This window comes from Oncorhynchus clarkii, chromosome 12 (genome assembly GCF_045791955.1).
Source record: "Oncorhynchus clarkii lewisi isolate Uvic-CL-2024 chromosome 12, UVic_Ocla_1.0, whole genome shotgun sequence".
NCBI lineage: Eukaryota > Metazoa > Chordata > Actinopteri > Salmoniformes > Salmonidae > Oncorhynchus > Oncorhynchus clarkii.
This window is the reverse complement of record NC_092158.1, coordinates 72,121,527-72,263,747: the sequence shown is the minus strand read 5'-3', so window position 1 is coordinate 72,263,747 and position 142,221 is coordinate 72,121,527. Positions and strand designations below refer to the sequence as shown.

At 44.5% G+C, this 142,221-nt stretch overlaps 7 protein-coding genes and 3 non-coding genes across 30 annotated transcripts; 3 read left to right on the top strand and 7 right to left on the bottom strand.

The window, feature by feature from the left end:
• Window positions 1-15,724: 15,724 nt before the first annotated feature.
• On the bottom strand, window positions 15,725-18,651 carry LOC139421206 (small ribosomal subunit protein uS17). Its single transcript, XM_071171868.1, has 5 exons — window positions 18,579-18,651; window positions 17,601-17,741; window positions 16,741-16,816; window positions 16,334-16,463; window positions 15,725-15,937 (listed from the first exon to the last, which is right to left on the bottom strand). Exons 1-5 carry the CDS (start codon window positions 18,591-18,593, stop codon window positions 15,814-15,816), a joined length of 486 nt encoding a protein of 161 aa, XP_071027969.1. The 5' UTR covers window positions 18,594-18,651; the 3' UTR covers window positions 15,725-15,813.
• On the bottom strand, window positions 16,073-16,156 carry LOC139423287 (small nucleolar RNA SNORD35). Its single transcript, XR_011635839.1, has one exon. It is a non-coding gene; the product is annotated as a small nucleolar RNA SNORD35 (small nucleolar RNA).
• On the bottom strand, window positions 17,386-17,467 carry LOC139423285 (small nucleolar RNA SNORD35). Its single transcript, XR_011635837.1, has one exon. It is a non-coding gene; the product is annotated as a small nucleolar RNA SNORD35 (small nucleolar RNA).
• LOC139423286 (small nucleolar RNA SNORD35) lies at window positions 17,835-17,918 on the bottom strand. Its single transcript, XR_011635838.1, has one exon. It is a non-coding gene; the product is annotated as a small nucleolar RNA SNORD35 (small nucleolar RNA).
• Window positions 18,652-18,728: 77 nt separating the features above from the next.
• On the top strand, window positions 18,729-23,384 carry LOC139421204 (apoptosis regulator BAX-like). The gene is made up of 6 exons (XM_071171867.1): window positions 18,729-18,955; window positions 20,563-20,611; window positions 21,369-21,533; window positions 21,654-21,789; window positions 22,011-22,115; window positions 22,246-23,384. The coding sequence occupies exons 1-6, from the start codon at window positions 18,925-18,927 to the stop codon at window positions 22,342-22,344; spliced, it is 585 nt and encodes a 194-aa protein (XP_071027968.1). The 5' UTR covers window positions 18,729-18,924; the 3' UTR covers window positions 22,345-23,384.
• Window positions 23,385-23,816: 432 nt separating this feature from the next.
• On the bottom strand, window positions 23,817-46,218 carry LOC139421203 (mitogen-activated protein kinase kinase kinase 14-like). 8 transcript variants are annotated; one of them, XM_071171862.1, is made up of 17 exons: window positions 37,815-37,858; window positions 37,466-37,532; window positions 31,641-31,908; window positions 31,459-31,540; window positions 31,049-31,283; window positions 30,295-30,675; window positions 30,051-30,185; window positions 29,814-29,943; window positions 27,789-27,917; window positions 26,770-26,877; window positions 26,508-26,671; window positions 26,196-26,346; window positions 25,693-26,025; window positions 25,437-25,549; window positions 25,129-25,270; window positions 24,848-24,948; window positions 23,817-24,699 (listed from the first exon to the last, which is right to left on the bottom strand). In XM_071171862.1, exons 3-17 carry the CDS (start codon window positions 31,897-31,899, stop codon window positions 24,535-24,537), a joined length of 2,628 nt encoding a protein of 875 aa, XP_071027963.1. In that variant the 5' UTR covers window positions 31,900-31,908; window positions 37,466-37,532; window positions 37,815-37,858; the 3' UTR covers window positions 23,817-24,534. The 8 variants fall into 8 exon arrangements, with proteins under 8 accessions (XP_071027963.1, XP_071027965.1, XP_071027961.1 ...); XM_071171864.1 differs by lacking the exons at window positions 37,466-37,532; window positions 37,815-37,858 and adding an exon at window positions 46,121-46,218 and having other exon boundaries at window positions 26,508-26,668; XM_071171860.1 differs by lacking the exons at window positions 37,466-37,532; window positions 37,815-37,858 and adding an exon at window positions 46,121-46,216.
• Window positions 46,219-49,568: 3,350 nt separating this feature from the next.
• LOC139421201 (G patch domain-containing protein 8-like) lies at window positions 49,569-86,568 on the top strand. Of its 13 annotated transcripts, XM_071171850.1 has the most exons (11): window positions 49,569-49,649; window positions 61,021-61,098; window positions 62,198-64,472; window positions 66,003-66,021; window positions 68,456-68,528; window positions 74,562-74,603; window positions 77,893-77,960; window positions 78,094-78,180; window positions 80,152-80,295; window positions 80,577-80,707; window positions 81,277-86,568. In XM_071171850.1, the coding sequence occupies exons 7-11, from the start codon at window positions 77,934-77,936 to the stop codon at window positions 85,217-85,219; spliced, it is 4,332 nt and encodes a 1,443-aa protein (XP_071027951.1). In that variant the 5' UTR covers window positions 49,569-49,649; window positions 61,021-61,098; window positions 62,198-64,472; window positions 66,003-66,021; window positions 68,456-68,528; window positions 74,562-74,603; window positions 77,893-77,933; the 3' UTR covers window positions 85,220-86,568. The 13 variants fall into 13 exon arrangements, with proteins under 13 accessions (XP_071027951.1, XP_071027945.1, XP_071027952.1 ...); XM_071171853.1 differs by lacking the exon at window positions 66,003-66,021 and having other exon boundaries at window positions 49,620-49,649; window positions 62,198-62,233; XM_071171845.1 differs by lacking the exon at window positions 74,562-74,603 and having other exon boundaries at window positions 49,620-49,649; window positions 62,198-62,233.
• A 794-nt stretch (window positions 86,569-87,362) lies between these two features.
• Window positions 87,363-94,634, bottom strand: LOC139421199 (Golgi SNAP receptor complex member 2-like). The gene is made up of 6 exons (XM_071171842.1): window positions 94,445-94,634; window positions 93,722-93,786; window positions 91,307-91,415; window positions 90,507-90,639; window positions 90,178-90,318; window positions 87,363-88,954 (listed from the first exon to the last, which is right to left on the bottom strand). The coding sequence occupies exons 1-6, from the start codon at window positions 94,471-94,473 to the stop codon at window positions 88,793-88,795; spliced, it is 639 nt and encodes a 212-aa protein (XP_071027943.1). The 5' UTR covers window positions 94,474-94,634; the 3' UTR covers window positions 87,363-88,792.
• An 8,444-nt stretch (window positions 94,635-103,078) lies between these two features.
• On the bottom strand, window positions 103,079-110,237 carry LOC139422210 (protein Wnt-9b-like). Its single transcript, XM_071173377.1, has 4 exons — window positions 110,112-110,237; window positions 108,817-109,070; window positions 107,726-107,991; window positions 103,079-105,198 (listed from the first exon to the last, which is right to left on the bottom strand). The coding sequence occupies exons 1-4, from the start codon at window positions 110,195-110,197 to the stop codon at window positions 104,737-104,739; spliced, it is 1,068 nt and encodes a 355-aa protein (XP_071029478.1). The 5' UTR covers window positions 110,198-110,237; the 3' UTR covers window positions 103,079-104,736.
• Window positions 110,238-112,365: 2,128 nt separating this feature from the next.
• On the top strand, window positions 112,366-121,411 carry LOC139421198 (ADP-ribosylation factor 2). Of its 2 annotated transcripts, none has more exons than XM_071171840.1 (5): window positions 112,366-112,518; window positions 116,700-116,857; window positions 117,566-117,676; window positions 117,808-117,932; window positions 118,815-121,411. In XM_071171840.1, the coding sequence occupies exons 2-5, from the start codon at window positions 116,710-116,712 to the stop codon at window positions 118,974-118,976; spliced, it is 546 nt and encodes a 181-aa protein (XP_071027941.1). In that variant the 5' UTR covers window positions 112,366-112,518; window positions 116,700-116,709; the 3' UTR covers window positions 118,977-121,411. The 2 variants fall into 2 exon arrangements, with proteins under 2 accessions (XP_071027941.1, XP_071027942.1); XM_071171841.1 differs by having other exon boundaries at window positions 112,436-112,518; window positions 116,705-116,857.
• Window positions 121,412-142,221: the final 20,810 nt, after the last annotated feature.

The following is a 142,221-nucleotide window of genomic DNA, read 5'->3' as shown; positions in this document are numbered from 1 at the left end:
GGCTTGCTTCATGTGTATCTCTGATATGTTTCCAATATGTTTGCAGCGTGTGCATTTTACAAAGAGTGACTGAGGCTAGGGCGTTCAAGTTGAGGCGGTGTCGACTTTGAGACTCCTTGTCCTTTTATGTGTTCAGTAGTGTTTACTGTTTTCAATCTGTTATTTCCCACCATTGTCTGCTGTGAAGGCGTTTTCTGGAAAGCATCAAGATATTTGTTTATCATCTACTTTCACGCTTGCCTTGTCCAAAGAAGCTGCTGCTAAAGATGTTTGTTTAGGGGATCAGGGAATCTGTTTAGAAATATAGATTTGTTTAGAAGTGTTTAATGCTGGAGATGTGTTTAGCAGCTGGGGGTGACCCTTTGTTATTGTAGACAGGATGAAAATAACTTCCCAGAGTGTCATTATTATCTGTTCAAATTCAGGAACATGGTTGTGTACATAGCATGCATCTTGAAGATACTGATGTACTGTATGCATGCAAACTGAGAAACACAACGCTGTCTGTATAACAGAAACAGTACAAACACTAACGCATGACAATCACATGAGGATAAGGGATAGTAAACAGAATAGTCCAGAAAACGTTTATTTACAACTTCAGTAAATCGGAAGTGAGCAAACATGAAATTTGGCTGATCTGGGATTTGATCCATTTAGCCTGTTGGTTTAAAATCTTCAAAGTGTTAAAGTGTTTGCTACTGGCACCGCCATGTTGTCTTCTGGATCTATGGTCTATTGTACACTGTTAATACCATCTTAGCAGGAGAGCCTTGGCTAATTATCCTGGTTTACCAGCTCTATGTGACATTATAAACTCAGCAAAAAATAAACGTCCTCTCACTGTCAACTGTGTTAATTTTCAGCAAACTTAACATGTGTAGATATGTGCATGAACATGAGATTCAACAACTGAGACATATACTGAACAAGTTCCACAGACATGTGACTAACAGAAATGGAATAATGTGTCCCTGAACAAAGGGGGGGGGGGGGGGGGGGGGGGGTCATCAGCTGCATTTGAGTACTGCAGTACATCTCCTCCTCATGAACTACACCAGATTTGCCAGTTCTTGCTGTGAGATGTTACCCCACTCTTCCAACAAGGCACCTGCAAGCTCCCAGACATTTCTGGGGGGAATGCCCTAGCTCTCACTCTCCAATCCAACAGGTCTCAGGCGTGCTCAATGGGATTGAGATCCGGGCTCTTCGCTGGCCATGGCAGAACACTGACATTCCTGTCTTGCAGGAATTCACACACAGGACAAGCAGTATGGCTGGGAGGAGGATGTCTTCCCTGTAACGGACAGCGTTGAGATTGCCTGCAATGACAACAAGCTCAGTCCGATGATGCTGTGACACACCGCCCCAGACCATGACGGACCCTCCACCTCCAAATCGATCCCGCTCCAGAGTACAGGCCTCGGTGTAACGCTCATTCCTTCGGGGATAAACACAAATCTGACCATCACCCCTGGTGAGACAAAACCGCGACTCGTCAGTGAAGAGCACTTTTTGCCAGTCCTGTCTGGTCCAGCGACGGTGAGTTTATGCCCATAGGCGACGTTGTTGCCGATGATGTCTGGTGAGGACCTGCCTTACAACAGGCCTACAAGCCCTCAGTCCAGCCTCTCTCAGCCTATTGCGGACAGTCTGAGCACTGATGGAGGGATTGTGCGTTCCTGGTGTAACTCGGGCAGTTGTTGTTGCCATCCTGTATCTGCCCCGCAGGTGTGATGTTCGGATGTACTGATCCTGTGCAGGTGTTGTTGCACGTGGTCTACCACTGCGAGGATGATCAGCTGTTCGTAATGTCTCCCTGTGGCGCTGTCTTAGGCATCTTACAGTACGGACATTGTCAATTTATTGCCCTGGCCGCATCTGCAGTCCTCATGCCTCCTTGCAGCATGCCTAAGGCACGTTCACGCAGATGAGCAGGGACCCTGGGCATCTTTCTTTTGGTATTTTTCAGAGTCAGTAGAAAGGCCTCTTTAGTGTCCTAAGTTTTCATAACTGTGACCTTAATTGCCTACTGTCTGTAAGCTGTTAGTGTCTTAACGACCGTTCCACAGGTGCATGTTCATTCATTGTTCATGGTTCATTGAACAAGCATGGGAAACAGTGTTTAAACCCTCTACAATGAAGATCTGTGAAGTTATTTGGATTTTCACAAATTATCTTTGAAAGACAGGGTCCTGAAAAAGGGACATTTATTTTTTTGCTGAGTTTATGATAATACCTCTGATGACCAGAAGAATCTGTACAGTTACAGTATGTGACCAAAAACGATCATGAGTGGACCCAAACCAGGACCCATTACAACCAAACTTTACTCTTATATATGCATCCTCATAGAGAGAAAACAAGTCTTATTGAGAACAAAACTTTGTTTTAGATGAGTCTCTCACCATTAGGACAGTCCTGTCTATGTGTGTATCTGTGTGAGCGGGGACGAGGGAGTGGAATAACAGGCTAAATTGTGAGTAGGATGTGAGCACCCAACTTTGACCTCCCTCCCCACTGCTTCCTCTCCCAACTCCCTGGGTGGGACTTCCCCCCAGGCTGCTAGAAATCACACATATCTACTGTTCTCATGACCATTGTCTTCAATTATGCTTGCAATGCGTTCTCTCTCTCTCTGCCTGGCTAGTGTTTCTCTAGTTAGTAGTCTTAGGGACTGGGACTGAGAGATAACATTTATTGCCTTGTTGGCTGGAGTAGCAGGGAGAGAAATCTGTCAGTTTGTTTCAGTTGGGTTTCTGCCATGGGAGATATTAATCTGCTGTTTTTAAGCAGGAAATGAAAAAGAGTCCCTAAGACACATAAAAAGGGTGAAACAGTTCATGAATCCTCTGTCATAACAATAACACTGTGGCATGTCCCTGTTTTCTTTTATAACCTTCTCTTATTATGATCAGAGTGACAGAGGATTCGAGAGAGATCCGGCCTGGGTAAGAATGAAATGGTGCATTCGGGGGGAAAAAAACGAATCATGAATAGATGTATAATAAATTGTGAAAAATACGTCAGCGTAGTCCAAGAACGTTGTGACATTTTCATACGTGTCACTGAATTTGACTTAGCTCATGTTGTCATAGCACATCATAAAGCATTCTGCATCGCACACAATATGTTGACAATACGTTTGGACGAGTGCAATTTTCCGTGCACCAGCGCGGCATTGAAAAGGACACATGGCTTGAATTTGTATCAGTGAATTGTTTGCCAGTGGAGAGGCCTAAAGCAGCTTTAAGCTTCACGAAGAAGAGGAGGCTATCTGACGGAGCTCTATCTCTGTAGTATCAACCCCCCAGGAAGCGTGTGCACCAGTTCAACCATGGAGAGTTTACACTGCTGCTGAACAGATCAGTGTTTACGTTGGGGCCACCTCAGTAGGAAGCAGTGTAGCAGCAGTAGAAGCAGCGGTGGTGGGATCCGACTCCCTGTGTCATCAAATGAGTCACTTTTTCCATTTGATAAGTACAAAGCAAACAGTTTGATTCCGCTGTTTTTGGCGGTGCACAGGATGTGACTCTGCTCTAGAAGACATCAGAGAGTTGTTGAAATTCCAAAGGAATGTTATAATGGTTAATTGACTGGCTATGCTGTGGGTTAGTAGTGTATGTATGTATGGAACAGATATGCTGGTTCTGTCATTTCCATGGAAAATGTGTGTTGGACCTCAGCTGCTGGTTGAGAATACATGGGGCCAAAGTGCTGATAACAGGATTGAGGTTTGGTTTCAAGCAGGTTTCCTCCCATAAAACACACACTCATCACTTTTACTGCTGGGACTGAGAGTCAGCGTAAAAAATTGCCCTCTTGCTTTACAATGAGCATAACTGAGTGCTGGATCAGGTCCAATACAGATGTTTTTATCTCAATATCAAAATCATTTTGGGGTAACAATTAAGCACCTTACTGTGATTGTTTTCAATTAAAATGGTCAAAAGGAAACAAAATCGCAATTTTTCAAGCAAAACATGTTGCTAGGACTGTCTGGGACTGGTCTGAGTGTAGAGGGGAAAACTGAAAACTAGCTGTTATTGGCAGAGAGGGTTGGAACTCTCTTTCTTTCTTATTGGTCTATTAACTAATTTACCGCCTGGGATGTCACAGGCAGGTCAAAAATCCATCCCACCAAAACAGGCTGAAATTTCAGGCAGTCTTTTCAAACAGCTCTTACACTAAAAGGGCATTTTCACAATTTCGTAGTATTATTTCAACCTCATAGTGTGGAAATATATATAAAACACAGGAAAATCCCATTTTTGACAGCACTGGGACTTTAAAGCTATTTGGGAAACATTTCTGCATAGTGTGTAATGTATCTCCGTAACTATCATGATTGCCTCAAATCAGTTTATTTGGTGCCATACTCTAATATACTCTTCTTTGTATACAAGAAAGAGATGAAAATGTGTTAGCTCCCTGTCCCCTAGGGCATTAAAATACCCAGAAACCCCTCATTATACGTACTTTGAATTGCTGAGGGTCCAGAGATGCTATCTGTCTCCAGATAACAGGAGATACTGTGTGTTTTAACATAGCACAGAATGGGTGACTTGTTTGCTCTTTTGAGATTTTCAGTCATCTATTTCAAGCCTGTCACACCATATAGACTGATGAGAGATGTGTTCTTCTGGCAACAAATACAGTAATATTGCACAGAGGCACAGAGGCTATCTGTTGCTGTCACTTTTCTGCCTCCCCTGAGAATGACTTAACAGACAAACGTTTATGAAACCCCCCGTCTCTCTCAATTAGTGCCTGATCACAGCTCTCATTCCCGGCATGCAGGGATGTCACGGACTGCTGCCTCACCGCCACTGCAAATATCAGACCAGACATGGTGGTCAGCTGCAAACTCTTATACTTTTCTTTTTACCACATTACCATGGGAACTGCAAATCAATCTATTTTTTACCCAGCTACACCACAGTCCCCACTTATTGTGCTAGTATACATATCTGTAGAGTCATGTAGAACCTGGGAAGTGTTATTAAATGCTGAGCTGCAGCAGATTCCTGACCCTACCCCAGTGGAGCCATGATACAGTGTTCTCATTGAGCCTGGTCTGAAACAAGGTTAAGCAGAAAGCCCTTTTTCCCATTTTCATGGTCACATGGTTCTTTTGTCACTATGATGGGATCACAACCTGAGGGTTCTCAGGGAGCACTTGGGTGTGCTGTCAGCATTTGATCTCTATTGTTCACTCTTTCCCTCTACAATTTGCTGAAGGAACAAGATACAGTTTCTTTCTCCTCTCCATAGAAAGTACCTCGTTCATGGACCTCCATTGAAACGTGACTTTTTGCCTCTTTGTACAATTCAGTTTCATCAATTGAGTTTGTTGAAAGACTCTCATAGATAGATTCCACTGGTTGAATCAACGTTGCTTCAATGTCATTTTAATGAAATTACATTGAACCAATGTGGAATAGACGCTGAATCGTGGGATTGCTCATAAAAAAACGAATCTAATCATATTTTCTATTCATGTTTATAAAGGTGGATGGTTAAAACATTAACTTCAGTGATTGTATTTGTTGGGGGTCTTGTTTGAAGGATTGTAGTTTTTGTTGTAAACGAGAACAGTGTAATTGATGGACTAATGATCATAGGAGAGCGGTGGGAATGGGGACATTGGGACAGTCACTATCTGATCGAGATATGCTGGGGTCAGCATGGCGTCTTCTTATTAACATATTTTACTGATTGTATCTGGCCGACATATGACCATTTGTTTTGGCATCTTGGGAAAATGTCCTGGGTACTGGCATATCTTACTGTCATGGTAATGACACTGTATGCATTGTGTGCATTTTATTAAAAGGCATCAGTCAGCTGTTTCCTTCTAATTTATAGTTTGGTAAGAATACACAGATATCCTCTTGGGGCTATAGCCTTTTTGTTCTTGGGGAAACACTATTGTTATGTGGTTACTCTCTGCTATTCTTTCTTTCTCTCCTTTGTTAGGTTGCACTGTATTTACACTATATTTGTATTGTGTAACACATTAGGAACAAAAGACAGAACAAACTGCAATATCCACCCACTATATCTAGGATCACAGCCTGGTCTCATAGACTAGTCGTAAAATAGTAAATGTAAACCTGGGACACTCAAATTAGTATGATAGGTTACGTTTGGTATGGTTACATAAGACAGATGGTTACTTAAAGCAAAAACAAAAGTATGGTGGTTGGGGGTATAACAGGAATGTCAAGCAACCCAAAGTTTGCGAGTTCAAATCCCATCACAGACAATGTCCAGCAAACCAAAGATTGCGAGTTTGAATCTCATCATGGACAACTTTAGCATTTTAGATAATTACCAACTTTTCAACGACTTACTACTTTTTAGCTACTTTGCAACTACTTAGCATGTTAACTAACCCTTCCCTAACCCTTCAACCATAATCCTAAACTTAACCCTAATCTTAACCATAACCCCTAACCTTAACTCCTAGCCTAGCTAGAATTCATAACATATCATACCTTTAGAAAATTCGTAACATATTGTACGTTTTGCAGATTCGTAACATATTGTACATTTTGCAAATGTTTACATATATTACGAATTGTGACTCGTAACATATTATGGGTGATGGACATCCACAAATTATTACATACCATACGAAATGTAACATATCATAGAGCGTTGGGCCAGTAACCGAAAGGCATTCAGTTGTACAACTGACTAAGTAGCCCCCTTTCCCCTAAATGGAGTGTCTCTAATTTACATAAAGAATAATACCAAATGCTCTGAGACCAGGTTGAGCATCAGCAAAAACCTTACAAACAATCTCAAGTATCTACACTGACACCCAAAATTGGAATTCAACAGATTCCACTTAAAGCATAGTCTTTGGTAGCTGACCTCAAATAACAGCAGCAGCAGGAGCAGCAGTATCTAGACTAGCTGTGTGCTGTGATAGGAAACGAGATATGCCACTGAGGTAAGATGGAGAGATTGGGCCTGTGTGCTGATTACTACCAGGTTCCCAGGCTCTTGTCTCTCTCTGGGGAGAGACTTGATCACAGCTTGGGTCTCCCCACTGTCATTACCGCCAGTGAGTGCCACAATAGGTCAGGGCGATGAGATAACATTGTGGGTGAGAAGCTCAACAGGGCATTATTAGGTATCCGGGTCCCAGAGTGTAGCATTGCTGCTGGCCTCAGGGGTTATGACTCACCATCTGCCACAGAGAATTCCTCCTGCTCAGAGCTCAAGCCAAGGGCCAATTCAACAGGGAAACAAAATGTTTGTGTTTTTTTGGCTTTGGTTTGTCTAGTTTCTTTGTCTCTTTTTGTAAAAAGGAGAATGATAATGAATATGCATTCAAAAAGTTATATCTATAGTAGTGTCTGTTTATCATAGCCTTAGTGGCAGACTACATCCTAAGGAAAAACAGATTTGTAGCATTTCAGATGTATTCTGTCTATGTAGTCATAGGAGCTGACCTGTAGAACACAATGCATGAACAATGAAAACGGAACCTGTGTTTCTGCCAGTCAGATATGTGGCCCACATTATATGGGTTTTCAGATTCTCAAATTCCAGTAGGTTTACATGACCATCAGTCACTGAGAGCACACCCCAGGGATGCTCTGATGAAAGCCATGTTGGATGATTCACACACATGACCCCAGTCTGCTGACGCTGGGTACACCCTGTACCTTGATCTCTGACCCCGGCGCCTGTTTGATCTGAGACCCTGGTGTAAAATCAGAGGTGCCCATCACACCCACACATGCCAGCCATCCGTCCGGTCTGACAGGCAGACACGGCAGATCCTGGGAATATTGAATTAGGACCTGCTGCTTTGACTGGAAAGTAGGAGCCAGTTGTTAAGAGGATGAGGCTGGCCCCATGCCCCGTCTCTGACCAGCCAGCTTCAAGAGCAGCTGGTAACAGCTATCAGCTTTCACTGACAGACCAGGTGAAGTATAATCATTGTGCATTTCTATTAAATATCTCACTGCTCAAAACAAACTTGTAACTTTGTTTTGAGAGTAAATTCACCTAATTTGAAGTCCCTGCATTTTCATTTGCATTGATTTATAAATAAACCTTTACCATTGAATACAGAAATGAAAACTTTGATACGTTTATGCTCACTTAATGGATGCAACTCAAGCCATTTCATAACCAAAACTCAGAGATTGATTTATGGTATGGATATTACATTTTGATGAAATGAGAGAAGGGTAAGCCCCATCTGCAAAACCCATTCAAATCAGTTAAGGAGCCGACCTCACACTTGTAAATGCACTGCTGTTGTTGGTACCAGACACCTCAAGCCATGACCAGCACCTCTGACCTTTGCCTCAAGTATTCTGACATGCTAATGATCAGCACATCAACTACTTTCACTGGCACCAAACAACTTATATCAGCTCATCCTATATCATCTGCTTTTAAGGGGCGGCAGGTAGCCTAGTGGTTAGAGCGTTGGGCCAGTAACCAAAAGGTTGCTAGATCGAATCACCAAGCTTGGAAAATCTGTTGTTAAGGCACTGTTCCTAGGCTGTCATTGTAAATAAGAATTTGTTCTTAACTGACTTGCCTAGTTAAAATAAAGAAGTGTGTAAGATATGCATATGATTGTCTGTTTTTCTATTGACACCCTTGTCTTTCAACAGGAAGTTGTTGGACACAAATATAGTTGATTTGATCCAGGGACAGTGGATATCCTTGTGCACATCTGAAGGGCTGATGCGTTGTCCAGATGTGGTGTGTGACCCGGCGCTGACCCACAGTGCCCCAGAAGACCGCCCAAGCCTGGAAAATGTTTGCCTTTGGAAACAGAAAAGCGTGCAGCTAGACATCAGAAAAGCAAATACTTGCTAATGATTTTAAACTTCTCAAGAGAATGACAAACATCAACAAAGATAAGAATGAAAACTGCATTAACATACATATCAGAAGTACAAATGTTCCAGTATGATTACATACACATGTTGAGAGTCCTCTACATCAACTCTTAACATTCACATAATCATACATAAGCCACCAGGGCATCATAGTAAGACAATATCCTCCTCCTACGTGCAACCTCAGAGTGCAGTACATTGCCAGCTCTGTGTTGGTAACCCCAGTAGAGTAGAGGACTCAGCCCCTTCCCCACCCCCGCCTCTATGCTAGCTGCTGACAGAGGGCAGGGCGCCATCTGAGGGGCTGCTGATGCCAGGGTCCATGTTCCACTATGTTACGGTATACAACCCCGCTCTGCTCCCATCTGCTCAAGTCATCGGGCCTCCTCCACCGCTGCTGGAAAAGAGTTTGTGTGCTGCTTGCTGACATGTCAAAACAAACCAAGATGAGGGCCCAGTGCAGAACCGTGACCCCTCCTGTCCTGCCCCCTGCCCAGACCCCTGCTGGGACACCATAAGGCCTGTGTTTAACTTTCAGACATGACCCTTACGGAGATGACCCTCTAGACTAACATCCCTGCTGCTGAATGGACAAGTAAGAAAACCTGTGTGCATGCTCAGTGACACTAGGTAAACATGTAAACCTGCAAGGCACTGGACTGTTAAGTGGTGGACAGTAAATGTTGTGGAGAGGAAAGGAAGCCAGGCCATGCAGGGTAGTGATCTGCTGTGGGCAGTAGTGCCATCCCACTGGGAACAAACTGGTTGAATCAACAATGTTTCCACGTTATTTCAACAACAAAAATAAATGTGATGACGTTGAATCAATGGGGAAAACGGATTGGTTTAGCAAAAAGTCATCAATGTAAAGGAATTTCAGGGATTCCTGTACTCCCCCCTTAAATCCAATGGCACGGATAAAATGATTGTTGATTTCACATTGAATTTGCGCTCGTTGACAACTCAATAAAATGTATATCAAAACTAGATGTTCAAATGATGTCTGTGCCCAGTGCCATGCCACCATTTAGAGTAGCTCTCTCTCGCCCCCCTGGCAGTCTAATCTGAACCTGCTACAAGCCTGTAATTGATGGTCCATTCACTTCTAACCCTCTCAGTAGTGCTTAGCTGCACCTTTTGGGACCTTTTACAGCTGGAAAGTGTTGAGCTCTTTAGCAGAGAAATTAGATGGACAGGGACAGGTTTGCCCTGGGCCCTCTTTCAACAATATACTCACCTGGAGAAATAGCTAGATTTTCCATCCGTGTGTTACATAGAAATTATCTCCACTCCATCAGGATGTTACATAGAAATGATCTCTTTGTTTAGTGGAGACATACAGCCACATTACTCACAGCTCAAAAAGTGGCAAATCTCATGAGTCAGGTTACCTAACTAATGATACAGTGAAGATTGAGACATGGAAGAAAATACAAATTAGATGATATTGTAGCGAGAGCAAATCATCTAGAGAGTTTGGCATCTTAATTGAACCTATACAAAATATTGAAAACTTACAAGAAGAATCATTCAGTCCCATTCTACCCACCGAAAACAGTTTCTGACTGAGAAGGAACCAAAAGACGAGAACAGTATAGAATATCTGCATCTTCTTCCTGTCTTTTTGCATTGTTAACATTTACTTTAGAGTTACATTTAAGTATATGGATCCCCCAGTGAGTCATTGGTATTGAACTAACAGCTGCTGCAGGTGTGAGCACAAGATGCATGTATCAACATGGACTAACAATGAGGCATGCTCCATAACAGCTTTAACTGCCATGTAATACATGAAACAGATATGCTTTGAACTGCTGCAAGTGGTTGCTTCTCAAGTTGTTACATAAGTTAATATTTCCTTGCCTGATTGCATTGTTGTGTGCGCCTAGGATAATGAAATCAGGCACTGGAGTTCCCCCTGTTTGCCAGCGGTTTGGGCAGAAAACCTGCAATACAAAGTTAATGTACACAAAATCAGAACTGGTTAACTTCCCACGTCATTTCAATGAAATGACGTTGAACTAACGTGGAATAGACGTTGAATTGACATCTGTGCACCGTGGGCTACTGTACCCTGGTTCTATGTATTTTTATCCACTACAGAAACTAAATCAAGCTGGATTTATGAAAGAGATTTTAATTCAAAAAGATTCAAGTATTCTTTCGCAAAACGCATTGCAAAGGTCAACAGCTATATCTATTTTATGAGAATAGAACACTGTTCCACACCTTAACACTGTTCCACACCTTAAAAACCTCCACATACCTTTGATCTCCTGTAATTTATGGACCTATCCTCATCAGACTAAGACCTGTGTTTATGATTCATAATAAAACCATCTCTATAAAGTCTATTTAGTTACATAATCCTCCATCCTCCACAGAAAACTACAGGGGCTGATTTCCTTACTTGCAATTGATTGCCTTAGCAAATCACCAACTAAGACCAAAACAATGGTGCGTAGTGACCATTTTAAAAATGAGGCTAACAACTATTTGTCAGTGATGTAGTGAGCTCCAATTTGAGGGTATTGTCATCCATATCGGGTGAACCGTTTAAAAATTACAGCACTTTTTGGAGTCCCTTCTAATTAAAATATTAGAGAATATGTTTCTAAACACTTCTACATTCATGTGGATGTCACCACGACTATGGATAACCCTGAATGAATCGTGAATAATGAGAGGAATAAATATCATACCCCCCAAAAATGCTAACCTCCTCTGTTAATGGTAATGTTGAGAGGTTCGCATGTCTTGGGGGTTTGATCTTTGAGCTTCTGTAACTTTCTCACTCATCGTTATTCACGATTCATTCAGGATTATCCGTAATCATGGTGACATCCAGAAACACATTCTATTCTTATTTACAATAAACTTTCTAAAAAATTTACCATCAATTTCTATTGGGCATAAAATTATCTGAAACACAACCAAAACCAACTGCAAATGCATCCAACAAGTTTGTATTGTCACAAGCTTGATGTAGTCATTTCGTGCTAGGAATATGGGACCAAACACTAAAGTTTTTAACTACTTTAATACACATATACAGTTGAAGTCAGACGTTTACATACACTTAGGTTGGAGTCATTAAAACTTGTTTTTCAACCACTCTCCAAATTTCTTGTTAACAAACTATAGTGTTGGCAAGTCGGTTAGGACATCTACTTTGTGCATGACACAAGTAATTTTTCCAACAATTGTTTACAGACAGATTATTTCACTTATATTTCTCTGTATCGCAATTCTAGTGAGTCAGAAGTTTACATACACTAAGTTGACTGTTCCTTTAAACAGCTTGGAAATTCCAGAAAAAAAATTCATGACTTTTAGAAGCTTCTGATAGGCTAATTGACATTATCTGAGTCAATTAGAGGTGTACCTGTGAATGTATTTCAAGGCCATACCTTCAAACCCAATGCCTCTTTGCTTGAGAAATCAGCCAAGACCTCAGAAAAAAAAAACTGTAGACCTCTACAAGTCTGGTTCATCCTTGGGAGCAATTTCCAAACGCCTGAAGGTACCACATTCATCTGTACAAACAATAGTACGCAAGTATAAACACCATGGGATCACGCAGCCATCATACCGCTCAGGAAGGAGATGCGTTCTGTCTCCTAGAGATGAATGTACTTCGTTGTGAAAAGTGCAAATCAATCCCAGAACAACAACAAAGGACCTTGTGAAGATGCTGGAGAAAACAGGTACAAAAGTATCTATCTCCACAGTAAAACGAGTCCTATATCAACATAACCTGAAAGGCCGCTCAGCAAGGAAGAAGCCACTGCGTCAAAACTGCCATAAAAAAGCCAGACTACGGTTTGCAACTGCACATGGGGACAAAGATCATACTTTTTGGAGAAATGTCCTCTGAAACAAAAATAGAACTGTTTGGCCATAATGACCATCGTTATGTTTGGAGGAAAAAGGGGAGGCTTGCAAGCCAAAGAACACCATCCCAACCGTGAAGCACAGGTGTGACAGCATCATGTTGTGGGGGTGCTTTGCTGCGAGAGGGACTGGTCGACTTCACAAAATAGATGACATCGTGAGGGAGGAAAATTTGGATATATTGAAGCAACATCTCAAGACATCAGTCAGGAAGTTAAAGCTTGGTCACAAACAGGTCTTCCAAATGGACAATGACCCCAAGCATACTTCCAAAGTTGTGGCAAAATGGCTTAAGGACAACAAACTCAAGGCATTGGAATGGCCATAACAAAGCCCTGACCTCAATCCTATAAAAATAATTGTGGGCAGAACTGAAAAAGCGTGTGCGAGCAAGGAGGCCTACAAACCTGACTCCGTTACACCAGCTCTGCCAGGAGGAATGGGACAAAATTCACCCAACTTATTGTGGGAAGCTTGTGGAAGACTCCCCAAAAAATTTGACCCAAGTTAAACAATTTAAAGGCAATGCTACCAAATACTAATTGAGTGTATGTAAACTTCTGACCCACTGGGAATGTGATCATTCTCTCTACTATTATTCTGACATTTCACATTCTTAAAAGAAAGTGGTGATCCTAACTGACCTAAGACAGGGAATTTTTTACAAGGATTAAATGTCAGGAATTGTGAAAAACAGAGTTTAAATGTATTTTGCTAAGGTGTATGTAAACTTCCGACTTCAACTGTAAGTGAATTTTTCAGAGTACTTTTGGTTCCCAAAAGGGTTGTAATTTCTACATGGTTCACCCAATATGGATTAAAGTAACCTTAAATTAAATCTGACAGTATACATTTTAACCTCGTAGTCATTGTATCATTTCAAATCCACTTTTGGACCTCACTGTAAGTGACGCGGCAAGTTCCAGAGTAGCATTAAAAAGAACAAAACCAGATGCTCACTAAACAAACTCAATATATGATGATTCATCTCTCTTGCCTCCTCTCAGTATGGATTCATGAGCAAGCTTGACCATTGAGGGGTCATGGTCAGGTCTCTCCTTCCTCTCCCTGGGGTGTCTGTGCGTGAGAGGAGCTATGGTCCACAGATCACCCCTGGGGCCTATCCTAACCCCATTACACAGTCCCCTGTCTATGGAGGCCTACGGCATGACGACCCCAGCGTTGGAGACCAGCCTTGCTGATGAAGTAATGCAGTTGACCCTGTAGTTATTTTTTTAGCCCAGTATTTAGAATGATTTCCATTGAACAGATGTGCCATAATCTTGGGAGTTGACAGAAACTCTACCTTGTTAGACATGTTTCATTTATTTATTGATGTTACTACCTTTCTTGAGAAGCTGTATTGTGTGCCAGGATTCTGCAGTCAGACAACAGTCTGGTAGAAGGTTTAGGGCTGGATTCAATCTGTATCGTGGAAGATCCGCGTTTACCATGAATGCAGTCTCTGCGAACGCGGGAACATTGCCTTTAAATTTACGTAGATCTTCCTCGATACGAATTGAATCCAGACCTTAATCCGTGACTAGGTCAAATAAGAGGTGGGCATAAGCAGTGGCCAAGGATCAGGGATTATATGGGATTGCAAGCTTCTTATGAATGCTGTCTAGCAAGGTCACTTATGGGTCTGGCTTCATCAGTGTGTCTACAATGTGAGAACATGCCCCACTCAACCCCCTGCCATAGCTGGACTCACGTCACCACCATACGGTCCACATTCGCATAGGCACTGGGAAAGCAGCAACCTCAACATCATTATGTAAATGCAGACACCAAGACCTTGGTAGACCCAGGCAGCAAAGTAGACAGAAGCTCAGCCTGAGGGAGGGGCTGAGGGGCTCTCTCTCTCTCATTCCCATGCAAAGACACTGAGGGGTTGGATATCAGAATCAAAGCCCCATATGCCTCAGCTGATGCACGCAGGCAATTTAGCATGTATTGCATATGTTCGGGTATGTTTTCTCCTGGATCTCAGAAGCCATGGGGCGTACAGACCTATAGCAAAACACCTAGGAAACAATGGAACAAACTGAAAAACAAGACAACCCTAGAATGAGTCCAACCAAGGACTTGTGTACATGATTTGTTTGGGTTCAAATGTATATGGTCTCGTGGGAGAAATACTTCCATACCATCATTCAGACCAAATATAAAAACCTTACATTGCCAGTTTGAAAGGGAACATTCCCACTGGTATTTGTCAGTTGAAACATTTGATTTCTGAAAGCATTTATTTTATATTCCATATTGCTTCTTTGTATTCACATTGGGAGTTTCAGTAGCATGCCACTGCAGATCTCTCCCATGACTTGGAAAATATGCTGTGTGGACCATGGGTGACAATCAACTTGCCTCAAACAGCCTCCACTGAATGTGGCACACTAAATGTGAATGAATTAAAGGATAAATATTAATATTACTTTGTCTATCAGATTTAAATAAGACGAGAATCATTTGTTTACTGTTATGGTACTAACAATACTTTATATCCTCTTTCTACACCCAGTCCCAGGATGGAAGCCAGTGTGCTATTACTTCAAATCTCATCAGTACATTTTGTTTTTATTTAAAAAACTAGGTGTTTGTCACCCTCTGTTGGTTAAGCATAGGACAGGGCCACACTTGAGTCTTGACAGATTTAGTTATCCACTAGGGGTCCCTATTGTGTATCCATCTTTGACCTTTGAGACCAAGGTATATAAATAATTATAAACTGGATGGGTCCAGTCCTCAATGCTGATTGCCTGAAAGCCGTGGTATAGGAGTCAGTTGATGGATGGACAACGGAGAGAATTGTCCGGCAGAACACACAATAAGTCAGACTCAGTTATTACGCAAGACAAAGCACTCCTTTTCAGTTAATTGGCAAAGGCTTCCCATTGAACTGTACAAACGTAATGATTTAACAAAAGACAAGCCAGAAGACCAAGATGCAGAACATTTTCTTTATTTCAGATACTTCAGAGCAGGTCAGCCTAGAAAGCCTTCCTGCCAATTGGTCTCATCTCCTGCACATCCTAGATTAGAACTTCTGGAACTGCTTCTTGGCTCCAGCAGCCTTTGTGACCTTGAGGACGTTGAACCTGACTGTCTTGCTGAGGGGTCGGCACTCTCCGACGGTAACAATGTCTCCGACGGAGACGTCTCTGCAGGGAAAAGAGGGAATTACTGGAGCATAATCCGAAAGCGACCATGGCACTGCTTTCTAGGAATAACATCAAGATAATGCAAGAGGAATTGAGAAACATGGAAACCACTGCCGTCTCATGTGATAGGTAGGCCAAACTGCATCAGTGTAGCCATTAGGCAGTGTCGTCAACGCCACATGGGCTTGGAAGACCATCGTGAGAAAAACATCATTTGCAGCCAACATCAAATCTGATTTCATAGAACTTCAACTGTAATGCAACAGTGAGTTACAGCCACCCTTGCAGTAGGAAAGGCACTAGCTAGGCACGATCAGCCAATTATTGGGTACAGCCTGGCAAGAAAAAGACATGCAAAGAAGAGAGGTTGAAAAGACTCGACAGAAATCCTCTTACCTGAAGGCAGGTGAAAGATGGACAGACATGTTCTTGTGCCTCTTCTCAAAGCGGTTGTATTTGCGGATGTAATGCAGGTAGTCACGTCTGATGACGATGGTCCTCTGCATCTTCATCTTGGTCACCACGCCTGAAAAGGCAGAATCAGGTCAATGTGGTCAATCTTAGACTACATCTAAGCACTGATCTAGGGATAGGAGTAGACCGTTGAATAGGGTAAGCATGGTTTTAGGGTCATTGCATCAGTAATGCCATAAGGCTTTGTCATATCCAGAAGGCTTGGAAGACCATCATGAGAAAACTATTAGTAGTTCAGTGATGTGGTCATATAGGGCTCTAAATGCCAAAGATGACTGTTTTACATTCAAACCAAAAACAATGAACAGCAAGGAAATGTAAAGACTAACCGGAGAGGATACGACCACGGATGGAGACATTCCCAGTGAAGGGGCATTTCTTGTCAATGTAAGTACCATCGATAGCCTGTTGGGGGGAAAAAAGTTAGGTTCTCTCAAACAAACCCAACATACAATTACCCAAGTTACAGTTCATAATGAAATCAGACATTTTAATTAATTGGGGCATAATCTTTGGATTTCACATGAATGGGCAGGGGAGCGGCCATAGGCCCACCCACTGGGCTTTAGACAGAAATATTCCTGTTTCATGAGTTGTCATCAATTTTAGGGCAAAAGCTCTGGCCAACATTCCTGCAGTCAGCATGCCAATTGCACACTCCCTCAACTTGAGACATCTGTGGCATTGTGTTGTGACAAAACTAAACATTTTAGAGGGGCCTTTTATTGTGCCATGTACATGGTGCTCTTGTGTAATGATCATAGTGTTTGAGCAGCTTCTTGATATGCCACAGGTGGGTGGATCATATTGCCAAAGGAGATATCTTCACTAACAGGGATGTAAACAAACATTTTAGAAAAAAAATATTTTTGTGCATACGGAACATTTCTGGGGCCTTTTATTTCTACTCATGAAACATTGGAGCATAACCGTACATCTATTTTTTGTTCAGTATAGATGGCCAAAGGCGACCTATAACTGCATCAGTGTTGCCATTTGGCAGTGTCGTCAGAGCCTCAGGCTTGGAAGACCATCGTGAGAAAAACATCATTTGCAGCTTTAAAGAGCGGTTAACCATACAAGCTAATTGACACCTCAGACAAGGCTGTATTCAAAAACAATTAAATCATACTGCCCATAAGGAGCACAACTGTAGTTTTACGATAGTTTAGGTCGTTGGGTACATCACCTCTCTTGGGGTTTTGAAGCCTAGACCAACGCTCTTGTGGTAGCGTGGAAGCTTCTCCTTGGCCTCCTTGCCACCTTCACCAACCAGAACACGCTTCTTGTTCTGGAAGATGGTTGGCTGCTTCTGATAAGCCCTCTCGGTCTGTGGGGAAAAGACATAACCCCAAGTAAAAAAAATAATCTATGCAGAGACTAACCCGTTGCTGCATCGTGGATCTGAAAAGACCCATCAAGCTATACTGCATCAGTGTTGCCGTTAGGCAGTGTCGTCAGAGCCTCACAGGCTAGGAAGACCATCGTGAGAAAAACATCATTTGCAGGTAAAAAGAGACGTGACTCCTGTGCATTAATGTTTACAAAGTATTGTAAGTTAATTTAACAGAGAAGCAGATCAGAAAGGGTGCACTAGCTAGATTTACACTATGAAGCTGGCCATTATGAAAGTTCAGAAAAGTTTGAGCTGGCTGCACTCAAAAGCAGAGCAAATTAACTAGGTAACTAAAACAATAGCCATAACATTTGGAATATACAAATTGAGAAAGTAGACCGCTGAGTTTGGCCAACGAAAGAGTGATCTGGCTAGTAAGCCAGCCGCGTAAAAACTAACCTGACGGCTATAGCTTTTTCAGTACGTTAAGACTGAGCTTCTCGCGCATACATTTATCTAGCAATGACAGGTTTTAGCTATCAACTCTGCCATAAATCAGTAAACTTCGATTATGAACTACAGATTAAGCATACGCACAATGTTGTAAAGGCCTAGTTAGCAAACGGCCTAGCTGGATCTCCGACAATGCGTTCCACAGCACAGGGCCTCGGAACGCAATAGTCGAAACAACAACTGAGGGACCAAACTACAGTGAAATACTTCAATCGCATGCTCTTCGCTTAACCAAAGCTATTTATTGTATGCCATGCTAGTTATTTTTCTGTCAAAAAGAAGCACATTAATTTCGCCACGTTGTTTTGCGGAACGTACTTGTGCATCCGCCATCTTTGCCAGCCGAGTCGTAAAGAGAACTAAGCATGCGCGCAACGGACAGAAGTCAGGAAGATCAGGATATGACGTTTAATAAAGGGCAAGGCAGAAGCGGAACCTTGGATTACATTTGTCAAAATATTTGTATTCATTGCTGATTAAACTTGCTATAGTCTTAGTGTTTTGTAAATTGACTACTCGTAAATGTTATCGGCCCTCTGCGTTGTGTTCTTACAAGCTGGCATTCATGAACGAGCAACACGAAGCCACTCCTCTGTTACTGTAAACATATGTCACATGACTGCAGGCGGAAGCAGACTCAAAGTAATATTAGTAACTTTACAAGATGGCTACGCCGTCGGGAGGAGGCGATTCAGGTAAGTGACATAACTATGATAAACACAATCGATACGGAACTGTGGCACTGATATCGTAATTATCGTGAGCCGGAACTTAAAAAATGTGTCACAGTTTAGTTAACTTGTTAAATAATTGAGGTTTGTTACCGGTTGGACCCAGCCGCGTCGAGCTAGCCAGCTGGTTAACTAGCTAACATAACACCCAGCCATCCCATCTCTGAAACATGCCCATACACATAACTAGGTAGTTAAGTTATCTATCTATCTATATATATATCTATCTGGGAAAGCTACATTATAGTTAACTTGTTTTATTTTCTCACCAAGCTAGCCTGTAAGCCTGTAACGTTATGTGCTAGTCTGTAATAAACAGTTAATTGGTATATACATATACACCCCAAACATTCTGTTTTGTATTGGATATTCGGTTTTCACTCGTCAATAGCTATTGAACCAAGCATGCCATGACATGGAGTATTGTGACGTTTATTTCTGAATCAGAGGAGGATGGAGAACAATCGACACCTTTTGTGTGTTAATCTTAGATCTTTTTGAAGATTGAAATCTGATAAGAAAATGAGAAATTCACACAAAAAAACCTATGGATTGTTCTCCATCCTTCCCTGATGTAGAATATATTTTCATTGTCATGGCATGCTTGGTTCAATAGCTATTGGCGAGAGAAGCGAATATCCTATATAAAACAACCTTTACCTTGGTACTGAACCATATACCTACCGGCTCTCTAAAAAGTCTTTTTAACAGTACTTTCCTGGGGATATTTTGTCTCAATGAAGATGAAGGACAAACCACACAGACAATCGGTATAGTAAGTTTAAATGTAATTTTATTCAACATTCTGGCAAGGAACATTTACAAGATTTTGCAGGCATTTGTTACAAGCTGTTTATACCAATTAATAGTGTATTACAGACTGATTCGTCAGACTAGTATGTGGGTGCTAGCTAGCTGTGTTTAATATGCATGTTAGTGGGGGGGGGGGTATTTAAGATACTCTTTGAAGGGGTAGTGTTTCAGATGTTTTTGGGAAGATGGGCAGGGGAAAGCTGGTTCCACCATTGGGGTGCTAGGGCACAGAAGAGCTTGGACTGGGCTGATTGGGAGCTGCCCTCCTGTAGGGCTGGTAGGGGCAGGTGTGGCAGTCCAATGAGTCGTTGTACTTCATTCTTAATGGTTGTAATTCCAGAAACATCATTGGCAACTAACCTATCTGTAGTACATCTTGGGCCAGCCCAACTGTTACTAATGTCAGCTGAGAAGTCTACTTCTGAAAATGAGTCAGCTGGTGTTTTAACTTTCACGTTAATTCATGTCACACTGAACTGGTCATGAGACCTGCATACTTCAGTACCTACTTGTTCAAAAATATATTTTTGCGTCACATTTCAATCATGTTTAGCCCATTACATAATATATTTATGACTCCCCAGTTTCGATATGACATTAGCCTGGCTGACGCTACCTACGTGACTCAGTCAGGAGGACTTCAAGAGTTCAGTGTTAGCCAGGCTACCTAGACATTGGCATTGTCTTAAATTGCCTCTACCTGCTGTTGGTTTATGTTCTGGTAGTACTCTCACTACAGTGTTGCTTTGTGTTCTCAGGTAATGGAACTGATCAGGTACTAGAACTGGGAAAAAGATTACTGACAGAGTGAGTATACCTTCTCGTTTACTCCTGAATTTGATCTTTATTCTTTATTCACATTTGTCTGATTTAATCAGGCTGTAATACACAATTTAATTGGTACATATAGCCTGAAACATTGGAGTCCAAATCATAAATGTTCCTTTACAAGCCAGAATGTTGAATAACATTACATTTGAACTTTACACTACAGGTTGTCTGTGCGGTTTGTCCTTCAGCCACTTGAAATTTGAGACAAAAAATTTGAGACAAAATAATTTGAGACAAAATATCCTCAGTAAAAAGCCTGTTTACCAGGCTTTTTACTGAGCCGGTAGGTATATGGTTCTGTTGGCTTATATGGTTCTGTTGGCTTATGGTTCTGTTGGCTTGTTGTTTTTGTTGTGTATTTTCAATCTTCTGACGAATGCGACGTAAACACATGCACAATATGTAAACAATAGCCAAGCGTCAGCGAACCACAGATCAGATGTTGATCGCATTCATCTGACCTACCAGCACTCTAAAAAGCCTGGTAAACAATACTTTCCTGTGGATATTTGTCTCAAATTTCGAGCGTCTGAAGGACAAACTGCACAGACAACCTGTAGAGTAAGTTTCAAAAAATGTTTAAAAAAATTCAGCATTCTGGCTGAACATTTTATGAGATTTTGCACTCCAATGTTTCAGGCTGTATGTACCAATTAATTTTGTTACACCCTGATTAATCAGACAAGGATCACATATACTAGCTAGTTGTTTACCGGTGACCCTCTCTTCGCAGTTTCATCTACGAGCGGGTTCGTCGCCATGCTGACAGCAGTACTCAGTTGTCAGTGTTACAGACCCAGTTGGGCGGGAGTGAGCTGTGTGACCCCAACCACAAGAAACTGGCCCAGTGCCTGCAGCAGATTGGAGATGAGCTGGATGGCAATACACAACTCCAAAGGTATCTTAAACCAAGGACTTAGAAAGGGACTCCAGCTCTTTGCTTGAATCGATATTCACTTTGAATTGACCTCTGGAGTTTGTGCAATACTCAGAGCATCTCTCTTGTTTTTCCATTCAGTATGATAAATGATACTGCACTCCAGCCTAGCCAGGAGGTTTTTATGAGAGTGGCCTGTGAGATCTTCTCTGATGGGAAGTTCAACTGGGGCAGGGTGGTGGCACTCTTCTACTTTGCCTGTCGGCTGGTCATCAAGGTGAGGGTTGTCAGTGGTTGTGTTTTATTTAGCTCTCCTCTCTCAATAAATCTCTTGCTCTCTTGTCCTCTGTTAGACAAAGGAAACGGGGCTCATCTCAGTCGGAATAGATTCACTGTTTTGAAAACCGCAACGCTTGGAATGGTACTGCATTTTATACGTTTTGGGATGAGTTGGCTTCTTCATTGTGTAATAAGACAGCATCATCTTTCTCTCCTCAGGCTCTGTTGACCAAGGTCCCTGACATCATCAGAACCATTATCAGCTGGGCCACAGACTACCTGCGAGATCATGTGATCAACTGGATTAGGGAGCAGGGTGGCTGGGTAAGGAATCAGTAGATGTGCTTTCCCCAAATTGATTTACAGGTTTCATACATGTTTTTTTTTATAAATGTGTTTTTGAATTTGTAGTTGTAGTGATGGTTGAAGACAATGGTCTCTTCCCAATTCTTAGGAGGGAATCCGTTCCTACTTTGGCACTCCCACCTGGCAGACCGTGGGGGTGTTCCTCGCTGGAGTTCTTACCACTGTGCTGGTCATCCGCAGGATGTGAGGGGGAGGAGAGCCTGAGAGAAGAAAGGACAAAGAGGGAGGGACATAAGACTGGGAGGAGAACTAGGTAGTAGAGACAGACCTGATGTGAGGGTAAATGGGAAGTGTTTCTGGGGAAGGAAAGGTGAGGAAAAATAGAGTTTGGAATGGAAAAACAGCTACGTTTGGACCTGATCAACCACTCCTCTTTCCTGCCCTCCATCCATGGCAAAGGATCAAGTCAGATTCAAAGTTCTTCTTACCTCTGTTCCCTACACCGCTGAAAATGTGAGCGGCTCTTGACCGCACATACAGGAGAGAAAGATGGAAAGAGATGTATAGAGACTCGGCCAGGGCACATCTTTGAATTAATTTATTTTTTATTTCTTACAAACAAACAAGTCGCTGCATGACATTTTGTTGCTTAAGTCTTATGACATGAACTGATGACATTAACTCACCCCCCTCAGGTTAGCCATGAGAACCTCCTATGCTTTCCTGCTGTGCTTTATTTCTGTTGCACTTCTCCCATTGAGTCTCTCCTTTTTCCTATCTGATCATTCTCTCCAGCCATCTTCATTGTATCTCTTTGCTAGAGTATGCATTTTGGGGTGTGTGTCTGTGAGCATCTATGTGTGATCATAGGATCAACAGATGTTCCAGGTACGCGTGTGTGTGCGCACGCAATTCTACTGCACACACACACTGCACTGTCCTCCTCTCACAGATGTTTACCTCTCTCTCAGCATAGTGTTCAAAGTACTGTATTCTATGGTGGGCTATTTAAAAGTAGACTATACCATAATCCTTCACAATCAAATGCTCTTTTTATACACCTTGTTAATGTGTTAACAAATAAGGGAACTTTTTCTTATTTCTTTTAAGTTGTCAGTGCCTTTGTCCTTTTTTTAATTTCTACAATAAATTGCTTTGATATTGTTCAAATTTTTCACTTTTTCTATAAATCTTTTGTAAAACTCTTGTCCCCTGAAATTATCTTTTTGCAGTGACAGTTTGTTTTAGTAATATGAACCTAAAATAAAAACATTTTATGGATTGTGATCCTTCTTAAGCTGTGACATATTTGGGGAAAGATTGTGGGGTGTGAAAAATATGATTTTAAAACTATTGCCTGCTTATACACAAATTCTTAACTGGAAGCATAAGAGTGTCTAATAGTAATGCAGTAGTTGGATTGAATCTTTCCTATTGATCAACAAATGGATATGAAATTCTCCAGAGTAGAGCTTTGATTTCATGACATGATGCCATGTTACTGTAAGGTACACAGGGTTGAGATGTTAACATCTTATTGGCTCAGTGCTGTTGTTGTGTGTGCTCTAGCTAAGTACAGAAAAGGGCTGTTTGGACAGCTGTATAACATTTTGCTAGGTCTACAGCACTGTTGGACTTTTCATACCGTACTTTGAGAAAAGGCAGTTGTAGCTTATTTACATTAACCATTGTCTCTAAAGAGAACACAAAGACCACGTGTGTCTGTGCTCCTGTAATTTACAGGGATATCCATTTATTAGAAACCCATGACATTTGTCCCTTTATGGGATCGGTGTCCCTATACCGGGACGATTGTTGCTGTGACTAGAATGACGTAAGTAACATTTCCAGGACATACATGTCTTACATGTGTAGAAAGCTTAAATTCTTGTTAATCTAACTGCACTGTCCAATTTACAGCAGCTATTACAGTGAAAAAATACCATTTATTGTTTGAGTGCACAACAACAAACTTATCACACCACTTGGTTTGATACATTCACCCCTGAAGGTAAATAATGTACTTACATTCAGTAATATTGCTCTGAATTGTCATCCTGAGGGTCCCAGAGATAAAAATGTTTTGTTTGATAAAATCTATTTTTATATTCAAATGTAGGAACTGGGTTCTAAAGGTTGAATCCCTGTCGTTAATATTCTCCTACATTAATTTGACATTTCCACAAACTTCAAAGTGTTTCCTTTCAAATGGTATCAAGAATATGCATATCTTTGCTTCAGGTCCTGAGCAACATGCAGTTAGATATGGGTTGTCATTTTAGGCAAAAATTGAAAGAAAGGGTACGATCCTTAAGAAGATTATGCATAACACACAGTTTGATAAAAAGCAGGATAGACTGAGACAGGCGTACAGGAGTGAGTCTACAGTCCTGATGCTTGATGAGACTGCTACTGATGAATGGGGGGAGTTGATGGCTCAGTCACGAGTCTCCAGCACCCCCTCCTTGACCCTCCATCTCCAGGCCTGGCTGTAGTCAGGAGCAGGGACACAGCGGAGCAGGAGGCCAGAGTCCTGCACCTCCTCATCATGGGCCACTGGCTTCCGCTCCTGAGTCTCCATGGTGAACACCCTCTCAGAGATCTAGGGTGGAGAGAGACACACAGGTGTAAGACTTATTGTGGTGTAATGAAGGACTGTGTAGTCGCCTGTGAAAAGGACAAGAGCATAAACATGAAAATATGATTGTGCATGACTTGTTGTCAGGGGTCTACCATGAGTCCTCACTCACCTGGTCGCTGATCCCCGTGGCAATGTGGCCCACCTTCACCCTACGTTTCTCTCGGATCCGGATGCTTTGCCCATTTACGTCCGTGATGCAGACGTCCACTCCTGAGCCAATCACAGTGCAGAGAAACAGCCAACATGAGTGCACTGCACATGCTTTCTCAGCATGAGTGATATCTCTATGGGAATGAGATCCTATCCAGTGGGAAACAATATGACATGATCCTCTTATCTAAACATCCTGAGCTGTAGCACCTTCCAGGGTCAGCTAACGATGTCACTCACCCTCAAAGCATCGGGGTGGAGACAGGTGGCTTTGGTGAACCAGCCAGTCCATACTGAGAATCTGTCCGTCCGGTTGGCTGTTGTAGGAGAACACGCCAGAGCTGAGGTCATCACCTGGGCTGATGGACCAACGGCCAGAGTCCTGTAGTCAGGGAGGAGGGAGACAGGGAAAATAGAGGGAGAACCGTGAATGGGTTGATAATGTGACCGAGAGATCCAGATATCAACCCACAGAAACACATTACACACCCTACAGCTGTTCATATTATCTAACATGTCAGGTATGGCAGGTTTGTATGGTGGGTTACCTTTCTGTCCCATAAGTCCCTGTTGGAGTAACAGTCACTGCTGCTCAGGCAGGACAGTAGCTGCTCCTGGGTTTCTGCTGAGTGCAGCTGAGACAGACTGGTCAGGTAGAACTCTGCAGACAAGCAGATGAGGAGCGGTAAGAACAGAGGAGTTGACTTGAGTTGATATAGACACATAGATATACATCAAGTAAAGTAAACTGAGATACACAGACTGACAGACAGCAAACAATCAGAATGTTGCAACAATCCTTACCTCTCTCCAGTTTGCGCAGTTCAAGCTCAGACACGTTGGAGGTGACGTCAGCCATCTTGGAATTTTGCCATTCATGGAGTTGTGTCAGTAGAGAGCGAGGTGAGTCTGGAGGTGAGGTTGTCTCCTCTGTGTCTGCCTCACTGCCTTCCTCCTCCTCATCATTGTTCAGCTCCCTGCTCCCTGGGTTCATGGATTCCAGCAATAGCTTATGGTTCTCCTCAGAGCAGGTGTCTCTGCTGAAGGGAGGCCAGGGCTGGCTAGACTCGCCGAGGCTGTCATCTATCTGTAGGGGCTCCTTATAGGACCCTCTGATGGGGCTGCTGAGTCCTCCCACTAAAGACACACAGTAGGGTTGTTAGTCAGTTATAACAAAGTTATAACATCTAAGGACTGATCTAAAGGCAGTAGGTTTGTTAGCCAGTATTCAAATGAACATGGTTAACAGCCACAGTTTTTAACATCTAAGCACTGATCTAAAAACAGTGGCAGTGCTACACCCTCACCTTCTCTCAGAGCTCTGGCTGCTCTTCCCTTGAGCTCCGAGGCAGAGGCCCTCTTGGTTGGCTCCTTCTGTAGTCCCACCTTTATGACATCAGCAGTGAAGGGACTGCAATCGGGCGGGATCTCCCTCAGAGGCGGTGGTTCATTGGCTATCTGTAACCATAGCCACACGAACAATGAATCCACGACATGAAGATTCAATCCAATTGGAGGCCTAATATTGGCTCCGATTTATTTATTTTTTAACATCAAAAGTTAAACATACTTGTCACATGTCAAGTATGAAGACAGGGTGTTGTTGTGTTGAAGGATACCTTGAAGTACAGTGGGCGGGAGTAGTATCGTGTCCAGGGCTGGCAGCCATTGAGCATGTGCAGTAACATGCAGCAGCTGCTCCACACGTCTGCTTTGGCTCCGCGGCAGGTTTCCCCTTTCACAATCTCCGGGGCCATGTGTGTCTCTGTCCCCTTCAGATCTGCTTCCACGCACATACACAGAGTATACATTCAGACATGACAACCAGGTCAAACACTTAATTTTTTTGTCTAGTGGGGTCTTGAGTTCATATTTTGCTACCTCCATGGGATGCACTTAGGCTCTGTCCACCAATGTCCATTCTCTCCGAGTGTCCAAAGTCACACAGAAAAGTGTCCCTCCCATCCTCTGACAGCAACACATTGTCCGCTGCAACACACACACACACACGCACACACACAGGAAGGCATGTTAATCTATGGCTATATACTGGATTTGGTTATTGTTGTTCTATAATCCTGGGATGAGACGGCCATATTTAGCAGCGCTGTAGCTATGCAGACGGGGCAAGGTTCTGGTAACCAGGGGGAAAAGAGAGTCAAATCCAAGTCATGTTGGCTATTAAGAAACAGCTGTTGGGGAAGGAATGAATCTGGGGCTTATAGCATAATAGACAGGCAGCAGGTGATTTGGCAAAACCTCCCTGTTGTATCTGTGACTGTGGTGTAGCTTATCTGACACCAGGTGGCATCTGAGCACTGAGCCATGTGGTTCCGACTGTCTATCCTTTGCTCTGTCGCTCTCTCTCTTCCTCTAGTTCTGTCTCTCCCTCTCTCTGGCTGGCGAGCGCTTGCGCCCTCTAAAGAGCAGCGGTGAGTCACGCTGTGGGAAATTCCCGGCTTGGCGCGTTCTCAGCCTGTGGTGCTCTGGTTTCACAACACAGGTGCTGGAGATCAAGACACGATCTGCGACTCTTGTGTTCCACATAACAACTGCAAAAACAGCCGAGAAACAACTTACTCTCACCAAGGCAACATATGGATCAAAATATGAATAACCTGAACGTCTGCTTCTCTATTTCTCTTTACATGTGTCAACTGTCAAGACACAAGTCTTTTAATTACTGTTTTAATAGCTGCCATAATCAAACACTGTAATCAAACACCGCAATCAAACATCGCAATCAAACACTGTAATCAAACCTAGTTTGAAAATGCCTAGTGTCATCACCAGAGTCAGTCTACATGCCCAGACATTTAGTTACTGTGTGTTTTATGGACCTTCTGGTGTATTTTTGTTCATAAGTCAGTCATTTTTCATTATCTCATGTCTCGGCCTACCCTTTATGTCCAGATGCAGCACTCGTCTCTTCAGCAGGTGTTCCAGGGCCCCCAGGACCTGACAGTGGTAGTGTAGGGCCAGGTCCTCAGGTAGCCGACCCCTCTCTTTAATAAGCTGACCCACAGAGCCTAGAAGCAGATAATAGAGAAGAGGACAGGAGGGGTCAGTGGGTGATGAAAAATCACATCAAAATCATTGTGGTGATCTGAGGCATTCTTCGAGAAACTCTAACAGAGGCGTCTAGTAGTGATGCCCTGGTTGACTCATAAACCGGACGCGTTTAGGGTCATTAAATATTGTGTGGATGAAGGGCGGGTGGGTGGCGGGCAAGTTGAATAAATGGAAACCAATACCTTTAAAAATCCATAAATGTGTCATTCCTGTGCAATTTATAGGCTACACTGAGGATGTTCTTTAATTATTTTAGGCTACCTGGCATTAGTGCATAAACCTAGGGGTCTAACTGTACTAGCGCCAAATAGCCTACATGCCAATAACTACATGCTTTTGGGAACGGGCAAAAAAAGTTTACGTCGGCCTCCCGAGTGGTGCACCGGTCTAAGACACTGCATCGTAGTGCTAGCTGTGTCACTAGAGATTCTGAGTTCTAGTCCAGGCTCTGTAGGAGCCGGCCGCGACCGGGAGACCCATGGGGTGACGCACAATTGGCCCAAGGTCGTCTGGGTTAGGGGAGGGCTTGGCTGGCAGGGATGTCCTTGTCCCATCGCACACTAGCAACTCCTGTGGCGGGCCGGGCGCAGTGCACACTGTCGCCAGGTGTACGGTGTTTCCTCCGACACATTGGTGCGGCTGGCTTCCAGGATTGGGTATTGTGGGCATTGTGTCAAGAAGCAGTGCGGCTTGGTTGGATTGTGTTTCCGAGGACGCACGGCTCTCGAACTTCGCCTCTCCCAAGTCCGTACGGGAGTTGTAGCAATGAGACAAGACTGTAACTACCAATTGGATACCACGAAATAGGGGAGAAAAAATGGGTAATTTGTAAAAAATAATAATAATAATTTTAAGGTTACGTCAATCCACGGAGGCAAAAAGGAGTTTAATTCAACAAGAGAAAAGCTTTGAAATGTTGAATATAAAGGGAAAGGAGGGCCAGAAAAGTCATGTTGGGAAAATATTTGGTGAAGTGGGAAATGTGTGATGATTGTGAGGCGCTATACAAATTCAACAGTCCCAAGACAGGGACTTCAAATAGGGAAGTTCAAGGGAACTGTAGCCTACTGTTCAGATGGGTTAAATGGAAACTGAAATCTGGACACTGACTGTAGGTCTATAACCTCACATAGCCTTAATATTAACTCCTGCAAAATTAAGGATTTCTTGCAGTAACATGATACACCAAATGTAGGCAAAATTCTGACTCAGGAACAAGAGTGGAGAAATGTGATTTCTTTCTATCAGCATCTTGAGAGAATGCAAATGCTCAGTTAGTACCTCTACAGATGGTATCTATTTTATCAGCATCATAAAAGCTGATAGAATTTCAACCACATAAAATATTCCCCCTTTAATTATTTTTTGGTCCCTAAACGTCTTTGCTCCATGAAAGAAGATGACAGAGAAAAACTCTACCGATGTCAACTAGATTAAAGCATTAATTCTATTGATTTATGACAATCTGGTGAGCAGGGGTTAATATAGTCTTTGAGGGCAACATAAAATGACAGGAGAAAAGCCGCATCTATTTAATTATAGACAAGTTGACTAACAAATAGTCTACCAAAATGTTAGAAATTATAAGCAGAAACATATCTAAAATCAGGAGAAAATCTGCACCCCCTGTCAAAAAATAATTCCACTTTCCTTTGACTATAGCCTACAGCATTTTTCTATGTTAGCGGGTTAGGGTCGGGCCTCAGATTGTCACTTTATCACATATAGTCTGGCGGTTGCGGATGGGTTATTAGCAATTGTGGGTGGGTGCAGGTGAACAAAAAGCTTGCCCGCGCATAACTAGCATCCAGGTCACTGCCTGAGATCGAGGTACAGTATAGTGTATAGCTCACCAGCTTTGAGGTCCATGAAGAGGACGACATAGGGCCCCTCTCTGATCACTCCGAAGAGTTCCACCACGCGAGGAGACTTCAGGGCACTCCACGTACCCACTTCCTCACTACTAAAACTCTTCAGGAGAATCTGGGAGGAAGGAGATGGAAGAGAGTTCAATAGTTATCAATAGTGAGAGATAACACACAGATAATGTACACAGAGAGTGTACACAGAGAGTGTAAGTGCTGTTGTACCTTTTTAGCGCAAAATCTGAAGTGTGTTCTGTTGTCTTGCACACTGTGCACTTCCCCGTATGACCCTGTGTTGATAGACTTGCAGAGGCTGTAGTCCTTCCCCTCCCTGTACTCATAATTCACAGGCTGAATATTCTAATAGGAAATAAGAGGGAACAATTGGCTGAGTGAATAAGGAGGAATCAGAAAAAGCCACAAGTAAACAACTGCATTTATCGACAACTATTGCAGTCTGGAAAGTTACCTCATTGAAGATCAGGCCCTCGTTGGTGTCAGTCTCTGAGACTTCTCCCTCCTTCTCCCAGACATGCCTTTCCACGTCTTTGCAGAAGGGACCTGCGTAGCATCGGTCCTCCTGACTGACACTGCCCCTGAGCCCTGCTAGGGCCAACGAACAGTCTCCCACACTGCTGAGAGGAGAGTCCGAGTCACTCTCCTGCCCATAGGTGGAGAGGTTGCAGGAGGGGCTAAACACCTGGGGGCCCCAGCATGGGTGGGAATGGCTGGGGCCCCTGTTGCAGTCCTGGAGGGGGTAAGGGGGGCGTCTTGTGTCATGCGCCTCTAAACTCGGGATACTGCTACTGTAGGAAGTGCTGATGTTACTTAATGGCTCTGAAGCGTCCTCCTAAAGGGGAGAAAGACAAACCAACCACCAGGTGATTAAAGGTGACTGTCTGCCAGGAAATAACTTTCACCTTCAGGTGATGATACTGACACTGACAACTATCTATGTGGGTGAGGCTTCAAGACTAGTATGGACACCTGAAAGGAAGCTTTGTCAGACAGTCAAGAGTTCTCTGAATCACTTCCTCCTGATTGGAAGGCTAATGTTTGTGCTAGGATGTTTGCTGATAGAAGCTCAAACACTATATGAGACCGTCTACGGTTCATACTACAGACTATGAATCATAAGAAAGGCACTTCAAGTTCAACTAGAGTTCAACGTCGTCCATTTTGTGTCTGACGGTAGGATGTTACAGGGAGAGTGCTCATCTTACCTGGGTCTGGATCAGTTGAGGAGAACTGCCAGTCTGGGTCTCCTGCTCAGGGACACCAGAAGGTACTCTACGTCTCTGTCTCTGCTTCCCTGTCTCCCTCTGCTCCTCTTTCTTCTCCTTCCTCTTCTGATTCTTCCTTGGCTTCTTCCTGGGGGAGCAGTGGGCCAGGGAGCCTGGTTTGTCCTGGTTGGAGGCGGCGGTGGAACACGCCACATTGTTGTGCTCTGATGAGTCCCTGTGGAAGACAACAGCAATGCCTGTGTGAATGCAGTACTGTCACGAAAACCCAAACTGTAAGAAGACATTAGTGGTTTTACTAATGCTTTGTAGCTAAAGAAGAAAACCAAAGATTGAGATAGTTGGAAGGAGAGATAATGGAGTGTGTTATGGAGGGATACGTGAGGTCATACCGGTTGATTAAGCAGTTGGGGGACCCGACATAGGAGCGTTCGGAGCAAGAAGGGCTGAACTGCTGGGAGTCTTGGGTTTCACCTGGGGAAGCACAGACAGCAGGTGTTAGCTTGGTGCCATTCTCTCTCTCTCTGTAATTAATCCTATCAAAACTAGTATCGCCCGTCCTTAGTATACTCACATTCAGCCTGGGCTATGAACGAGTTCTTCTGATAGTTCAGTGGACCTGCTTCACCCACTTGTTCTGCTGTGCCCTGCGTTAGGACTTGAATTAGTCTGGGTTTTAAACAAGCCATGAAGTCCCCTTCGCTCTCCTTCCCCTCCTCGTCACTCGTCCTGTCGAGTGGGCTGGGGAGGCTTGGGTAAGACCCCTTCAGCTCTATTTGGGGTGACCCTGAGAATGGTCTGGTCGAGTTAAAGATCCTTTGATTCACCGCCATTCTCACCTGCTGGAAAAGGAAACAGAAAATTATGTCAATTCAGAATAAAACATGGTTTTATCCTGTTTACTGACTTCGCTGTTGGCTGGACTATTCAAAACGGTCCGTCCTTAAACAGCTCAGTGTACAGCACTTCATTTGAAGCACATCTCCACAACAACCAACTTGCTGATCTAAGCGATCCTCACACCTGTCCATTAGCAGAGAGCGGAGCAGAGCTTGTGACTGCTGGGACAGCGACTGGGTAATCAAAAACCCCAGTATAGCTTGTTAACTTCTGGAAAGAGCCTCCCTCATGTCAACTGAACTTCGCACCTGCTAAGAATGGAATAATGTCCGGCTTTGTGTGGCAGTGAAACAAGTCAATCTAGTAATCGTTTATCTCTGCCTTGTAAATATTTTTTGTACTTTTTAACTCTGCATTGTTGGGAATGGGCTCGTAAGTAAGTATTTCCCGGTAAAGACCACACCTGTTGTATTCGGTGCATGTGACCAATAAAATTTGATTTGAAACATATACATTTCTCAACATGGAGGAAGTGTATGCTTGACACAGAAACTTGATCGCAACTCCTTCTCTGCTGAAACTTCACGTTTTGCGGTGAGCGAATGAAACAGGAAACTCGATCACGGCCTTGTTTTGACAGTTACAACTGTGTAGTTAACACCAGGAAGTAGTTGTGTTGTAAAGACTGCTACATGGCATGCTCAAGGAACAGAACTGCCTCAGTTCCACATAATATCATGTGTGTGTGTGTGTGTGTGTGTCTGTGTGTGCATCAAGCATGGAGTATGTATTTCAAATGAAAACCCCTCTGATCTGAGCATGTTTAATTCAGTAGAGAAAGGCCAGAGAGGCTTTGGACCTAGGCCCGCTTAGTGAGCACTGTAAGTGGAGAGCTGTGGAGCTAGGGTTGCTGCATGTTGCATCAGTGTGCCAGCACTTCACAGGAGTTTATCTTTCCTCCTCACTTTTGATCTTCCCTTAGACAGGTGCCCTGTTCCCTTTATGACACGCCAAGCTCAGGTTGACTGCCAGGGTAAATGCTATGTAAATGTTTATACCCGGATATGCAAATCTTGTTTGAAATCGCTTAGAACCTGTATATCCATTCAAATAAAACACTCCACGCACTGTTTCCTCCACTTTCCTGTCAATCTCTCATTCCCCTCCTCCACACACACTTTGTCTAACCCAGACTCTGATCAGGCACACCAGCTTTGTCATTCACTGATCATCACTTCCTGCTAAAGCAAGAGCTCCGCACACGTACCCCTCCTCCAAAACACAGCACCACACCCCAACTGAAATCAAGTGGGGCGGAAGTAAGAACAGGCCCTTTGACAAAGAACTGGACAGAAAAATAGACGCTGAGGAAGGAAACATAGACCTACCAACAGAGGCAGGTCCGAATTGCAGGTCTGCAGTCTCTTCTGGTTATCCGTTTTTCACTAAAAGTCAAATATTCTGCTAGTAAATACCCCTATCCTTCCAAATGATAACTCACGCTCTGTAATATAGGTCTCTTTCGACTCCCTCTCTCTCTCTACTTCACTCTGTGATCTTGCTGTGTATCTCGGTTGCTTGATCCCACTGGCCTACTGCCAACCGGGGTAGGAGCTGTGATTGGTTGATGGTGATTTACGGGAAATCCATCTCACTTCCCCACATCCCCCCCTCCCTCTTTTCCCTGCAGCAGCAGGGCTGTCTTGCTCTTTCTGCACTTTCTCTTTCTCTCACTTATGCTCAGTGTCTTTCTGTCCCATTTTCACTCTCCCTAAATAATGGGAAAATTAGAGCACATTATTAAAAAGTGCACCCAACAGTGTCCAAATCTAACCTGTCTAACTCTTTAAATGTTCATTTGGGACCCAAAACAACAAACCCTGAAGATCTAATTCCCCAAAGCAAGGGGCCACGTGTTAGTTATGTACTAGACTATGTTATACTCTTTGGCCACACTTTAAGCCTCTCATTGTGCTGCGTTGGGGCTGCAGAAAGGGGTCAGGGTTCAGGGATATGCTCTTAAAACACACTCACGGTCTAATATCAAGCAAACGATGATGCATGAATAAGCCATTTGATCCCATCAGGCCAGAGTAGTCGCATCAATCATGTCCACAGGAACACCCTAGTTATGTTCTGCATATAGCCAAAGTTACAGTGGGGCAAAAAAGTATTTAGTCAGCCACCAATTGTGCAAGTTCTCCCACCTAAAAAGATGAGAGAGGCCTGTAATTTTCATCATAGGTACACTTCAACTATGACAGACAAAATGAGATTTTTTTTCTCCAGAAAATCACATTGTAGGATTTTGAATGAATTTATTTGCAAATTATGGTGGAAAATAAGTATTTGGTCAATAACAAAAGTTTATCTCAATACTTTGTTATATACCCTTTGTTGGCAATGACAGAGGTCAAACGTTTTCTGTAAGTCTTCACAAGGTTTTCACACATTGTTGTTGGTATTTTGGCCCATTCCTCCATGCAGATCTCCTCTAGAATAGTGATGTTTTGGGGCTGTTGCTGGGCAACACGGACTTTCAACTCCCTCCAAAGATTTTCTATGGGGTTGAGATCTGGAGACTGGCTAGGCCACTCCAGGACCTTGAAATGCTTCTTACGAAGCCTCTCCTTCGTTGCCCGGGCGATGTGTTTGGGATCATTGTCATGCTGAAAGACCCAGCCACGTTTCATCTTCAATGCCCTTGCTGACCCCCATGTGTCACAGTAGGTATGGTGTTCTTTGGATGCAACTCAGCATTCTTTGTCCTCTAAACACAACGAGTTGAGTTTTTACCAAAAAGTTCTATTTTGGTTTCATCTGACCATATGACATTCTCCCAATCTTCTTCTGGATCATCCAAATGCTCTCTAGCAAACTTCAGACGGGCCTGGACATGTACTGGCTTAAGCAGGGGGACACGTCTGGCACTGCAGGATTTTAGTCCCTGGCGGCGTAGTGTGTTACTGATGGTAGGCTTTGTTACTTTGGTCCCAGCTCTCTGCAGGTCATTCACTAGGTCCCCCCGTGTGGTTCTGGGATTTTTGCTCACCGTTCTTGTGATCATTTTGACCCCACGGGGTGAGATCTTGCGTGGAGCCCCAGATCGAGGGAGATTATCAGTTGTTTTGTATGTCTTCCATTTCCTAATAATTACTCCCACAGTTGATTTCTTCAAACCAAGCTGCTTACCTATCGCAGATTCAGTCTTCCCAGCCTGGTGCAGGTCTACAATTTTGTTTCTGGTGTCCTTTGACAGCTCTTTGGTCTTGGCCATAGTGGAGTTTGGAGTGTGACTGTTTGAGGTTGTGGACAGGTGTCTTTTATACTGGTAACAAGTTCAAACAGGTGCCATTAATACAGGTAACGAGTGGAGGACAGAGGAGCCTCTTAAAGAAGAAGTTACAGGTCGGTGAGAGCCAGAAATCCTGCTTGTTTGTAGGTGACCAAATACTCATTTTCCACCATAATTTGCAAATAAATTCATTAAATCCTACAATGTGATTTTCTGGAGAAAAAAATTCTCATAGTTGAAGTGTACCTATGATGAAAATTACAGGCCTCTCTCATCTTTTTAAGTGGGAGAACTTGCACAATTGGTGGCTGACTTTTGCCCCACTGTATGTGCTCCCATAAATCAATGATGCTGCTATCAAATCCCCTCTGTCTGTATAATCTATCATTTTTAGTTATGGGTGTTGAACTCCAGACCTTTAGCCCCTGCTGTTTTCCCTTGTTATAATCATTTTAATAAATAAAACAACATCAGATTGACTCGTGAGGATTACATGTTTGGGGAAAACCTCACTTCCTTTTTCGGTTTCCTCTTTTTTTTGAGAGGAACAACACATTACTCAGAACAGAGTCACTAAAGGGCAAGGAAACTCAGGGACCACATTTGGACATGTCAAACAGCCAACTCTTGTATCAAATCATAGCAGTGAGTGACAGCTTAAAGCATGTAGCCTACAGTATATGAACTTATCATCACCCTTGACTCTTGCTTTATTTTACTTGTGATCGCATTAAACAGAGCGAAGGTGATAATTTTCTGTCCTGGGATTAGCCTACATCCTCTGGCCTTGATGGGTCACTCACAAGTCATTTGCCCTCTTAAAAACCTCTTGAAGAGGTTAAACTATGAGAACTACAGGCTAATGATAGGTTGTAGAGCTGCACTCCACAGCCCAGAAAACCACTCTGACCATAGGGACCAGTCATTGTGATATATAAAGTAAGTCCTCCCCTAGCTGTACTCAGTATTTGGTAAACTGTGCAGATTCAGTTTTTTGTTTCTCTATGTTGTGTTATTACAGCAATGTAACAACTTTGTTATAACAATGTAGGCCCCTGTCTAACTGTCAATGTGACAATGTAACTGTGTTTGAGGACCTCTCGACTCCCTATCAAAAACACATGCATGAAAAACATGAGCATGATACTCAGTGAGCAGAGGGGTGGGGGACAGTTGGAATCTTGGTGGAGGAGTGAGAGAATGTGGGGGCAGAAAGGACAAGAACGGGAGGAGGGGTGGAAAGGGGATCCAAAAATGGCGGCTAGATTCTGGGGGAGTGAATGTAGACTGTAGGATACAACAAAGAAAGGAACAAATAGAGGAATGGCTGCAGATGGAACTGCTGAAAAGATTCAGGATGGATACACACAGACACACAATGACCACTGACTCATATACGCCCACTCAGATTAGCAGAATACCAGAGACTTGAGTAAGAACAGCCGAGGGCTCCATCTCCTGCAGGACCTGGATAATTTAACACACCAGTACGCCTCCGCCATTCCTGGATACCTGCCAGTACTTCTGGCCCCCCCAGTCCCTCACAGAGCACTGTTAAGAGGCATTCATTCATGGGAAACTCAAGAAACTCATGGGAATCCAAAATGAATGTCTCAATGAGTGAATAAGGCTGGGTATCAGAGGGGGTGAAGGCCTCTGTGCATAGAAACACATCCTTCGCACGCCAGAAAGACAACACCTATTTACTCTGGTTCTGTCACGTCCTGACCATAGAAAACCTGTATTTTCTATGGTAGAGTAGGTCAGGGCGTGACTAGGTTTTTAAAAAAAAATCTAGTTTATATTTTCTATGTGGGGTTCTAGGTTTGATTTTCTATGTTGGTGATTTGTATAATTCCCAATTAGAGGCAGCTGGTTATCGTTGTCTCTAATTGGGGATCATACTTAAGTAGCATTTTTCCCACCTGTGGGTTATGGGATATTGTTTATGTTTAGTTGCCTGTTAGCACTGAATTGTCGTCACGGTTCGTTTATTCTTTATTGTTTTGTATTTGCTTAAGTTTCACTTTATTCATTAAAATATGTGGAACTCTACGTACGCTGCGCCTTGGTCCGACCATCATTATTTCGAACAACGTGACAGGTGCTAATAATGCATCAGACATTGATGCATTAGAAGGACATTGCTTCTCTTTGTCATTTCATCAGGTTCGCGTCTGGTCCCTGAGTGGAAGACTTTAGCCCAGTGGTGTAGTAATATGCTGTATAACCACTATTATTTTCAGTGGGCGCAGTATACTCACTTTTTAATCTTCACTGATGCTGCTCTCTGTTTTGTTCCACGACCCCCACACGTGTCACAGGACTCGTCTAAAGTTACCAGTTCAAAAAATGAATGGGTTAAATGTGTTAAAAAATATATTTAAAAAATAAGAAATCTGAGCTTTCTTCTATCTCAGATATAGGACAGACACTTCAAAACCTTATTCCTTAGGATACATTTTGACTGTCTATTTTGCCATTTATGAACGTGTCATTGAATGCGTCTCTAAGGGCAAATTCTATATTTTATCAAATACTTTGCAAATATATATTTATTTTATACCTACAGGGTCCTTAAATGTTAGGCAAGTATAACCCCCCCATACTGACCTTGTGCCATGATACCGACTTTGTGCCATCCCGTAATACCGGCACTAAAACTAATACCGGCGCTATTTTCAATCAGAAGGTTATCAATGCTAACAAGCATATGTACAATCCCATAGCAAATGCTAGCTAAATGCTAACATGCAAATCTTTTACATAATTTATTTGGAGAACAGACATCCCAGGTCATATAGTTACACAAGTAACTCAAAAATGTTACTCACTGTTTGTTGCACGCAAAAAAAATGAATATTAGACAGCAAGCCTCTTGATCCAGGAGGGGATTATCTTGTTACCAAGAGGAGCTTGATTGCAAAAAGCTAACCGCTTACTACGGGCTCTACGCAGACGTGCGATTCGGGGGGTGTTGCAATATAATTTTTCGGCACAATAGGCTCCGGCATTTTACTTACTTTTTTTACTACCTGAAAATGAAGACACGCTGTATCACTCCTTCCGCAGTGGGGGCAGTGTTGTCGCTTGGCTCCTTGATCTGATCTATAGGAAATATAGGCTACTCTAGTCCTTGAACAGACGTCAAAGTTTGTTCTTTAACCAGGGGTCACGGTTACATTTTGTCCCAATTGCTTTATTTATTTTGTCTTGAAGACAATGTTAATTTGCTTTGACTCTAGTGTTCCATTTGTACATGTGCATTTGTGACTACCTCATGAAGCTGGTTGTACAACTGTGCATTTGTGACTAACTCATGAAGCTGGTTGAGAGAATGCCAAGTGTGTGCAAAGCTGTCATCAAGGCAAAGGGTGGCTACTTTGAAGAATCTCAAATATATTTTGATTTGTTTAACCTTTTTTTGGTTACTACATGAGTCCATATGTGTTATTTTATAGTTTTAACATCTTCACTATTATTCTACAATGTAGAAAATAAAAAAACTCTGGAATGAGTAGGTGTGTCCAAACTTTGATTGGTACTGTATATGGGGCAATTTAGCAATTAGGATTTGTTATCTGTAATAGTTATGATAAATTATTGATAAATATGTGCATATTTCTTTCCAGGGCAGGCCTTGTGTTACATTTCAGTACTCTAAAAAAAAACGCGAATACATGTGAAAAATGTAAAATGCCAATCCTTGCATCAAAGTAACCTATTTTGCATCGATAACCAAATATAATCTCAGCGACTATTCAAACAGTTAAACCAAACAACAAGAATCAACCCAAAAAGGTATTTAGTTTAAAAGTAATAACTACAGTAATAACTAGTTATTATTATGAAATGGTAGAACCTGCTGTAGTCAACTAGCTAGCCATGTGCTTTTTTTCTCCCAACATGATGACGGTCTATTTGTAGCTGATATGGGAGTGAATACACAAGCAGCATATCAAACTGGGATCATGTTTCAGGTTACACCGGCATGTATAAGAATATTTTCCAGGGCATATTTGCTTTATAATAAATCTGATTATTTCACAAAGGCTAGCGAGCTTGTTATGTTTTTAGCCAGGTTAAAGCCAGCTAACCAGGCAGCCCAGGGCCAGGATTCCAGTCTTAAAACACGGTTTTGAAAAGGTTCCTCCAGTATTGCTTTGGTACTGCAGTTTAACTGATGCCTGGCCCAGAAAGAGAATTTCCATAGATGGCCACATAGAGAAGTCAGATTAGAAAATTCCTAATGAGATACTTCAGTCATCACCTTTGTGCACAAATCATTAATTGAATTATTCAAATAATTGTAGTTGAGGCTTTTTCCATCACTCACAGCCGAAGATATTAAAATGTTATATTCATCCAATGTCTGCCATGTTTTTGGATGACGTGATGACGTCATGGCTGCTCCCAGTGCGTAAGAGATGTTGGCTGTATAAATCGGATGCAACCGAGGTATACATGGTCCATGAATCGGCGTATGTGAACATGAGTAGATCTACATTGAAAACAACAGTTGGACATCTTGGATGCAGTCTCCAGTTCTTATTATATCTCAGTGGCTGCCAGCTAGCTACTACTAGCAAGGAAAGTCACAAAATGAAAAAACGTTGCTATCGCCCCCTTGTGAATGAGAGTGGGCCCGGCAAGGAAATCATATTACAAAAATATTTTCCCTACTCAAAAAATCACACTCCACCCACGAAGATCAATGGAGTGAAGCTTGGTAGATAACTAGCTACTATGTCAGCTATCCAAATACACAACCTCAGAGCATTTAGCACATTTTAGACAGTTAACTTAATAGTTATATCTAGCTGCAAACATTTAGTTGTGAATTCAATACTGTAACTATGCTATTGTGTATGCTGCACAACAGTGAGTGACTCAAAAGGCAACATGTGACGGGACTACCAGTGAGCTTCATAATGTAAAATAATGTGAGAGGTGAAATGAAGAACGCAATCTGCTTTATTGCCTAGAGAATTGCCCAAGTTGACTGCAGGTGTTTATAAAAGTAGAATCAGCGATATAACGTATAACGTATGTTTATGCAGAAAGTAAACAGCATAGTGGATTCATTTCAACAACAACTTAAAGCGTTAAAGCGCGAGACTCAATTTCTCTGCTGTATTGGTATATACGGTATACTGCCAAAGCCTATATATTGCATACTGGAAGAGTGACAGCAGACCCTGTACAGACAACTGATAGAGGGTTGATAGGCCAATTGGCTTATCAAATTCAGCAACTTGTCCAAAAATAGCCTACAAGACTAAATTAAACTGCTAGCATGATAAACCCAAGTTTTGAGGGAGCGTGCAATTCTGACTGCAGCACTGTCAACCAGAGCTGTTGCCAGATAATTGAATGTTAATTTCTCTACCATAAGCTGCCTCCAACATAATTTTAGAGAATTTTGCAGAATGTCCAACCAGCCTCATAACCGCAGACCACGTGTATGGCGTTGTGTGGGCGAGTAGTTTGCTGATGTCAACGTTGGGAACAGATTGACAAATGGTGGCGTTATGGGCAGGCATAAACTACAGACAAAGAACACAATTGCATTTTATGTATGGCAATTTGAATGCGCAGAGATACCGTGAGGAGGTCCTGAGGACAATTGTTGTGCCATTCATTTGCCGCCATCACCTCATGTTTCAGCATGATAATGCACAGCCCAATGTCACAAGGATCTGTACACAATTCCTGGAAGCTGAAAATGTCCCAGTTCTTCCATGGCCTGCATACTCACCAGACATGTCACCCATTGAGCATGTTTGGGATGCTCTGGATCGACGTGTACGACAGCGTGTTCCAGTTCTGGACAATATCCAGCAACTTCGCACAGCCATTGAAGAGGAGTGAGACAACATTCCACAGCCCACAATCAGCAGCCTGATCAACTCTATGAGAAGGAGATGTGTCGTGCTGCATGAGGCAAATGGTGGTCACACCAGACACTGACTGGTTTTGTGTTCCAAACCCCTACTTATGACCAACTGATGCATATCTGTATTCCCAGTCATGTGAAATCCATAGATTAGTGCCTAAGGAATTTATTTCAATTGACTATTTCCTTATATAAACTGTAACTCAGTAAAATCTTTGAAATTGTTGCATGTTGCGTTTATATTTTTGTTCAGTATACAATTCCGATGCTGTGTTTTAAAGTTTAAAAAAGTAAACAATCATGACTTTCCAACCGGTTTTTGAAACATATGTTGATATGTTAAAAATGTTAAAAGTTACAAATTGATGTACTAAATGTATCACTAGCCACTTTAAACAATGCCACTTCATATAATGTTTACATACCCTACATTACTCATCTCATATGTATATACTGTACTCTATACCATCTACTGCATCTTGCCATCTTGGTGTAATGTATCACTAGCCACTTTAAACAATGCCACTTTTATATGTTTACATATCCTATATTACTCATCTCATATGTATATACTGTTGTTGTTTCCGGCGCCGACAGAGATGGCCGCCTCGCTTCGCGTTCCTAGGAAACTATGCAGTTTTCTGTTTTTTTACGTGTTATTTCTTACATTAGTACCCCAGGTCATCTTAGGTTTCATTACATACAGTCGAGAAGAACTACTGAATATAAGATCAGCGTCAACTCACCATCAGTACGACCAAGAATATGTTTTTCGCGACGCGGATCCTGTGTTCTGCCTTACAAACAGGACAACGGAGCGGATCCCATGCAGCGACTCAAAAAAACTACTCCGAAAAAGAGGGAAACGAGGCGGTCTTCTGGTCAGACTCCGGAGACGGGCACATCGTGCACCACTCCCTAGCATTCTTCTTGCCAATGTCCAGTCTCTTGACAACAAGGTTGATGAAATCCGAGCAAGGGTAGCATTCCAGAGGGACATCAGAGACTGTAACGTTCTTTGCTTCACAGAAACGTGGCTCACTGGAGAGACGCTATCCGAGGCGGTGCAGCCAACGGGTTTCTCCACGCATCGCGCAGACAGAAACAAACATCTTTCTGGTAAGAAGAGGGGCGGGGGCGTATGCCTTATGGTTAACGTGACGTGGTGTGATGAAAGAAACATACAGGAACTCAAATCCTTCTGTTCACCTGATTTAGAATTCCTCACAATCAAATGTAGACCGCATTATCTACCAAGAGAATTCTCTTCGATTATAATCACAGCCGTATATATCCCCCCCCAAGCAGACACATCGATGGCTCTGAATGAACTTTATTTGACTCTTTGCAAACTGGAAACCATTTATCCGGAGGCTGCATTCATTGTAGCTGGGGATTTTAACAAGGCTAATCTGAAAACAAGACTCCCTAAATTTTATCAGCATATCGATTGCGCAACCAGGGGTGGAAAGACCTTGGATCATTGTTACTCTAACTTCCGCGACGCATAAGGCCCTGCCCCGCCCCCCTTTCGGAAAAGCTGACCACGACTCCATTTTGTTGATCCCTGCCTACAGACAGAAATAAAAACAAGAGGCTCCCACGCTGAGGTCTGTCCAACGCTGGTCCGACCAAGCTGACTCCACACTCCAAGACTGCTTCCATCACGTGGACTGGGACATGTTTCGTATTGCGTCAGACAACAACATTGACGAATACGCTGATTCGGTGTGCGAGTTCATTAGAACGTGCGTTGAAGATGTCGTTCCCATAGCAACGATTAAAACATTCCCTAACCAGAAACCGTGGATTGATGGCAGCATTCGCGTGAAACTGAAAGCGCGAACCACTGCTTTTAATCAGGGCAAGGTGTCTGGTAACATGACCGAATACAAACAGTGCAGCTATTCCCTCCGCAAGGCTATCAAACAAGCTAAGCGTCAGTACAGAGACAAAGTAGAATCTCAATTCAACGGCTCAGACACAAGAGGCATGTGGCAGGGTCTACAGTCAATCACGGACTACAGGAAGAAATCCAGCCCAGTCACGGACCAGGATGTCCTGCTCCCAGGCAGACTAAATAACTTTTTTGCCCGCTTTGAGGACAATACAGTGCCACTGACACGGCCTGCAACGAAAACATGCGGTCTCTCCTTCACTGCAGCCGAGGTGAGTAAGACATTTAAACGTGTTAACCCTCGCAAGGCTGCAGGACCAGACGGCATCCCCAGCCGCGCCCTCAGAGCATGCCCAGACCAGCTGGCCGGTGTGTTTACGGACATATTCAATCAATCCCTATACCAGTCTGCTGTTCCCACATGCTTCAAGAGGGCCACCATTGTTCCTGTTCCCAAGAAAGCTAAGGTAACTGAGCTAAACGACTACCATCATGAAGTGCTTTGAGAGACTAGTCAAGGACCATATCACCTCCACTCTACCTGACACCCTAGACCCACTCCAATTTGCTTACCGCCCAAATAGGTCCACAGACGATGCAATCTCAACCACACTGCACACTGCCCTAACCCATCTGGACAAGAGGAATACCTATGTGAGAATGCTGTTCATTGACTACAGCTCGGCATTCAACACCATAGTACCCTCCAAGCTCGTCATCAAGCTCGAGACCCTGGGTCTCGACCCCGCCCTGTGCAACTGGGTACTGGACTTCCTGACGGGCCGCCCCCAGGTGGTGAGGGTAGGCAACAACATCTCCTCCCCGCTGATCCTCAACACTGGGGCCCCACAAGGGTGCGTTCTGAGCCCTCTCCTGTACTCCCTGTTCACCCACGACTGCGTGGCCACGCACCTTCTCCAACTCAATCATCAAGTTTGCGGACGACACAACAGTGGTAGGCTTGATTACCAACAACGACGAGACGGCCTACAGGGAGGAGGTGAGGGCCCTCGGAGTGTGGTGTCAGGAAAATAACCTCACACTCAACGTCAACAAAACTAAGGAGATGATTCTGGACTTCAGGAAACAGCAGAGGGAACACCCCCCTATCCACATCGATGGAACAGTAGTGGAGAGGGTAGCAAGTTTTAAGTTCCTTGGCATACACATCACAGACAAACTGAATTGGTCCACTCACACAGACAGCATTGTGAAGAAGGCGCAGCAGCGCCTCTTCAACCTCAGGAGGCTGAAGAAATTCGGCTTGTCACCAAAAGCACTCACAAACTTCTACAGATGCACAATCGAGAGCATCCTGGCGGGCTGTATCACCGCCTGGTACGGCAACTGCTCCGCCCTCAACCGTAAGGCTCTCCAGAGGGTAGTGAGGTCTGCACAACGCATCACCGGGGGCAAACTACCTGCCCTCCAGGACACCTACACCACCCGATGTCACAGGAAGGCCATAAAGATCATCAAGGACATCAACCACCCGAGCCACTGCCTGTTCACCCCGCTATCATCCAGAAGGCGAGGTCAGTACAGGTGCATCAAAGCTGGGACCGAGAGACTGAAAAACAGCTTCTATCTCAAGGCCATCAGACTGTTAAACAGCCACCACTAACATTGAGTGGCTGCTGCCAACACACTGACACTGACTCAACTCCAGCCACTTTAATAATGGGAATTGATGGGAAATGATGTAAATATATCACTAGCCACTTTAAACAATGCTACCTTATATAATGTTACTTACCCTACATTATTCATCTCATATGCATACGTATATACTGTACTCTATACCATCGACTGTATTCTTATGTAATACATGTATCACTAGCCACTTTAACTATGCCACTTTGTTTACATACTCATCTCATATGTATATACTGTACTCGATACCATCTACTGTATCTTGCCTATGCTGCTCTGTACCATCACTCATTCATATATCCTTATGTACATATTCTTTATCCCCTTACACTGTGTACAAGACAGTAGTTTTGGAATTGTTAGTTAGATTACTTGTTGGTTATTACTGCATTGTCGGAACTAGAAGCACAAGCATTTCGCTACACTTGCATTAACATCTGCTAACCATGTGTATGTGACAAATAAAATTTGATTTGATTTGATTTACTGTACTCTATACCATCCACTGCATCTTGCCTATGCCGTTCTATACCATCACTGATTCATATATTTTTTTTATGAACACATTCTTATTAATTATTTTACACTTGTGTGTATAAGGTAATTGTTGTGAAATTGTTAAGTTAGATTACTCGTTGGATATTACTGCATGGTCGGAACTAGAAGCACAAGCATTTCGCTACATTCGCATTAACATCTCCTAACCATGTGTTTGTGAAAAAATACAATTTGATTTGCCAGTTGTCTTTCATATCACCGAGAAAGAATCCTTCAAATAAAAAAATATACACTTACTGTAGCGTTTTGCACAGATCCACAAGCTGTGCAAGCCTCCAGTTGAGGAACTACACTTCCTCCCCAGTTACACTTACACACGTGTTCGGAGCGCATTATATAGCTAATTAACCCAGGTGGCCACCTATGTCTTCCATAAACAAGCGATGTATATTGGAGATATATTTGGGCGTGTGGGAACACTAACCCAATAAAGGTGTGTAGTAATTTAAACTTTTGTTTTATGAGAACAAAAGGTTATTTCTCTCTGATCTGGAAGACACGTTCCTTATGTTTCCAAAAAACGTTCTGCAAGCGATACGTGTTCATGTTTGCAGCAAGCGTTGGCTCCTCTTAACAAAGCACCCCGGTCAGAAGATACTATCGTCAACAGGCCGTGTACTGTACTGTAATATATGGCCATATCTACTGTAATAGCCTATGTGGCAACTTCGTGCATAACATCTACCTGGGTCATTTGTTATCTTAAATGTAACAACTAAGAAGTTATTAAGTAATTAACGTTAAGTCGTTAAATAAAAATTATCATTATGCTATGGTCGAGAAAAATGTTGACGCGACTTCACTTCACCTCCTTTTCCTCCGCCATTTCAAATGTACTTCAACCCATTTTCTAAGAAAGTTTTAATCTTGTGGACATATTCAATTCTAATATCTTTATAGTTCATATTGACTTACCTTTGTTCAGGTCTGTTGTTTTTACAATTGATAAAAGGCGTCGGCTGTTTTCAGCATCTACACAGTTCGCTAAAAATGTCCAACGTTGAAAATTGCGTCATCGGAGGGGTGTAGATCTGAAAATCGAAAGTACAAGATCGTTTTCGAAGTTAGGTTTGAATGTAGGAAGTGTGTGGTTCTTGTGTACAATTACTTTAGTAAACATCAAGGCTGCGTTTAAACAGGCAGCCCAATTCTGATATTTTTTTCCACTCATATGTATTTTCTCACCAATCACATCTTTTCTAATCAGATTTTTTTCAAATGCGATCCGATTAAAAAAAATCTGAATTGGGCTGCCTGTCTAAACGCAGTCTAAATGTTTTCACAATGTAGGCACAACTTTTCTCAACTTAGTTATATCGAATCTGAAAGTAATCAAAAAAAGGTTAAACAAATCAAAATATAATTTATATTTGAGATTCTTCAAAGTTGCCACCCTTTGCCTTGATGACAGCTTTGCACACTCTTGGCATTCTCTCAACCAGCTTCAGGAGGTAGTCACCTGGAATGCATTTCAATTAATAGGTGTGCCTTGTTAAAAGTAAAATATGTTAGTTATTTCTTTCCTTCTTATTGCATTTGAGCCAATCAGCTGTGTTGTGCCAAGGTAGGGGTGGTATACAGAAGATAGCCCTATTTGGTAAAATACCAAGTCAATAGTATGGCAAGAACAGCTCAAATAATCACAGAGAAACGACAGTTCATCATTACGTTAAGACATGAAGGTCAGTCAATGCAGAACACTTCAAGAACTTTGAAAGTTTCTTTAAGTGCAGTCGCAAAAACCATTAAGCACTATGATGAAACTGGCTTTCATGAGAACCACCACAGGAAAGGAAGACCCAGAGTTACCTCTGCTGCAGAGGATAAGTTCATTAGAGTTGCCAGCCTCAGAAATTGCAGCCCAAATAAATGCTTCACAGAGTTCAAGTAACAGACACAACTCAACATCAACTGCTCAGAGGATACTGTGAATCAGGCCTTCATGGTCAAATTGCTGCAAAGAAACCACTACTAAAGGACACCAATAATAAGAAGAGACTTGCTTGGGCCAAGAAACATGAGCAATGGACATTAGACCGGTGGAAATCTGTCCATTTGAGATTTTTGGTTCCAACCGCCGTGTCTTTGTGAGACGCAGAGTAGGTGAGCGGATGATCTGGTTCGCGTTGATTGGGACTATCATTTGTTTTTCAACAGGACAATGACCCAACACACCTCCAGGCTGTGTAAGAGCTATTTGACCAAGAAGTAGTGCTGCATCAGATGACCTGGCCTCCACAATCACCCAACCTCAACCCAACTGAGGTGGTTTAGGATAAGTTGGACCGCAGAGCGAAGGAAAAGCAGCCAACAAGTGCTCAGCATGTGTGGGAATTCTTTCAAGACTGTTGGAAAAGCATTCCAGGTTAAACTGGTTGAGAGAATGCCAAGCATGTGCAAAGCTGTCATCAAGGCATAGGGTTGCTACTTTGAAGAATCTCAAATATATTTTGATTTAACACTTTTTTTGTTACTACATGATAACATATGTCATTTCATAGTTTTGATTTCTTCACTATTATTCTACAATGTAGAAAATAGTAAAAATAAAGAAAAACCCTTGAATGAGTAGGTGTGTCCAAACTTTTTACTTGTACTGTACATATTTATACATTTTTTGGTAGGTGGAATTTTCATTGTTGGACATAAAATACTGTAAAAAAAAAAAGTGATTTTCAATTAAGAAATCTGTTCTAAAGTATTTCCACACGTAATAGAGAGACACGATGTGATCATATACAAATGTAAAAAAGGTTTGAAATTATTATGTTTTAGTCAAACATATTTTGGGGGGCTTCTTGCAGTCAATTTGCAGTCTACAAATGATTTGTAGTTATGTTACGCCTCCCGACCATCCTCTCAAGAAAAAATCATCCCGAGGCTGAATCTAGTAGATGATCCCTGTCATATGCCTTGCCACCATGATACAGTTGAAATCGGAAGTTTACATACACGTTAGCCAAATACATTTCAACTCAGTTTTTCACAATTCCTGACATTTAATCCTAGTAAAAATTCCCTGTTTTAGGTCAGTTAGGATCACCACTTTATTTTAAGAATGTGAAATGTCAAAATAATAGTAGTGAGAATGATTTATTTCAGCTTTTATCTATTTAATCACATTCCCATTGGGTCAGAAGTTTACATACACTCAATAGCTATTTGGTAGCATTGCCTTTAAATTGTTTAACTTGGGTCAAATGTTTCAAGCAGCCTTCCACAAGCTTCCCACAATAAGTTGGGTGTATTTTGGCCCATTCCTGATGACAGAGCTGGTGTAACTGAGTCAGGTTTGTAGGCCTCCTTGCTCGCACACGCTATTTCAGTTCTGCCCACAAATTTTGTATAGGATTGAGGTCAGGGCTTTGTGATGGCCACTCCAATACCTTGACTTTGTTGTCCTTAAGCCATTTTGCCACAACTTTGGAAGTATGCTTGGGGTCATTGTCCATTTGGAAGACCAATTTGCAACCAAGCTATAACTTCCTGACTGATATCTGAGATGTTGCTTCAATATATCCACATAATTCTCCTCCCTCATGATGTCATCTATTTTGTGAAGTGCACCAGTCCCTCCCGTATCAAAGCACCCCCACAACATGATGCTGCCACCCCTGTGTTTCACGGTTGGGATGGTGTTCCTCGGCTTGCAAGCCTCCCCCTTTTTCCTCCTAACATAACGATGGTCATTATGGCCAAACAGTTCTATATTTGTTTCATCAGACCAGAGGACATTTCTCCAAAAAGTATAATCTTTGTCCCCATGTGCAGTTGCAAACCGTAGTCTGGCTTTTTTATGGCCGTTTTGGAGCAGTGGCTTCTTCCTTGCCGAGCTGCCTTTCAGCTTTTTTTTGTAAGTATTTCACTGTTAGGCTACATCTGTTGTTTTTGAAGCATGTGACAATTAAATGCTGTTTGATATGTGTGGGCTTGGAGCTATTTAATGTATGGCCACGAGATGGCATGGGAACCTAGCTTAATTGTTATCCAGGTAGAGCTTGTGGAAATGCGTTGTCTCCCATTGAGCTGTAATAACATAGTAATAATGTAATGTATAGCTTACTGCTCTCTTTCGACAGCTGAAAGTAAAATAATAATATTTCTAATCTTACCAAGTGTACATGAGTGGGCATTTGTGTGGGGTATAAATGTAGTCTAAACTAAATGACCTAGATTGTCATATGAGGTTGGCCGTTGCTGGTTTAGGAACCAGCTAATATGCTTGGGCACGCTTAATAACAATAAGTTACACTGTTTTACAAATGTGCTACATTGTTTCAAAGTATACGTCAATCAAAGCATTTGCGAGTTACAATTGGACAGTTGCTTTGTTGGTAACTCAGTAGGCGTTTCCAAGTCCAGCATTCAGAGAGACGAAAGAAGCTGCTGCGTACAGAAAATGGCTGACAGATTTTCTAGGTTCAACGAAGAACGTGATTTCCAGGTAATGTTAATAAAATATTTAGCAACTAAACACAATATAGTGTAAATAATATCAATATAATAATTGTGCACCTTAATAACACATTTTGAAACGAATCAGGAATCTGTAATAGGTTCAAAGGTATGCTAGCTAGGCTAGTTAGCAGCAACTTGATAGTCCAGTGTTCGACGAGTTGCATTGCTGTCGAGCTCGTCTTGGCCAGCGAGCAATGGATTGAACCCACAACTACCAATTCTTTAGCACGTGGTTAGTGGATACAAAATAATATTAGTAATTTTGACAAAGTGAACCGAGTGACCTTGGGGAAATGAGCTAACTACATCGAGCTAGCTAACATTAGTTGGCTGGCTAGCTGTCACATTGTTGGTGCTGACAATGACAACAATGACAATGTACATTTAACAGACGGTCTTATTCAGAGCCATTTCCAGTTAGTGCATTCATCTTAAATTAGCTTGCTAGGTGGGACAAACACATCACAGTCATAGTAACATTCCTCATTGTAGCTATTAGCAAAGTCAGAGCTCGTAAGTAGAAAACATGGGCTCTACTGTACTGTAGCCACCATCCATGGAACTACATACCCCCTACCTGGCTGTGCAACATTCGGGCGAGTTGAGAATAATATGTGTAATGTTAGCGCTAACTACATGTATTGTTTGCAGCTAGTTAGCTACTGTAGCTAGCTACGCCGCTTGTTGGTGAATCCTGCACCCACAATGTATTCGCTTTTGTTAACTACTAGTAGGGTACATATAAGGTCAGCGGATTCCCTTCTCAGTTGCTCGACATTGCTGGGTATGTGTTTTGCTTCTGTTCTACTGATGTCAGATTTACCAGTTATGCCAACTAGTTCACGCATTTCTTGGCATGTTACATCTAATGGGCTACAAATGTAACTGTATTGTTGGCAGCACCACAACACTAACTATTAACCTCACCATATGTAATGAATGTATTCAGATTAATTGGCTTATTGCTTAGCTTGTCTGAAACCCAAGACGGGATGGGGTTGGTGTCCTGTCCAGTTTCTGTCTGTGACTGACGTCACCCTTATAATCTGTTGGTCTTCCAGTGTGTAATTTCGGCCGCCGTTGCTAGTGAATACATAGAGTATTTAGAATAGAAAATGTCAGTGATTATGTTGTGGTCTTCAGCAATGTTCCCTAAAATGTTTTTAAGCTCTGAGCAAATTTCAGGTCTGCTGAGTGGTAACTTGAACTTTGTGAAAATTCTGTGCAACATCCCGTACATGTTTACTGTGAACATTGTTTTGATGGTAGGCCACTCTGGTAGACCTACATTATGATCAAATAGCCATAGTAGCCTACATTGCCACTGTTAAAATTGTAATTTAAAGCAGGTACACCTGCTTTAAATTACAATTTTAACAGTGGCAATGTAGGCTACTATGGCTATTTGATCATAATGTAGGCCGACCAGAGTGGCCTACCATCAAAACAATGGCGAAAATGCATCCCATAACATTTTAACATGGAAATAGCTGTTCTATCATTCAGCCTACAGTAGCAGCCAATGTCTGGGGTTCATTGTAGGCCTTAATTCCATGAGACTTTTGAAAATAGATATACAAGGCTTGACATTAACCTGTTTATCAACTTGTGCTTCAGACAAGGAGGTGACTGAAAATGTTGTTTGATCCAAGAAACCACTTTACAAAATACATTATTATTCCCATACCATTATTACAGATCATTAGACAAGTTATGCTACCCTCTGCCTATTGGCTACTTAGCTTATTCAAGCCTGTCTCAAAATACAATAGTGCCCCTTTAAGACATAAATAAAGCTCTTTACCTGACTCTGGTTTCAAAGATGTCTAGAAATGTACACATTTTGTTCTCTTGTAGGAAGCATTCACTCCCCTATTGCTGACTACAAATGACTGGGCTAATAACTCACTAACTAGCAAAGGATATGAACTAAATGTTCACGTGGCTACATGCAGCTCTAGCTTTGATCTCAAAACAAGCGCATCCAGTCACGACCGCTAATGCTGCAAACACAGTCCAGTTCAAAGTAAATGGCACAGATCCATATGTCAATGGTCTAATTGCATATAGGCCTACTGCAGCTCTGATTGTTTATGCTGCACCGGTCTGTGTAGAGTACGGGCGGAGTAGTGTGTGTTAATGCAATAGAATCCTACTCCGATGCATTCTGCCTACAACAAAATCTCTTGCATAGTTTGTTTTGGTATGTTGAATTGAAAGTGGCTATTGCATTGATTCAAACACATTTGCCACAGTAAAGGGAAATGTTGATAGTGTTAACAGGGAAAACTCTAGAACAGTGGTCACCAACCTTTTCTGAGTCAAGATCACTTTGAGTCAAAATGCAACCTGAGATCTAACATGACTTAAAATTAAACCCTTGCAAAATTAACTGATTAAAAACAGTACTGTAGCAATGAGGCTTGTGCCATAAGCTATAGGCCCAATACATTATCACCACATATTGGCTTTGCTTGAATTTCCCTGCCAGTGCATTGTTCTTGTTGGGGCCATTTAAAAAGAATATATATAAAAAAAATAGAGGTAGGCTACATGATCACATCGGTCGGTAATAGATTACTTGTCAAGCACAGCTGAGTGAGCTTACATTTAAATAATTTGCTTTTTATTTTACTCTGCTGATGGTACCTGCAATCTGGTCAATCTCAGTGGAGGGAGAAAGCAGCAAACTGAGGGTCTGCCTCTCAACATCCCTCCGCTTTCCCTTTCCTCCACTGACCAAAAAGTGACACTGTCTACCAGCTGATAGCGCAACTTGAGTCACACCCCATTGTTTTTGCCTCATGCACAAATTCATGTTGTTACTCTTATGAACTGAGAAAGTGAAATATTCCTTGATATTAAAAAAGATCCAAACCGCTAATAACAACAACGCAAGCCCATAGATACATATTCCAACTCATTCATTACTGCTGCAGTACTTGTTGTAGCGCTGAGTGGAAATAGGAAAAACTTCATTTTATGGCTTAAAAGTGTTAAATACAACATGTTGATAGTGCTGAGTAAGAACTTGAACATGAACTCACTCATGAAAACGGCAGCTCTTTGCTGTATTCATTGATAGTTTCTCTCTAGTCATGGTTTTAAACATTTTGAAATCGTATAGTATCAACTTTGCTGTAGCTTTTTTTTATGCCTGCTACGTCTCTGCAGACATGGTCATCTGAGCCATCCGATTGGCCAGCGTTAGGCCTATAGTGCACTTGATTTGCTCTCTGGGCCCGTCGGGAAGGCAGAGTTTGTACTTTGACACATGAAATGGTTCAAAATGGCAACAGTTCACCTACCCGGTGCGCAGGGCAGCTGTATTGTACAGCCCGAGACAACAAAACAAAAATTAATAGGAACACAAGGCTTTATCGTTGGGTTTTTTTCAGAAATGTTTGGCGATCTACTAGGAATGCCTTGAAAACGCGATCGACCTGTTGGTGACCACTGCTCTAGAAAGTTAAGTTCCATCTCGTGCTTCTCTCTGTGGGCAGATATTTCTGCATGCAGTCCTGGGGGAGCTGCATGCTCTGACTACTGCACGCATGCGCAGCTTAGAGGGAACATTGGTCTTTAGTCATGGTTGTCAAAGTAGCTAAGAGTTTGAGAGATTGGGACAAGTTGTGCTGCATTGTGTGCCACTGTCAAAAATGTGCACGTCCTGTGCCAGTTTCTTATATTTTGGCATCCTACCACTGCAATGATCATGTTACATTGCGTCAAATTGGGATAACCTACATACCTTTCAAACTAATTCCCTTGGGTTAGCGCTGCCCAAAGTTCTGGTAAAAGATCTGCTTGCCTTCATGGCTGTTGTTTTACTTTACCCTACTTTAGTTGGTGTTGGCACTGGTCTGGGCTTACGCTTGTATTTGTGGGCAGCTGGAGCCGTCTACCCACAAGCAGCTTTGGTTGTCTGCTACTCACACTTGTCCTTGACCATAGGAAACGCTCAAACTCTTGTCAAGTGTGTTGCTCTGTCACCACCCTATAGTAAAGTCCACTACTAGGCTATATAAAGCAGGGCCATAGATGTATTCTACCAGTTTATCGTACACTGCGTAGTGTTTTCTGTTCATTGAGTTCTCATTGTTAGAGAGAGAATGTTTCCAAAAGAGTCCTGCCACAGTCAGTAATGCTCGCTAGTTGCTAGGTCCCAATGTAATATAACTCTGCAAATATAAGGTGTCCGTGATACAGAACATGATTAAATGGTGTGCTTTGATATAGCCTACATTGACTTTTTTTATTTACTGTTTCTATGAAACAGTAAATAAAAATGAATTATGTCTTGCCCTTCAGTCCTCCAATGAATGTCTGTGGCATACTTCCATCTCAAATACCTGCGGCCTATTTGGTGAATGAATGAATTTAGCTCAAGATGTTTCTTAAATATTCATGCCAACACTTCTCTTTTGCAGGGTGCGAGAGAAGGTAGAGTTTGGGGGGTTGTCGCCGCAGGTTACACTGCGCAATTGAATGTTGAACGTTTCCCATTAACTCGCCTAAATCTCCCTGCTCTGCTCTCACATGCCCTTGCAAGCAAATCTAACCGTCTGCAAAAATGACACATCAGTCATGCCCCTGTCTCATGCTTGTTATGAAAAGCTGTTTGTGGTTCATACTGATTTTCTTCTTGCGTTCCTGAACCCAGCAGAATTCTGCTCTCCTAATGAGGCTTAGAACACGTTATGCTAACTGCCCTGTTTTATCCCTTTTTGTTCTTTGGGGTGTTTTGATATTTATAAGCCTGTGATCAATTTAGTTTTTATTTAAGCCATGTCTAACTTGACTTTCTCTGGACCAGAAACAGCACTTCAAGAATATTATTTTGTTTTAGTGTGGACAGCCACTGGCCACTCTCATGGTGACTACAGATCTGTGTCTGTGGCTGGGCATCCTGTGCAGCTGCTGTGGGGGGTGGGGTTAGAACTAGGAGAGGCAGCACCAGCACACACGGTCTGTTGTGTGGCCTCAGAGCCCAGTGAAGACTGCTCCAGACCAGCTGTTCCCAGCATGCAGTCTGCCAGCCAGAGGCCCAATCACACACCACGCCTCCTCACACCACGCTACCTCCTGTGAGGAGCAGAAGACAGAGGCGTGAGGTCGGCCCAGCCTCACACAGCCAGAGCCAAACCAATCTGCTGCCGTGATACTGCTCCGTCTCAAACTGTCGCAGTCAGTGTTCACACTCTGCTGCCTTCATTCCCTCTGGAGCATTCTGTATTTCCACAATCTATTGTCTCTCCAAACACTCTGGGTTTCTAAGAATTTGTGAACTTTCTGCTGTCCTGGGTTCCATCATAGTGGGTTTCTCCTAGTTGTGCCCAGACACCCAGTCTGTTATTTTCTCCCACTACCTCAACACTACAACACTCTCCCTTGATGCAGTTGTTGGCTTGATTTCCCAGAAATAATGAGGGGTTTTAATTGTTATTTTATGAATGTAGACCACAGAACAAGCTGTCTATCGTACCTCCAATACTCCCCTACCTGATCAGCTCTGTGGTGGTTGGATGATATGTGATACTGGGCTTATGGGCTTGAATGGTTCTGGGGAATACAGACCCCGGTGGGAAGTGTGGCACTTACCAATCTGCCTTCTCTGGTCGGAGCTCATTCCTCAGATGCTGCTGAGGCCAGCTTTTCCCCCTTTCATTAAAGAATATGAGGGGGAATTGGGGAGGTGGCTTGATGAGCAAGGACAATGAGACTGGGCATTCATGCCCCGAGTGACCCATGTTTGTCATGCAAAATCTGCAGCACTTGGGTTTTTGAGAGGAAAATGAAATGTTTCGTGTTTGATTTACAATGAAGCCGTCTGCACTTTTCAACGGCTTGATGATGTGATCAGGGTGCAGAAACGCCTCATCCAGGATGTGTGTGTCCCAGTGGGGACCTCAGAGCCCATGTATGGCTGCCTTACTGGCTCTTGCTGAGAGTGTTGTCTCTCTGGTGGGGAGCCCTAGGGCAGGCCATATGTTCCAGTGCGTGGAAGATGGGGTCTGCTTCTGCTTTCTTCCTAGGTTTTGGCCTTTCTAGGGAGTTTTTCCTAGCCACCGTGCTTCTACACCTGCATTGCTTGCTGTTTGGGGTTTTAGGCTGGGTTTCTGTACAGCACTTTGAGCTATCAGCTGATGTACGAAGGGCTATATAAATAAATTTGATTTGATTTGATTTGCTTGTGAGTGTGGAAGCACAACTGTTCTTCTGAGTCATGTGGCTAAAAAGTTGCTCCATTGGATTGAAACTAAGAGTGAATTGATGATGTATGTATGTTACGCTACTTAGTAGGGCTGGGAATCGACCTCCCGATATGATATTATTACGATACTTAGCCTAGGTGCCAATACAATATGTATTGTGATTCTATATGTATTGCGATTTCAATTATTATATATATTTTTTATTGGAGTTTTAGTGCAGGTACAGCCAACTAGTGCAAAAACAATATTGCGATATTGTAGATGTATTGTCAAAAATAATATCAAAATATATGTAACTATCTCTAGTCCAGGATACCCACTCGCTCAGTATTCGCCAGGTGTTTCTCTCCTGGTCTACACAAGAGCCTGCTGCCAAGCAACACTGCACTGCACATGGAACATCCAGAGATCCACTGACAGTCGGTCTAACTTCAGCCTGTGTACACAGACATTGTCTCATCCCACCCATCTCATAGAAAGCCCATGATTCAGACTAAATTGTCATTGGGGCTCAGGCATGTTGCATGTTATAACACTATGCAGAGCATACTGCTCAGTATTCAGAGCAGCCACCTAGTCTCTCTTCTTTCATGTCTCTACCACCAGACTCGGTCTGAGCAGCAGACCTCCCTAATGTGGGGTCATCCATTTCAGTGTAGGCAGTGGTTGCGGAAACCCTCAGTTACAGGTTTAGATGGATGTTTATTTGTTTTTAATGCCACAATATTTGTTTTGCTTTAGTGAGTGGTGAAATTAGACCAGAGACGGAGGGGAAATGAGAGAGGACCAGCAGGCAGCAGTGGGAAGATTGTTGCTGGAGCTGCAGCCGGTCACACATTTAGGCATTCTGATCACTTCAGAAAATCAAGAGTTGTGTGTCCCGAATGGTAAATAACCCCCTCCCTTCGCTCTAAGGAACTGCCTCTCCCTAATGTAATTATCCAAAACAAACATGCTGATGCAGCTTGCCCTCCAACTGAAATAATGACCCGTTTTAATATGGGCTCGGACAGCGTTTTGAGGGTTGTTTGTACCTGTTTTAATATGGGCTCGGACAGCGTTTTGAGGGTTGTTTGTACCCGTTTTAATATGGGCTCGGACAGCGTTTTGAGGGTTGTTTGTACCTGTTTTAATATGGGCTCGGACAGCGTTTTGAGGGTTGTTTGTACCCGTTTTAATATGGGCTCGGACAGCGTTTTGAGGGTTGTTTGTACCCGTTTTAATATGGGCTCGGACAGTGTTTTGAGGGTTGTTTGTACCCGTTTTAATATGGGCTCGGACAGCGTTTTGAGGGTTGTTTGTACCCGTTTTAATATGGGCTCGGACAGCGTTTTGAGGGTTGTTTGTACCCGTTTTAATATGGGCTCGGACAGCGTTTTGAGGGTTGTTTGTACCCTTTTTAATATGGGCTCGGACAGCGGTTTGAGGGTTGTTTGTACCCGTTTTTAAATCGGTCAGGCTAGTGTCATCCTTGTATCTCATGTAAAGCTTTACTGTGGTATAAATCATGTTGTCTGGGTAGAAATAAGGGAACAGGTGATCCGTTTGAATTTAATCCTGGATTTGCACTGAAGGTTTAGCTACAATACCGTGATCTATTGTAGTTAGGCTAGTATCTGTGTTCTTCAGTGGATCCCCCAGTTGTAAAGATGAAGCGGTAGTAGACTCAGTAGGTGGGTAGACAGTCACTGCTGCTGGCGGCCGCCTCTACAGACTTCAGAACGCATCAGAAGACATCCCGTAGGTTCTAACCCACTTCGGCTTGATGTTCTGTAATAAAAAGGTAATAGAAATGGCTCCTCCTCTGAGGTTCTGTGTTAAACTCAATAAGCCCCACAGGGCTTTACAGTGCTGCGATTTTACTCAAATATTTGTCATTGTGTTTCTACATCTTTCTGGGTGCGCCAATGTTTTTCAACTTAGGCGCACACATGCTCCTGGTAACAAAAGGTCAGCGTATAGCCCTACCTCAGTCGTCTAAAACCATTTGATAAAGTCAGTACCGCAGCACGACCCAAGCCTCAAATATACTCAGAGCAAAGGGATATGGGGCTCCGGATCTCTGTATTATTGAACACACTGGAACAGTGGCTATCAGTCAGTCTAATTGAACACATTGAAAGAACATTGCCTTGTGTCTTCCAGTCATTCAGTCTCAGAGGAATCGCATCTGCTTTCCAAGGTGACCTTCACGTGCCATTCTGCTGCCTCTGCTTTGAGGGGTAATGTGTCTCGTCTGGGAACAGAGACTGTATAGAACACCCACCGTCTGGAAGGAGTGCACGCTCATTACTCGTCTCGTGATGTCGTCCTCAGGTCAAGGACCCTGTCTCGTACAAATAGGATGCCTCGTTTTTGCATCCTGCTGCCCTGAAAAATACAAATAATTCAATTAATTCTAGCTCTCCAATTTGTTCCCCCTCATTGCAGACAGTGAAGTGAAATGGGTTAGATCTCTGCACTGACCTCATGGCATTTGAAATGTTGTGGTAATCTAGCTACACACACACACTCTAGCCTATTATTCTGTACCACTGTAACCGGCTTAACCACTCAGGGTGAACGTTAGGTTTCCATCTGTCTTGTAAGATATGGTGCTCTTCAACTGTCAAACTTAGGCAGTAAAGAACCTTATCTCAACAGTGTGTGTGCGTGCATTAATATGTGTCTTTGGTAGGCATCTATATGTGTTTTAACATGTCCATTTCATCCCCTTTTGATTGTGTGTGGTTTCTGTGTGGTTTTGAAATGTGTTTTAGCCTCTTGGGAGGTGAAATGGTTTCACTTCCATTAAGGGAACACAGAAACAGGAGTTTCTCTTTTGCAGACTGTTCCATTTTCCTTTGGTTGTTGTTCCCTCTGGCTTTTCACTGCTGTCTCTCTCTCTCGCGCTGTCTCTCTCTCTCGCGCTGTCTCTCTCTCTCGCGCTGTCTCTCTCTCTCTCGCGCTGTCTCTCTCTCTCGCGCTGTCTCTCTCTCTCTCGCGCTCTCTCTCTCTCGCGCTGTCTCTCTCTCTCTCGCGCTGTCTCTCTCTCTCTCGCGCTGTCTCTCTCTCTCTCGCGCTGTCTCTCTCTCTCGCGCTGTCTCTCTCTCTCGCGCTGTCTCTCTCTCTCTCGCTGTCTCTCTCTCTCGCGCTGTCTCTCTCTCTCGCGCTGTCTCTCTCTCTCGCGCTGTCTCTCTCTCTCTCGCGCTGTCTCTCTCTCTCGCGCTGTCTCTCTCTCTCGCGCGCTGTCTCTCTCTCTCGCGCGCTGTCTCTCTCTCTCGCGCGCTGTCTCTCTCTCTCGCGCGCTGTCTCTCTCTCGCCCGCCCAGTTTCTCTTTTGCAGACTGTTCCATTTTCCTTTGGTTGTTGTTCCCTCTGGCTTTTCACTGCTGTCTCTCTCTCTCGCGCTGTCTCTCTCTCTCTCGCGCTGTCTCTCTCTCTCTCGCGCTGTCTCTCTCTCTCTCGCGCTGTCTCTCTCTCTCTCTCTCGCGCTGTCTCTCTCTCTCTCTCGCGCTGTCTCTCTCTCTCTCGCGCTGTCTCTCTCTCTCTCGCGCTGTCTCTCTCTCTCTCGCGCTGTCTCTCTCTCTCTCGCGCTGTCTCTCTCTCTCGCGCTGTCTCTCTCTCTCTCGCGCTGTCTCTCTCTCTCTCGCGCTGTCTCTCTCTCTCTCGCGCTGTCTCTCTCTCTCTCGCGCTGTCTCTCTCTCTCTCGCGCTGTCTCTCTCTCTCGCGCTGTCTCTCTCTCTCTCGCGCTGTCTCTCTCTCTCTCGCGCTGTCTCTCTCTCTCTCGCGCTGTCTCTCTCTCTCTCGCGCTGTCTCTCTCTCTCTCGCGCTGTCTCTCTCTCTCTCGCGCTGTCTCTCTCTCTCTCGCGCTGTCTCTCTCTCTCTCGCGCTGTCTCTCTCTCTCTCGCGCTGTCTCTCTCTCTCTCGCGCTGTCTCTCTCTCTCTCGCGCTGTCTCTCTCTCTCTCGCGCTGTCTCTCTCTCTCTCGCGCTGTCTCTCTCTCTCTCGCGCTGTCTCTCTCTCTCTCGCGCTGTCTCTCTCTCTCTCTCTCGCGCTGTCTCTCTCTCTCTCTCTCGCCCGCCCTGTCTCTCTCTCTCTCTCTCGCCCGCCCTGTCTCTCTCTCTCTCTCTCGCCCGCCCTGTCTCTCTCTCTCTCTCTCGCCCGCCCTGTCTCTCTCTCTCTCTCTCGCCCGCCCTGTCTCTCTCTCTCTCTCGCCCGCCCTGTCTCTCTCTCTCTCTCGCCCGCCCTGTCTCTCTCTCTCTCTCGCCCGCCCTGTCTCTCTCTCTCTCTCGCCCGCCCTGTCTCTCTCTCTCTCTCGCCCGCCCTGTCTCTCTCTCTCTCTCGCCCGCCCTCTCTCTCTCTCTCTCTCGCCCGCCCTGTCTCTCTCTCTCTCTCGCCCGCCCTGTCTCTCTCTCTCTCGCCCGCCCTGTCTCTCTCTCTCTCGCCCGCCCTGTCTCTCTCTCTCTCTCGCCCGCCCTGTCTCTCTCTCTCTCTCGCCCGCCCTGTCTCTCTCTCTCTCTCGCCCGCCCTGTCTGTCTCTTTCTCTCGCCCGCCCTGTCTCTCGCCCGCCCTGTCTCTCGCCCGCCCTGTCTCTCGCCCGCCCTGTCTCTCGCCCGCCCTGTCTCTCGCCCGCCCTGTCTCTCTCTCTCGCCCGCCCTGTCTCTCTCTCTCGCCCGCCCTGTCTCTCTCTCTCTCGCCCGCCCTGTCTCTCTCTCGCCCGCCCTGTCTCTCTCTCTCTCGCCCGCCCTGTCTCTCTCTCTCTCGCCCGCCCTGTCTCTCTCTCTCTCGCCCGCCCTGTCTCTCTCTCTCTCGCCCGCCCTGTCTCTCTCTCTCTCGCCCGTCCTGTCTCTCTCTCTCTCGCCCGCCCTGTCTCTCTCTCTCTCGCCCGCCCTGTCTCTCTCTCTCTCTCTCTCGCCCGCCCTGTCTCTCTCTCTCTCGCCCGCCCTGTCTCTCTCTCTCTCTCGCCCGCCCTGTCTCTCTCTCTCTCGCCCGCCCTGTCTCTCTCTCGCCCTGTCTCTCTCTCTCGCCCTGTCTCTCTCTCTCGCCCTGTCTCTCTCTCTCGCCCTGTCTCTCTCTCTCGCCCTGTCTCGCCCTGTCTCTCTGTCTCTTTGTGTGTTAGCTGTCTGGTGTCCAACCCTCTGTGCCCATGTCTTCTCTCCTAGGGGGGAAATCACTTTGACCAGTATGAAGAGGGCCAGTTGGAGCTGGAGCAGGCGTCCCTGGACAAGCCCATAGAATCGGTAAGGCCGCATCCTTTACCCCTGCACCCTTTAGGACAAGCCCAACTTGAAACTGTGTGTGTGTGTGAGAGAATGGATGATTGGTCCAGAGAGAGAGCCTTGCCCCCTTCCTTCACCCTGTACTGCCTGTGTGATACACGTCCAGTGTTCCCTTGACAACCCATTCTCCCTACCCAATCAGTAGAATCACTGTATACCCCCTCCCTTCCCAAGCCCTCTGCTTCCTGTGCCATTTCCTGTGTGATAGCTCTTAGCTGAATGAACAAGATTATTTTTTCATTATTATATTTGACTTTAATTGTAGATCTTAACTCTGAATGTGCATCTGTCTTTTTTAGCCCGTTTTCAGTCATCCAGGCACTAGTTCACCGGATTGTTAGAGTGGAGTGGACAAGGCACTGTTACCAGTCTATAGTTTAAATACCTTCCAATCACTCTGTTAAAAGGGCAGTGTACAGTAAAATGGTGTTTGTGTATGTCCTCTAGGGAAGCGTGAGGTCCATGAGTTTAGTAGTGGAAGATTGCTAATCCTTGTTTGCCTCCCTTGCCCTCGGTGCTAAATTACACCGTGGCTATTTAGCAATAAAGGCCATTTGTACAAACCTCTCTAGCCCCCTCTACAACACGCACACACACACTCTCCCATAGTTAATTGTGGCTTGCTAGTACCCTAGCCACTGAAACACTATCATGGGATGGACATACTCATGAGGGGTCCTGTTGATGAATAAAATCAAATCTAATACTCTCTGGGCTAACAAGATTAGAAGCGTAGCACACAATTGCATACTCGCATACATGTTCACAACACACACACACACACTGGGGTGGGTGGGTGGGGGGGGGGGGGGGTACAGGGGAATCAGATGTGGTCTGATTGTTCTGCTCTGACCTGATTTGGTAAAGGAAAGGGACTCAGTGCCTTATCCACTCCACATCAAGAGAAGAGAAGAGGTGTAGGCTTGGAGATGGAAGTGTATGTTTAGTATTTGTGTGTGTGGAGTTTGTGTACTCTGTGTTTGTGTGTATATAGGACCGTTATCTCAGAACATTACAGTATTGTACACAACTTGGGGTGTTCGACATTTCTCTCCTGCAGCGAATTGGCCCCTATTAGCTAAGCAGCAATGACCCGGTTTGTATTTGCACGCTCTGCTTTCCTACTCCCATCTTTTAGGGTTTCCTTGTAACGCTTCTCTTACTGTCTCTCTATCACTCTTTCTGTCTTCACATCGCTCTACGTCTTTCTGCTCTCTCTCAATCCATCTCCTCTCTGTTCTTTTCATGCACCTATGTTCAAACAATTCTTTCTCTCTCTCTACGACACAGTGATTCGGTGTACAGTACCCTCTGTCATTCTGTGCTGGCATGGTGCTTGTGCAACTGGGACTGCATTTTTCGCTGACGAGGCACATGGATAATATCGCAGGCAGCTCTTTTCTCTCACTCCCCCTTCCATCTCTCCCTCCCCCTTTCTCTCCGTGTCTCTCTCTCTCTCTGAAGCACCACGGAGAGCAGGCCTGAACTCCACTCTTGTCTCCACAACCTCTATCCCCTCTCCTCCTCTGGGCATAGTGGATGTCCTCTGACTGCAACTATTGATCTGATTCTGAGCATCTCAAGGCACAGCAGAACAGTATCTTAGCCCAGCTGCATTGAGAGTTCATGGCGAGAGTTCCAGCTACATTGATAAATAAAGCTTTACTTACAAGTAGGTACGAGGAGGGTTTTTAGGCTTTTGTTTTTAAACTATATACAGCCAGTCTACATCGAAACGCCACACACCCACACAACTATACCTAGACGTTGAGAGCTAGCCTTAAGCATGTAGCTATAACAGCCAAATTATGCAGCCAGGCACTCTGGTGTAAATAATCCTGTGTCTGTTCTGTTGTGAGGCACATAGACAGCAGCAGTAACAACAGCGGTAACAGCAAGGTCAGTCTGTCCTTCTCCTAGCTCTGTTGTTATCCTGCTGCTCTGAAAGCATTACTAAGCCATGCTAAAAAGGCTTCCTTTATGAAATGTGAGGGATAAACTCCTGTCTGGCCCTGACCATTTCTCCATAGGTCTTCATATGACTCATATATAGACCCTGATGGGATGTCATGGTGGGCGGATTGACCAAACTAAGCTGAGCCACATAGCACCAACCCACTCACTGGCTCAGGAGCCCACTGTGGGTGGGCGGTAGAGAGGAGTGGAGAGGAGAGCAGGAGAGGTGGCCTGCCTACCTGGGTAAAGTGGCTCTGTTGCTCCTGCGCTATTGTCTATGGAGGGGTGCTGAGAGCCGGGCTGTAGCACTACAGCTCCTGACACACGTGGAGAGAGAGAGGACTGTCACTACAACCACAGACGCATGCGCTCACATAATGCGTATTACACACACACACACACACACACCAAACTTTTTTAATTTCAGTGAAATTGCAGTTGATCAGCTTTGAAAGTTCTCAGTTCCACTTAGGTTTGTCTGATTTTCAAAAGGCTGTAACACACTCACCAACATCAGCTAACCCCCCCCCCCCCCCCACACACACACACACACACACACACTCCAGCAGCAGTGTCATGGCTCTGGGATGACGGGGGCAGTGACAGTTGTCAGCGCGTCTCACGTCACGGAGCTGGCTGTGTGTGCAGCTCCCGCACCTCTCTGTGCCCCTCCCCTGCCACTCGTGTGTGTTCTGATCTGTAGGCAGCTAGAGGTCTGTGGTACTTTACTGGGATCCGTTTTCTCTCTGTCTTTCCCCTCTGTTCTCTCGCTCTTTCTCTAACAATGTTTTTTTGCATTGCATGTGTTAACTGGGTATCATTCGGTACTAGCTCTCTCACATTCTGTCCTAATCACAACACCTTTTCACCTCCCCTCTCCCATTTCTCCAATGTCCCCTACCCCTGTTCCCTCCTCCAAATCCCTGGCCCTGAGAGAGAGATCCAGTGGGCAGCCTCAGACACACACAAACACACGTTCACACACACAAGAGCAAACTCAATTTAAAAAACACCTGTGCACAAACTGTGCTGGCCTCGAACTTGAGAGAGAAGATTGATTTCACACCGTGCCATTTCACATGATGCTTTCCGGCCTTTTACCTTTGGCTACTGAGACACTGCACCAAGTCAGGGTCTGCTACATCACAGCACCACTGGCAACAATATTCAGTTAGAATCAAACCTCAGTCAGATTAGAAGGAAATGCACATGCCCAGGGATGTATGACAGGTCAAAGGTCATACAGTACACTCTCATGGTGCAGTACGACTGCAGTAACACACTGACCCCCTGCCCACCCTCAGTATGTTATCACGGGTGCTAACAGCTATTTGGTGTCTCTCTGCTCTGGGTCCAGGTGCTGACATCATCAACATGAGGTGGGTCTGACAGACTGTGACGATGTACCAACTGCTTAAAGGCTATGTTGTTGTTCACATCCATGTATCAACAGAGCTGTAGGTGTCTTTGCAATGATCAACCTTGTATAGGTGTTTTTTCACTGCCACCCACACGCGCAACAACATTGCTCGCTCGCCCACACACACACACACACACACACACACACACAGAGCCTAGAGGAACACACAATGATACGCAGACTACTGTGCTGTTGCTCAGGCACCAGCTGTGTCTTTTCTCTGCTCTGTGCTGTGTTAGTGTTACACTCCCACCACCTCCCAGCCTTCATTTGGGAAAATGAACCCCTGGAAGATTACCAAGGGAAAGGTCATCTGCCGTCAGTCACTCGTCCCCTTTTACAACCCTGACCCCGCCTAGGGCTCCATCTCTATTCAGCACCAGCTCCAACACTGCAGGAGGCAGACTGACGAGGTCAGTTAGATGTTTTTAAGGTCATTGATTGCAATGGATCCAATGATCCTGACCAAGTCTGTCCATCGGTTAAGTCACAACTCCTCAAGGTCAACTGAACAGACCCAAGGTTAGGTAACAACTGCTCTCCAATATGGTGGTTCTAAGAGGGCAGGGCCTTGGTTGGAAGGTGTCTGTTCTATTTGGCCTGAGTCCCTTGAGGCCCATGCAGGGGCTGTTGTTTCCATTTAGTCACACCTATCTGAGCCTCAGCAGGGAGGAATGTGAGCGTGCAAGGCAGACAGACAGAGCGCCAAGGACAGCGGAGCTGGAAATAGAGCTTTACAAGGAAGAGGAGAGCTGCCCCCCTGCTCTGTCCAACAGACCCGGCTCCACAAGGCTCCTGTAAAAACACACATTCCACAGGGGGACACTCACTCATACAGAGATAATCATATTAAATATGACCCAAGTTTTGGTTGATCTTTTTTTGGACATTAATTTCTGGTTAAGTGGATTAGCGTGCTGTCTGTTCTGTGGGTTAAGGCCTAAGACACTGATGGTGCAGTAATCCCTATTAAAAACCTCCCATATAACGCAAGGGGCTTCTGAACCCCAGTGTGAGGCTCACACACAGCCAGCGTCTACTACACACAGAAAATTACACCGTCAGCATCACTAGGTTTGAAGACGCACACAGGTTCCTGGTATGGTGCCCCCTGTATACCTCTTCCTTCCTTTACCCCCATCTATTTGGTTTTTACCCTCCCTCCACCTCCCCCTCCCATGCACTGTGTCAATGACAGCACAATGCACATTACCCTCCCTACCAACACTCGGTGTGGATTTCTCTTGTTTGGATAACATTTTCTTTTTATTTCTCCTATATTAACAGTAATCATTAAATCAGTGAGTTTATTGACATGCCTAGTTACCACATTTCTGTTTTGTGTACAGTGTTTTATAAAAAAATGTTAGGGCAAAATAAAGATTTTAGCTCTTTTAATAAGAAAAAACTAGAAAACAAATTGCAGTTGAAAGCGTTAGTGACTGGCCGGTTTCTTACATTGTGTCACGTGTGACTGTTCTTTTGACAGCCCAGTATTTTAAAGCCAGGTTCGTATGGAAATGCCTTCACTCCACTTGCACTGCTGTTGGAACTCGCCGTCGTTGCTTTTCATCGTCCGTCTGTCTGTTTTCCTCTTCATTTAGTGCATTCATTCATCTGTTGTTCAGCACACAGCCTGCGCCTCATCTCCGCCCTCACACTCTGCTCAGTCCATTCTGATTGGCTCATCGATCAGTCTCAGCCATTTTGGACTGAAGTTTCTCCCCATCACCAGCCCCACCTTGTTTTCCTCATTCTAATTTACAGATGCAGCTAGAGTTATTATGGGGGAGGGTTACAGACTATTGGCTTACATTTGATTTCCCCCACTACCACCCCTGAGAGGTGCTATTAGATCAACTACTACTCTGCTCAGCCAGTGCTTGTGTTTCAGTGTGGGTTGTTGCAGGCAGCTACAGCGGTTAGAACTAAAAGCATCCCCAGTATCTCTTTGTCAATGAGAGCAGGGAGGAGCCCACTGCAGCACCATCTGCAGTGCAGAGCGACAAGGCTGCAGAGGATCATGGGAATTGTAGTCCTCCAGCCCCTCTTTTATTTATGTCTGCTTTGACTTGATGTGTCTAGCAACCAGCATGAACATGTTTATATGGTGACACCATGCTAGGTGATGTATATCCCCAGTTATTATAAGTACACATGCGATCCCTCTCTCTAGCATATCTGACACAGATACAGCTCATATATCCCCCATTCCCAGGCTCTGTTCTACTGGGTCTTCCTGTCTGGAATTAGACAAGGAGAAAAAAACACCAACCAAACAGAGCAAGGAAGTGGTGCAGTTCAACTTTTCCCTGGGGTAAGGTAGGAAAACAAATATTTGGGTATTTTATCAGCAAGGCACTACAACAAATCCTGTATATGAGGGAGATTGTCGGTGGCTTTGGAGGGGAGTTGCCATTTCAACAATATTTTATGTGACACACTTAAAACAAACCAATTAGGTAATGATATTTTTGTTAACGATAAGCAAGCGGGGAGCGTTTACTTAGTTATACAGAGGGAGGGGTGAGGGGGGGTACTAGTTTGGGTTGAAATACCACAGGGACTCGATAAAATTGATTAAAATCCATCTGTGACAAAGGCAGATGGGCGGAGATGCAGCATGTTCTGTGTGTGACAACCACTACCCCTTCCACATGCACTAACCCATACTTCCCCACCCCACCACCACCCTTACATCTCCATCCACTTCCACTGCCCTCTCTCTGTCAAGACAATCTACTATGACCCTGTCCAACCATCACCTCTGTGCTTGAGCCCATCTCAGACTAACACCATTGGTCCGTAGGCCTTCTGTTGACCCTGCCCTTCTGTATATGCATCATCATATACAGTCCAGTACTAACACCGTCTCTTTTTGTTCAACTCTAACAAAAAGATGCATGCTGTTTTACTGTTTGGTTTCAATCCCTCCCACTTGGTTTTCTGTTTGAAATTTGACATCTACTCTCTTTGTGATTATAAATATCCTTTTTTGGGGGTTGGTTTGTATGTTTTTGGTAGATTGCAGCACCCTGGTGAATGGTAGTAGAAAAGCTTGGAATAGTTATAATCACAACTGAAATGCAACTTTCTTTTTAAAATTTGAAAATGTATTTTTTAAATCTCATTGTTTCTGTTTTCTTTGTGCTTGATGATGTGCTGTAGCTTGTGGTGGTGCGACAGTCTTGCTTTTCACTTTGTTTTTACTGCCGACCCATAGCGTTATAAGTCTCAGTCACTCACCTGATGTCTTCCTCTCTCCTACACAGTCATACACACTCTCAACCCTGGGCCTTGTAATGGTAACCCAAGGCCCTCCTAGCACTTTCTCGCTCTCTCTTTCTTTCCCCCTCTCTCGCTGTATTTCTCTCGTGACGGCTGCATTTTTTTCGTGGCGCTCCCCTCTGTCTTGGTTATGGAATCACAACAAGCTTGGAGGTTCTGGTCCTCTTTCTGTTAACGCAAGATTTCCATACCTCGTTTTTGTTCCATTTGTCTGTGTGCGATAGATCTCGCTCTATAGCGGTTCATATATGTATAAGCGTGTGATACATATATTACCGTCTCCTTTCTCCTCTTCCTCCCTCCCCTTCGTACCTCCCAGACAGCTGATATTCTCTGTTACAACAACGAGTAGAACATGGGACGCTTCATCCCCAGTTTGTAAGCTTTAGAGGTTTTAATCAGTTCCTGTTAGGGTAGGCTCCTTCTCTACCCCTCGGTGTGGCCATAAGGATGTTAGTTCAGAGACTACACACTCCCTCCCTCCCCTCCCTTCTCACCTCCCCCCAGTGCTGGAAGACACTGATGTCACATGGTGTAGGAGGTGGTGATGATTTGGTAGTAGTCCTGTATGTGTTTGTGACCCGTGCCCACGGGAAAAGCTTTTCTTATTATTGGAATGTTTTTGGTCTTTTTCTCCTCTGTTCTGTCTGCCAGGATAACATTGGGCACCGGCTGCTTCAGAAACATGGCTGGAAGCTGGGGCAAGGACTGGGCAAAACCATGCAGGGTAAGAAGACACTCGCCTCTCTCTCTCTCTCTCTCTCCATACTCCTTTCTCAAATGTGTGCTAATACCGTCTCTTCTCCTCTCAGTACTCCTCCTCTTTGCCTCACCTTTCTCCAGATTTTATTTTGTACTTTTTTTTCTTTTCAACTGTTTCCTTTCTATTTTCTGTACTTTTTCTGATCTCTGTCTTCCTCTTCTGGTAGATGGCAAGGATCAGAGTATTTAGTGCATGACCCCGGTACAGTTGTCCCTGTCGGTCTTGCCCTGGTCTTCGCCAGAACTAGGTGTAGAAAGGATAGCGTAATGCACCCTGGGACAGGACGGGCGGGGCAGAGGGAGGAGGAGGAGGAGGGGGGTGGTGTTTGTTCTTTGCGCCACTGCTGTTCCCTTCCCATGATGCATTTAGCCTAGAGCAGATTTGACTAAAGTGGGCCAGTTAATTAAAAAAAAAAAAAAAAATTGAAGGGGATGAAGAATGCATGCCCACCCCACACACACTCGCACTGATGCTCACAAGCTCCCTTGAGACACACTGCCCTCAGCCAATGGGAGCTGCTGTTCATTCTCCTCCAAAAAAGACAGTCTGATGGTGGAATGCCTGTGTGTACCCTGCTTGGTTCCACTGAAGTGTGTAGCAGACAGAGTCAAGGTCTGATTCTCAGATGTTCCACTGATCAAGAGTCAAGTTAGTTTGCCTTTGAACACCTGTGTCATGTTTGGAATTTCACCTCAGTTTCTAGAATGTCTGGGCTTCATAGCTGTGGGGATTAGTACAGTGATACAAGTCGCTGTAGGGTTGGATATGTGCTCGTAGACGATTGGTTTGGTTTCAATCCCTCCCACTTGGTTTTCTGTTTGAAATTTGACATCTACTCTCTTTGTGATTATAAATATCATTTTTTGGGGGTTGGTTTGTATGTTTTTGGTAGATTTTGCACGCCCAATTTTTCAGTTTTTGATTTGTTAAAAAAGTTTGAAATATCCAATAAATGTCGTTCCACTTCATGATTGTGTCCCACTTGTTGTTGATTCTTCACAAAAAAATACAGTTTTATATCTTTGTTTGAAGCTTGAAATGTGGCAAAAGGTCGCAAAGTTCAAGGGGGCCGAAAACTTTCGCAAGGCACTGTATATAATCAATATAATCACCTATGCCTCCCCAGTACTCAGTCAAAGTAATTCAGTCAATATGTTGGTTAGATTTACAAACGGTTAATCTCACTCCCTCCATTTCTGTTATTGATCTCTCCCTGTTAACTGGCACTTTATTTATATTAATTTAAAGCTAATCTGGTTGGGTTACTTTAGGGGTTACACTGGTTTTCTGTTATTTCAGGGTTTCTATGGTAATTCACTATTAACTTATTTGAATGAATTGTATTGATGCATATTGTGTGCACTGATTGACCACAGCTCATGTCAGATGGTGTTTTTAGTTGGCTGGCAAGGGTTTGAGCATAAAGGCCTCTGAGTTTAGTAGTGACAGACAAGACAGTACAGCCAATGCACTCAGTGTTTGTCTCTGCAGTTCCTCCTCTCTTTGACCTGTAATGTCCAGGTGAACTTCCATTAGGCAGCCCAAACACGTGTTTGCATGTTATCTGTCTGCGCTTCTGTGCTAGTACAAGCTTTCATGTCTGTGTCTGTGTGTAGGACTGTCTTGGTCTGAAAACAGCCTTCAGAATATCATGCAGCAGCAACACTCGGTGCAGGGTGCAGAGCTGTTGGCTGTGGTCCATGCTGTTTTTCTTCTATAGGCAGGGATTGGCAGGCCAGCATAGGCTGGCTGGAGAGAGCTGTGTTTGTGTGGGCGGGGCTTAGGCCACCTCAACCTCTTTAGTTCAGCTCAGCTCACAGCCTCATTTGCTTGGTCCTAGTGGTGCAGCGCCCTGGCTTCTCTACACTCAACTCCTGCCTGCTATGCTACATTCTCTTCCCTCGCTCACTCAGTATCTGCCCCTCCCCTCTCTCATACTCACACCCGTCCTCTTTCTCTCCCTCTCTTCATCTCACGTCTCCCCGGCTCTCCCTCTCCTTCCCCTCTCTTTATAAGCGGGTAATGAATAGCAAGTCTCTACGCTGACCTTTTTTACAAGGAGCACGTGTGCTCCTAAGTTGTAAAAATGTAGGCGCACGCAAATACATTTTGGAGCACAATGCAAAATATTTTTAGTTATTAAGCTAGAATTGTAAATTTTTCTAGGCGCACTGGTGCCTCGAAATGAAAGTTCCAGGTCGTACAACAACATTTTTAGGTGCCTATGCGAGTAAAATGGTCGCACTGTAGAGCCCTATGTAGTGTTTTCCTTCAGCTTTGAATGATGTCATAGTTGGCAGGCTGGTTGGTCCATGTCGTCTATTGAGAATTGGTTTAGAGTGGGTGTGTCTACTTCATGGGGCCAGGGTCCAGAGTCCAGGGTCTGAGTCCAGGGGAAGTAACCTCTTAACCTCTTCATCCAACCCCTTTCAATCTCATTTGTTTCTGCCCAGAGCTAGCTATACAACCCAGACCCGTCTTTCACCCAGCCTTTTCTCATCCCTCCAACGTTCCTCTCGTTCACCCCGTTCCCTTAGTCACACCAGCCTTTCCCTACCCACCCAGCAGGAAGCATCTGGGCTGCATTACAACACGCTAATGGGAAACGTCCCAGTCTGCTCATTCTCTATCTCCTAACACACTGTCTTGTTTTCAACCAGGACACAGTGCCTGGATGCCTTCTCCCTCTCAAAACCGTACACTACTGGGGACTTGTCCTCTTGCTCAGTCTGACACCCTGAGCAGGTGATTGTAACATTGTGTCGAATGCTATATTTGCATCTTAATGTCTTACTAAGTGGATAAATAGGCCCGTGTTAGAGAACCTTGTTTTTATACTTGCTTTTAGAGGAGGATGCCATTACAATGCTGCTTATGCAACTGTAGACTGCCAGCCTCCCTGCAGTAGTAGCCTCTGGTGCAACATAAGGATCTGCACTGAGTTAAGACATGCGTCAGTCAGGTCTGCTGGTTATTTGTTTTAAGGGAGGCGAGTAGTGTATGTAGCGCAGGGCATACTGCATTCTGTTATTGTCTGCTTTTCTGTCTGTAGTGTTTAGCCATGGCTCATCTAGCATCTATCTGTCCCACCCTCCCATTTGGCAGCACTGTGCTAAACACAACAGTCACACAGGGTAATGCCACACACACAGCAGCCACGGTAAATGTAATACCAACAACGCTCTCGTATGCTAAGAAGCTTTTTGAAGAGGTTTTTACACTTGTGTCAACGACTCGTCATCTCTGGCCTAGAAGAGGACACAGCCGTTGCGTGGCGTCTTGCTTGCTGCTGATGGTCTCGACTCTGTCCCATGAGGAATGGTGGATTGAGGCTCATGCCAGGGGCTGGTTGCAAGGAGGTTGGCAGGGGTTCCTGGTATTTCTGCGCTCTCTCCTCTCCTCTGCTCATGGACATGTAGGGCTTTCAATCCACTTCTCTGTTACCAGCTACCAGCCAGAGGCCCTACAGTCCAGGACACTGCCTCCTACAGGACACATTAGGAACTACCTGTCTGTGAGTGTGTGAAAGCACTGCGGCAACCCATGACTCTGGTGCATTGATAACAGGATTGAGACAGACAGACAGGACAGGGTGTTTTGTTTTTAAATATGCATTTTAAAAATGGACCTGCTGTCTGTCAGTAATCTAGCGAATAAAGGGGGTTGTAATTTGTGTGTTTGAGGTGATAATCTGTAAACGTTTCCGGTTTATGACCTAAGCGGCAGGTAGCCATTTTGGTTAAGAGCGTTAGGCCAGTAACTGAAAGGTTTCCGTTTCGAATCCCTGAGCTGACTATCTGTGCCCTTGAGCAAGGCAGTTAACCCCAATTGCTCCTGTAATTTGCTCTGGATAAGAGCGTCTGCTAAATGACTCTGTCAAATATTTAAATTGGTTGAGTGTAGCTCTTGTGTTGCTGTTTGCATGGTGTCAGTACAGTGTGGTTATGTAAGCAGTGGCTTCTGCTCTGTGGGTAGATGAGTCTTGTTTGTGGCAATTAGCCTGCCTGCATGTCCAATTGTTGTTTATATGAATGGTCCTGTGTCTGAACCCGACAAATATGGTCATCTACTTTACTCCGGAGTGGACTTATAACACAATCACAGTATCACGCCATCACATCACTAGAATGAAGCTGTGGGATCATATTCTAATGATAATAATAATACTACAGGATTATACTCGTTCTCTCCCCTCCTGTCAGAACAGAAGCTTGTTTGACTTGATAGCAATGTTTCCCCTGTGCTTTGAGTTGTCACTGTATTGACTCTGTTCTTATTTCTTCTTTTGTTCTTTTTGCCCCTTTTTTAGGTAAGGTTTGTTGGATTCCCTCTGTATGTGTGTGTATAAGTGTGTGTGTTTCTCCCACTCTCTACAATTGACCTCAATGTAACACCCCCCCCCTTTACAACGTAGGCTAATACTGGCCTCTCTCGGCTTCCTCTTGTCTTTATAAACCACTAAACTATTATTTCACTTTTCACAATCTGCTCACAAGTACCTACAGTGCTTTGATTCCAAGTACGAAAAACCCAACCAAAATCCAATTAAAATCAAGGTAGATCCTAGTAACCTTGCATCACATCCTGTAGAATCACCAGCTCCAAGTCTCTTTAGATTTGTGTTTTTCCCTTTGAGTGTCTGTGGCTGCCATGGTTGGGGGTTCTGATTGGCTGTGACCACGGCTCAGTCTTTTGAATGGCTTGCAGAGTAGCCCCCTTTTCCCCCACCTGCCTGTATTTACCTTCAAACCTGTGGAGTGAGTGTGTACTGTATGTATGCGTGCGGTTGTCATGTGGGACTGAGACGTGTGAATTTGTGTGTGTCAGTCACGGACGGGGGCCCTAGGGAAAACTTACAGGGAGAACCTCACTCCCCCCTCCTGCACCCAAAATGTGTCTGCCCCTCCCTCCCATGTCCACCAATGTCACACACACCCATCACCCCTCTCCCTTTGGCCTTTCCCCCCGCACAGCATGTCTGTCCCAGAGGTTCTACCCTGCCTGCCTCGACTGTGTCAGTCATCTGGGGATTTAAGCAGTGCTCTGTATAGGCTACCGTGCTACACTCAAAGTACCCTTCATATGCTCCATGGAGTACTTAAAATTCAACTCTAAATAGTCATTTGACTGTTATTTTCCTGTTGTTGCACACTTAGTGCTAGACCAAGTCTCCTAAGCACTGCTCAAAGCCCTGTGGCCCACTTTTTCAGGTACCTTTCTGTCTATGTTCACCATCCTGGGGGTAAGCATGTCCCAAACTGAGCTTGCTGACAGTGGGACAGTGAGGGGATTTGGGGGAATCTAGGCTTACCAGGCTGACAAGACAAACATCTGTCTGTGAGGCTGACAGAGGGGAGAATGGTGGCTGTGTGTCGAGTGGTGTTCTGTTGTCAGGGGCAGCTGATTGGTTGCATGCTCGTATCAAATGAGGCATGGTAATTCCTCTTTATTCTAGCAGATGCGATAGATATTTTAACACACTACATTTAAAGCATGATCTGTAGGACAGCCGGACAGGGAACCTCGCCCTGTTCCAAGTGGATCTGTCCTCAGATTCAGCTGTTTAAACAATCATCCCCTACCCTGAAGAACAGAGTCCAACTCAACTCCCCCATAGCGGTTATCTGATGGGGATGTTATCGAAGCCAGCTGCTGGCTCTAGCTCTCAATCTTTGGGGTAGGGTGAAGGAAAAGTGAGGGGTCTTGTGGGTTACTTACCACAGATATAGGCGTACAGGAGAGAGGAACAGGGGGTCCAGGCACCCATGAGATATTGGGGTAGAAAGACCCAGGACTGGGATGGTGGGTGAGAGAGTGTGGTGGAGAGAGGAGATCCCTGTAAGCACCCAGAGGGCCAAGAGTGAAGAGAGGAGAGGAGGGCTTTTAACCCCCCCCCACCCCCCACCCCTCCCTTCCAACTCCCATCCCCACCCCATCCGCCCTTCTCTATGTGCCTCGAATCTTCCTGCTTAACCAATTGGTGTTTCTTTTTTACAGCGATTTGATCCTGCCCATGTTGTGCTGATGGTAAACTTAGTGGTAAATGTTATTTTTCCCCCCCGATTGAATTGTTTTTATTTTGTTTTGTTTTTTCCCTCTCATTTCTTTCATTTGTTGTTTTCCCGTCATCAGAGCACAAATGCTACATAGGCTTTCAATTCTCTCTCAGTATTAGTACTCATTCTGCTGCTTGTATATTATCATATATACATCTACATTACTCTTGGAAACATTCTCATTTTGTTTTCAGTTATTTTTTAAATATTTTTTTTTACCTTGTGATTCACACTGTCATTTAGATGCACACTTTTTTGTCCGGTCCCTTTGTTGTCCACTGGAATGGGTAATGCTGAAGGTATTGTCACTGTGTTTTTAAAGATGGTTATAGTTGGGGACATCTTCTGTAATTGTAAAAAAAAAAATCGTATTTCATGAAGATTAGGTGCCTGGATTGTGACTCCTCCCCCGTGTTCTCAGTGAACTTGTCCATTGGTGGAGAGCTTTACTGCAGTGGCCTGTCTGTCTGTCTGTGGGCTGGTCTCAAGCAGTCCCCCTTGTGGTTGGACTGCTTAATATTCACTCTAATAGTCTAGGTCCATCAAGCTCTACTCTGGACCTCGACGCTAGTTCCACTGTGTTTTCATTGTTCCCCTCTAATTAGGGACTGATTTTAGACCTGGGTGCAATTAATTATCAGGTAGAACAGAAAACCAGCAGGCTCCGGATCGCCTAGGGTGAAAGGCGCTGCATTGTCATTTGGACGTCTGCATCGACTGTGCAGCATTTATGGTGAAACGGCCTCTGCAGAAGTCAGGGCGTTGATACTTCTTGCGCTTCAGGGAGCAGCGCAGAGCTATTGTCAAGGAAGTGAGTTTGTGTTTTATACAGGACCTCCCACCTACTGTCAACCAATCAGGTCAACGCGGAGCTATACGGAGCCCTCCACATTGTTACAAAATTTGAGGGGCGCACGGCGATGTGGTACGAAGCTCAATTAGGCAATTGTGTCACACCCCGCCATACGGTGCCGCGACCACATTTTCAGGTCATAAATTGTCTGAAAGAGTTAGTATGAGACCATGCCTTAATGTGTCCAACCGGCAGACAGACACTGTAGTGGGGTTTGGAGTCCAGACAGGCCCTTATTTGATCCACATACGGCTATAATTTAAGAATTAGGATTATACCATTGGGCTGTGACCATAACAATGATACAAGAACAATTTAGAGAACAGACAGATGTTAACAGAGAGGATTCAAATTAAATTTGGCTTGGTTTTTTTCCCCCCATGGGCTAGGAATTAATTAGTCTCACATCTGTATTCTGGCACTAATGAATACATTAGGTATGTAAGCCTATGCTGCTGCCCTGTTATGCCAATGCTGATTATCACGCTGGCTTCCATTGCAATAGAAGACTGTAGTCAGTCTATGGTAAGACCATAGTCACTGTATTATCACTAGCCCCTTTTAATATGTCTGGTTTTATGCGATCAGACCGCTGATGTCGTTACTGCCCTACATTATTAGTTATCACATTATTTAAGATGCAAACCAAACCTGCTCTTTTAGTTTCAGAATGAGACTACAGTCTATTCTCCTCACTAGTGAGGTAGAGGGGCATGTGGATTAGAATTAAGCAATAAGGCACGAGGGGGTGTAGTATATGGCAAAAATACCGCGGCTAAGGGCTGTTCTTAGTTACGACGCAACACAGGGTTCCTAGATACAGCTGTTAGCCGTGGTATATTAGCCATATACCACAAACCCCCAAGGTGCCTTATTGCTATTATAAACTGGTTGCCAATGTAATTAGAACAGTAAAAATAAATATTTTGTTATACCCGTGGTATAAGGTCTGATAACCACGGCTTTCAGCCAATCAGCATTCAGGGCTCGAACCACCCAGTTTATAATAGCTAATAGGTTGTGCTATGTGGAAATAATAGTTAGTCATTATTTGTTTCCGATTGTGGATTTGTTAATTCCTAGCCCTGTTAACTAAAAACAAGCATCTTTAAAATGTTAATAATAGCTCTTGCCCAAGGGTATAAACTGAGTCTAAAATCGACCAAGAGGATAATAACGTAATCTTGAGTAAGGAGAGAGAAAAAAAAAAAAACTGAAACCAAACTGAAGTGCTGATTGGACTCTTATCTGATTTACTGTGAACCTGGCTGCCAACCAACAGCCACTGCTGCAGCAGACTAGTCCAAATTCTGTTTTGTGCCTTTTTTGTTTTGAGAACCCCTGTCTGTCCAACCCCACCCCATACCCTATTTTCTCAGGTAAGTATCCCCTCCCCTGCAATGTCACCATGGCGATTCCTGGCCTGTGACGTCACTCCGCTGTAGTTCAGTGCTTGTCCTTTATTTACTCTCTCTCTCTCTGCTTCGTTTGGCTGATTATGAGTGGATTAAGCAATTACGTGTCAAATCTCCAACATAGTTTTGATCTTTTTCTGTTTCATTCTGTTTTCTGGTTGTTTTTGGTTGGTTCATTTATTTTTCTAAAGTTAATTTCCTTCTGATCTAGCTCTTTTCACAGCTTACGTAACATGGCTTAAGTAGACTGAGGGAAAGCGGGGAGAGCCTGTTAGGCCAGGGCCATGATGAGAGGCCTGGGGTAGAGGGGGAGCTGAGGCTGGGTCTCCTATGGGACAGTAGAGGGGGTTGTGGGGTCAGTCACTGGGCTGTTCAGAGCCGGGTGATGGGGAGGCTGTACTATGTTGTCGTAGTGGTGTTCTGCTCAGTAATCTGTAGCAGCTGCGTCAGCCAGCCCCTCTGGCAGTATTGTCCTTGGTAAACTTGGCGTTCTTGTTGAACAGGACTGCTGTACTGGAGGAGGGAGGGGAGAGAGAGGCTACGCTCAGTAGTAGAGACTGGAGGGAGACACAGAGAGACTGCGACAGATACAGGCTTAAACCCTGTCCTTGCCTCTCTGTTTTTGTCCAGCATACTTTATCCCTCCATTTTCTTTTCCTCTCCCCCTCCCTTATCCAAATGGACGTCTCTGAACTGCTCATATGGCCTCTGCTGGTTACCTCTTAGAACTAGGATCAGTGCAGCAATTTGGATGCATCTTTCTAGAAAGAGAACCCAGCTGAGAAGTAGTCAGGGTACTTAAGCTGTGCCGTGCCTGGTGGCTATGGTAAGCTGTGAGAATGGCTGGTGTTTGGTTCACTGTAGCTTTTCTGGTCTCTTTGCACTTCAAGGCAATATTCTCTAACCCCAGCACCCTGTGCTCTAAAAGCAGGCTGTCCCCGAGCTGTCCCCTCGTCCCAGTGTCAGAGCCTCACCTCCCCCTCTCTCTGTCTCTCTCCCCCCAGGACGCACCGACCCTGTGCCCATCATCCTTAAATATGATGTCATGGGGATGGGACGCATGGAGATGGAGGTAAGACACAGTCAGTGGCTCGCAAAATATCCATGTTCTACATTTTGTATTCTAAAATGGGTCTGTGTATTTGTGAGTTTTATTTTAGTTTGTTCTTAGCGAGTTTGTTAACTTACATATTGTGTGTGTGTAGTTGGATGTTGCCGAAGATGCTACAGAGAAGAGGAAAGTGCTGGAGGTGGAGAAGGAAGTCACAGAGGAATTACAGCAGAAATACAAGGTGAGACTCTTCTTACTAGCCAACTCAATCCAGCCATACATACGCCTCTCTTCTCAAGGTCCTCGTTTCAACAATCTCTCATTAGCATTTGTTCACTCGCTTCAAGGTGACCCCGTTTCCTGCATTTGCATACCTTCTTGTTTTTCTCCTGTGCCAGTGACTCATAGCCTTGTCTTGTCTAAAATCGGCCTTGGAGAATCATAGAGCTTCTCCTGTTCCTCATCTCCCACTCCCATGCGCTTCTTTCTAGTGGAGAAAATTGGATGACTTCATGTGAGGAGTTGCTGTCTGTGCTGGTGTGAAACTCTTAATATATGAAACAGACAGACAGACGGATGCTCAGTCAATGGAGCTACCGGAATGCTCATACTGTCATGCATGTGCAAAATAATTTATTTTATCGGGTTACCGGTATATCTGCAGAAATGACATATGCAGTGCATTTGGAAAGTATTCAGACCCCTTGGCTTTTTCCTAATTTTGTTACTTTATTCTAAAATAGATTTTTTGTTTTTCATAATCTACCCCCTAACGACAATCAAAAACAGGTTTTTAGAAATGTTTGCAAATTCAGAAAAAAATAAAAAAATAAATTTCAAACCCTTTTGTTGAAGCACCTTTGGCAGCGATTACAGCCTCGAGTCTTCTTGGGTATGACGCTTCAAACTTGAGACACCTGTATTTGGGGAGTTTATCCCATTCTTCTCTGCAGATCCTCTCAAGCTCTGTCAGGTTGAATGGGGAGCATTGCTCCACAGCTATTTTCAGGTCTCCAGAGATGCTCTGGCTGGGCCAATCAAGGACAACCTGACAGACTTGTCCCGAAGCCACTCCTGCATTGACTTGGTTGTGTGCTTCGGGTCACTGTCTTGTAGGAGCAGGTCTCCAGAAACTTATTTCTGCATCTCGATCCCTCCTGCTGCTGTAAAACGTCCCCACAGATTGATGCTGCCAGGCTTCCTCCAGATGTGACAATTGGCTTTCAGGCCAGATGTTCAATCTTGGTTTCATCAGACCAGAGAATCTTGTACAACTAAACGCATTCAACTGAAATGTGTCTCCCACATTTAACCCAACCCCTCTGAATCAGAGTGGTGCGGGGGCCATAATCGACATCCACGTCTTCGGCGCCTGGGGAACAGTGGGTTAAACTGCCTTGTTCAGGGCAGAACAACAGAATTTTACCTTGTCAGCTTGGGGATTCGATCCAGCTACCTTTCGGTTACTGGCCCAACACTCTAACCACTAGGCTATATATTGACTCTAGGAAGAGTCTTGGTGGTTTCAAACTTGTTCCATTTAAGAATGATGGAGGACACTGTTTTTCTAAGGGATCGTTTTTTGGTACCGTTCCCCAGATCTGTGCCTCGACACAATCCTGTCTCGGAGCTCTATGGACAATTCCTTTGACATCATGCACTGTCAACTGTGGGACCTTTTATATAGTTTTCCAAATCATGTCCAATCAATTGAATTTACCACAGGTAGACTCCAATCAAGTTGTAGAAACATCTCAAGGATGTTGTAAATAAGATATTTCTGTTTTTAATTATTGTGTAAAAATAAAACTGTTTTTGCTTTGTCATTATGGGGAATTGTGTGTAGATTGAGGGGTAAACAATTATGTTATCCATTTTAGAATAAGGCTGTAATGTAATAACATTTGGAAAAGGGGAAGGGGTCTGAATACTTTCCGAATGCCCTGTATAAACAACAACCTGCGAGCACAATCCTTGTACACTTCAATTTGTTACCTTGTGATTTCTTTCAGTTATTGAACTTTTTAACCTCCATGATAAACAACCATAGAGTTTCCTGTGGATTACTCAACCAGTACCAAGCCCTATGATAGGATAATACAGACCAGATTATACTGGCTCTGATCTTATTTCATATTTTCATCTCTAATCTGTATCAATGTCACTCACATCTTCTGTCTCCGCCCCCCGCCCTCCTTGACCCCAACAATAGGACCAGGTGGAAAAGGAGAAGGCCATCGCCAAAGCCCTGGAAGACCTGCGGGCCAACTTTTACTGTGAGCTGTGTGAGAAACAGTACCAGAAGCACCAAGAGTTTGACAACCACATCAACTCGTACGACCACGCTCATAAGCAGGTGAGGAGTACCTCTGCCGACCCCCACGCTGCTACAGCCCTACACACACTGGTATTCCTGTCACCGTGTACACGAGCTTAGAGAAACCGAGCCTTAAATCCCAGACCCTCCAGAAACAAGTGTAAGGAGCCTGTCTCAGTGGAGAGGGCTTTGCAGATGTGAAATGGTTTTGTTGAATGGTGTTGCTGCACCATTGCCCTTATTGTAGATGCAGAAATCCTTAGCTGTTTTCTTTCTCTCCCTCATCCCTCTTCTTCTCCATCTGACCCGTGCTGCTGCAGAGGCTTAAGGAGCTGAAGCAGAGGGAGTTCGCGAGAAACGTGTCATCACGCTCCCGGAAGGGTGGGAAGAAGCAGGAGAAGATGCTACGCAGGCTGCATGAGCTGGCTGAGCAGAGGAAACAGCAGAACCGGTGAGCACATGCTACAGTATATACTGCAGACTCAACCGCCCTCTACTGGCTGAAGTGGAGGCTGTAACCCAATAATGAATAATATCACATTTGATTTTATTGGTCACATACACGTGATTAGGTTAGCAGATGTTATTGCGGGTGTAGCGAAATGCTTGTGCTCCGACAGTGCAGTAATATCTAGCAAATGACACAACGTATACCCAATACACACACATCTTAGTAGGAATGAATTAAGACCATATACATATGGATGAGCGATGTCAGAGCGGAACAGACTAAGATACCATAGAATACAGTATATACATATGAGTAATGCCAAATATGTAAACATTATTAAAGTTCCATTCCTTAAAGTGGCCAGTGATTCTTAGTCAATGCCTATAGGCTGCAGCCTCTAATGTGCTTGTGATGGCTGTTTAACAGTCTAATAGCTGTGTGGCAGCTTTCTATCAGTGCAGGAATGCAGATGTATATGCAAAGAAAAATTATTATAAAAAATGTGTTCTGGATAAAACACAACACATTAAACAGTTTACTTTAATATGTTCTTTATTGTTGTGTTTCAGTACCCCGGGAAGTGGTCCCATGTTCAAACCCACCACTGTGGCAGTAGACGGGGAAAAGGGTGAAGAGGGGAGTGCTGTAACCCCTGAGTATGTCCCCCCTGCAGACACTGCCATGGAGGGCTTGTCAGGGGAGGAGAAGAGCAGTGGGGGTCAGGCCTCCCCCAAACCAGCCCCCACCGTCAGCTTCTCCCTGGGGAAGAGCAGCTCATCCCCGGCCGGGGCCTCCAAGGTCAGCGTGTCCTTCTCATTCGCCAAGAAACCCCCGGTGAAGCTGGAGACGGTCGCAGCAGTGTTCGCTAAACTCCATCAGGATGACGAGGAGGAGGGGGGTGGACAGGAGGAGGGAGGGGAGAAGGCCGTGGGACAGGAGGAGACGTCAGGCTGCAGCACCGAGAGCCCCAAGGGAGGAGGGGGGAATGGAACAGCAGGGCCAGAGGAGGAGGAGGAGCAGCAGGAGGAGCAACTACATCAAGAACAACCAGAGGAAGAGGATGATGGCGCCTCCCTAGCCTCCACTCTCAACAAGCTGAAGATGATGATGAAGAAGGAAGAAGGCTGGGCCGGCCAGGAGCCTGAGTACTACCACTACATCCCACCAACTCACTGCAGAGTCAAACCCCGCTTCCAGTTCCTGGTGTTCATGAAGGCCACAGACCAGTGTGAGATCAGGGAGCAAGAAGAAGAAGATGAAGAAGAGAAGGAAGACAAGTTGGTAGCAGAGGTTTCTGAGCAGACACAGCCAAAAGCTACTGAGTGCAAATCAGAGGAGCCAGAGAGAACTCCTGCAGCTCCAGTCACAGCGCCCAGTCCTACTCCCACAGTCACAGAGCCCACTCCTACTCCCACATCACCTAAACTGAAGACTGAAGAGGTCTCTGCCAGCTTCACAGACCCTCCTCCCACAACGGCCCCCACTCTAGAACCAGACAACAAGCAGGAGGCCCCACTCCCAGTCCCAGAGCCCAACTTGGGCCCCAAAATCCCCACCGGTCCCTTCTTCCTGGTCCTGAGCAAAGACGAGAGCACCACTCTGCAGTGGCCCTCGGAGCTGCTGGATTTTACCAAGGCTCAGCCCGCCCTCTCTTACAGCTGCAACCCCCTGTACTTCGACTTCAAACTGTCCCGCAACAAAGGGGCCCGTGCTGGACGAGCAGCAAAGTCCTCCAAGCCCGCTGGTGAAGGAGCTGAGAAAAAAACCAATCCTGAGGCAGCTGCTGCAGTCAATGAGGGGAATGCTGCTGCTGCTGCCACCACCACCCCTGGGCCCAGCACTGACAACACTGGTAAGGAGCAGCCCTCCATAAAAATAGAGGGTTCCCAAGGGGAGACTGAGGAGCAAAAGCTACAGAGTAGCACAAGCGGAGCCAAGAAGAAGAAGAAAAAGAAGAAGAAGAAGCATAAGAAATCTGGGAAAGGCTCCAAGCGCAAAGAAAAAGAGAAGGGAGCCATAGTGGACGGGGACGCGGAAACTGAGATCCTAGGAGAGAGAACCAAAAAGAAGAAAAAACACAAACGAAAGAAGAGCAAAAACAAAGGTGAGGATGGGGAAGAAGGAGGTGGTGGTGATAAGGAAAAGCCTAAAGAGGAAAAAGCAGTAGCCGCAACGGTTTCTAGTGCTCCCCCAGCACCAGCACCAACAGGAACGGAACCTGGGAAGAGGAAACGAACAGCCAAAGAAGCACTTCAGAAGTCCGGGGCAGAGGAAGGTGGGGCAGGGAAAGGTTCTGACGAGGCCAAGCCCTCTGAGGAGCACAACGGCACCAAGCGTCTGAAGACAGACCCCAGCGCCCCACCCAGCGCTTCCTGCTCCTCCTCGGCCCAGAAGAGCCCCGGGCCAGGCAGACCACCCAGCAGTGAGAGTGAGGAGGAAGGAGGTGGAGGCTCGGCTTCCCGATCCAGCCGCCGTAGGTCCACGCCCCGGGAGGGGCGCCGGCACCAGAGCGAGGACTCCGGCCGCTCCCGAAGCCACTCGTCGCGTCGGGGAGACGGGCGAGGGAGCAGCCGGCGGCGGCACCGCGGCCAGGCCTCCCGTAGCCAGTCAGACTCCAGCAGCTCAGAGCGCTCTTCGAGCGCCTACAGCCGGCGCAGCCGCAGCTACTCAGACAGTTACAGTGACGACAGTGACGGGGGGCGCCACCGGAGACACTCTAAACGCTCCTCTGACTCCGAGTACGATCGACGGGGAAGCGGCGGGCGGCGGCGCTCCAGAAGACGTCACTACTCGTCCTCGTCCTCGGAGGACTCTCGCTCCCGCTCACGCAGCCACAGCCGCAGGAAGAGGCACCGGCGGCGGCACCGGAGCAGCTCTCGGAGCTCTAGCAGCAGGAGCCGCAGCAGCAGCGCGAGGTCATGGAGACGCAGCTACAGCCGCAGTCACAGCTCAGCCAGCCGCTCCTCCAGCTCCACCAAGGGCTCCCCTCACCGGGGTCGGGGAGGCCGGGGGGGCCACAGGGGCCGGGCAGACAGCGCCACACGGCGTCGAGACTTCAACCGCTCCTGCATCTACCGTTCCCAGTCCCCCCGCTCTGCCTCATCACGAGCTCCAAACCGCAACAGCAGCTCCCAGAGCCAGAGGGCAGGGGGGTCCCGGGGAGAAGGAGGAGGAGACCAGAGGAACTCTTCCTCACACTTCACCGCCCGCCAGCTTCTGGATAAGATCCAGTCTAGGAAGGGATCTGATGTCCCAACCACAGGGACCAAGACTGGCGCCAAGATCAAGGACCCACCATCGGGCTACTTTGGGCCCAAACTGCCTCCAGCTCTGGGCAATAAGTCCATGCTGCCCCTGTTCGGTAAGCTGCAGGCAGGGAAGAAATTCCCTGCGATCCCCCTGACCCGGCCTGATGGTGGAGAGAAGTCATCAGCAGGGAAAGGTTCAGATGCTGGGGCAGAGGTCATCCTGATGGAGCCCATCCGGGAGTTCCCCCCACCGCCTCCCCCTCAACCAGCTCATAAGAAAGTGGAGGAGACGGTAGTAGTAGTTCAGGAGGCCCGCCACCTCACCCTGGACACACGGGTTCTTCATGAGCCCCGGCCGCTGTTCCATCAGGAGCCCTCCATGCTGATGCCCCCATACCAGGGCGAGCCGGGACAGGACCCCTCCCAGAACCCCATGATGGAGCCCCTCATGCCCGACATGCAGCAGCAGCCTCCCCCCATGCACGCCTACCCCAACTACCCCCCGCCCAGCCTGGAGGAAGAGGACATGGGCATGGAGGCAGAGGAGGACGGTCTGGCCCCGCTGGAGAGCCAGCCCATCACCTTCACCCCAGAGGAGATGGAGAAGTACGGCAAGCTGCAGCAGGCTGCCCAGCAGCACATCCAGCAGCAGCTCCTGGCCAAGCACATCAAGACCTTCCCCTCAGCCGCAGCAGCACAGGCTGCAGCGAACATGGCTGCAGCAGCGAACCATCTGCAGCCGGCACCCCCTCCCCCCCAGCAGCAGATGATCCAGATCCACCAGCCTGCTGTGTCTGCAGCCTCGGCTACCTCCCTCACCACAGTACAACACCTCATCCAGCAGCACCATGCTGCTCAGGCTGCAGCCATGGGCATCCACCCACACGGACCCCACCCACACCCCCAGTTAGCCCAGGTCCACCACATCCCCCAGCACCACCTCACCCCCATCTCCCTGTCTCACCTGGGACACTCTCTAGGCCACACTCTGGGCCACCAGTTGGGAGTGGGACACGCTGGACTGATCCCTGCCCACCACACGGCCTTCCTCTCTGGCCAGCCCATACACATTATCCCAGCCTCAGCACTTCATCACCACAGCCCCTTAGCCCTCCACCACATACCACACTCATCCCTCTACCCAACGCTGTTCGCCCCCCGGCACACTAACGCCGCTGCGGCAGCCGCACTGCAGCTCCACCCCTTCCTGCACCCCATTTTCTCAGGGCAGGACCTCCAGCACCCCCCTAACCACGGCTCCTGAGTAAGACCTTCACTAGAGCCATGTGTCCACATCAGAGGAGGGTGTTTTGGCCAGAGCAGGCCTGGTTAAACATCTGAGTTAACATGGAGAGAGGGAGGTGTAGTGGCAGCAGGTGATTATGAGAATATCATCAAAATGGCCACCATTAGACCAATGGTCAGACAGAGGTGCTGTGATATGCTGCCTGTGCAGAGGTAAACAACAGACATTTACTGTGGGCTCTTTGAATGGACCCCTCCTAACAGTTGACTGACATTCACCCTGAGGTTTCTGGACAGGGTGGAGGAGGGTTTGAGGCAACCTCAAATCTAAGACGGCAGTTTGTTTTGAATGGGAACCCAGTTTAAAAAAAAAAAAAGAAAAAATAGAATCAGAAACCTCTGGACTATTTTTTTTGTCCCACAGTTTATAACTGATTGTTGCTGTCAATGTTCTTCTTTGTTTTTACAGCCAAAGAGACGCAGTGGCTGAAGCCATAAGCAGGATGGTGTTGTGGGAAAGGAAAGGGGAGATGGGGACAAGAGGGGGTTTAGGGTGACATCCATGACTGGAAACAGCCTTGACTTTGTAATGTAATCTGGTGGCTCTAGTCTACTGCCTGAATTCTGTTGTCATTAATATCTAATGTTCTCACATGACTACTTGCTCTATTCATGACCCGTAATATTCACCAACAATTTGTAATACGGTATAGTGTACATAGATCACTGAGCAATGTGAAGTATCCCTCTAATATGATGGGCATATAAGGGATGTTCTTTATTACTGACTAATGAAATGTTACCCATAAGGAAATTAAAATGGTCACTGGTGGGGGAACACCGATAAGAGGTTGGGCAAAGCTCATGTTTTATTGGAGGTACTGTGGGGTGGGGGGGGTGGGTCACACCCTCTTAGTGCTGTAGGGTTAAAGGTCATGTTGTTCCAAGTGGTAGTGGTTGTATTTTGAAATGACTTGCACTGAAATCTGTACATCAAGATGCTGCTTTCGCATCATGTAACAAATGTATGATTGTAGTATACTGCAATTATTGTATTTTCTTTGTTTCTAAATTATTTTCCAAAATGCTCCTCAAAATGTTTTTCCTCTTGTGTAATTTTTGCTCAATGTAAATAAAATTGCTGTAGTTAACCCCAATAACATTCTAGAGGTTTGTTGCTACTGTAAAAAAAAATAAAAAAATAACTGAAGGAACGAAGATGGACAAGAATACTTTATCAAGACATTTTCTGAACTATTATCCTGTATGGGAAGGATTGGGTGACGGGGACTGCCCTGTAAGAGGCAGCAATGGTATGTCTTTTTTAAATATGATGCGTCAGCAAATAAAGAGTTTTGAGTTGCTACATGTCTGTCTGTCGTAACTATGTTTAGCTGGTGAAGAGTGAAGTAGTCTGCAGTGGTATGAGTAAGGGTTGTGAGCAATACATAGGGAAAAAGTCCAGTATGGTACGTTATAGTAACAGATACCAGCACAAACATGCATTCGTTACTTACTGTGGCAAACGGCTCCTGAAACTGAATTTCTCATTCTCAGCACAAGCTTCTTGAGATGTCTGCATGTTGCATGCAGCCCTTTTTAGACTAGAGGACTTTTCATCTGTTTTGACTCTTCTGAAGGTTATGGAATGCTGAGCTGTCACTAGATGGCGCCAGAGCTCAGTAAGTTTTATGTAGCCTCACTTACAGCTAGCTGTTCATCAAGACCAGGAGTCAGACCGTCTAATTTCAGCCTAAAACTTTTAATCCATTGTTTATTGCTCGCCCAGGATTGTATTTGAAGTAAATGTGAAAAATGGATTGTATGAAAATATGCACTCGGGACTGTAAGTGGTTCTGAATAAGCGTGTCTGCTAAATTACTAACATGTCAGATGTGATGGTAGGGGTTCCTGTGCACACTCCGGATAGGTCCCCTCAAGTACTAAAGTCTTGAAAGTAATTTGATTTCAAACAGTGGAAGGAAAACCCTCTTAGCTTGACTGTTGTAAATTTAAACTCCATATTGTATGACAGGATCTGACATTTTAAGCAAGATAATTATTTAAACTATGGGGTATGCTTTATATCCATTGTTAGTTTTGACCCATACCGAATTTAATTGCTAGATTACATGGACAATAACGTACACTTCAGAGAAAGATTTAAGACCAGTTGTTTTTAAAATGTTTAATTTTTGATCTTCAGAGAATTACAATTTGAACCTTGGTTGCACTAACATAGTGAGACTAGGGCCAAGCAAATGTCCAATTTACATTTTGAAAGTGTGACGACAATACACCTTGTATAGATAGTTTCTCAAAACATGACAAGCAGAATATTTCATCACTTTTGTGTTTTTGTTCTTACTAAATCGGTCTGTAGCTTGTGCACAGGTCCCTGTTAACTGCCCTCTTCCTCCCTGGGCTACATACATGTATTGGTTCATCTGACATAAGTATTCTCCAGGCAGTGTCATTAGGATGTGTGATGAGGTGCAACATCAGCTTTTCATCCATTTCCAGATAACTTTTTTTTCTGTCCATTTTGGGAAAAAGAGCAAACAGCCAAATAATGCTTCAAATAGATGGTGAGGATGAAAGCACCCACAAGGCAATGGAGAACTCATTATAGGGGAGACTAAGGCAAGGAAATGGACCTTGAAGGAGAATTCGTTTGAAATAAGGTAGAGAACATTTCATGACTGGCTATCTCACCCACCTACGGCTTCACACACAGGCCGTCAGGTGGATGACCGCCGAGATGAGTGGCAGGTGTCAGCGAGCTGGAGTTATGGATGCAAGGTTCCACGTTGTTCAGTTTGAAGTCAAATTAAAGTATAGACACTGAGCGCAAAAACATTAAGGACGCCTGCTCTTTCCATAACATAAACTGACCAGGTGAATCCAGGTGAAAGCTAGGATCCCTTATTGATGTCACTTGTTAAATCCACTTCAGTCAGTGGAGATGGAGGATATGGATAAAAAAAAAAAAATGTAAGCCTTGAGACATGGATTGTATATGTGTGCCACTCTCTGAATGGGCAAGACAAAAGAGTGCCTTTGAACAGGGTATGGTAGTAGGTGCCAGGCGCACTGGTTTGTGTCAAGAACTGCAACGCTGTTTTTTTACGCTCATCAGCTTCCCGTGTGTGTCACTAATGGTCCACCATCCAAAGGACATCCAGTTAACTTGACAACTGTGGGAGGCATTGGAATCAACATGGGCCAGCATCCCTGTGGACCGCTTTCAATACCTTGTAGAGTCCATGCCCAGATGAATTGAGGCTGTTCTGAGGGCAAAAGGTGCAACTCACATTAGGAAGGCATCCTTAATGTGTTGTACACTCAGTGTATATGTCTTGCTTAACACCCATTTACCTGGTGCAAACAAAGAGTGGTTGAAATAGAAGTGGGTGACAAAAACCCATGGAAATTAAAAGACGGATAATTCCTCACCTTCCGATCGGAAAACAATACTTTCAAGGAGCTCTCCGATTAGAAGACGAGCCTAATTTATCACCGTTCACGTATCTTATGGGCTTATTGTGCAAAAATGTCCAAGACCAACGCAAAACTGTGGTTGCGGTCATGGTCAGCCCAGGTACTTGACCACCAGGAACATGACCACACAGGTGAGCAGCATCCCTCCAATCATGATGAACTTATCCTGGGTGGCCCTCTTCTCGATCAGCCTCATCACCGTGTTGGACAGACCCAGCATGTTGGCCACATCCAGCATCTTCTTGTGGGTCCCCTGGATTTAGGGAAGACCGAGGAGAGAAAAGACATCAAACATTAGCTGCTGAAGTTCCATTGATTGTGCTGTTGTTTCCTGAAGAACAAGCTGAAGTTAGTTATTAATGGGTGTTCTGCTTCATTGCTGTTTGTTTGTGGGAATACTGTATACACAGTCGTATCATAACCTGCATTTAGCCTGGTCATGACAAAGCTCTACTCAACTGATTAGGGAGAGGCTGTCTGAGGAACCACACCCAGCCATTCTGTCCTCCCGGTCTGTCCCTCAGCTGTTTCTCACGGCCAGCCCATCTGATCACCAGACGCCCTGATAACAGGAGGCCTACAGCAGCCGTCACCAGGAACACCATCTCTTCTCCTCCCTAGAAATATGTACTTAGCCTGCTGCTGACGACCAGCACCACACACTTCTACTACACATAGTGATCGTTACAGAGGACAGAAACCGGGGGTTTGTTTTGGAATACTGATTCCTCTCTCTGGGATACCGTCGACAGGGACCTGCCCTGCCGTGTCACGGTCAGTGTTCCTTGGCAAAGTGTCAACAACAAAAAAAAACAGATCCTCAAAAAGTTCTACAGCTGCACCATTGAGAGCATCTTGACTTGCTGCATCCCCGCTTGGTATGGCAACTGCTTGGCATCCACTACGAAGGGTAGTGTGTATGGCCCAGCACATCACTGGGGCCGAGCTCCCTGCCATCCAGGACCTCTATACCAGGCGGTGTCAGGGGAAGGCCCTAAAAATTGTCAAAGACTCCAGCCCCCCAAGTGATAGACTTATTTCTGCTACCGCACGGCAAGCGGTACCGATGCACCAAGTCTGGAACCAACAGGACTGAACAGCTTCTACCACCAAGCCATAAGAATGCTAAATAGTTAACCAAATAGCTACCAGGACTATCAGCATTTTGCACTCTTTCGACTCATCACATACGCTGCTGCTAGTGCTTATTATCTACCCTGTAGCCTCATCACTTTACCCCTACCTATATGTACATATCTACCTCAATTACATCGTACCCCTGCACATCAACTCAGTACTGGTACCCCGTGTATATAGCCAAGTTATCGTTACTCATTGTGTATTCATTCTCTGTATATTTTCTCTCTCTGCATTGTTGGGAAAGGCCCGTATGTAAGCATTTCACTGTTCGTCTACACCTGCGGTTTACGAAGCATGTGACAAATGAAATGTGATTTGTAAGGGGAAAACACACACCTTGAGCGTGCCCCTCTGGTCCCGGAGTCCGGTGAGGATGCTGCTGCCGCTGCCCAGGAGGTCGTCCATGCCTCGGTGTGCGTTGTTCAGGTTGGAGTTTAACTGCAACGTCTCGTCTATGGGGATGGAGGTGTCTGAATCCTGTAGGGGACAATACCGGTAACATCTCAACAATGTTCCCCTAATAAATGTGTTTAGGTTTAATTGCCCATGTTACACCAGTTGTGGTGTGTCAAGCAGAGTTAGTATACATGTTTTAGGTTATCATTACATGACTGCAGACATTACTGTAGTGCTACTTGGGAGATGAGTGGGCCACTACTACTGACGTTGGTGGTGAAGGTACGACTCATGAGCTCCTCCCTCTCTCGGTCCTGGGTCTCTCGTGAGTAGCGACGGTGCTGGAAGTTCCTCAGTGCCGTCTGGAGGTGCTGAACATCATACTTCAGCTGGTCTACCCGCCTGCGGAGGGGACACAGACAGAGACCACATTCTTCTTACCCCCCCAGCCGAATAATGGCAGAGGAAATTTCAGAGGGTAGAAATGGCAGCCTTTGCCTCCAGCTCCATCCAGAATTCCAGGACTGTGGTTCAGTCACTCCTTCTTCACTAACTCATGACATCTCCCTTGGTATGCACTGTATGGATGTCTTCTAGCTCTCAATAAAAGCTTTCTATCATCATCACTAAGATAAGTCAACATGCCTGCCTTCTTCCCAATCTGACTTCTCCTCTTCTCCACCTGGCTGAAACACCTGAGGGCCTGTCTCCCTCCACCCCTCTCTCCTCCTGAGCATCACCTGCTCGTGGCTCAGCCCTGCGGCCCAAGCGTTCTGTAGCTGTCCTGAGATCAGAGGAGAGCTGTGGGACGGGGCGCAGCAGTTTGTCCCCTGGGGCCTGTTTACCCGGCTCTGAAGTGACGCCTTGCCCAACGCGGCAGGAATGCCGGTGATGACGGGGCTTCCGAGGGAATGTTTTCACAGAGCCGCGTCGCCACAGGGGATGAGAAACACACTGCCTGTTTCATCTAGCTGCGACCTCGTCCCAGTCCCACCCATCTTTATGAAACATTCATCGCCATGCCATCTCTGGTGTATTTGGGTCACCGATGCAGTTTATGAGTACTCACAGTTTGGCGTTCTGACGCCGGTTTGGCGGTTCTTTGCTAGCCAGGATTTCCAGACGTTCCAAATGGCTGAAGATCTGGTCGATTCTGGCCTGCAGCTCGTTCTCCAACACTGGAGAGCACACACACAATTAAACACACCCTGAACAGTTGTTTCACTCCCAAAATAGGCCAATCTTATTCAAAATAAAATGTTAAAGTTACTTTCATTCTACCAAATCAGACAAGACAGATGATGTCAGTGGTTTGTCACACTGTAGTTAGTTTCCCCATTCCATGCTACCATGGAATTACAGCCCCACGGTTTCAGGTGAATCCAAGAGAGGGATGAAAGCAAATGTGTTATTTCCTCAAACTTCGCAGAGGAAGTTAATCCACATTGAAACAAAGGGCCTTGTACATGATCTCTTCATGAAGACAAATCAGCCACTGATTCTTATTTGAAGTCAGATATCTATCGTTACACCCGTTTCATTCTCAGACTGCTGAGATTCTAGATAGCGTTTGATTCCAAGGTGACAGCAGCACTAGGCTTGTGGGAAGCTTTTATCTGCCCTTTAAAAAGGACTAGCACCATCTTGTCCCCAGCCCTCTCCCGTCCTGACTGAGTGACTCCTCGCTCGGACGCCTGCTGCTTCCTTCCACCCTCTAACATGCGAGATGATGTCATTGTCACGACTGGGCGGCCGACTGGCTGCCACCATTATCTTTAGAGAAGACTTCCCAGTCGTCCCTCTTCCCAGTCGCCACCCCTATGCTTCCTGCCCTGGCACCAGCCTGGCTCACAGAACATTGCCCGCCCTGCCCACCGCCCAAAACAATCAGTAGGGAGGGCACAGCTTGGCTCAAAGGGCTGCACAACACTGGAGAAGGGGAAAATATGTAAATACTGCCTAGTTGTAAATTCCAAATGTATAATTAACAAAAATATAAAAACGCAACAATTTTAAATATTTTACTGAGTTACAGTTCATAAGGAAATCAGTGAAATTAAATAAATTCATTAGGCCCTCATCTATGGATTTCACATGACTGGGAATACAGATATGCATTTGTTGGTCACAGATACCGTAAAAAAAAAGGTAGGGGCCTGGATCATAAAACCAGTCAGTATCTGGCCACCATTTTCTTAATGCAGCGTGAATAAAGAGTTGATCAGGCTGTTGATTGTGGTCCCACTTCTCTTCAATGACTGTGAGAAGTTGCTGGATATTGGCTGGAATGCACTGTCGTACACATCGATCCAGAGCATCCCAAACATGCTCAATGGGTGACGTGTCTGCTGAGTATGCAGGCCATGGAAGAACTGGGACATTTTCAGCTTCCAGGAAATGTGAACAGATCCTTGCGGCATGGGGTTGTGCATGCTGAAACATGAAGTGATAGCGGCGGATGAATGGCACAATGGGCCTCGGGAACTCGTCACAGTATCTCTGTGCATTCAAATTGCCATCAATAAAATGCAATTGTGCTCGTTGTCCATAGCTTATGCCTTCCCATACTCTAACCCCACCACGGGGCACTCTGTTCACAACGTTGACATCAACAAACCACTCGCAAACACAACGCAAACACACTGTCTGCAACAGCTGAAACCAGGATTAATCCGTGAAGAGCACACTTCTCCAGCATGCCAGTGGCCATAGAAGGTGAGCATTTGCCCACTGAAGTCGGTTACGACGCAGATCTGCAGTCAGGTCAAGACCCTGGTGAGAGCGACGAGCACGCAGATGAGCTTCCCTGATACGGTTTCTGACAGCTTGTGCAGAAATTCTGCGGTTGTGCAAACCCACAGTTTCATCAGCTGTCTGGGTGGCTGGGCTCAGACAATCCCGCAGGTGAAGAAGCCAGATGTGAAGGTCCTGGGCTGGCCTGGTTACATGTGGTCTGCGGTTGTGAGGCCAGTTGGACGTACTGCCAAATTCTGTAAACGACGTTGGAGGCAGCTTATTGTAGAGAAATAAACATTAAATTGGCATTAGCTCTGTTGGACAGTTCTGCAGTCAGCATGCCAATTGCACGCTCCCTCAAAACTTGAGACTTCTGTGGCGTTGTGTGACAAAACTGCACATTTTAGAGTGACCTTTTTTTGAACCCAGCACAAGGTGCACCTGTGTAATGATCATGCTGTTTAATCAGCTTCTTGATATGCCATATCTGTCAGGTGGATCGATTATCTTGGCAAAGGAAAAATGCTCACGAACAGGGATGTAAACTCATTTTTGAGAAATAAGCTTTTTGTGCATATGGAACATTTCTGGGATATTTCATTTCAGCTCATGAAACATTTGACCAACTCTTTACATGTTGCATTTCTATTTTTGTGCAATGTAGATACGATGGATGGTGGAACAAAGGTTGACACTTGCAACATTCATTGAATGCAGAAGATCCATTATTTAGAAAGAGTGAACTCACAGTGGACAGACTGACGATCTGTGTTCTCCAGGCGTCCCATGAGCGACTGCACCTCCTGTATTTGCCTGATCAAACAGGACAGAGAGTAAAGATATATAATTATTCCTAGGCTACCGTAAATATTAAGCAGAGGTCTATATGGAAGCTCTATGGCAACGTAATGTTAGATAAAGGTATATTGAATAGACAAGGAACTAGACAATGGTATGTGGCAATGTAATACACACGCTAGATACGTAAACTCCAGACAGTGAATTAATGGTGCTTTCAAGACTACTAGAAACTCGGGTTTGGGGGGCGAAACAAGGTAAAATCATGACGTCAGTGATCTTTAGGTCAGAAAGTCGGAACTCTAAAAATATGAGTTTCTGACTTGGATGACTGTTCAAAACGATGTTTCCAAGTCAGAGCTAGTTTTTTTTACGAGTTCCTAGTAGTTTTGAATTCACTGAAGTCAAATATTTCTGAGTTCCCAGTTGGTTTGAACGCGGCGTACCGTTACAGTAGTGATAGTTTAATATTGTTGGTCATCGATCTATGGCTATCTATTAGCTGGTTGGCTAGCTAATAGATCATGCCCACTAATGGAAGGGGTTAGTTAAAATTATCTTTGTCATGAAATGTTGTTAGCTAGCCAGCTAGTTACAGTAACGCGGTATATCGTAAGGCAATTGAGCTACGTTAGCTGCCTTACATTTTTTGAAAGAGAACAGAAACACTCACTTATTTGTTTGATGGTACAATGTTTCCATTTTCCTTTATGTTTCAAGACACAATCCACACAAAAATACCCTCGGTTTATAGAGGAATACCTTTATCCGGTTTTATTGTGAAACTGAAAACAAGTGGATTTTTGTGCAAAGCACACGTCATCAGTTGAGAAGATTTGTGTACGGAAATGGAATAACGGAAGCTCCACCGAGTGATAAAAGCCAAAGAACTGCTGCAGCGACACTACGAGGCAGGTACAGGTAGTTCGACAGCTCCATTCAAACAATGTAGAAGCGGAAATTTAGGAAAATCCTAAATAAAATGATTTAAAGTTAGTGTAATTTAAGCCATATTCATGTTTTCTCTCTTACCTTTCACCACCAAAATATGGAATGATAATAGCATTTATGAAGTGGAAGTGAGCTTTCTAGATTTGAGTGACGCTTTTAAATCATGTTTCTATTTTGGTTAATTTGATGTGTGAAGGTGAACGAAAAGGCACTGGAGCAACGAACCGCCCTTGCTGTCTCTGCCTGGCCGGTTCCCCTCTCTCCACTGGGATTCTCTGCCTCTAATCCTATTACAGAGGCTGAGTCACTGGTTTACTGGTGCTCTTCCATGCCGTCCCTAGGAGGGGTGTGCCACTTGAGTGGGTTGAGTCACCGACGTGATCTTCCTGTCCTGGTTGGCGTCCCCCCTTGGGTTGTCCCGTGGGGGAGATATTCGTGGGCTATACTCGGCCTTGTCTCAGGATGGTAAATTGGTGGTTGAAGATATCCCTCTAGTGGTGTGGGGGGCTGTGCTTTGGCAAAGTGGGTGGGGTTATATCCTGCCTGTTTGGCCCTGTCCAGGGGTATTTTCAGAAGGGGCCACAGTGTCTCCCGACCCCTCCTGTCTCAACCTCCAGTATTTATGCTGCAGTAGTTTATGTGTCGAGGGGCTAGGGTCAGTCTGTTATATCTGGAGTAATTCTCCTGTCTTATCCGGTGTCCTGTGTGAATTTAAGTATGCTCTCTCCAATTCTCTCTCTTTTTCTCTTTTTCTCTCTTTCTTTCGTTCTTTCTCTCTCTGTGAGGACCTGAACCCTTGGACCATGCCTCAGGACTACCTGGCCTGATGACTCCTTACTGTCCCCAGTCCACCTGGTTGTGCTGCTGCTCCAGTTTCAACCGTTCTGCCTGCGGCTATGGAACCCTGACCTGTTCACCGGACGTGCTACCATGTCCCAGACCTGCTGTTTCCAACTCTCTAGAGACAGCAGGAGCGGTAGAGATACTCTGAAAAGCCAACTGACATTTACTCCTGAGGTGCTGACCTGTTGCACCCTCGACAACCACTGTGATTATTATTATTTGACCCTGCTGGTCATGTATGAACATTTGAACATCTTGGCCATGTTCTGTAATAATCTCCACCTGGCAAAGCCTGAAGAGGACTGGCCACCCCTCATAGCCTGGTTCCTCTCTAGGTTTCTTCCTAGGTTCTGGCCTTTCTAGGGAGTTTTTCCTAGCCACTGTGCTTCTACACCTGTATTGCTTGCTGTTTGGGGTTTTAGGCTGGGTTTCTGTACAGCACTTTGTGACATCAGCTGATGTAACAAGGGCTTAATAAATACATTTGATTGATTGATATTCTCATCTTTTTACATGTCATATACAGTGCCTTGCGAAAGTATTCGGCCCCCTTGAACTTTGCGACCTTTTGCCACATTTCAGGCTTCAAACATAAAGATATAAAACTGTATTTTTTTGTGAAGAATCAACAACAAGTGGGACACAATCATGAAGCAGAACGACATTTATTGGATATTTCAAACTTTTTTTATCTGAATCACAGACAGTGTTCTTTCTGTTCCCACAAAAAACATCCTCTCCCCACAATCCAATCAGGGCTCATCTGTTGACGGATGTACTGGAAAGACGCATGTAACTGGCAAGACTTAATGAGAAGACGTCTCCTGGCAAAGTTTTGTCAGCTCACCCTGGCTTTGTCTAATTATCCCTTTTTCCACAGATTGGTGTCGGAATACACCTGTCTGTCCATCCTGGATTCCCTCCTCTGCCCGCGGACACAGACAGACCAACAATAATAATATCAAACTTTCCACGGACAGATGAGATTGGGAGAAGTCACAAATGGCGGCACCCAGGATGAATGAGGATGAGGTAAAGTGTCAGATGGTTTGTTAAGCTGCCCATCAAATTCTCTCTCCTTTTCAATGAGTGTGTGAAACAGACGTGGTTTGATTTCTCAGAATTATGCTGCTACTGAGTGGTGTCCCGCCCCCCCCCCCTTGAGATGTTAACAATGGATCCTTAGTGATCCAGAAGAGAGAATCATCCTGGGGCTATCCCTGGCACCCCTACAAAACCACACCTCACATCAGCCCTCTCTCTCTCTCCCACGCTCCATCAGCCTACGACTGGGGATGCATGAGGGTATGAGCAGAGCAGCCAAACAAGTGCAGGTGTTCCATTGACAGATACTATATGTTCAGGGGAATTGGCTCTTATTGTCTCTATAATGTGTTATTGTTTACCCCACATAGCACAACCGACCTAGAGAGAGATGGTTTGCTGAGCCTGTTGGTTGATGGTTGACACTTGTCTCTCCAGGCTACTTGCTTCTCAACAGAGGCCTGTTTTAACCCACCCCCACATGTCAAAAAACATGATTCATGTTCAAGCCACTTCTTGCTCTTGCTGCTCACCATTTTCGGTTGTCATAACACCTCCCCAGGGCAGTGGTGGGATATGTTAGGATTTAACATGTAGCTCAGACAAGTAGAGAAGGAGAGGAAGGGCCCCTACGAGCCCTTTGGCAGATTATGTGAGGTGTATTTGCCTCCCTTCTGAGGTCGTAGGGTCCTCACTGTTTGTCCTCTATCTTTCAGCCCTGGAGAAAGGAGGAGCTGAGTTTACCGGTCCCCCCCCCCCCCCCACACACACCTGAGCACCACAGGCAGATACTGACACCTAGACTCCAGGTGTGGAGCATGCTCGCTTCACTCTGATTGACCAAGTCATCATCATGTGTCCATTTCAACCCCGCTCCTGCTAAACTCCCCTATTCTGTTACATTCAGGTACATCAGTCACTGGACCCACCTATAGGGAAAGAGACAAAGAAGAACTGTGTAGGTAGGGTTGAATTAGGGTTTGTTGTTGAGGTTATCAGGATAGGTCTAGTGTGAAGATGGATGGTGGAGATGTTTAGCCCTGTGTGTGTGGCATCTTTTCTGAACCACCAGTAAGACACCCTATTTTCTGATGCCAGCGCTGGATCCCTGGGGCCGTCAAAAGCAGTTTCCTGGAACTAGAGAGGATTTTGAGCCGGATCAGTCTCCCTCTCCTGGCTAGACACCATGGCAGCAGCACTGTTGTTAGGTGGAGGAACTCACCCGTCCCACTGAATGAGTCCCCTATGCCTTTGTTTTAAACATAAAGGGAAAATGATATGTTATTAAATCACTTATATTTAATGCACTGAACGATCCTTCTCAGGCAAAATAATACATTATAACTCTACAATCATAGCCCCGGAGAGACAAAATGAAGAGCCCAATTATGACGAGCTAAATTGCTTCAGGGCAACAATGTTTGGATACCAGTCATTTTTTGGAAGGCAACTGATCTTCTCATTCTCCTGAGGGAAATGATCCGTTTGTCTTTGAAGCCGTGATGAGAGGTTGAATGAAAGCAGATGAGTACCTGTCAAAAAAGAGAGGGAGAATTCATAAGGTCTCTGTGTCTATGGGGACCAAGGAGAGGGGTTCGACCTGCATTTGTTTCTGCTCTTTGGCTGTAATGGAGCACAGCAGTGTGTAGAGGTGAGAGGGGTGAGAGGGGCGCGCCCACCCAGAGATAGGTGGTGAAATGACTGCCCTGAAGATACTGGTGAGTCTCTCATTCTCACTCTCCCCTTCTCTCTCCTTCTCTCGCCCCCCTCTACCTGCTGCCTTTCTGGCCTGAGAGAGCACAGGGAGCGTGGATCATGCAGCTGTCAGCCTCACACACACACACACACACAGCCCTGTGGCCATACCACCTAGGAGTGGTGACACCTAGACCCCGGAGCATGTGCTGTCTCAGTGAGGATGAGAGATCATGTCCACCCCCATGACTGGATGACATGATGTCTCGCTGCACTCTGCTCTCTTCACCGGGCTCCTCACCGGGCTCCTCACCGGGCTTCCCCTGCCTTCCAGTAGCATTACAGAGAGTGACAGCTTCCTATCCACAGTCATGCACAAGGGTTTAATCACACTCTCATCATCAAGTCATATGTGTCAATGAGTCTTAAAATGTGGTTTTGAGGAAGTCAAAAGAAAAGATAGATGATAGATTGATGAATACTTTAATTGTGATACTGAAATGAATGAATTGAGGAATTGGTTTCGAACTAACACTTATGTGTCCACATATTTGATTATTATCCAATAATTTAGAGGTTTGATTTTACAGATATAGGATCTTAATTTGATCACTCTTTTGTTGCTAAGAATTTTCCCACACAGCAGGAAATGCACATTTATAGTTTATTCAAGGTTAAAAAAGTTTTCTAAAGTTTGTATTTTCCACTTTAAAATGTCAGACTTGATTTGCCCTAATGAAAAATGTATCAACCCTTACAAAAAATGTCCATTAATTAAAATCCACATAATAATTCACATGTCCTGTTGCTGCAGGATTATTTTCCTGCTGTAGCAAACTGGTTCATATAAAGATCCTACATCTGTACAAAAGTTAATCTTTCAACAACAACAAAAAATCTTAGTTTTACAATCAAATAGAATTTCAGGTGATACCACATGAATGTAAATATCCCATACAGTATGAATAAACTTATGAGTTCATAGCAGCACCAGATGTAATGTGTTGAGAACACAGAGCTCTGGACCTTATCTCTATTTTCCTGTTCTGGACTTTGTTGATCTGGGAAAACTTTGTTTGTGCTTGTAATGGAGGTCAGGCCTACACTGTTGCGTGTGTGTGTGTCAAATTTGATTTGTCACATGCATCGAATACAACAGGTGTAGACTTAACTGTGAAATGCTTTCTTACAACGATGCAAAGTTGAAAAATGGTAACACAAGAAGAATGAAATACACAAGAATGGAGATATATACGGGGAGTACCAGTACCAGATCAATGTGCAGAGGTATTTGAGGTAGATATGTACATGAAGGCAGGGTAAAGTGACTAGGCATCCAGATATCAGATTATATATTATAATAAGAGTAAAATAGAGAACAGAGTAGCAGCAGCATATGATTAGTGTAAAAGTGTGTGTGGTTATGTCGGTATGCGCGTGTGTGTGTATGTAGTGTATGTGAATGTGTATGGGTTTTGTGTGAGAGTCAGTGTAGTGTGTGTGTGTGTGTTGTGCTTCTTTGTATTTGTGTGTGCACATCATGGAGCTGAGAGAAAGTGGGAGACAGGGAGAGTCAGATAGGAGACCACAATAAGCCCCCTTATACGTCCCTATCACCTTAGCTGCAGAGCAAACAGCTGTGTTGGTGCTTCAGGTGTTCCTCCACTGCAGCCATGGGGCTCATGGGAACAGCCTCCCCCACCAGTTTCCCAGCCCTCAGCAGCCCTCAGACATGAAGGAAGGGATTGCCAAGAGCTTACAAATGTAGGATCTTAATTTGAGCAAGTTTGCTCCAGCAGGAAAATAATCCTGCAGCAACAGGAAATCTGGATTAGAATTAATGGACATTTTTTGTAGGGGTTGATGCATTTTTTGTTCGGGCAAATCAAGTCTGACATTTTTTAAGTGGAAATTACAAACTTTCAAAGCCTTTTTAAACCTTGAATGCACTACACATTTGCATTTCCTGCTGTGAAGGAAAATTCTCAGCAACAAAACGTTGAGGAGGGGGTTGGGGGGCGAACACCGGCTGAGGGGATGGCTGGCATCTTCGGTGTGTGAAATGAATTCACTAAAGCAGTTGTCACCTGTCCTGCATCATATCTACTGTCTCTTTAAGTTTCTCTCCTCTGTGTACTTGTCTCTGAGGCCTTGGCTCGGTCTCCGATGCACCACATGGTCTCTCTCGGGGTGCTACTTCAACCCTGCACGGGAAGCTGCACTGTCTGAGACATGACCGTGTCAGAAAACAGTGTCAGAAAACTCAGAGTTATACAAAACACAGCATAGTAGGACTTTCATGAGTTCTACCTGTAGAACCTTCAGTAGAGCTCACTTTTGCCTCAAAGGTCATCAGTAAAATGCCCATGTCTCCTCTGCTGACACCCATGCTACAGCACAAGTTACCTTAACACCTATTTATATCCAGAATCATCAACAGACTCCCAGTCAACCACCAGTAATAACTCCCCATCCAGCCACCTATACTTCAGTGGTAGGCCCCTCCATAGAGGTACGCACTCAGCCCTGTCATGGCTCTAGGCATTGTATGTTCTTGTTGTGGGTTGAGCAATTGCATTAGTCATTTCACATTCCAAATTCCTACCCCATGCCGTATTCCCCAACCCTCTCTCTCTCTCTCTCTCTCCCTCTCTCCTTCACCCAATCCATTGCTCTGTTCATCCCTTCATCACTTCCATTTTGCCAGGGCTGGGGAGGGTGTGGCCTGGTTTGGTGGTTTGGGAATACATACTGATGCTATCCTGCAGTACCCTCTCCTTAGAGAAGGAAATGTGACAGAGACTAGACTTTTGACTCGAGGGTTCAAATTACAGGAGGGGACCTTGCTATATGAATGTATGTATCCTGGAGCAAGGTACCTAGCTACCTAACCCGCTACACTCCAGTTAACATCTGTTGTGCTTGTACAAATAAGTAATATATAAACCTGAAAGTTATGTATGTTGCTATGGATAAGGGCATTCGCTAAGCAACGCAAATGTATCATACAAATGCATGCATCAAAATGTCCAGGCCCCAGAGCACAATTCATCTTCATCCATCAGAGCATGACACATTTCCACAGCCCAGCCCAGCATAGTCACCGCCCACTGAACCCGTCCAACAGAGACACAGGGCGGATAGTGTTACTGCCACCGTCACCCTACATTGTGTATGTCATTCACGCCTCTGTTGTGTTTCAGGATGACAGTGAAGAGTTTGAGCACATCCAGCCTTCCTGGCCACCCTCACACACCCGCACATGAACACTGGGACTATAAACACACACGCACACCACTCTCATTATGCTAACCACAGGTGCACACACACACATATGCAAAAACAATTATCTTCCCTCACCTTTCAGTCTGCACATAGAAATAAAATCACACACACATGTATGTTACCCCCCCCCCCCCCCATCTGAAGCTCCCCAGACTCCCAACTCTGAGCTGCCTCAGTCCTGTCCTTGGGGGCTTGTGCGTGAGAAGATGGCAGTGGACTCAGTAGCCCCCTCCACTCAGGGCATTGGGGGAAATGAAGGCTTTAGGAGTTCATTATAAAACAACAACAGCAGCAGCAGGAGATCAGCCTCCTGGGCTCCAAACGATCCCCCCTGTCTCATCCTTCCATCGACTTCTCTCTCTTTGTTTTTCTCCATATCTCTCTTTCGCCCCTCGTCCGGCTCGCAAGTCAACGACACATCCTTCCGTCTTGTCCTTGCGTTCCTGTCCTTTCTCTCCCACTCCCTCTCCCTCTTCACCCCCCTCTTATTTTATGTAATAAAGGTAAATATTGATAAACAGTCATTAGGTGGGGTCCTATATGAGCCAGCAGTCTGCTTGTGTCAACCTGTGACCTGTTGGATGTTTTAATAGAGCAGAGCTCATTATGTTGGAGCAGAGAAGGCTCATGTCTAATCAGTGTGATCAGAGATAAACATCAAAAGCTCCAGGACACAACACACTGTAAATGTAGCAATATCTCAAACAATAAGCCTCTGTGTGATTTGGTTCACAGTGGAGAGCCTTCTCTTACAGGTAAGAATATTTCATTTCTAATCATCAGTGCACCTTTTGCCCTTTGAGGGGCGCACTGTATATTGAGGTCAAAGGGAGAAAAAAACATTCTGTAGACAACATTCTTCTGCATCATCATCTTTGACATCATCATCATTATTGTTGTCATCATGGCTGGCCTGTTGTGCCAGAGGCAGAACACCTGTATGTGTGCGTGCTGCTCTCCTCCCCCTGCATGTGTTGGGCAGTTGGTGGTTGAGAGTGATGCACGGAGACCACAGTCCTTTCAGATGAAAAGGAGGGCAGGGCAGCACAATCAGGAAGTGGTTTTGCTGGAGAGAGACTGCTCGTGTGTGGAGCTCAAGGCAGGTGTATGGCCGTGGCTTTTGTGACTGTGATTGTGTGTGTGTGTGTGTGTGTGTGTGTGTGTGTGTGTGTGTGTGTGTGTGTGTGTGTGTGTGTGTGTGTGTGTGTGTGTGTGTGTGTGTGTGTGTGTGTGTGTGTGTGTGTGTGTGTGTGTGAGACATACAGAGATAGGGAAAGGGAGACAGAAATTGATCAGGATGAAAGAAGGAGAAGTTACTGCCACAAAGCTCCCATTCTTTCATTTTAAGACGAGAAAGTAAAATATAGAAACAGGTAACAAGCTTGATCATTACTTATAGTAACTATTAATGGAGACAAAGACATGTTTTACAAATGTATATGTTGATTTATTTTAATTGCTTTTAAATAAGAATATACAGTATGTCACAATGTAAATAATATTGTTACAGTATACAGCTATGACCAAGTTTAAAGGAATTGTACATTGATCTAAAAGTTTGACTTTAGTTTCATGACAGACACAAGGAAGTATTTGCAAGGCAAATATATCATTATGATAATTGCCCAAAGACCCGATGAGGTAGAGATATATACGATTCCATTGTCTAATATGCTTTGAGCCTGATATGAGTTATATCCATGTACATAACTCTATATCTCTGCATAAACAAGAAAATAAACACTGGCACAGGCAACTGAAACGATTGTAAAATATTGGAAACATAAATGGGTGCCTAAAAGCCCTAGGGGCAGATATGGACCTTCAACCCTAACCCACGGACAGACACAGAGGTCTGGCATGGAGAGCTGGAGGAATGGCGGAGTCAAATACGGCTATTTTCTCTGATTGGTAATTGAGAAAACAAGCAGCATGATTGGGCCATTTCAAAGACATTAGAGAACAAAGATGTGCCTGAATTAGACTGTATAGAAAACTGTTTGATTTGGTCAGGGGAACACACTTGAAAGTACAGCACAGTGCGTGCAGACATGCCCACTTATAAATAAAAAATAGAGCAAAGTTCTTTACAGTGTGAGCAAGAGAAGAACTTTGCATAGCCGTTTTTATGTACAGTGTTTGGAGTTTCCCTTAGTTTGAGTGCAATTTCCTTTGAATTTTTTCTTTACTGTATTAACAATGTCAAACATGTAGTATTATCATAGACATTCTCACAAGAGACAACAGGTCTACTTTACCACACAATAACCCTATGACTGCATTTAGTCATAAATTACATACTAACTAGCTATGATTATAGGCAACCGGCACTAACATTCCATGTTCAGACATCCAGTGATTCAATGGGACTTTTTAAGGTGTGTGGTGGATATCAGTATTAACCCAGATACATTTCTCACCTTAAAGCAAAGGAGTAAAGTACTATACATAACATGGCCAACATAAGTGCTTCATTTTTCTATTGAATGAACCCTTAGACTGCTCTCACAGCAAATAAAGAGACCAGCAAACAGCAAATGAGACAGCCAGGCAGACGGAGACAGAAGTCAAGAGGCTTTAGATTCCTTTTTGGCATTTTCTGGCGCTTTGGAAATGCTCTAAATCTTGATATAAGCACTACAGCATAGTAGCAGTTAGACAAACTGACTAAGGAACAGACCGACAAGAGGACAGGACCAATGGAACTGTCAGCGCTCCCACGGAGATGATGTTGCCAAATAATGATGGTGACCTACTGTTCATTCCAGTACCTTGTGAAGAGCCAATTCCCTGCCCATAACTGTCCAGCAAGGCAACCCTCTCTCTCTCTCACTTAAGGTCTGTGATGTCAGTGCATTCAGTAAGAGCAAAGCAGAAAGTGGTCTTGATACTGCCTCATCTGAGGAGACAGCGCATGTTCGATTCCAACAAGTGGCAAACTACCAACAACATTATGACCTTGTTCCATTCCCATGCTTCCCAAAACAGTTATCAGTTCAGAACAGGCAGGTAAGGGTATGTTTAAAAGTCAAACCCTTCAATTTATCAAGAGTAATGTCTGAGTGGTTCTAGCCCTGCCATTTTGAATGTTCTCTCAGTGTGTTGCCGTTTTCCTCTCCCCATCTTTTTCTCTCTCTCTCCCCCTTTTCAGGTATTTTTGCAGGTGTACACTTCCTCCTCCCTGACACAGGTCTGGCACTCTACATGGCAGCACCAGCGCACCTGACAGTGGCAGGAGAGGGTGGTGAGGTGCATGGCCGTGTTGTAGCCGCGCCCGCAGCAAAGGCTCTGGCAGCTGGTGTCCTTGGCACAGGAGCGTCCGGCCGTGCCGGGAGAGTAGCGTGACGGCCTGCAGAAGCTGGGGGAGTCCTCCAGGAACACCAGGTCAGTGGACCGGTGGCTCTGGCCGTGGCGACGCGCCCCCGCCAGCTCCGTCTCCCCGGTGGCCTCGTTGGTAACACTCAGCACACGCACGGCCGTGTCGTAGCGGAACTTGAGCAGCCGCCCGGTGTCGTGGAACGGGGACAGCTGCTTCCAGCAGGTCCGCACGGCACAGGAACCGGAGACGCCGTGACACTTACAGGTAGTCTTCAGGCCACTCTTCACTGCCTGAAAAGGAAGGAGGGGGAAAGGAGGGTGATGAGGAGGGAGGGGAAGAGAGTGAGATCTGTCTGTGACTTATTTTCCACCATAATTTGCAAATAAATTCATTGAAAATCCTACAATGTGATTTTCTGGATTTTTTTCCCTAATTTTGTCTGTCATAGTTGAAGTGTACCTATGATGAAAATTACAGGCCTCTCATCTTTTTAAGTGGGAGAACTTGCACAATTGGTGGCTGACTAAATACTTTTTTGCCCCACTGTACTACCCACCACTGTGACCTGTATGCTCTCGTTGGCTGGCCCTCACTACCTATTCGTCCCCAAACCCACTGGCTCCAGGTCATCTAGAAGTCTTTGCTAGGTAAAGCACCGCCTTATCTCAGCTCACTGGTCACCATAACAACACCCACCCGTAGCACGTGCTCCAGCAGGTATATTTCACTGGTCATCCCCAAAGCCAACACTTCCTTTGGCCGCCTTTCCTTCCAGTTCTCTGCTGCCAATGACTGGAACGAATTGCAAAAATCACTGAAGCTGGAATCTTATATCTCCCTCTCTAACTTTAAGCATCAGCTGTCAGAGCAGCTTACCGATCACTGTACCTGTACACAGCCCATCTGTAAATAGCACACCCAACTACCTCATCCCCATATTGTTACTTATCCTCTTGCTCTTTTGCACCCCAGTATCTCTACTTGCACATCATCATCTGCACATCTATCACTCCAGTGTTAATGCTAAATTGTTATTATTTCGCCTCTATGGCCTATTTATTGCCTTTACCTCCCTACTCTTCCACATTTGCACACAATCTGCATAGATTTTTCTATTGTTTTATTGACTGTTTGTTTGTTTGTGTAACTCTGTGTTGTTGTTTTTGTCGCACTGCTTTGCTTTATCTTGGCCCGGTCGCAGTTGTAAATGAGAACTTGTTTTCAACTGGCCTACCTGGTTAAATAAAGTTTTTTTTTTTAATAAATAAATAAATCTGGACAGTTTCCTGCAGGGTGGGTTGGTGGGGCGGGGGTCAGATGGTAATGGGGCTAGTCATCCTTCAGTATGAACGGTTGAGATGATGGATTAGGGAGACTGTTCGGCATGCAGTATTTCATTCACCTGACGTCTCGCATTTAGACAGCGCCTGCGGATTCGTTTTTTCAATGTGTTGAAACTAGCTCTTTCTCACTGCTTCTCTCCTCTCTTTCTCCTATGAAGCCTGGGGCATTAGAGACAGGCATCACAGACAGACAGCAGAATCTTTCCACCTTGTTCTTTGTGTGTGTGTGTGTGTGCGTGTGCGTGTGCGTGTGTGTGTGTGCACGGAAAACGATCATAAGAGTTTAAAAAGCTTAAACAGTTAGAGAGTTTGGGTTAGAAGGCCAAAGGATGGTGTCCTGCCTTCGTTCAAAAGTTCACTGAGCTGGGTGGTGGTGGGGAGGGGGTACCAGCACTGAGGCACTCAGCCAGAGAGACTCTAACTGGGTGGGGGCCAGAGACAGGTCATGCGGCATGGGGGTCATCCTTACGGGGAGGGGGAGACCCAGGGGCTACTTCAGGGTTGAAGAGTTCTGCCGAGTTCCGCCCTACACAGGTATGAACCCCTCAGGGGCATCTCAGAACATTACTGAGGGATGAGGGTTAGAGGGGGGGTGTTGTGAAAAAACAACCACCTCCGGGTCTCTACTGAGCCGGATAGGTGGAAGGTGAGGAAAACACCACACTCAATAAAGATAAGATAAGATAGACTACTTCAGTTCATCCTGTTGTTTTTATCTCTCCCTCGCTCTCTCTCCCTCTTGTCTCTGAAGGGCCTGCTGCCTCAGTTTGAAAGGTAAAGGGGAAGAGCCTTGGGGCTGGCTGTTTCTAAGCTACACACAGAAATACACACATAGTCTTACCGTATGAACATTGTGGATTTATGGAGAAGAGCACAGTTCAGCGCCATACAGTAAGTGGAAAAAATGCGTGCTCGTATATTAAAAGAGGCAACAGTTATAATTGTTCTCTCTGACGGGAAACCTTTAATTTTCTGTGGGCCCGCACAGCAAGCTTTATCATGCCTGCCTTGGAACACCTGGCTACAGGGATCTGACAGCAGTCTGTCTCCTCTCCTATCCCTGTTACTTGCTGCCTCCCTCAGCCTCGACCAGCCCAGGCCAGTAGCTATCTATCCACCAGGGCTACAAGAAGGGAAACACTATGCAGGGGGAGTGGGCTACTGGCACTGGATGAGATATATGGGCAAGGAGTCAGGGCTAGATCTGGTAAAGTCACACAGTCCCTGCTGCCTCTGTTGTAAGAGTTCATTGTATGGTAAGCAGTGTTGGGGTTGTCTTCTGCTGGTAGGTCTAAAATTGAGCTGTTATTGGCTGATATGTTTATGATGCTTGGGAGGAAACTACTCACTACTGGCATAGGCTTACACCTTTCTCTTTTGAAAAAATAACTTATGCCACAATAGTGTCACTCACAAATGCTTAATGGGCTTCTTGTTGTTTTGCTTGAGTATATGCACGTCAACACTCACTCACCCGGATTCCAACGTTAATGTTGTGGGAGTCGATCTGCGCCCTCAGGTCTTTGCTGACCCTCTTCTGGCCCAAGAACTTCTTGAGAAATTTGGTGCTGTATTTCAAGTTGTCACCGCAGACCCCCCACTGCCATGCCTCGCGATGCTGTATTCCTGGGGAGTCATCGCACGTGCACCTCTCCATTCGGCCTGAGCTGCAAGCTTTTGCTAGTGCGTGGGACAATGCCGCTGAAGACACCGCAAGAAGAAAGGCCGTCTCCTTGAAGCCTGGAATAGACAAATTACATCAACAATTAATAATAGTCTACAATAAAAAAAAATGTAAATGTTGTTTACTCCACGTAAATTGGCTAGGCCCAGACATGCAAAGTCTAGACCATCATCCAAGCTCACGAGATACATATTTTGGTTACATTCTACTCCCATGTTTCTACTCCAGTGTTCCATTTAAAGAGTTGTGTCATGAATCGTCTGCTGACTGTTCCCGGTGGTTTGGTTTCGCACTTATTTGCTTAGCCCAGAGACATTGCTATGATGTATTTTAATCCAATTAATTCTTATTTTGACTAGGAAGGATTTTTCCCCCCCAGATGAAAGTGAGTAATCACGCCGCCCTTTTCCTCTGGTAACTGGGCGGATTTCCGAGATATAAATAACCACTGGGCCCTCGTAGGCCCCGCCGCACCGGGCTTTTTGGCTCTTCAGCCCTTAATTAACTCCATGCTGACCTGTTCATGGCTCTTCGTGCTGATAGCATAAGCATGCTCTAAAATGATTTTATAAGGGGTGGAGTTTTTTGTTGTTGTAGGCTATAGACTAGAGTTTAGCCTGGCTCATTATTTTGAGATCCCTCACCTACCCCCACAACAGTCAATTTATCAATGTAATATACTTACATTTTCAATCGATTGCATTGTTGCACTTGAGAAACCCTTTGCATCATGAAGTAGTAATTTGAACCTTACGATATTCACAACACAACATCAGTCTAGGCTAATAGGCCTACATGTCTCTCCAGATGGAAATATTTCCCTCATATCTCTCTGTGTGTAAATACATGGAACTCTGTGAATTGATGACATATTATTGCACCTCTTTTCAGAAGACTCCCGCGGCCGTCCAAGCTACAGTTCCAGCGCTCGTTCCGGAATTGATAGCGGCACTCCAAGAGGCTGAGGCGCACTGATTCACGCAGCGTCTCCGCCAAACCCGGCTCGCGGCGACACAGTCGTTTCTGCCTACGGGCCAGTGTCATCTGCTCGCATTGTTTTAGGTGAGCTTTTCCCGTTGGGGGTTCATTGGAGAACGGGGCAGGCAAAAAGACCAAGGGCTCTCGGCCTGTCAGCCTTTCAAAGGAGACAAATGTATACATTCAGTGCAGTATAGTTATCACTGACGTTACCAAATTCAAAAGGAAAATGTCATATAAATAATCTTATCAAGAAAATATAAACCTATAATACCTATAAATAATGGTCCTGGGAATAAAGAAAACATGTTGTTCCAGAGTCATTTCTATAACATGTGTCCATAACAATTACATTTTGTTTATAGAGCCATAGCCTATAAATAGAAACAATATGTATCGTTTTTGCTGACTACAAGCTTTTAACAACACACTATACATAGGTATACGCGCAATTAAGTATAAACGTAGTAAGTCATATCAAAATGTCTAAATTTGCTTCCAAAGTAAAATTACGCACATATCGGCCTATATTTGACTTCGTCTGTCCTACCCACATGTGCCTAATAAAACCAAATAATAATGCTAAAAAGGGAAACTGAGTGTAGGATTCTAATTTTAAAATAAAATATTAAAACAAATCTGTTTATGCATGAAATTAGCTCCCTCATACAAATTTCGACTATTGCCAAAAAGTGAGAGAATTGAGGTAGTGCCAAACTCGAGAGGTCAAGAGACCGTGAGAAACCATTCACACTCTCAGCAAGTCATAGATCATACAAAGGATATCTTAAATATTCAAATATTCTGCTCTGAGACGTATTTGGCAAATTAATAATTATCAATAATATTATTAAAATTTGTAGAGGTGTCATAAGGATGTAGGCCTATTTGAAAAATTGTCACACAGCCTTGGAAACTAGCCTACTTTGTTTACTTTTAGATAGCAGAAAAATGCAATCATAAGTAATCTCTGTGGACTTGAACATCCAAACAAGTCAACATTTACAGTCCTACATTATGGTATCGTGCGTAATTGCGCACGATAGTCATGGAACGCTGGGCTTCCATCATATTGGCAGGCAATGTACGTCGCATCACATGCATTATTTCCTACAGACATCGATCTGCTGTATATGTTAGAAGTAAGGAAAAGACAATACATCTTCAGAGACAAAACAGTAAAAGAGTTGTGGCTGACCCAAAATATGCTGCAGTGTGCGAGAGGAGGATGCAGAGCTCAATGAGTCGCAGTAGGCAGGCAGTCCTTGGGAGCCTAGAGCACATGATGACGGGTCGACGCTGCTCTTCATCTCGCTGATTCTGCACTGGGAAAGTCTGTGCCGTCTGGCAGGCTCACCTCCTAAGTGGCCCACACAAACTTCGGTCCACTGCGGCAGGCGCGGTCCCAAGGGAGGCAAGGCCTCTGGGGAGCGCATCATCGTGCCACACGCCCATTGGACTCTCTTGTCGTCCCGCCCCAACCATGGAAACGCCCCCCACTTAGATGGAAGTGACAGGTAGCATTCGTCTGGGTTTTGTCATTATTGTGCCACATATTCAAACTTGCTGGTGCATTTTCATTCTACCCACTGACAGATCTACTGTGCCATGTTTATGGTGGATACACCAGTGGCAAGTGTATGGGCATATACCAGAATAACTATAGGCTATAGGATGTGGCTGACTATAACCAAGTGTGCTCCTTTAAGAAGTTCTGTAGCTGCCTGAGAAGGTAGACATAGCCTACAAATACAAAGATGCAGATACACTTGTTGTTGCAAAAATGGATCTTGGATTATAGGTATAGGATTACATAGGCATCTATTAAGCAATACATACTCTTATACAGTTGAATCTCCACCATTGCTTGCTGACTATTTTCCATTGCCAGCAAAGACTCGCTGATGGTCTGATGGCCTTCTTGATAACTCTATTTTAATTTTGGTCATAATGGTTACAAACCACCAAGGCTCCAATCTAATTTTCTCTACATAACAGTGTTTTTTCTTTGATTCTTACTTACTGTTTCATAGCAGCAGGGAACAACCTCTATAAATACGTTTTTGTACTCAAACGAATTACATCTTTATTTTGTAATATATTTATGCTCATGTGGGCGCTTGACCAAACACCTGCAAGGAGAAGGAACACATTGTGGGATAGACAGCCCTAGACAACACACAAACTAATAACAAGTGGCATGCCCACTGCCTAGTCACGGTGAATAAGTAATTACTGTACAACAACACATACAGACAAACATCAACAATAAGCTTTTATTTGAATGTAATGCATCTCAAGGCTTATACCCCCTAATTAAATGATATTCTGTGCTTCATGACACCTGTAGAAATAGCTGTCTACCACCCATGATGTCTCAGTCCATAGGCAATTTTCATATAAAATCCCTTTTATTCACTTCATGTCCAACAGCAACAGCAACAACAACAACTCTGGTTTACAATCACCATGTGGATGAATGGGTAATCAAAGATCTAGCTGTCTGCTCAGTGTGACACCTGCATAACTGAGGGAACCGGACAACCACCTGAATTAGCTAACCATGAGCACAAACACAAGAAAGGTGGACAAACTTCCAACTGATGATATTGCACTCACATAGGCATATGTCTATAATTTCAGAGTGGTTGATTTATGGAAAGGAAGCACGAAACGGAAACTATTGGCTTGGATTTATTGGGACATTATGACTGCAGCATGGAGACGGCCCCATCTAGTGGATTTAATATGAACAACACACACTGTGAGCCTTTAACGATGACCTCAACAACCTTGATGAACGCTTGAACCCTGATGCACCTTGAACTTCGCAACCCACTTCTCCCCTCTGCCCACCTCCAGGGGCCCCTCCAGTTTACCTACATGTTGGCCCTATAGACCGAGCTGTCATTGTAGACCTTGCATGTTAGTGTTGGCCATAGAGATCCCATTAAATTACTTAATTTGTATTATAATTCCTATTTCTATGGTGTTGGCTCTGACTCTTTCAGGCTGTTTAACTAAAAGATGAATGACAGAAACAGGCTGGAATTCTTTGATCAGAAATGTAAATTGTAGGCTGTTGCTTATTGATTGAGATGATGATCTCTATGACATTATGGGTAAGTGGCCTAGCTATAAGGCATATAAGGCAGAACTTGCTTGCCATATCCAACATAAGTCTATACACACCCATGGTCCTGTATTTTCCGGACGTTTTTTTTTGTTTTGTTTGCTATCCTCCCCAATGATGATGGGTTGGGCCAGTGGCAAATTTCGGTCTCCATTGAAGTCGGAAATATGGGGCGGGGAAGAGGCGGGGATGCTTGATCCTACGGGAAGCTTGACTGGTCTTTCAGTTTGTAGGGCAAACTGGAGGAGGGCCTTCTGTAAATCTCCGCCCTCAACATTAAATGTTGTTTCATCGATTGGCCCGCAGCACAGCAGGGTACGTTTTTGTAACTTGCATGGATAACATGATTGGTGAAGATCTTACGATGTGCAACGTCCATGACGCGGCTTTCTTGACACTTGTGAAAGACGCCATTTTGTTGTTAGCGGTGAATAGGAGCGTAAAAGAAAGATCGAGAAACAGCCACTAAAAGGTAAAACATGTATACAACGTAGCAATATAATATATGTAATTCGTAGTATTTTTTTATTTTCAGGATCTGGAATGCAAACGATTGCTTATTTGCTTTCGGCTTGAACGCAAGCTTTGACAACGAATCCCCCTGCGTAGACTCAAACCAAACGAGGATCATCTGCCGTCAATAGCTAGTTAACGTTAGCTAGCTCGCCCGGCATTATATTCTCACGACCTGTAAAAGTCGTGAGAACATTATTGCGCTAATTTTACTGAAATTGTGTTAGTAAGTATTCGCTGGTCATTGTGATTGGACATTCAGCTTCCTCCTATTTGGAGGCATTATGTCGAGCCGCTTCGCAAAATTGACGTTAGCTAGCTAGCTACGCCTATTTTCTGACTGCGTAACGTTAATTTACGTGGATTGAGATTTGAGTCGTCCGCCGCTTAACTAGCTAACCAACGTTAAACACGTCTCTAAATGAATGTAGTTAACCAGCATGTGGGTTAAACGGTAAGGTGACTTGGTGGTCTCTACGGCCTTCTAGCTGGGTAACTAAACTGTGCCGGGAAGCTTTACCTAGCGTAACTGTTGGTACTGGATGGTTAGATTTGGTTTTGGAAACTGTTGTCAGTCTTCAAACTGAACCCGTCACACATGGTTAGTCACTAGCTAGTGTTACAAATTAATGTAGCTAACTAGCTAAACCCTTATGTTAGGCCCAAATCATTTTAATGGACAGACAACTGAAGCAAAATAGTGTGTGAGATGCATGCAAAGCTATACACATCTTTGTGTTATTTATGACTGACACCCATGTCTCTGTCTTCCATACATTTCCATTTTCAAACAGTTCTCCAGGAATCTGGCAGATTTTCATACTTTGTTCAGGTCCTGATGAGGGGCTGATCAAACAACCGGTGGAGCAGGTTAACCCCAGCATACCTAACTTTCCCTTATGGAAAAACATTGCTAGACTTAAAAGAAAAATGTCCACTATTTGCCTGTGGAACCAGAAAGTGAGCCCCCTTGATGCCCCTAGTGTTCCCTCAATATTAATGTGTGTACTGCATGTAGTAGGCTGTACATCACATGTTCCACCCCCTTGTCATTTGGCATGTCAATTATTAATCCACATGGGCTCTTTTGACATTTTTATGAGCATCTCTTGGTAACTGGCACCTCTTTTAGAACCCCTTAACACTGACTGCCAATGCACCCCAAAAGACTCCACTTCAGGCAGCCTATATCACATGCATACTGTGATAAATTCACTTAACTACTCTGATGACTTGCTGTTGGCCGCCCATACCCCTCCCCTGTTATTCCTGTTTCCTCAGAGGAGGATGCATTCGGAGCACTTCCTCTTTGCTTTAGTTGAGGAACAGGGTGGACAATCCTGATTCAAATGAGCTGCCATTGTTGTGATGTCATTAGAAATCTGCAAGCTATGAGCTTTTCTAGTTCTGGAACTCCCCTCTGTGGAATGCCTGTTGGCTAGAGCTAGATTCGTTGTCACATTCTGAATCCAGGAAGGCACTTTGTGAAACTGACAACTCCCTGTGTTCATGATGTTAGAACTCAAATCACACCCCTCCTAGCTTTTGTTTGCCTACGGTTGTTGTGTAGTTTATTTCAGAAGTGCCAAAGCGTGTGTCATATTTAAATGGCTTCAGCATGTTTTCACCAAAGAACACCTTTATGAATTATGTTCATTTGTATACCATTTGCCACACAATTGTCTTGAAGGAGTGTAATAATACCGTGTTGGTGTTATCCTATGCTATCATTTGTAGCCATGTGTTAGTTGGAGGGATTTGCTCAAGATCATAGTGTTCCATTATTTTAAAGTCATTCCTGTCCTTTGGAGAAAGACCTGAGTGTTCAATAGCCTATTTGCCCTGACAGGATCATTGTTTCCCTGTCTCTCTCCTGGTTAATTCAGCAGTGTGTCTCTGCTTACAGGTGTGTTGTTACCTCTCCCATATCCAGCCTCTAGTACTCTGGTTCTTCTGAGCGCTGACCTATATTCGCCACATCACTGGCCTCATTGTGTGCTTTTACTTGAGCTCAGACTGCATGCTCTTCGTTTCACCTACAACACTTGTATGGGTCTTTTATAATGCGGTCCCATTGTCCCCTACTCTTGTCCAGTTTGTATTAAGACTGCTAACTTGTCTCAAATATGAATCTGTTTTTGTCATGGTGTTTAGATACACCATTTTTCTGATGTAGTGAGCCTGTTTCATCATAAGCCGTGTCTTAAATCACATGATTCTGCAATGTGCTTGGCAATATACTGAATAACAGGAAGGATTGTTATTGCAATGAATTTGCCTAATTCAAAATGAAAGTTAACAATTTATACAATTGTGGGTCATTCCATGAAAGAGTGCCCTTCGATATTTTAAGTAGAAATTGTGTACCAATATTGGATTTTAAAAGGCTGTTGTTGTAAATGCGGTGCCCTTTAATATTATAGACAACATGGACAATTCAATCAATCTGCTAAAGTGCCAAAATGCAGCATTTTGACGTCCCTCTGTCAACTCTCACTTCTATGAAGATTTTAACCCACTTAATCCCTAAACTTCTCCAAGGTTCAGCATCATTGTAAAACCCTAGTCAGTTTGTTGCTAGACAGTTATTTCTGAAGATGATTATTTATGTGATTCATTTAAGTATGTATGTATGTCAACCCTGTTATGTGAACTGAACTCTCGTTTTAATATGGTGACACTGTCTTTTAAAACATTGAACATCTAATAGTAATATCTTAGAGTAAAAGCAGATGAGCTGATTCTACTCTTTTTGGCAATTTTGTGGTGCAAAACTGAGCGGGTCGAGCATAACATGTCAACCCTGTTACCCATAGACTAGAAATGTTGTAACAATGTATTTTTTTGTGTGAAGCTTGCATTCAATTGCCCCTCCCGGTTGAACAAATGTTTCTGTGACAGTTTCCCTGTCACAAGTGGATATTATTATAATTTTTTTTATTTTTATTAAACCATTATTTAACTAGGTAAGTCAGTTAAGAACTAATTCTAATATTCAATGATGGCCTAAGAACAGTGGGTTAACTGCCTTGTTCAGGGTCAGAACGACAGATTTTTACCTTGTGAGCTCGGGGATTCGATCTTGCAACCTGTCCAACGCTCTAACCACTAGGCTGCCTGCCGCCCCAAATTTTATGGTTGATGTCAGAAGAAATCATCAACCCTGTTACTTTATTTTGCACGTAATAGGCACTATTAAAACTCTTGAGGGAGGATTTTTATTTTTTCATTAAATTGAAATTAGGTGAAAGTTACACTTCTGAAAATACACCAAATTGATGGAAAGACCCGTGTACATTTAGAAACGCATTTCAACAGTGAGAAAGTTAAGTTTAAAAAAACATGAATTAGTTATGGTGTTGTGTTAGACATGTATGTAGGCTTCTATTTGGGACTGACTAGGCTATTACATTCTAATCGTTGTGGCTGCTGTTACAGAGCCTGTTTGTGTTCTTGCCTGGTGGGTGTTGGGCAATACGTGTTCAGGTGATGCTATGTTGTAACCAGCCTCTACCCCTGGATCGTGTCTCTGGTCAGTGCTCTGCCAGTCATGTGATCCACTTCTCTGCTCCTGGCTATGAGTAAACAGTTGCCTGCCAGTCAGAACAACACCGACCTGCAGCCCCATCAGCCAAGTCCTGCTCGTGTGTGGTGTGAGACCCAGAGGCGCCGCTGTGAGGGCCCATTGTTAAGACGCAAAATAAACACAGACAGTGACTGAATGCTTTTCTCAGCACTTTTTCTCCCGCTCATGAATTTAATCTCTGTGGTTGCCCTTTATCAGCGATAAGGAAGCTTAGCCTGACATTATTACCCTCACAGGTCAAAAATCTTAATGAAACTACCAAGGATGGGTGGGTACCTTTTATATACATTTATAAATTGATTCATAAAAAATGTATTTTTTTACACCGATCCGACACCACCCACATTGTATGCGGGAGCAGTGCAGAATATTTCAACGTTTTCATGTTAATGAATCTTTTCATCCACACTGCTCACATACGTCAGCGAGCTTTTGTGTTACCGAACACGTGAACACACACACACACACACGGCCGGTTTAGCCTGGTGTTAGGCATAATGAATGTTTTACGACTACTAGCTTAACCATTTTGGGTTCTGTCTCCCTTCCTCCAGATTAGCCAAGATGGGGAACATGTTTGCAGGCCTGTTTAAGAATCTCTTTGGTAAAAAAGAGATGCGGATTCTGATGGTGGGGCTGGATGCTGCCGGCAAGACCACCATCCTGTACAAGCTCAAACTGGGAGAGATCGTCACCACAATCCCTACCATCGGTGAGTAGCTTAGCCTTATCCCTTTTACTCCTTGTCATCACACACCCCCTCACCTAGGTTCAAACCCCTCCTGAAATGCTCCCCAATATTCCTCCAATAACTTGCTCCATGTGATTTTCATGAGATCTAGGCTCCTGTTTGTTTAGTTGTAGGGGAGTGGAAATGAATGTCCCCATCTCATCCGAACCCTGATCACTGCCCACATGCCCAGAGTAGCTGCCGTGAGCTGCCCTCAGGCTCTGAAGCAATGAGTGGGCCCCTGTTAAGGCCAACAGTCTGCCTGTACATGGATTTCATTAGGAGACGTGGGTCGGGCACTGTGTAGCCTACCTACATCAGCTGCAGAGCTCCCGCAGGCAGGCAACGTCCTGCAGTGTGGCTGTTGTCATAGGGATTAAGTGACTTTTAAATATAGGAATGAATGGAGCTTTACAGCCCCCCCCTGAAATAAATGTTGCGTTATAGGAATGGTACACAAGGCTGATGGCATTTCATATTCCAGTAGATGTTCATTCACTTTGTGTATTTTATTAAAATATACATTTTAATTTGCAGCTACATTCGGGCAAAGACATTTCATACAGACATTTGTGTTAAGGGAGTGACTTAGCTTGCCTGTTTGGGATTGCTGATATGTCATCTCACACAGCCTCTTAGAATGTTAGTGTCTTAGATTGCTGATGTAACTGATCTTTCTCGCTCTCTCAGGTTTTAACGTTGAGACGGTAGAATACAAGAACATCAGCTTCACAGTGTGGGATGTGGGCGGTCAGGACAAGATCAGGCCTCTGTGGCGGCACTACTTCCAGAACACCCAAGGTGAGTGGACACTATCACCAGAACCCCCTCAGCACCATCTCAAAGTCAGAAACAGTGAAGTTGAGACTGTCCCGGGTAAATGTTCATATTTTCCTCACCCTCCATCCTTTCTCTCCCTCTGCTACTCTCAGGTCTGATCTTTGTGGTGGACAGTAACGATAGGGAGAGAGTGAACGAGGCGCGGGAGGAGCTGACAAGGATGCTGGCTGAGGACGAGCTGAGAGACGCTGTGCTGCTTGTGTTCGCTAACAAACAGGTGAACTGACTAACTGGGGAGAGACACTAGTGCGTCAGGAAAACAGTAGGTATTTTTACCTGCTACCCTGGACATGTAATTTTAGCTTGACGCGTAAAGAGTAGGCCACTTAAATCAAGTGTTCTCGGCGTGAGCGGTGCGTGAAATTCTTTCAAATGGAATCAGAGCGCAATTTTACACTGAGCAGAGCGAAACTAATTAGTTTACAACGAGCCAGGCGGCCCAAACTGTTGCATATACCCGGACTCTGCTTGCACTGAACGTAAGAGAAGTGACACAATTTCCCTAGTTAATATTGCCTGCTAACATGAATTTATTTTAACTAAATATGGAGGTTTAAAAATATACTTCTGTGTATTGATTTTAAGAAAGGCATTGATGTTTATGGTTAGGTACATTTGTGCAATGATAGTGCTTTTTTTGCGAATGCGCTTTTGTTAAATCATCTCCCGTTTGGCGAAGTTGAAGTAAGCTGTGATTCTATGATATATTAACAGGCACCACATTGATTATATGCAACGCAGGACAAGCTAGTTAAACTAGTAATATCATCAACCATGTGTAGTTAACAAATTATTATGTTAAGATTGTATTTTATAAGATAAGTTTAATGCTAGCTAGCAACTTACCTTGGCTCCTTGCAGCCACAAGGCCCTTTTGATGTTGCACCCGTGTTACAGGTGGTCATCCTTCCACAGTTTCCTTGTGGATTGTAATGTAATCAGCCATAATCGGCGTCCAAAAAGGCAGATTACCGGTTGTTATGAAACTTGAAATTGGCCATGCCGATAAATTGGTCGACCTCTAATACTAAGATGGCTTGTGAAGGTCTGTTGCAGACGCATGTATTCCTGGGTTAACCCTTTTCTCTCCACTCTTCAGGACCTCCCCAACGCTATGAACGCAGCGGAGATCACAGACAAGCTGGGCCTGCACTCCCTGCGCCAGCGTAACTGGTACATCCAGGCCACCTGCGCTACCAGCGGGGACGGGCTCTACGAGGGCCTCGACTGGCTCTCCAACCAGCTAAAGAACGCAAAATGATCCACCATTCCGCCGTCTGTCTGCGTCTTCGTCTGCGCAGTGTGTTACGGGCGACAGCGCTGGTCCCAGCCCCTCTCTCCTCCCGTCTCTCTCACTCCATCCCCTCCAACCATTGGGGCTTTGACCAGTGATACCCCACATACGCGTGTGTGTGAGAGTGCAAGTGTTTGTGTGGATCTTAATGTGTATGTATGTGTGGGTGCATGTGTGTGAGCCGGGAGTGGGAGCAGCCCTGCTGTGCCTTCAACAGTCTCACTCACCCATGGAAATGACAGCATGGCTAACTCTAGCGCCCCCCCATCCCTCCCCTCCTGACCCACCGTCAGTGGCTCCTAAGACACCCTGGTTTTCACAAGGCAAAGAAAGACCCAGGATGCTAAGTCTCATGTGTAATCTGCAAAATGAATAAAGTTTATAGATTAAAAAAACAACTTTGATTTTCCATCCACTAGTATTGCGATCTGTCAGACACTCTTGTTAAACTGTTGGTTTGAGACCCCACACCATGAAATACATCTCAATGTAACCTGTATCAGGTTGGAAAAAAGACAAATAAAAATAGCTTTTCCATCCTAGATCCTTCTTTGCATTCTTTGGAAAATCATGTTGTTCTAGTATGCCCAACCGTATTGTTCTGGCTGTCTTGGGAACACTAGCTAATCAATTATTAGCTAGCTTTCAGTCTCTGTCCTAACCCTCAAATCTCCATTGAAGCACAACAAATGAGTGATGTCACACAGCCACTCGCCCACTCGTTTTTGTTGTTGAGCGAAGCCGCCTTAGCCTGAATGATGACGGTGGTGCTTGAGAAGACCTGCAGGACTTTAGGGTCAGCTGTTTGGTAGGCATTACTGACTGAAATGAGTTGTTACTATTGTTTTTGGTTTATTAGAATGGAGCAAGACATGTCTTGTCTGGAAATAAGTTGTTGTTCCAAAAGGTAACCGTGGTAACCAGCTGCTGACCCTGCTGCCCTCTAGGATCACAAGTGATGGCCTCTTTATCACGCTGCATCTTTATTGGTGGCTAACACAAAGTGAAATGTTCCTTTCACAGGGCCTTGTGAGATCATTGATAATGTTTTGATTGAGTGAACAATCCTTACCGCCGGGTATGGAAAACGCAATAAACTGTGTATTTGTCTAGTACTACACTATACTACCTATGCTAGGCAGAGGGTCAGTGTAGTTGAGTGTAGCTAGCCACAGCTCTGTGAGTACATTGGGTGAGTGTACATGGGATTAGTTGGGTGTTTTCAGCACCGTTCCTGTCCACTGGAACAGCGAGGCCTTTTGAGAGTTGCTCCCACTCTGGCTTTCTCCTCATTACATTTTCTGTTGTCTACTTTTTTCCTTTTTATTATATGTTATTTACATTGTTCTTTTTTGTACAGATGACCTGGTTCCCTTGGTCTAGCATGAGCTGAGGAGCCAGGTGTGCAGTATTTCAATCAAAATGCTTTAGGATCCTTCGGGTTTGACTTATGAAGGGCTGGTTGTGTTTGGGTTAGCTTTTAGGATGTTTGCTGCAGAGTTGGGCTTTCCTGCAGGGCATGGGGTGGGCCTGATGGGTCGCTTCCAGCAGAGGAGGTTGGTGGGAGGAGCTGTAGGAGGATGGGCTCATTGTAATGACTGGAATGACATAATTGTCAAATGTGGTTCTGATATGTTTGATACCGTTCCATTGATTCCATTCCAGACATTACATTAAGCCCCTCCTTTAGGTCCTTCCTTCAGCCGCCACGGACTTTCAGCTGCACTAACATGGCACTCTTCTCCAATTCCTCATAGTGCTGTGTTGTTATCAAGCTCTCATGGCATTCAATGCGTTACGCTTCAGCCTACAATCCAAACTCTGAATTGTTAACACACACCCAATGCGGGGCTATCTAGGTTGTTTGCTCTATGTGTCGTCAGGGTTAGTTATCCCGGTTCTTCTGCACAGGTAGTCACATATTCCCCTTTGCTCCATGTGAAACATGACCAGCTTACAGTATAATACAATAGTACTGTAACTAGACCATGGAAGGTTGCCTCATCAACCTCTTTACAACAAGCAGCGGGGGGAAAGCTTGAGCTTTCTGCTCACATCAGCAGTGCTCTCATTGACAACTCTCTCCCATCAGCATCGCCATAGCAACTACACCAGCAGACAGTCACCATGTGCAATTTAAGCCGCAGCTGTTCTTCACATCAACACACAGCTTCAAAATGTATACCATAACTGACAAAATGGTTTTCTGTACATCCCATGTATTCCAAAGGCTACTGCTAATTTAGTTGAGAAACCCTTAGTACACTGTACACACCCCCTGCTGATTGAAGATGACCCTAAGGCCCCAGCCCCACACTGACCTCTTGAGGGTAGGACTGACCTTTACCCTTGTATCTGTGTACAACTGGACAATTAGATCTCTTTTTTTCTGTTATGAATTGTTCCAGAAAATGGTTTCAACAAATGAATAACTCTAATCTAATTTTTGGCCTTTTCTTTTGTAATGATATTGTAGAGTTTAGTGCTGAAAGAAAACCCATTGAATTGAATGATGAGCGTCACTTCCGGCATATGGCAGGTAATTAAAGTGTATATGAACTTCTGAATGAACATTTATTTTAACTTGACAATTTCATTTAGCTACCCTTGTTCAGATGTGAAGCTTTCATTTTCAGATCATTTTCTGTACAAATGACACAAGGTGTGTGTGCATATGTATTTTCTTTTAATTAAGGATTTCCCTTTGTTTTTAGCTTTTTTTTAACCCATCTTGTAACATCTGAGAAATGCACTATAATAAAGAGATCTCTATTACAAATCTCTTGTATATTTCATGAAAGTATAAAATAGACGCTTAGTTACTGAAACACTGGGCTAAAATAGGCTTAGATACTGAAACACTGGGTTAAAATAGGCTTAGATACTGAAACACTGGGTTAAAATAGGCTTAGATACTAAAACACTGGGCTAAAATAGGCTTAGATACTGAAACACTGGGTTAAAATAGGCATAGATACTGAAACACTGGGCTAAAATAGGCTTAGATACTGAAACACTGGGTTAAAATAGGCTTAGATATTGAAACACTGGGCTAAAATAGGCTTAGATACTGAAACACTGGGTTAAAATAGGCTTAGATACTGAAACACTGGGTTAAAATAGGCTTAGATACTGAAACACTGGGTTAAAATAGGCTTAGATACTGAAACACTGGGCTAAAATAGGCTTAGATACTGAAACACTGGGTTAAAATAGGCTTAGATACTGAAACACTGGGCTAAAATAGGCTTAGATACTGAAACACTGGGTTAAAATAGGCTTAGATACTAAAAACACTGGGCTAAAATAGGCTTAGATACTGAAACACTGGGTTAAAATAGGCTTAGATACTGAAACACTGGGTTAAAATAGGCTTAGATACTGAAACACTGGGCTAAAATAGGCTTAGATACTGAAACACTGGGTTAAAATAGGCTTAGATACTGAAACACTGGGTTAAAATAGGCTTAGATACTGAAACACTGGGTTAAAATAGGCTTAGATACTGAAACACTGGGTTAAAATAGGCTTAGATACTGAAACACTGGGTTAAAATAGGCTTAGATACTGAAACACTGGGTTAACATAGGCTTAGTTAGATACTGAAACATCAGTTCACAATTCCACCACAGTAAGAACCTATTCATTACCTTGGAACACAGATCATATTCAACAAGGGTTCACTTTTAAGGTAAACCTTTAAGGTTTTCAGGCTACCATTAGTGTTTTTGAGTTACAAAAATCACAAAAGCCCCTGAGGCAGATTTTCCTAGACTGCAATTACTCTTAGTCACAGTGTGGCACTACCTACAAAATAATAGCATTTTGTTTCTGTCTTCTTTCAGAGAAAAAGTCGTGCAGCATGGTTCTCCCACTGCCATAAAATGCTTTCTTAGGCTGTTCAGGGAGGCTTGGCCTGCCGAGGCTCAGTCTGTCTTTTCCTGTAGTGTCTGCATGAGAGAACTGGTGTGGTTTTTAGGCCATGTTGTGTGTGTCCCCTTCTAGGCAAGGTAAACCACACACATCAATTCTATGCTATCTTTTGTGTACTTTCTCAGTAAAAAAAAAAAAGAAAGGTGATTGTTTCACCATCTCATTGTCTCAGGTCCATTGACCCACCCAGAATTATGGTCAATAATGTGGTTAGAGCTGGGCAATATATCTGGAATACTGGTATACCGATATGGATTTTTACAATACAGTAACGAACGATATGTTGATATAGTGCTAAACAAATGAAAAGTTTTACAAATTGGACTACATCACTGACAATTTGGTCCTAGTTTGGTTGAGTATAAATAGCCTAATCAGAATGGAGAAAGCCCATTATGACCACTTAGAATGCATGTGTTGCCATCCTAGGGTCATGCACTACTCAAAACATATTTAGAACTTTTATTCAAAAACATGAAATACTGTTAAATACCGACATCCCGTCAAAAATCTGAAAAACATTGTGATATGATATTTTGGCTATGTTGCCCACCCCTTAATGTGGTTATTCAGGAACAAGTGTAATGATCTCTGGAATTCCCCTGTTGAATCAATGATATGTGGCATGTAAACTTTGTATCGGTTGCCCCGAAATCAAAAAATGATGCTTTCAAGGAATGCTCAGTGTACTTTTACCGACTTCTGTCATCGTTTGGAATACCCAGGTGATCTATCGCAATATCATTTCTCAATATCCTCAGACCAGGCTGGGATTGAGTTTTAAGCTTGTCTTTCATTACAAGTCAATATCCCAGAGAATGTCCCTGTGTGGAGCTTAGAACAAGCCCTTAAATATAGTTGATGGGACCATATCCCATTTTCAGTTATATGTTATGAAGGGGTCTATACGGTTTAGATGAAGCTCATGCAGACTGTTCATTATCCTCTTTGTTTGGGTTCCCAAAATTATACAAAGGATTCAAGGAATCAGGTCGAGGTATCTGTATTCGATTTAGATTTTTACATGCCCAATGTTTTTCATTCTGATAAGAAAGCTTCATTTTCTTTCCTTCATCTCATAAAAAACGAGGATATAATATTGAAAAGGAGTCTTAGGGAATGTTCCTCATATTTCACCATATGAAGTGAACTTTATTGGAACCCCCTTGAAGAATAGTGACAATATCAAATGGAACCAGTGACAATGGAGAGTGATCTCCCCTTGTTTCGCCCTACATCTTGGCTGTCTGACTGATGTACAGGTCATGTGACATATTGAGGTCAGTGTGATGGACTAGAGTCTTAACCCCATGCCAACTGAAACTTGTCCCCTTGGAAACGTGCCTATCTCACCTGTCATGCATGTAGCAATTTTCACCGTTTTCAAGTACCTGCCATTGACATTGAAAACAAGGTGATGTTGATCACAAAGGAGAGACGGCTTGTTCTTTCCCTTTGTGAGGTGACAGCCACTCAGCAGCAGGAGAGGGTTTGATCACACATACTATACTGCATACTATTTTTGCTCTCATAAAAAAATCATATGCATATCCATATGAAATGGATCTATATCAGTATGCACCTAATGAAGACCATCTGGCAGTGGTGCAGCATGTATGGCTTTGTTACTGTCACTGCCTCAGTCAGAGTCATATCACCATGCAGATATAGTAGCTACAGTGTATTGGAATACCCCATAATCCTCTCTTCCTCCTCCAGACCAAATTTCCATGATTGCTTTTAGTGTACCATCAGGAACTAAATTAAATCATTTGTGTTGATGGACTAATCATGATGATTTAATTTGTCTCTTTGATGTTTGTTGGGGTATTAATGCTCTGTGTGTAGCTGGGTAGGGGGTCTGGGAAAGGAAGGGCATTATATTAACATTATCAGGCACCTGGCTCAATTCTCTCAACAGAAGTGGCTGTCATGATTCTAATGACGACACCCGAGAAGTCTCTCCAAAGGAGATGGGCCCTGGATGGTTCAGTATGGCCCTTCCCAAACTCCTCAAGAGGTTAACTGGGAGAGCTGTTCTGACAGCGAGAGAGAGAAAGAGGATAGAGAGAGACCCCCTATCCCCCAGATGCCCACTTTAATCATTTTTTTTAACTAGGCAAGTCAGTTAAGAACAAATTCTTATTTACAATGACGCCTACCCCAGCCAAACCCTAACCTGGAAGACGCTGGGCCAATAGTGCACCGCCCTATGGGACTCCCAATCACGGCCGGTTGTGATACAGCCTGGAATCAAACCAGGGTCTATAGTGACGCATCTAGCACTGAGATGCAGTGCCTTAGACCGCTGCGCCACTCGGAAGCCCAAGATATATCTCTAGCACATTCTCCATATTTCTCTGCCATGAAAAACCTCCCATGATTGAGAATCCTCTTTTTTCCCTCATCCAGATTGAAATTGGATTGTTTTAGTCAGGTTTTAGGGGGAAATACATTTTAATTAGAGATGACAGTGGTGTGTATGGTAAAACCTGTCTGTCTGTTTGTCTGCATGCGTGTGTGAAGGGAGACCAGAGGTAGGTGTCACCTCACACTCAGTGACAGCCCTGCGTTTGAAAAGTCCACTGGCACTACTGAGATGGAACTCAGAGAGACAGTCTCATCACCTCCTGCAGGGTGCCAAGCAGACTGCAGACTGTCTCTTTTCACATGCACACTCCATCCCTCTAACCTTAATACCACTGCTTAGGAAAACACCTCAACTGTAATGTTGCACTGTAACCTAACAAGAAATCATTGAATATGGCTTTACTAGTGTGTGATGATGGGTAATTACCCCTCTCCGCCTTGCTGCTATGTAGAATCCACCCTAAACATGTCAGTGTCTGCTCTCACCACTAGAGGGTACCAAAGTTCCATTTAGCTCACTGCTGGCTTTCTATTTGGTTTCTGATCTGCGCGCACACACACACACACACACACACACACACACGCACACGCACACACACACACAAGAAGAATGTTAGGGCTATAATTATGAAATAGTGCATAATGTAGGTTGAGGCTGAGGATCATGGTGTGTTGATGAGGGCTGAGGATCATGGTGGGTTAATGAGGGCTGAGGATCATGGGGGATTAATGAGGGCTGAGGATCATGGTGGGTTAATGAGAGCTGAGGATCATGGTGGGTTAATGAGGGCTGAGGATCATGGGGGATTAATGAGGGCTGATGATCATGGTGGGTTAATGAGGGCTGAGGATCATGGGGGATTAATGAGGGCTGAGGATCATGGTGGGTTAATGAGGGCTGAGGATCATGGTGGGTTGTAGAGGGCTGAGGATCATGGTGGGTTGTAGATGGCTGAGGATCATGGTGGGTTGATGAGGGCTGAGGATCATGGTGGGTTAATGAGGGCTGAGGATCATGGTGGGTTAATGAGGGCTGAGGATCATGGTGGGTTAATGAGGGCTGAGGATCATGGTGGGTTAATGAGGGCTGAGGATCATGGGGGATTAATGAGGGCTGAGGATCATGGTGGGTTTATGAGGGCTGAGGATCATGGTGGGTTGTAGAGGGCTGAGGATCATGGTGGGTTGTAGATGGCTGAGGATCATGGTGGGTTGATGAGGGCTAAGGATCATGGTGGGTTAATGAGGGCTGAGGATCATGGTGGGTTGATGAGGGCTGAGGATCATGGGGGATTAATGAGGGCTGAGGATCATGGTGGGTTAATGAGAGCTGAGGATCATGGTGGGTTAATGAGGGCTGAGGATCATGGTGGGTTAATGAGGGCTGAGGATCATGGTGGGTTGTAGAGGGCTGAGGATCATGGTGGGTTGTAGATGGCTGAGGATCATGGTGGGTTGATGAGGGCTGAGGATCATGGTGGGTTAATGAGGGCTGAGGATCATGGTGGGTTAATGAGGGCTGAGGATCATGGTGGGTTAATGAGGGCTGAGGATCATGGTGGGTTAATGAGGGCTGAGGATCATGGGGGATTAATGAGGGCTGAGGATCATGGTGGGTTTATGAGGGCTGAGGATCATGGTGGGTTGTAGAGGGCTGAGGATCATGGTGGGTTGTAGATGGCTGAGGATCATGGTGGGTTGATGAGGGCTAAGGATCATGGTGGGTTAATGAGGGCTGAGGATCATGGTGGGTTGATGAGGGCTGAGGATCATGGTGTGTTGATGAGGGCTGAGGATCATGGTGGGTTAATGAGGGCTGAGGATCATGGGGGATTAATGAGGGCTGAGGATCATGGTGGGTTAATGAGGGCTGAGGATCATGGTGGGTTGTAGAGGGCTGAGGATCATGGTGGGTTGTAGATGGCTGAGGATCATGGTGGGTTGATGAGGGCTAAGGATCATGGTGGGTTAATGAGGGCTGAGGATCATGGTGCGTTGTAGAGGGCTGAGGATCATGGTGGGTTGATGAGGGCTGAGGATCATGGTGGGTTAATGAGGGCTGGGCGGGGCCTGGTTAGGGGTCCTAGAATGCTGTGCTGCTGGTGATGAGGGTCTGTTTATATAAAACGGAGGCCATACTGTGCTGGCTAGACCACTGCTCCACGGTTCTCTCTACAGCATGATTTCAGGTGGAGAATTCTCCATGGTGACGTTACCTTGGAAACAGCACCTTACTTATTTATAGAGAGTGGTTGGGCAGACATGGAAAAATAAAGGAGATCGGGAGACATGGACTCTTTGCCACAAGATGTATGTGTGTGGCGATAGTGGGCAGTTTAAAATCTTCGTTTTCATGCTAATGTGGTCTGTAATTTGAGGGTTGCTTAACGAGGACGCTGTGTCATCGCTAAGGAGACTGACAGAGTCTGGCCGGCTGATTCAATGATTGGTTGGATGAGATCTTGCTAGTCACATCTGATGCCGGGAATCCCTTGCTTATGGAGTGTGATTTTAGGAGTGATCTGCTAGTGGAACACCTTTTGATGATTATTATATTTTTACAGTGGATGTTGACCCTACATACTGTATACAAAAAATGATGTATGATAAACATGCAGACTTAAAAAATATATCTTAGCGTTCACCAATTTCACACACAGACACACACCAACAAACACACTAATACTAATACCGGTACAAAAAAAACACACTCTTTCCCTCTCACACATGGCCAACCATCGGCCTGCTGAACCTGACCTTTAGAAGGAGGTCTCTGTGGAGTGCCTACATCTCAACTTGATCTGAGGCATCACACCCCCAATTTACCGCCACATTAATCCCTTACTGCCCCCCCCCCGCACTGATCAGCCCGTCAGCCCAGGGGATCTCTGTCACAGCAGCAGCACAGTTTTTCATTTGATCCATCCTGTCCCACTGCATCCCATAGGGAGTCACTGCAGGTCCATCTGAAGAGAGGGGTGAGAAGGAGCGAGGGAGTGAGGGAGAGAAAGAGGCATGCGTGACAAGCCTCTCTATCTGCCATTCCTTATTTTCTGTCAAGGTGGACTAAGAGCAGATGGAAGAGGGGGGCTGAGTGTGTGCGTGTTCTGTAGGGCTGTTAGTATGATCTTAGAGATAGCAACAACAACACATCTTCTGTACATTTCTCTTTCTTTTTTCCACAAACTTCGCCTATAATTATCTCTATTTCTCCCTCTCCCCTCCCACTTTATTTCTCACATTCTCTAACCTGACCTCTGACCTTTTCTCTCTAACACAGACTTGGGTCTCCCCTGTCATAGTGACAGAGCCCTCTGCTCTGTGTTGATCCAGAGATGGCTGCCTTTGATAAATCAGTAAGAACATAGCTAACAACCTCAGTGTGTGTGTGTGTATGCATGCAATTATTTTCTCTGCATACGGACCTCACTCAGAGCAAAACAATCCCTTCTTCATCCTTTTCCATGTTCGTGGGCAGAACATTGATCACACATACGTAGACCGACACCTTCTGCATGGCACGCCAGAATCACAGTCTGCACTCAGCCATGTGTCTGTACTCTGTATGGATTCTCATGAGCCCACATGCACACACACACACACACACACACACACACACACACACACACACACACACACACACACACACGCACACAAACACACACGCACACAAACACATCAGCAAGCAACACAGCCCAGCCACAACCCAGTACACATGGTGACAGACATTCATAATCCCATCCACCCACACTGCTCCACACACAAGCAAACAACCTCCCCCCAATTCTGTCCTCATCCATAAAGACCACGACTCATCTCCACATCGCCATGGAAACACTGGATTTGGTCAGTTGATTGACAGTGGCTTCGCCGCTGTATGTGAAGGAGGCCAAGTACTGGGGAGCAGCACTCTTTGCTTTGATAAGGGAGTCAAATCCATTGTCTGATCACCATGGTGCTGTCTGAATGGTGAAACAAAAGAGATAGGCTGATTCCCACATTATCTCACTCTGTTCTGTGTTAACACTGAAATTGGTGCAACAATATTGACTGCGATGAATGTTGCTGACTTGTGGGCAATCATGGGTAAAATGCAAATCAGGAAGCCCATGATGATGTTGCTCATTGGTTTAGATGGACAGTAGTCTCTATCATGGAGATGCACTGATGCCTATGGTATATGGCCTAGCTGCTACTGTGTAATATATAGAGCATAAGAGGTGAAGATAAATGTTAGTCAGTATATTGGATCAGGCTGGGTTCACCATGCATTGCAGTATTCGTGCATCTGCTGGCTTGACATCCATCATGTTCTCCACATGCACTACTATACCCCTACTCTAACCTCTAGTTCCCAAAAGGAACCTATACTCCCCTACGGATATATGTGGATAGTGAAGCTAAACCTCTTAATTTGGCTCTGTACTCCAGCATTTTGGATTTAAGATCTAATATTTTATATGAGGAGACAGTACAGAATGCCACCTTCTATTGGAGGATATTGTCATACATATCTGCATTACATATCTGTTTTTCAGTGGATAATGAGAACGTTACAGATGCTCAAAGACGATACCGCCAAAACATGCTAACCTCTCACCAACACCAATAACAGGGGAGGTTAGCATTTTTTTGGGGGGGTATGATATTTTATTTTTATATCTTTCGCATCATTATTCACGATTCATTAATGATTATCCATAAATCATGGTAGCATCCACATTAATATAGAAATGTTCAGAAACATATTCCATTCTTATTTACAGTTGAAGTCAGAAGTTACACTTAGGTTGGAGTCATTAAAACTCGTTTTTCAACCACTCCACAAATTTCTTGTTAACAAACTATAGTTTTGGCAAGTCGGTTAGGACATCTACTTTGTGCATGACACAAGTCATTTTTCCAACAATTGTTTACAGACAGATTATTTCACTGTATCTGTAAGGGTTTTCCTGTGGTGAAGGAGAAGCGGACCAAAATGCGGCGTGGTGGTTATTCATGTTTTTAATAAAGACAACTATACATGAACAGACTAAACAAAACAAGAAAAGTGAAAACCTAAACAGTCCTTTCTGGTGCAAACACAGAGACAGGAACAATCACCCACAAACACACAGTGAAACCCAGGCTACCTAAATATGGTTCCCAATCAGAGACAATGACTAACACCTGCCTCTAGTTGAGAACCATATCAGGCAAGACATAGAAATAGACAAACAAGACATCCAACATAGAATGCCCACTCAGATCACACCCTGACCAACCAAAACATAGAAACATACAAAGCAAACTATGGTCAGGGTGTGACAGTATCACAATTCCAGTAAACTTTCAGAAGTTTACACACTAAGTTGACTGTGCCTTTAAACAGTTTGGAACATTCCAGAAAATGATGTTATGGCCTTAGAAGCTTCTGATAGGTTAATTGACATAATTTGAGTCAATTGGAGGTGTACCTGTGGATGTATTTCAAGACCATACCTTCAAACTCAGTGCCTCTCTGCTTGACATCATGGGAAAATCAAAAGAAATCAGCCAAGACCTCAGAAAACAAATTGTAGACCTCCACAAGTCTGGTTCATCCCTGGGAGCAATTTCCAAACGCCTGAAGGTACCATGTTTGTACAAACAATAGTACGCAAGTATAAACACCATGGGACCACACAGCCGTCATACCACTCAGGAAGGAGACGCGTTCTGTCTCCTAGAGATGAACCTACTTTGGTGCGAAAAGTTCAAATCAATCACAGAACAACAGCAAAGGACCTTGTGAAGACATTGGAGGAAACAGGTACAAAAGTATCCAAATCCACAGTAAAACGAGTCCTATATCGACATAAGCTGAAATGCCGCTCAGCAAGGAAGAAGCCACTGCTCCAAAACCGCCATGAAAAAGCCAGACTACGGTTTGCAACTGGACATGGAGACAAAGATCGTACTTTTTGGAGAAATGTCCTCTGGTCTGATGAAACAAAAATATAACTGTTTGGCCATAGTGACCATCATTATATAGAACTGTTTGGAGGAAAAAGGGGGAGGCTTGCAAGCCGAAGAACACCATCCCAACTGTGAAGCACGGGGGTAGCAGCATCATGTTTATGGGGTGCTTTGCTGCAGGAGGGACTGGTGCACTTCACAAAATAGATGGCATCATGAGGGGGAAAATTTGATATATTGAAGCAGCGTCTCAAGACATCAGTCAGGAAGTTAAAGCTTGGTCGCAAATGGGTCTTCCAAATGGACAATGACCCCAAGCATACTCCTAAAATTGTAGCAAAATGGCTTAAGGACAACAAAGTCAAGCTATTGGAGTGGCCATCACAAAGCCCTGACCTCAATCCCATAGAAGATTGATGGGCAGAACTGAAACAGCGTGTGTGAGCAAGGAGGCCTACAAAGCTGATTCAGTTACACCAGCTTTGTCAGGAGGAATGGGCCAGACTTCACCCAACTTATTGTCTGAAGCTTGTGGAAGGCTACCCAAAACGTTTGACCCACGTTAAACAATTTAAAGGCAATGCTACCAAATACTAATTGAGTGTATGTAGACTTCTGACCCACTGGGAATGTGATGAAGGAAAAGCTGAAATAAATCATTTTCACATTTCACATTCTTAAAATAAAGTGGTGATCCTAACCTAGTTTTTACTAGGATTAAATGTCAGGAATTGTGAAAAACTGAGTTTAAATGTATTTGGCTAAGGTGTATGTAAACTTCGACTTAAACTGTACAATAAAGGTGACTCCAAAGTTACACAATACATTATTTACCATTCGTTTTATTATCTGAAATACAACCAAATCAAATTGCAAATGCATCCAACAAGTTTGTAGAGTCACACGCTTGATGTTGTCATTGCATGCTAGGAATATGGGACAAAATACTAAACTTTTGACTCCATTTAATACACTAAGTGAATTTGTCCAAATACTTGACACCTTCAAATGGGGGGACTAGATACATAGTGCTTTCATTTCTAAACGCTAAAACAGATATGTATAAATGTATAAAAAATATCCTCAAATAAAAGGTGACATTCTCTACTATCGCCTCATAAAACATTTTATCTCAAATCCAAGATGCTGGAGTATAAAGCCAAATTAAACAATTTAGCTTCACCGACCAAATAAATATGTAGGGGACTGTATATTTCTACAGTACACTCCATCCAAGAGGAGGTAGCTGTGAAGGTTACTGTTGAGAGGCGAGCGACTGAATGTATGAGAGAGTGTAAGAGTGGTGGAGGTGAGGTTGAAGGATGATCGATGTACTAGAGCAGTTACCTTTTTTTCTCAGCACAATAACACCCCCCCACCCTCCCACCAAACATGTCCCCTCCTCGAGCATCCAGCCAATCACATTGTCATTGACATTCCCCTGCAGTATCACCACTGGAGCGAGGGCAGATCTATTGTGCCACTGCTTGTAGCGGTGAAAGGGTTTCTGGGCCGGTGAGCTCGCAATGCTTGGATGGAGAGAACAGAGAGGGGTGGTGATGAAGAGGATGATGAAGATGACAGACAGCCCTAGGGGACTAGCCAGTCTTAAACTCAGCCCTGGGAAATGCAAAATGCCAGCAATGAACCTGTAGATACATTTAGCTTAATAGCATCATTGCACCACCTACAGTACTGTAACCTGCTCTATGAGCTACTGTTATGTGCAGTGATCAGCTCAACCTAAAAACATAACATCTAAGCCATTTTGCAGACCCATTCTCCATGTATCACCAGGGACGGATTTAGTGATTTGGAGGACCCAGGCAGAGGCCAGTCTGAGCCCCCCCCCCCCCCCCAAATGGGTTTTTATAGTAAAGACATGTCATTTAACTGTAAAAATGTATTCCATTTTAATGTGCCATGAACACAACCAGTCATTATGTTTTCATATGATTGTCAAACAAATCAATCAAAAAGTATGTTAGCTTTGCACATTCATCCCATATAATGTCAGCATCCGAACAGTGCACTGTGCACCCACCAACTTTCCTGCAATTCGCAAGTGGCTGAAACTATAGGTAACTGCCAAAAGAAAGGAAACACCAACATAAAGTGTCTTAATAGGGCACCTGGCCACCAGGAACCACCAAAACAGTTTCAATACTCCTTGGCATAGATTCTACAAGTGTCGGGAACTCTATTGGAGGAATGCGACTAGGGTTGCAAAATTCTGGGAACTTTCAATAAACTTTCTTTCTTTTCCCTTCTCTGCCCTGCTCTGCTGCTGTCACGTTGTCTAATGATTGGAGACAGGCGCAGGAATACGTCATCGTTTTTCAAATTTTACTCCACCCAAACAAAAGATTGAGGTGTAAACCTCTAAATAACAGACCTGTAAAACAAGTGCACAATAGCACGTAGCATGGAAGCTGATACAACAGCACAGGTGCTCACAGGACCAACGGACATGGTAACAATAACCTACAAGGACAATGGGGAACAGAGGGCACACATATCACATGCGAATCAGGGGGAATGGGAACCAGGTGTGCGTAATGAGACAAGACAGTCCGGGGTTGGTTGTAAAGAATCCAGTTCAGTGACGCCTAGAAGGCCTGTGACGTTTACCTCCGGAGCTGGTGCATGGAATGAGCACCACGGAGGTGCATGGAATGAGCACCAGTATCGGGTGATCCGTGACAGCTGCAGCTTCATTTCAATGAAAGTTATGTTTGCAATATCGCGTGAAATGCATGGGAACTCTGTCAGAGTGGAAGAGTCTATTATTTATCATGAACCAGTCCATAGGTGATTAATGACACTTGTTTCTACTATTATGAAAGAAAAAGTGGATTATATTAACATTTAATTGAGATATACAGTATGTATGAATATATACTGAGTGGACAAAACATTATTGCCTTGCTCTTTGCCCTCAAAACAGCCTCAATTCGTCGGGGCATGGACTCTACAAGGTGTCGAAGCGTTCCACAGGGATGCTGGGTCATGTTGACTCCAATGCTTCCCACAGTTTTGTAAAGTTGGCTGGATGTCTTTTGGGTGGTGGACCATTCTTGATACACATAGGAACTGTTGAGCGTGATAAACACAGCAGCGTTGCAGTTCTTGACACAAACCAGCACCTGGCACATACTACCACACCCTGTTAAAGGCACTTAAATCCTTTGTCTTGCCAAATCACCCGCTGAATGGCACACATACACAATGCATGTCTCAATTGTCTGAAGGCTTCGCCTCCCCTTGATCTATACTGATTGAAGTGGATTTAACAAGTGACCTGGATTCACCTGGTCAGTCTATGTCATGGAAAGAGGAGGTGTTCCTACTGTTTTGTACACTCAGTGTATATGTACAGTCGGAAGTCGGAAGTTTACATACACTTAGGTTGGAGTCATTAAAACTCGTTTTTCAACCACTCCACAAATGTCCTGTTTACAAACTCTAGTTTTGACAAGTCGGTTAGGACATCTACTTTGTGCATGACACAAGTCATTTTTCCAACAGTTGTTTACAGACAGATTATTTAACTTCGAATTCACTGTGTCACAATTCCAGTGGGTCAGAAGTTTAAGTTGACTGTGCCTTTAAACAGCTTGGAAAATTACAGAAAATGATGTCATGGCTTTAGAAGCTTCTGATAGGCTAATTGACATCATTTGATTCAATTGGAGGTGTACCTGTGGATGTATTTTAAGGCCATACCTTCAAACTCAGTGCCTCTTTGCTTGACATCCTGGGAAAATAAAAAGAAATCAGCCAAGACCTCAGAAAACAAATTGTAGACCTCCACAAGTCTGGTTCATCATTGGGAGCAATTTCCAAACGCCTGAAGGTACCACATTCATCTGTACAAACAATAGTACGCAAGTATAAACACCATGGGACCACACAGCAGTCATACCACTCAGGAAGGATGTATTCTGTCTTCTAGAGATGGGCATAATTTGGTGCGAAAAGTGCAAATCAATCACAGAACAACAGCAAAGGACCTTGTGAAGATGCTGGAGGAAACAGGTACAAAACTATCTATATCCATGGTAAAACGAGTCCTATATCAACATAACCTGAAAGGCCCCTCAGCAAGGAAGAAGCCACTGCTACAAATCCGCCATAAAAAAGCCAGACTACGGTTTGCAACTGCACATGGGGACAAAGATCGTACTTTTTGGAGAAATGTCCTCTGTTCTGATGAAACAAAAATAGAACTGTTTGGCCATAAAGACCATTGTTATGTTTGGAGGAAAAAGGAGGGGTTTCGCAAGCGGAAGAACACCATCCCAACCGTGAAGCACGGGGGTGGCAGCATCATGTTGTGGTGGTGCTTTGCTGCAGGAGGGACTGGTGCACTTCACAAAATAGATGGCATCATGAGGAAGGAAAATGATGTGGATATATTGAAACAACATCTCAAGACATCAGACATGGAAGTTGAAGCTTGGTTGCAAATGGGTCTTCAAATTACCTCAATCCTGAAGAACATTTGTGGGCAGAACTGAAAAAGCGTGTGTGAGCAAGGAGGCCTACAAACCTGACTCAGTTACACCAGCTCTGTCAGGAGGAATTGGCCAAAATTCACCCAATTTATTGTGGGAAGCTTGTGGAAGGCTACCTGAAACGTTTGACCCAAGTTAAACAATTTAAAGGCAATGCTACCAAATACTAATTGAGTGTATGTAAACTTCTGACCCACTGGGAATGTGATGAAAGTAATAAAAGCTGAAATAAATGATTCTCTCTACTATTATTCTGACATTTCGTATTCTTAAAATAAAGTGGTAATCCTAACTGACCTAAAACAGGGAATATTTACTGGGATTAAATGTCATGAATTGTGAAAAACTGAGTTTAAATGTATCTGGCTAAGGTGTATATGAACTTCTGACTTCAACTGTATATGTATGTATATGTATTGAGTGAATCAACCGGGGTCTCAAGCCAATAAATTATAGTATTTTTTAATTAAAGATTGCTTGTATTATTTTAGTAAATTATGCCCAGCTCACGAGGCCCCTTGATGATGTGAGACTTGAGGCAATTGCCTCTTCTACCTAATTGTAAATCTGCCACTGTGCATCCCCCCAGCCAGCATGCAGAGAGACTTGTACTAAGAAAGTAACAAAGTGCAAGGCAGTTACTCAGATTTCCCCCCGATTGATGTGCATGTCCATTAAAGTGACAGTGATGGGTATGTGGGTTAGTTGTGTGGGTGGGGAGGATTGGTAGGCCTACATCTAATTCACACACATCATTAAAGAGCCAACTGAAAAGCAGTGGATGTCAAGGAGAGGAGGCGGTTAGAGTGGGTACAGGGTAGGACAACATTTCACTACAAATTAAGTCAGCTGCAGAGTGAAGAGGCTAACAGTATATGTCATGTTATTAGAAGGGCAGGAGCCGAGCCTGCAGTCCAGCAGAACACTGCAGGGCTGCTCCGATGAAGCTCGGCCTCCTCAGCAATTTGACCAACAACCAGTTCCCCTGGCCTCACTCAATCCACAACCACGACCCGATGAGAGAAAGCCCCCAGGCAAAACTCCTACTGGCTGCTGCCATGGCTGCTAATGGTAATGTTTTCTTCATCCACACACAGAGAACATATGTAATTTCATGCAAGCAAGAATCTTTAGGGACAAACATATATGATAACACAGATAACATATGTAAGAATAGGGACAGTTTTCTCTGGAATATAATTGAGAAAACATGATTGCAGCCATGTTCTAGGAATTTCTAAAAAATCTCTGATGACATTTAGATCGCTGCCATCATGCCTTGTATGGGCATCACATTTGTATGCTGATTGAAGCCCTTGCAGACAAAGACACAGTGGTGTACAAAGTTGCCGAAGATGAAAAAGACAGCGGACTGTCATAAATGTCAGCGCATTTTGAGAGGCCGTGAACAATTGAAATTAGCATACTCTAGAGTCTAATCCATCTTTGACGAAAAAGCCACAAATATCTCTCACTTAATGTAGCCTTAGGTAGCCTAGTTTAGGAGGACATGGGGGGAAAAAGGTTTCATTTCATCATAACGGAATTGCTTTTTTTTTTTGCAACGTGGTTCTTTTTTTAGAGGCAATTGGTCTCCATCTGTCTGCGTGGCCTGTGCAGGTGCGTCGCGGTTTTTTCTTCTCTTTTTCATTGACCGTTTGGTGAAAATGTGTCTGCACTTTGGCAGAACAACCTACCAACAACTACATTAAATAGCTTGAGCCTAATATGCACGCAACAATTCAAAAATAAATGTTAGTCTAACCATAGAATGTTTGTGACAAACATTGTTGAAATGTTCTGCTCTCCAGTTAAGGTCAAAAATACGCAATTTAAAGAAGAAGCCCATGGCCATGCAACCCTGCCCCTCATTCCATAGTAGCCAATAGGCTACATGTTTTTGCCAGTGAGTATGTAGCCTTAATTATGAGATTTCTGTTTTCAAAACATGTTTGGTATAGCACAACATTTACAGTAGTGAGTCCATACATTTTCATACTGGTCCCCCGTGGGAATCAAACCCACAATCCTGGCGTTGCAAGCACCACGCTCTAACAAGTGAGCCACGTAGGACTTTGATGTTGAGCTATAGAGAAGCATCTCTATGGTATATAATAGGCCTCCCAATGGTCTTTTAAAGGCAGGACCCTCATGTTGGTGTCCCACTAACTTGGTGTAACCTACAACTGTTAGAGTCCTTCTGGGGCTTTTGAAAAGGTCATAGTGTAGGCAGCATTAAGCCTTCATTTGTATGTGCAATGTTGAATTTGTTGTTTTGTTTAGCTGGACTGTTTGTGCATTCCAGTCAGGTGTTCCTTCCCCCTTGTAGTCTACACACAGTGATCTAGGCCTGAATGATTTTGAATGGCCACCGAAGACATCCTCTTCCTGCGCTCCACAAAACTATATGAAGCATATCACCTTGCTGCCATACAAAGAGCCCGAGGGAGCTGCACTAAATTACAGTGAAATGAGTTTTTTGTTTTCTGTCTGTAGCTGTAATACAGTACTTTAGTTTAGGCCTATCTGTTGTTCTGGGGTTGTCACTAATAGGGCCTATCTCTCCTTGGCCATGAGAGGTTCATCGGAGTAGTGACTGGCTAATTGTTTGGGTTTAGAACGATACATGACTGATAAATATGGGATATCCCATAGTTGGCTTTGTGTTTTGTCATGGCATGTTGTGAAATGTCACTGCCCAGCTGCCATCCATCGTAACTGATTAGGATTGGCGGACTAAGTACGGTATAGAAAATGTACATACTTGTTTCCATATTGGGCTTTTGAGTACCTGTAATAATGTCAACCCCCCACTCTCTCTCTCTCACTCAGTCGGTGGAAATCAAACCTGCCATGACACATTGTGGCACACAACCACCCAATCTGTTTATGATGATGATAAGTGAAAATCATTCCCATCATGACAATCATTACCGGCTATTATCATTATTATCATCATTATTTTGATGATCTCAGAGTGGAATGCAGAATGGCGTGTTTGTGCCTGTGTACGCGAGTCCCAAGACTGGCAGCTCTTATAAGCTTGTATAACACAGGGGAGTGACTGGGATATTAGCGTGGACTCAGGAGATGTCTCTCTCTCCCTCCCTCCTCGGGAAGGAACACTGTGGTATGTTATGTGAAGTACAGCAGGCTTCTACCATCCATGCCTCTGACTCTGTTTCCAATAGAGATGGAGTGACAGCAGGCAACAGGCTCATGTTTTTCTCTGCCTGTAAACCAGCTGGACCACAGACAGACAGGCAGACGGACGGACGGATGGACAGACAGACAGACAGACCAGAATGTTCTTAAAGTTCTGGGCATCCTGGCTCTTCCATACATTATTTATCAATCCGATCATTAAAAACTATTTTTCTCCTTCCTCCTCTTATCTCTTTCCATCTTCTGGCATTTCACCTCCTCTTCTCTCTCCTCCATCTTTCACAGTCCATTAGCGGCTGTACTCTCTTCCCACTCGCCCCTCAATCTTGGTCCCTCGACTACAATGCTCAGGATCTTCCTCTCACCCATAATGCCTGTGGTTCTTTCCCTCGACCTTGGTGTGTCCCTGACCCTCGCTATAGCGTGTGTGATTTCACCGCTGGTGGCTCATACTTTACCTTGTTCTGTCAGATACCATGTTGTTACGTGCAACGAAAAATCATAGCCATATAGATTTTTCTATTTGTAAACTGTTCTTGTGTATGTAGCTGGGCTCTGCCCTAGATCCTGGCTGTGTTCATGTCTGAGAGGTGTATGTTGCCCAGACAACAGAAGAATACATACATGCTTACAGTGACAAATCTCCTAAGAGACGAAAAGAGTCATAGAGGTAACATAGACGAATCCTCCTGATTCCTGCTTACAAGCAAAAATTAAAGCAGGAAGCAGCAGTGATTAGATCAATACAAAAGTGGTCAGATGAAGCAGATGCTAAACTACAGGACTGTTTTGCTATCACAGACTGGAACATGTTACAAGATTCCTACGATGGCATTGAGGAGTACACCACATCAGTCATTGGCTTCATCAATAAGTGCATTGATGATGTCGTCCCCACAGTGACCTTACGTACATACCCCAACCAGAAGCCATGGATTACAGGCAACATCCGCACTGAGCTAAAGGCTAGAGCTGCCGCTTTCAAGGATCGGGACTCTAACCTGGAAGCTTATAAGAAATCCTGCTATGCCCTCCGATGAACCATCAAACAGGCAAAGCGTCAATACAGGACTAAGATCGAATCGTACTACACCGGCTCTGACGCTCATCAGATGTGGCAGGGCTTGCAAGCCATTACAGACTACAAAGGGAAGCACAGTGTCTTCACTGACATTTTCAACTTCTCCCTGTCCAAGTTTGTAATACCAACATGTTTTAAGCAGACCACCATAGTGCCTGTGCCCAAGAACACTAAGGTAACCTGCCTAAATGACTACTGACCCATAGCACTCACGTCTGTAACCATGAAGTGCTTTGAAAGGCTGGTCATGGCTCACATCAACCCATTATCCCAGAAACCCTAGACCCACTCCAATTTGCATACCGCCCAAACAGATCCTCAGATGATGCAATCTCTATTGCACTCCACACAGCCCTTTCCCACCTGGACAAAAGGAACACCTATTTGAGAATGCTATTCATTGACTACAGCCCAGCGTTCAACACCATAGTGCCCTCAAAGCTCATCAATAAGCCAAGGACCATGGGACAAAACACCTCCCTCTGCAACGTCATCCTGGACTTCCTGATGGGCCACCCCCAGGTGGTAAGGGTAGGTAACAACACATCCGCCACGCTGATCCTCAACACAGGGGCCCCTCAGAGGTGCGTGCTCAGTCCCCTTCTGTACTCCCTGTTCACTCACGACTGCATGGCCAGGCACGACTCCAACACCATCATTAAGTTTGCCGATGACAGTGGTAGGCCTGATCACCGACAACGACGAGACAGCCTACAGGGAGGAGGTCAGAGACTTGGCTGTGTGGTGCCAGGACAACAACCTCTCCCTCAACGTAATCAAGACAAAGGAGATGATTGTGGACTGCAGGAAAAATAGGACCGAGCACGCCCACATTCTCATCAACGGGGCTGTAGTGGAGCAGGCTGAGAACTTCAAGTTCCTTGGTGTCCACATCACCAACAAACTTACATGGTCCAAACACACCAAGACAGTCGTGAAGAGGGTGCGAAAAAACCTATTCCCCCTCAGGAGACTGAAAAGATTTGGCATGGGTCCTCAGATCCTCAAAAGGTTCTACAGCTGCAACATCGAGCATCCTGACTGGCTGCATCACTGCCTGGTACGGCAACTGCTCGGCCTCTGACCCCAAGGCACTACAGAGGGTAGTGCGAACGGCCCAGTACACCACTGGAGCCAAGCTTCCTGACATCCTCCATACCAGGCGGTGTCAGAGGTCGACCCTAATAATTGTCAAAGACTCCAGCCACCCTAGTCATAGACTGTTCTCTCTGCTACCGCACGGCAAGCAGTACCGGAGTCTAGGTTCAAGAGGCTTCTAAACAGCTTCTACCCCCAAGCCATAAGACTCCTGAACACCTAATCAAATGGCTACCCAGACTATTTGCACTGCTCCCCCCACCCTTTTTTTTTACATCGCTGTTCCTCTTGGTTGTTATCATCTATGCATGTACATATTACCTCAACTAACCAGTGCCCCCGCACATTGACCTGTACCAGTATATAGTCTCGCTATTGTTATTTTACTGCTGCTCTTTAATTGCTTGTTACTTTAATTTCTTATTCTTATCCATATTTTTTAAAACTACATTGTTGGTTAGGGGCTCGTAAGTAAGCATTACACTGTAAGGTGTTGTATTCAGAGCATGTGACTAATAACATTTGATAACAGCGATGCCAGGGTTACCAAGGTAACCTTTACTCTCCACATTTCCATCATGTCACCCCCTCTCAGGTTCGTATCCCTGTGGACTTACATTGTGTTGCAGCTGCCTGTCAAGAGTAACCTTGCCTCTGGCCCGCCCACCACAGAGCTATCCCGAGCTGCTCCAGTCACAGGGCGGTATTTTCACCTCACCATTTTTTATAAGTATGAAACTGAACTCATAACTTTATTGTTGTGGTCAGTGGAGTGGGAAAGTGGGCTGACATAGCATAACACTGGATGTGATAGTGAGCTAATGCCCTCTCTGCATGGGCCAAAGACTGCTGGTACAGTACACCATCTCCATTCTCTCTCTCTCTCTCTCTCTCTCTCTCTCTCCCTAATTTCCTCTCTGCATGGGCCAAAGACTGCTGGTACAGTACACCATCTCCATCTCTCTCTCTCTCTCTCTCTCTCTCTCTCTCTCTCTCTCTCTCTCTCCCTCTCTCCCTCTCTCTCTCTCTCTCTCTCTCTCTCTCTCTCTCTGCATGTGCCAAAGACTGCTGGTACAGTACACCATCTCCATTCTCTCTCTCTCTTTCTCTC

Excerpts from the sequence above, each read along its gene's own strand:
- LOC139421199 (XM_071171842.1), bottom strand. The coding sequence starts at position 94,473 with ATGGAAACATTGTACCATCAAACAAATAA. Across the intron at positions 93,787-94,444 it reads TTGTACCATCAAACAAATAA|GCAAATACAGGAGGTGCAGT; the intron begins GTGAGTGTTTCT and ends CTGTTTGATCAG. Across the intron at positions 90,319-90,506 it reads GTCGTACCTTCACCACCAAC|GATTCAGACACCTCCATCCC; the intron begins GTCAGTAGTAGT and ends TGTCCCCTACAG.
- LOC139421204 (XM_071171867.1), top strand. The coding sequence starts at position 18,925 with ATGGCTACGCCGTCGGGAGGAGGCGATTCAG. Across the intron at positions 20,612-21,368 it reads GGAAAAAGATTACTGACAGA|TTTCATCTACGAGCGGGTTC; the intron begins GTGAGTATACCT and ends CTCTCTTCGCAG. Across the intron at positions 22,116-22,245 it reads TTAGGGAGCAGGGTGGCTGG|GAGGGAATCCGTTCCTACTT; the intron begins GTAAGGAATCAG and ends CCCAATTCTTAG.
- LOC139421206 (XM_071171868.1), bottom strand. Across the intron at positions 16,464-16,740 it reads CCGTGGTCGTATCCTCTCCG|GCGTGGTGACCAAGATGAAG; the intron begins GTTAGTCTTTAC and ends CTGCCTTTTCAG. Across the intron at positions 15,938-16,333 it reads CATCTTTCACCTGCCTTCAG|AGACGTCTCCGTCGGAGACA; the intron begins GTAAGAGGATTT and ends TTTTCCCTGCAG.
- LOC139421201 (XM_071171843.1), top strand. The coding sequence starts at position 68,252 with ATGTTAGTTCAGAGACTACACACTCCCTCCCTCCCCTCCCTTCTCACC. Across the intron at positions 77,961-78,093 it reads TGGGACGCATGGAGATGGAG|TTGGATGTTGCCGAAGATGC; the intron begins GTAAGACACAGT and ends GTGTGTGTGTAG. Across the intron at positions 80,296-80,576 it reads ACGACCACGCTCATAAGCAG|AGGCTTAAGGAGCTGAAGCA; the intron begins GTGAGGAGTACC and ends GTGCTGCTGCAG.
- LOC139422210 (XM_071173377.1), bottom strand. The coding sequence starts at position 110,197 with ATGTGCTCTAGGCTCCCAAGGACTGCCTGCCTACTGCGACTCATTGAG. Across the intron at positions 107,992-108,816 it reads CGGGAGTCTTCTGAAAAGAG|GCTTCAAGGAGACGGCCTTT; the intron begins GTGCAATAATAT and ends TGTCTATTCCAG. Across the intron at positions 105,199-107,725 it reads ACATTAACGTTGGAATCCGG|GCAGTGAAGAGTGGCCTGAA; the intron begins GTGAGTGAGTGT and ends CTTCCTTTTCAG.
- LOC139421198 (XM_071171840.1), top strand. The coding sequence starts at position 116,710 with ATGGGGAACATGTTTGCAGGCCTGTTTAAGAATCTCTTTGGTAAAAAA. Across the intron at positions 116,858-117,565 it reads CACCACAATCCCTACCATCG|GTTTTAACGTTGAGACGGTA; the intron begins GTGAGTAGCTTA and ends TCGCTCTCTCAG. Across the intron at positions 117,933-118,814 it reads TTGTGTTCGCTAACAAACAG|GACCTCCCCAACGCTATGAA; the intron begins GTGAACTGACTA and ends TCCACTCTTCAG.
- LOC139421203 (XM_071171860.1), bottom strand. The coding sequence starts at position 31,899 with ATGGCGGTGAATCAAAGGATCTTTAACTCGACCAGACCATTCTCAGGG. Across the intron at positions 29,944-30,050 it reads TCAGATTTTGCGCTAAAAAG|ATTCTCCTGAAGAGTTTTAG; the intron begins GTACAACAGCAC and ends CCTTCCTCCCAG. Across the intron at positions 24,700-24,847 it reads CCACGGGGATCAGCGACCAG|ATCTCTGAGAGGGTGTTCAC; the intron begins GTGAGTGAGGAC and ends TCTCCACCCTAG.